This window comes from Aotus nancymaae, unplaced genomic scaffold (genome assembly GCF_030222135.1).
Source record: "Aotus nancymaae isolate 86718 unplaced genomic scaffold, 86718_ANA_hifiasm-v0.15.2.pri h1tg000193l, whole genome shotgun sequence".
Taxonomy (NCBI): Eukaryota; Metazoa; Chordata; class Mammalia; order Primates; family Aotidae; genus Aotus; species Aotus nancymaae.
Window position 1 is genome coordinate 2,236,682 of NW_026988608.1, and position 144,179 is coordinate 2,380,860.

At 48.2% G+C, this 144,179-nt stretch overlaps 1 protein-coding gene across 1 annotated transcript; it reads left to right on the forward strand.

Moving 5' to 3' along the window:
• Positions 1–46,373: 46,373 nt before the first annotated feature.
• LOC135273017 (transcription elongation regulator 1-like protein) lies at positions 46,374–96,649 on the forward strand. The gene is made up of 5 exons (XM_064371836.1): positions 46,374–46,787; positions 48,731–48,877; positions 49,638–49,818; positions 95,924–96,112; positions 96,468–96,649. Exons 1-5 carry the CDS (start codon positions 46,449–46,451, stop codon positions 96,647–96,649), a joined length of 1,038 nt encoding a protein of 345 aa, XP_064227906.1. The 5' UTR covers positions 46,374–46,448.
• The last annotated feature ends 47,530 nt before the right edge of the window (positions 96,650–144,179 follow it).

Consider the following 144,179-nt stretch of genomic DNA (forward strand, 5'->3'; position numbering starts at 1 on the left):
TGGGATCCAGAGATGTTGCCTGCGGGTGAACTGTGACCCCAAGGGAAGTCTTGGCTGCAGGGAGTGTCGGTCTGGAGCAGAGGCAGGGCTGACGGGCAAATGGCTTCTCACTTCATCTGTGGGAGTGTTCAAGATGTGACTGTGAGAAACCAATGATCTTTAAAATCTCTTCTGTTAAAGTATAACTGCCCCTGGGAAGCAGGCCTTTCATCGCTTCTCAGCCGTTGGGCTAAGATCGAATAGAAACAGGCCTTTCTTAAAACCTTCCCTTTCTCATCTACAAGAATTTCTTTGAAGTTGAACCAAGAGTCTATGAAACATGTTTTCTCCAAATAGTATTATTGAACAGATGCAACTGAGATGGAAGAAACAAGAGTCTTTTCTACGTAGAATTAGCATGTTTCCCCTGCAAGCGCAGATGAGCCTCAGTCTTTGCAAGATATCTCCCTCCCCACTGCTCCTGCCCCGAGACTGACCACTGGCTGGATCTCACCGGGCTGTCTGGGTCGATTCTGCACCAAGAGAAGGAGGCCTTGGTGCCACCAGCAGGACCTCTAGGAAGGGTCCCACTCCGGGTCCCATTCAGGCTCATAAACACCCACATCTCCCCAGCACAAGCCTCTCTGGACGGCCGCACCCCTTCGTAACTCCCAGACACTGTCCCTAGTTCTACACTTCGCTTCTCCTCACAGTAATGCACCGGCACGGGCAGTGTGACTGCTATTCAGCAACGCCCAGCTCTTGCCTCATCCCCAGAAAATGAAGGGTCTCCCTCCACTGACTGCTCAGCGTCAGAGGAGCAGTCCGGCGGGTTGGGGGCAGGGCTGACATTTGTCACCAGCAGGCCCAACATTTAATCATCAGCATGAGAACTTCTAGCCAACCAAGAAGCTGAGCATCCAGGCTGTGCAGATCCCAGAAGTCCCAGCCTTTGTCCCTGGCTGCTGAGTCTCCACATGAAGGACACTTGTCCTGGGGAGCTCCTAGACCCAGTTACTCAGGAGGCTGAGGCAGGAGAATCACTTGAACACAGCGGGTGGAGGTTGCAGCGAGTTGAGATCACACCACTTTAGCTAAGTGAGAAAGTCAGCTTCATTTTGAAAGTCCTGAGGTTAGGGAGATGTCTGTTACTGCAGCATAACCTCCCCTATGCTGACAGATACACCTGCCTGGAGCACTGTAGAGGTCCTTCTGTTGAGCGCTGGAGCCAGGAAGTGCCCTTTCTTCTCGCACCTGCCGGGCTGTGCCTCTGTCTGCCTCCTTGCACTCCCACCATTGCTGGAATGCAGCTCTGGCTGGTGGCACCATCACCCCCACATTCTGCCAACCCCCTCACCGTCTGCCTACCCCTCTGTCTAGCATGGGCTCCATGAGCAGGTGTCTGTCTCGAACATTGTTAGAGGCTCAGTATATGCCCAGGGATGTTCGTGCAACAAACAAATGAATGAAACCTTTTTTTAACAAAGAAAAAAAAATTGTATAATGCAAATGACTACTCACTAATTTGTTGTTTATGTGAGTTAACCGTATTTTATGTTGGATTTGTTTGAAATGGGACATATATATTATGCAGCCACTAGAATTTAATTTTAATTAAACAGACATTTCTGCTGAAGTTGTTTTGTTTCCTCCTTTGATGTCTCACATGGTTCATGAATAGTTCTGCTCGATGCTTCTCTCTTCAGCAATGTGAGAGACTGGAAGATAGCCACACTTTCATGAGCAAGGCTGCCTGTTTGCCTCGAAATGTAGTCAACTCAGACATGAACAGACGCCTTCCTAAGTGGGACTCCAAGGGTGGTGTGACGGAGTTCTTATCCCAGGATATCAGAGAGCTCAGAGGGCAGAAAGAACAGGGTGGGGAGGGGTTTCCCGCTCACCTGGTGAGTTGCACATGAAAAGGCAGCCTCATTTAGTCTTCAGTGAATAAAAACCTTGCTCTGGTTATATTAACTATTTCCCACCACACAGTCACTATTTTATTCACTTTCAGCCGTTATTGAAGACTTGCCATGTGCCAGCGTCTGCAATATCTTGGCAAGAAAGCCCTTGTCATCGGAAGCTTGGAGCTTCTTTTTCTGGTCCTTAATACACTTACTTACCCCATCTACCCACAACCAGTCCCTGTTAGAACCCATGAACACGCACACCCACAGATACACACATGCACAAACACAAAAATGCATGCATCTGTGGCGTACATGCACATGCACACCATATTCATGCAAGTGCACACGCACTCACCTTCAAACTCAGAGTTTGAGAGTGGGCTGCCAGGTCCAGGGTGCCCATGAGCCACAAGACACAGCTGGTGGCCGCTGAACCTGAACTTTTCTTTTTTTCTTTCTTTTTTTTTTTTTGAGACAGAGTTTTGGTCTTTTGCCCAGGTTGGGGTGAAGTGGTGTGATCTCAACTCACTGCAACCTCTACCCGCTGGGTTCAAGCTATCCTCCTGCCTCAGCCTCCTGAGTACTGGGATTACAGGCATGCACCACCATGCTGGGCTAATTTCTTTTATATTTTTAGTAGAGACAGGGTTTCACTATGTTGGCCAGGCTGGTCTCAAACTCTTGATCCTGTAATCCGCCCGCCTTGGGCTCCCAAAGTTCTGGGATTACAGGAGTGAGCAACCGTGTCCGGCTGGCCTGAAGGCATTTCTGCGATAGCCTGCAAGGGAGCCATGGATGACCATGGACTGTTTTTAGGCAGATGCCACAGCGCTTTTGTCACTGTGATATGTTGACAAGCTTCTGAGCTCTGATACTGCTATCATCACTTAACTGAAGGGATGTTATGTGCTTCAGGGAACTTTGCCAAGTGCTTCTCCTTCTCAGCTTCGAAAGGCAATCTCATCAGCCTGTGGACCAGGTGGAAAGATAATTGCCTGCCTTCAGGAGGTGGAGCTGCCGAGACAGGCAGACCCCAGAGGGAGCCAAGCAGGGAGTGGCAATGTTCCGCCCTGGCTGACCAGGGAACTGGGTGTTCCGCCAGCCCCAGTGGTCAGCTCCCAGCCACCAGGAGTCATTTAGCCAAGGGGAAGTTCCACCTACTCATGCCAGTCAGGTCTCACTTCCTTAATTAGGAGAAGCGCCTCTTGTTTTCTCTGCTCAATTTTCCGATGGGCGCAAACTCCAACAACCTTATTACAAGGTATAAAATGATCATTTCTGTCATGGAGAATATAAAGAAATGAGGAAAACCCTCACATTTCCAGGGCCCCTTTGTGGCATGCAGGAGTGCTTGCCAAACGTCTTGCTGTCTTTACTTTTGGGGGAAATTCTCCTCCTTGGTCAAAACCTCCTCTTTGGATGGGGTGGAGGATGCACCTGGCATTGCTGCTTGCCCAGGCACAAGGACAGCAGTCTGGGCTAACCAGGGCCTTCACTTGGAAGGGTAATATTCTTTATTTTTTTTTGAGATGGAGTCTCACTCTTGTGGCCCAGCCTGGACTGCAGTGGCGTGATCTTGACTCACTGCAACCTCCACTTTTCAGGTTCAAGTGAGTCTCCTGCCTCAACCTCCTGAGCAGCTGGGATTACAGGTGCATTCCACCACAACTGGCTAATTTTGGTATTTTTAGTAGAGACGGGGTTTCACCATGTTGAACAGGCTGGTCTTGAACTCCTGACTTCACGTGATCCACCCGCCTTGGCCTCCCGAAGTGCTGGAATTACAGGTATGAGCCACCATGCTGAAGGGTAATATTCTCCATTCTGCTCTTGCACTCATAAGTAATTGGCGATGAGAAAGGAAGACGCAGTGACATAAGGCCTTGAGACAGTGAACCATGTGCTCCCTAGTCCCTGCCGTGGTCCCTCTCTCGGTGGCACCCCAGCCCTTGCACATTTTATGTTGAAACAAAGTGAGAGACTGAGCTTGAAAATCTTCAGTTAACAGAATTGGATATCAAGCTTCAGCGATGTGGGAAGGAAACAGTTCACCACCTGTTCCTTTTTAGGGAACAACAAGCTATCCCTCAGAGCTGGGAAATGTTTGGTTGTGAGCTGCAGAGTCCGAGAATCAGCAAAATATTTCTTATTAATGTGGGGGATGAAACAGTTATGCTGAGTAGACATATTTCTCCACTGAAAACTGCAGAAATTGATTTTTAAAGCTACCGTAGAAAATGCCATCTTTCCCATTCCTTCTTCTGTTGTAAAAATACAGTTTCATGTGAGCACATTTCTGCACCTATTCGCTTATTTCTCTATGCAATAACTAACAATTTTGTCAGATTCTCTCACTGGGATTTGGCCTCGTATTATTTCAGTGAAAGTGTTTGCAGGTAGCCTGAGCCTGACTGACCAGAGCTGAAAGGAAAACGTCAGAGACCATCTTTGCAAAAGGACAGAGAAATGATGTGAATGTTGACTGCTTTTCAAATGACTGACAAATAATTAATAAAGGGAATGGCTTCAGCCATTAATATCTCCTTACAAAGTAAAAGATGTTGCATATCCTGAACGTGCAATAGTCACATGGGAGCCCAAACCTAAAAAGAACTGGTTCCTCTCAAGAGCTGTCAGGATTCCACATTAAATCTTATAATAAGCTGCATGTATGATGTGGGGTCATTCCAGGGCAGCCCCTCACTGAGATCTGAGCAGCTATGGCCTCTTTAAAAGCAAGTATGTGATAGCCATGTAAGAGCCCTGTCATCCTTGATAAGCATCATTGGTTCTGGGTCTAGCATCAAGCTAATAGCAAGGGCAGTGCCTGGGATAAGCGAGGCCAGGAAGGGCTGGGCGGGGGCTCTTCTTCCCTCACACAGAGCATCACGTTGTGTCTCAGTAACAAGTCAGGCTGCAGACAACCCTTTTTATGAATGTGAAAATAAAAACCCCAATAACAGCATTTTTGCCAATGCATTTCAGTGGAACCTGCATGTTTTTAGAAACCATTCCCACTGAAGGAATGCACGCCCCATGCTGTGCTTCAACCTGCTCTTAACTTAAAGCTGGAATTGTGTCCAGTGAGTGCAACACTGACCGGACAGTGGGGTCAGTTTCCAGTTTTCAGGATTTGATTGGCGAGTCCTCCTGGGAACCTCTGTGCTCTGTCCCCTCTCTCATGATCTTTATCAAGTTACTACTCGTCAGAATCTTGGTATAGCGAGAGGCAGAGACAACAACTCAGAGAGGGAAGGGGTTATCAGCTGCAGAGGACCAGTGGCACAGCACACTTTGTATTTTAAGTAAGTCACTTTGGGGTGACAAGACTAAAATCTAGAGTGAAGAATTTACTTGTCCAGAGTCCCAGAACAAACTGGGTCCAAATGGCAGAGGGAGCATGGAGTTCTGGGATCACACTTCATGTGGCAGCCTGAGTTCAGGCTGGAATCAAAGCTTATGAATCAGGTGGTATCCCCCTCTCTGTCGTGGGTCTCCCCCTTCATTTGAGAGCAATTTCCGAGATGGGGAGAAAACAGAGTATGTTAGGTCAGTGACTGTATCCTGGTGGAGACTATCTTCACGCTGGCTGTCATTGTCAATTCTGCACTGAAACGCATCCAAGTGAAGGGTTTCTTTGCCTGACACTGAGCTATAAACTCCTGTGGACTGAGATAAACCAATTTGGAAGGAGGGCTATTATCCCACTACATGGCAAAGGGGAGAAAATAAGCAATCGGCTGATGCTGAGAAAAGCCTCGATAAATGGGAAATTCACTGTATTTGGCATGGCTTCAAAGCAGTTTCAGCTTCTATTTTAATAAAGTGACATTGAAAATAACCCCAAATTTCTTTTTAAACTCCGAAGATGAAAAATCCTTTTAGGTATTTCCTGCTATAAAAATAAGTCCAAATGTTAGGTGAAAGGATTCTAAACGATCAGCTCAGTGCTCCGTGGGTTGCCCTGTGACTCTCAGCCCCAAATTGATGCTGTGAACATGATCATTATCTTCTGCCAAGGACCAGGGGAAAGAGCAGAGCAGTGAGTCTCCAGTGCTGCAGGATCCTTTGATTTCTGTATCATTAAATAGTAAAACAGTAAATGGAAGCTACTGGCCCAAATTCTAGGGATGCCACAAACTTGGGTTACAGTGAAAAGAACGCGCACCCTTCAATTAGGGATCTGAATCAAGATTCCTTCGTTAATGAAAAGTCGTTGAACACCGTGGGGCAAGCTCGGCGCTGTCCATGGTGCTGAAACGACATCGGTGGGGAAGACAAGAATCCAACCAAAATCACCTGCGCCCCCATCCAAGATGAAGAACCACACGCTAACCTCTAGACCCACGAACAATAAGAAATGTATAATTTCTAAATACAAAACAAACCCCAAAAAACCAACAACACATCTTTGTTCTCATAGAGCTTACAGCTTACATTCTAGCACATGGACATAGTCAACAAACAGAAAATAAATGAAATCTGTGGTTAATTAGATGATAAATGGTATGGAGGAAACCAGGAAGGTTTAACAAAAGGGTGAGCCATGGGCACAGCTGGGACACCTATGTGTATACCCACATACACACATATGTTTCTATCTATGTCTTACTCCAGGGTAAGCTGTAAGCACAGATCTGCACACATATACAGACAGACACACACACACACACATACACACACTGACAGGAACACACTTCTCATTGTGTTCCTCTAGAGAACCCTGATTGATACAATTAGTAATAGCAAAACTTGTAAAAGTAAACCAACATATTATTTTATCTTGACAAACGTCCAGAGAAATCTCACCTTTTTTCACCAAACATATTCCCAGATGTCAAAATGAATTTCATCAGGGACCAGACACAAGGGAAGCCAGGGAGATCTGCCACCTGCTTCAGAAAGAACCTCAGGACTCCGAGATGCTTCCCTGTATGGGAGAATTTTATGTTAAATTAGTAATTCTGAAATTAAAATGACAAAAAAATAGATTGCTTGAGTGTTGGTCCCACTCATTCACCACTTAATTTGTTCCTTAAAAGCTGTCGTCAGGGGATTTTATTAAGCTAGCAATCAAACCATTTAATTTTTCACCAGGCTATTTTGCAATTGAAAATTCAAATTTTACAATAAATCAAACATTTATTTAATTTATTTACTTAATTTCTACTGGATAGTTCCACTACTAACTTACTTATGTGTTTTTGTTTTGTTTTGTTTTGTTTTGTTTTTCATAAAAAGGGAAGAAAAACCAAGTCACTTCTCCCACTGACAGCTGCAGGGCCCATGCTGAGGTCAGGAGTCCCTCCTAGGGGGTGAATGGCCCACTGGAGGCTTGAGTATGGGATGTGTTGACAGCTGTACACCTTGTTTCTGATAAAATAACCAGAAAGAAAGAAGACACAAACTAACCACCACCATTACCTAATTCTTACATTATCTGTCACAGGAAGTTACCATGTTTGTTTCCATTTATACATAATTGCCACCAATGTCAATTCTATTTTTGACATTGGTGTCAAAAATTCTATTTTTGAATCATGGTGACTAGAATTGAGGATAGGCCATGCTGCCACTCCGTCCCTCCAGGGAAGCCAAGGTTTCTTGTGTATTAATTTCAGGCTTGCACAGGTAAGAACAGGGCCGACCCCGGGGATGCGCCAATTCCAGAGAGACAGTGACCCAGCCTGACCTGGCTCTGTGTGTGCTCCTGGGCCAGTGTGAGAAGCTCTCGGCAATTCCCAGCTCTGGACGCTGGCAGGCAGTGTCCTCTGTGGAGTGCAGTGGATGAGTCTTTCCCCATTCTGTGGCCAGGCCCTGTGCACGGTCCTCATGGCCAGCATTCCTCTGCCCCATGTCCCACTCAGGGCACACTCTAGCCCTCCTCCAGGCATGATCCAGAGCCCTGTACCTCTCTCCACACTGGCCTCCAGCTCCTGATGGTGAGTGACCTGTGGGATCCAGAGGCAGCTGAACTCAAGTCTCAAGAGCAACTCTATCCTTGGAGAGGGGAAAGAGCTCCATTGATGCAATGGGAAGCTTCTTTGAACAAGACCATCCTTGTCTGATAATGGGCTTCTCATCTGCCCATTTACTAGGGAAGCCGCTCTCTACCGAGGCTGGATTAGGCTTGCCACTGTGTGCAGAGCTTGTGCGCAAGTTGATTTTTGATGTCTTCCATTGAGTAAACTCACCTCACATTAAGTAACTTTGCTTTGCTGGGCAACATCCATCCTGAGCCGGCATTTGCCCAAATCTGCACTGCTGACTTCATGCAGTTTTCACGATGCGTTTGGGGTCTGCAGTGTGTAGGATAGAAACACAGATTCGAAGCAGGGGTTTCAGTCCTGGCCCTGCCCCACTCTGCTGTGTGACTGCAATGCACTTAGTCCCTCTGTGCCTCAGCATCCTCCACTGCTAGATGGGGGTGATGCTGATGGGGGCATGGACCTCAGAGGTCAGCCACGAGGATCAGAGATGTTATGCAGTCATGTGTCACTTGACAATGGGAACACATTCTGAGAAATGCATCAGGAGGCGATTTTGTCCTTGTGCAAGCCTCCTAGCAGGTACTTACATCACAATCTCAGAGGTGACCCCTCCAGCACAACCAGCCTGTCTGGGGTAGCTGCTGCTACAAACCTGGACAGCTTGTGACTGTGCTGAATACTGCAGGCAATCATAACACAATGGTAAGGATTTGTGTATCTAAACACAGAAAAGCGACAGTAAACATGTAGTGTTAGAACCTACAGGATCACTGTCAGCGGCATAGTCCATAGCTGCCCGAGGCATCTTATGTGGCATCTGACTGCACATGTGAAGCAGCAGGATGGTGCCTGGCATGGTCACGCACCTGCTCTTTGCTCTTTCCCGTCACTGTTTGGACCCATCAGAGTTTAGGTTCTGATCAACCCCGTTCTTCATGGCCCTTTTCTATGTCTGAAAATTATGGTGCAAATTATGGGAATGGTTTTAATGCAAGGTGGAGCTGGGAGCCACACCTCCATTCCTGCCATGGATATCAAAGCCCCCATATTTTCAAAAAGCCACAGCACCCCTTCTAGTCCATTTTCAATCATACGTCTCAGTCACAGAAACAACAGCAAAAGAAAGGTGGAAATAGCAAGGGAAGGGAATTCCCATCTTTAAGAAGCCTTCTTCCCTATAAGATGGGGACAGGATTGGGGAGGAAGGGTAGGAGGGAATTGAGATTCCACATACGTGGTTGTGTACTGGTTACTCATGACAGGTGTCTGTGTCTCTAGTAGATGCTCACGGCACACAACGCCTGCCCACTGATAGCTCAATGTCTCCCACTTTATTTGTGCTCAGCTGTTGTTGTAGAGTCAGGAGGAATAAGGAGGAGTTTGGATTGGGAAGGGCTCAGGAGGCAGGTCAGGGTGGTATCAGAGCAAATACCTGGGCTGTGGGTCTCAGCTGGGAGAGAGGTGGCTTTGCTGCAAGTCAGTGGCTTCAGTCCAGCACTTTTATCAATTGGCCTTGCCCAAAGGCCACTGCCAAGCCAGAACAAAGCTCGCGTTGGCAGTGTTTCTGCCAGGCCAGTGCCTGAAGACTGTCCCTTCCCTCCTCGCCAGGCTCATCTGGAGAGGGATGAAGTCACTCCCCATCATCTGGTGTGTGATACACCCCCCACCCACCAACCAGGGCTTCCCTGGTGGTTCCTCTTGGATGTGCAGGAGATTAGGAGACCCCCAAAAGACAGCACGTTCCCCCTGCACAGCCCCCAGACACTCTGGATCCTGGCACATCTTGCACTCTCACCTCCGGGAACCGGCAATGCCTTCAGAGGCTGAGCGTTTATCAAGAGATTGTTTCCTTCTAGCAAGGACAACCGCAGTTTGGCTCTTTGAGATTTATGGACAATAAAACCTCCCGCACACATAAAGAAGTGCTCACGACAGCCACACGGTGTGTCTGGCAGGGACTGCAGAGGAGGAGAAGAGTCTCCTCCTCCGCCATGTCGTTCTGTTATCCCAGCCACCTTTTAACCTCCCGGCGTATTGTTTGCATCCATGGAGAGGAATGGAAATGCATCCTAATGCAGACGTCCCACTAGCTGGAGGACAATCAGAGGGCTCTGGAGGGGAACCAGCCCAACAAAACAATAAGCCAGAGTCCATAGATAAATATTACATCAAACAGCAAATCTCTGGAGTGCAATTGATCCTTGGGTAATAAAGATTGAACACAAAGATTTCCCCCAAAGGTGACCAGCACAACTGACACGAATTTTCCCTTTGCAAAACCACCTCCAAATGGGTTTTTCACTCAACGCTGCTACATTTGCTAATATCTGGCCCTCACAGCGGGGAAGCAAGAATTAATGCATAGCAAAGCCCCGCAGCCTCTGCAGCTGGAAGACCCCACTACCCTGAGGACTCGCAGCCTCTGCAGCTGGAAGACCCCGCTACCCTGAGGACTAAATGCATCTCTCTGCTTTTGCTCCTGGGATCAGAAGTTGCTTGAAGGGGAAATGAGAACTCAGGATGCTGACTCCCAGCCTGTAACATCCATGACAGGTACCTGGGACTCAGATAGCGATTCTGCCCCTCAAAGCCTGGGGTGGGGCCCAGAAATATGCCATCAAATGTGTGCCCAGGTACGAGAATCTACTCCTGAGCCACAGACACACTGAGAAGTGCTGCTGCCTTAGAGGAGGATGAGGTGGGGGAGCAGCCTCCTTTGTCTGTCTTTCCAAGGCAAGAGAGCCTGAGGTCCAAGGATGGAGGGAACAGAGGGACTGCTGCAACCCAGAGAGAACCAGATCCAGGTGTCTGCAACAGGTCGACCAGAAGGTCTGACTGCTCCGCGAAGACAGTTGGAAGGAAGGTGAATGATGGACAGCCATGCTGGGGAGGTTGGGTGGGGAGATGACAGAGACTATCCCCACTTCAAAGGCCACCTCAAGAGGCACTGTGGAGCCATTGCTCCTAGGAATCTCCCAAGGGTAAATGCAGCTTAGGGTGATAAAGGGGAGTTTGAGATTTTCCTGAGCACCACCTGCAGAGCCTTTCATGGGGAAAAATTGAGGGGTCATGGCAGAGCACCCAGAGCAGGGGCTTCTGGAGTAAGGTCTGCGTGTCAGGGGCTGGACCATGGCAGAGCGCCCCGCCCTGGGCATCCTACCACTTCCAGGCTCTTTCCAGAGGCTTCAGTGGATCTTGGAAGCCAGAATCTCACCATCACCCAGGAAGGGTGGTGGGATGTCATGCAAGTAATGCACACAGGTGACACACAGGAGATGCATACACAGAGGGCACATGGGTGACACACAGGTGACACAGGAGATGTAACAGAAGGCACACAGGTGGCACACACAGGTGGCGTAATCAGGTGGTAGACACAGATGACACAGGTGACACACACAAGGTGGCACACAGGTGGCAGACACAGGTGACACACACAGGTGGCACACATGTGACACACAGGTGGTAGACACAGATGATGCAGGTGACACACACAGGTGGCAGACACAGGTGACACACACAGGTGGCACACATGTGACACACAGGTGGTAGACACAGATGATACAGGTGACACACACAGGTGACACACACAGGTGGCACACACTGGCAGGTCAGCAGTCCCAGGGCTCTGCTTTCATCTACCTCTTGGCTTTCTTGGAAATAGTGCCTTCTCCAGGCCTTGGCAAGGGATGGCTGATAGCTCATGAGAGCTACGCCCAGAGCTTCTGCCTGTCTGGTGATGACTAAGCCCAAGGTGAGAAGAGTAAATCTGAGCTCCTTTCACCTGCCACGTGCTGAGTCTTTGCCAGAACCCCTGGTAGGAGGATCCAACCGGGGCAAAGTGGCCAGTCGGGATGGAGGTGCCTCTGCTGACCATCCCGCCACCACCATGATACTATTGAGGGGTTCTTTGGAGATGACCAGGTCCTGGTCACAGACACACAGCCCCAGTCACACCAAGCCAGTGCCTCAAGACTGTCCCTTCCCTCCTCCCCAGCCTCATCTGGAGCCTGGCCGCCTGGGGGGAGAATGCAGGTGAGCTTCTGCCCAGGTGCAGACGGTGAGGGTTTCTGAGTGCAGTCACCTGCTCCTTTCTGCCCTGGCAACCTGGGACCATGGGTGAGGGGTGACTCCCAGAGTCTGGCTGCTTCTTTCTAATCCTGGGCTCCCCTCTTAGGAGCTCAGATGGGTGGTTTGTTCACGCCGCGTTTTACTTCAGTTTCTTCATCAGTAGGATAAGCGGAGTCTCAGCAGTTATCTCCACGGGCTTCTGGAGGTCTGCACCAATGACTTGACTCTACGGGCGAAAGACAGTACCTCACGTATGGTAAGACCCAGTAAATATACACAATTATCACCAAAGAGTTTTACCACCGGACCTCGAGAATCGAATTGTAGCTTAACTATATTAGGTGACTTTCTCTCAGTGGAATCAGGAAAATGCTTTACTTTTGATGAAGCCTTCACACCTTAGGGCTGAAAAAGCCCTCACCACCATCTTCAAATGTTAATAAGCTTGTTTATTTTCTTGCAGGTTCACTGATGCCCGGGGAGTGAGGTGGGTGGCACTGTGCAGTGGCGGGGTGGGCGGGGAAAGCTTTTCCTGTCCTCGCCCCAGGACCTGGGGGGCTAAGCTGGTGGACCATCCTCTGCCGATTCCTGTGTCGTTTCCATCCTCCAGTTTTTGGTGTGGGATAAGCCAAGTCTGAGTGACTCCCTAGGCTACGTTAAGGGAAGGTGGTCCACGGTCCTGGAGGAGTGATTTCAGTGAGGAAATCTCAAGACTGCAGGAAACCGATCAAGTGAAAACAAAAAGAGCGTGTCCTTAAAAGAGCAGACTCGGAATCCAGTGACTGGCAGCAAACTTAACTCCACACTCCGGGTCCTTTAAAGATGACTTGAAATAGGAGGCCAGGGCCTCCCAGACTGCAGGGACATGAGACTCCTGGAGGGCCCCAGCCTTGAGGGTCTGGCTCAGTGGTCTTGGTTGTGGGGAATGCAAGAATCTGCCTTTCTGATGAGTTCCAGGAGACGCTGCTGCTGCTGCTGCTGTGCTGGGCACAGACCTCGAGGCTTAGGTCTCCATCAGCCGATTTACTGGTGGGAGGAATGGGCGAGAGAAAGGCTGATGGAGAAGGGAGCTTTCCCAGGCCCTGCTGAGTGGCTCCCAGCTCTGCAGGGGGCTGCCCATGAAGCGACCACCACCTTTGTCCTCCTGCTGCAAAAGCCTCCCAGAGGCTCATGGGCAAGGGTTGCAGGAAGCCCTGTCATTCCATTCATTCCATGAAAGTTTTCTACCCTGATGCAAGGTGATTGGTCACGTTAAACAACAAGCAGTGTGCCGCCTGGCTCAGGGTCCTCACCTTTCCTTTAATTCAGCCACGTCCCAGCACCACCTGCACTCTTTAGATTTCTCAATACAGCAGTTCAGTTTCCAGAGCCTTACGCATCCCAGCCAGCCACTGCCAGAAATACAGCTCAACAGGAACCTTTCTGTCGCATGACACCTGGCTGTGGAGTGTTTTGTAAGATGCAATTTATAATTATAAACATCATTTAGAAAAAAGAAAGTTCAAGAAAACATTTTCCAGTTGTATCACCATTGCCTGCCTGCTAGGGTTGTCTCCTGGATTTTTGGGAGCTCCTTGACTTGGGCCTGGCTCCCAGGCTGGAGAAAATGAGGTGTTGGAGGAAGGAAGGAAGGAAAGGAGAGAGGGAAGGAGGGAGGGAAGAGAGGAAGGGAGGGAAGAAGGAAGGAGAGAAGGAAGAAGGAAGGAGAGAAGGAAGAATGAAGGAGAGAGGGAAGAAGGAAGGAAGGGAGGGAGAAGAAAGAAGGAAGGAAAGTATGGGGGGAAAGAAGGAGGAAGAAGAGACAGAAAAAAGAAGAGATTTTCAGCGCCTGTCAGCTCTTCCAAGCCTACTTGTCACTCTCAAGGATCTAGGAATCTGACCTAGATTCTGATGGCCCAATGGGTGTTTCATGAACAGCTGGTGCTGGACAGACAAGCTCCACTGTCCAGCAAATGCTTGTTAACAGAGTCTCTCTGCTTAGCTCTGTGCCTGGTGCCAGCAGGTGAGGCCAAACACTACCACCCAGTCCCAGTCTGGGAGGCTGGCCCAGTGCCCCTGCCGTCTACCTGGAGGAGCTCCTTCCCATGAGAAAACGCCAGCCTCGCAGGCCTCTGGGGTGGAGGTTCCGTCGCCTCATCCTGACCCCTGGTTGAGCCCCGGGTGACATTCCTGCAGAAGTTCCTGAGGCCCAACAGGCAACTTGGGAAGGGGCTGTCCAGGCTGAGGCCCAGGTGCAGGGCGCCCTGTCGCTGTAGGCAGGTGACCGGTGGGGACATCCCTGGACCAGCACTGTGATCACACAACACCAGAGAAAACGCAAACACCAAGGCCAAGGAGGTGTGTTCGTCCCAGGCTCCTGGAGCAGGACGCTGTGCTTCTGGAGGTTAGAGTAGCACGCTGTCGGTGTTTTATTTGCTCTATGCCACGTGTAGGTAAAGCTCCCTGCATGGCATCTGGGGATGTGTGTGTAAATCTCTGTTTCTCACAATGAGCCTAAAAAGCAGGACTTGTAACTGCCGTTTTGGACACTGAGAAGTGGAGCAAGGCAGATCTTAACGTAATTTGCTCAAATTCACAACCCGATATTGAAAGAACCAGAATTAAGAGTGAGCAGCTGCTGAATCCAAAGGGAATTTTCCCCCCGTGATGAGAGCCCATGTCTGCTGGGAACCCTGGACAAGCACTCAGGGTTGCAGAGTCAGGCTGGGGGATGGACCTGAAGCCCCAGGCAGTGCCCCATTCTGGTGAGCTTCTCCCAGGGGATCTGTGGTTGGAAAAGGGTCCTTTGCCAGCTGGTGCTGCTGTCAGCCTGGGGCCTGGCGAGGCTCCCTACTTGCCATCCCAGCGGACAGCTGTGTGGCCCAGGGCTGAGGAGATGACTCCCTCCTAGGATTCCTCTCCAGCTGCAAGGGTGGGTCTCAGACCACACCTCTGGGTACACAAAGCCTGTCTTCCCCTTCTGAGATGGACTTCCTCCACCGTGGAAGGCCTGTCTACTCTTTTCTTTTCTTTTCTTCTTTTCGTTCTTTTCTTTCTTTTCTTTTTGACAGAGTCTTGCTCTGTTGCCCAGGCTAGAGGGCAGTGGCACAATCTCAGCTCACTGCAACCTCCACCTCCTGGGTTCAAGTGATTCTCCTGCTTCAGCCACCCAGGTAGCTGGGATTGCAGGCACGTGCCATCACACCCGGCTAATTTTTGTATTTTTAGTAGAGACAAAGTTTCCATGTTGCCCAGGCTGGTCTTGAACTCTTGACCTCAGGTGATCTGCCTGCCTTGGTTTCCCAAAGTGACACTCCATATTTCTTCTCCTAAACCATCCCCACTTCCCCAGGGTCCATCCCTCCCACTGTCCTTCCTGTTGCTAAGTGAGGTGTGGCATCAATGTGCCAGGCTGGGCCTCTTGGCCCACGTGACAGGCATGCAGAAGGCAAGAGGCTGAGACTCTGTGTCACAAAAGCCGCTGAGTGCCATGGAGACCACGCAGAGGCAGCTGGCTCAACCCAGCCCAGCTGTATCGGACCAGGCCCATGTGAGAGGGTGAGGAAGTCTTCAGGACGGAGTCTGCCATGGCTGGCCAGAAGAGGACCGCTGTGACGGATTTCAAAATGGCCTCATGCATCCCTCCGCTTGTGGAACTCCCCTCTGCCAACTCTGACTCCAGACCCATGCAGGGAAGTGCCCTGGCAATGGGGCGCGAGCAGATGTGGTTCCAGCGGAAGCCCAGGAAGCACATGGTGGCTCAGCTTCCCAGGCTGTGTTCTGCCTTCATCAGCACCACGCTCCAGCCACCTGTCAGAGGGCAAACCAAGTGTCCCGAGGTATGTCAGACAAACCTGCTGTGGTCCCACTGACAACCACCCAATTTCCAACCAAGATCAAAAGAACCACTTACCCAAGCCAGGGATTCATGTGCTAAATAAGCATTAATTGTTTTCAGCCTCTGAATGTGAGTGCAAATACAGGGGTCCTGTGACCATTGTCAGCAGATGCACTCATCTAAGCTGATTCTTGGGGCCAGACGCCCCGATGCTGCTCCCTCTGGGGCCAGGCATGTTATCCAGGTCACGGGGGCTGTGATGAGAAACACCTGCCTCTTGGGCCCCTGTGGAGGTGCCTGCCCTGCCTGGCACAAACCACTCCCGGCAAAAGCTCTTGAGCAGTCTGCACTTGATAGAGGAAGGGAGAGAAAACAGTCTGCTAAGCCCCTTGCTTATATATAGACTCAGCTTGGGGTGCTGGGAGACTGACGGCTCTCCTGCTTTGCGGCTTGAGTGATAACATCGAGTGTGGCTTGGGAAAGAGCCGCTGGAGGAGCGGAGCCACTTCCCTGCAGGAAATATTGTCACTTCCTGGGGACGAACCACACTTCCAGGGAAGAGCAAATCCTGGTCCTGAATGCAGTGAAGGCAGTCGCAGTTCTTCTTCCTGACATAGACTGCTCTCACCTGAGATGTAGCTATGTGACCTGACGTGGCTGTTATAGCCTGGTGCTAAAATAATCAATACTAAGAAGACAAAATGATGCATTTGGACAGTGGTGAGCCAAAAAAAAGCAGTATTGGTGGAATCAAATTAAACAAAAATCTGAAACAGAAACAGACATCCCATGATTTCAGCTACAGAAAAATTCATTTCTGTAGATGTTTTTTATGAAGAGTCATCCAGTTATTTTGGGATCTCGATTGTTCTTAAAAATGAGACAGGCTGGCAATTTAAAAAGCTTTCTTCTAACTATTTGGCGCCAAGGGAAAAGATAAGAATGACTCTCCCTTCGTGAGTAATTGACATACGCAGTTGACCCTGCGTGAAACCTCGCATCATTTCACATCATCTGATGTCCGCCTTCTTTCCACACAGCTGACGTTTAAAACTACTTCACTTCTCAGAGGCAAGAAAAATATCACACAACCCTGACTTTTCCATGCTCTAAAGAAAGGAAAAAGAAAGAGCAAACGTACATCTCTCAATGACCAAAGTCATGAAGTGGAAATTCCCGTAGAATCATGATCACAGAGCATGTGCGCTCCTCTAGGAAGTGCAGGGGGAGAAGAGGGTGAGCCCCCATTCAACCTGTGAGGCGGCTTTCGGGGTCAGCATTGTCCTGGAGGATGTGCACCCCTTTCTTCCTAACAGTGCGTTGAGCACCCAGGTTGGCATTGGTCTGCCTGAAAAGCCTGGCATCTACGCAGCAGGCAGCCCAGCAGTGAGGCAGCCTGGGGAGCAGTGGTTTGCGGGCATGAGGGATACCACCCTGTGTGCTGATCTTCCCTCCTCTGACTGCCCCCGCTGTGGCCTTGCCTGTGAGTGGCCGCGGAGTGCTGGCACCCAGGCTGCCCGTTTCGGCTGCATTTGACAAGCAGCCAGTGTCAGCTTTCCAGCAACACACTTTGCTCAGAGACGTTTCTTCTTTTTTACCTAGATTTTGTTTCAGTCCCTGCTGAGGCTTCGTCTTTCCACTTTGCCTCAGATTTGTCACACAGGAAGGTTGAGCAGCTCCTCCTTGGATGAAGAACCTAGTATCTCTGCTTGTGCCCTCACTGCAAGCCCTTGAGTGCTGAACGGGGGCACGCATTCATTCGTTCATCCAGGAAGCACTGGCTGAGGGCCCATTGACGCAGAACAAGGGAGGATTATTGTCCTAAAAAAATCATCTGAACTCACGTGCAGTGTATAATAAAGACACAGAGTGAGTTGCAGTAGTACAGTAAGATGGGTTAGGGTTAGACACCACAGAGGGAATAGATGCTTTTCACAGGAAAATGTGTTTGATTTAGGCCTTGAAGTATGCATCTTCAAGGAAAAAATGGTGTGGTACCTTTCACAGGCAGGGTTTGCATGAGGAAAAGGTGCTTGTACCATCCAATAGTGAGAAAGGGGCGCTGTCCCCTCATTCAAGGAGAAGACACGCTCGTGGATATCCAGCTAATCAACAGCTTTGAAAAAATGATTCAACCTCAAGTAGAATCCAATATATGTAACTTAAAACTACAACAAAATTGCTTATGGCCAAGCAGGTTAGATGCATTTAAAAATAACACTCTCTGATGGCATAATGAGATGAAACTGGCCGCATTCATGCACTACCGACTCAGCCATATGGATCAGGAATTTTAAAAGGGTCTGTCCATTCAGCCTTCTATCATCTGGAGACTGAGATTCCTGCTCCAAGACTGCCACATGGGACTGGGCATGTTCGCAAAGTTGGGAAACCCCACGTGCTCAACACAGGAATGGGGAGTACTCGTGCACGAATGATTACGTGGCTGTGAAAAATCGCACTTATGAGAAATGTTTGATGACATGGAAAATCGTGATGGTACACACAGGAACGTATGTTACCAAAATGCATGACTCACGTTATCGCAACTGCATAAAAGTAGCGTTTCAGGTCGCATGCCTTTAGATGTAAGTAGCAACATGCAACTCAGAGTGTCTTATACCACAGGAGTTTATGATCACCCAGAGCAAGACATCTGGACATCAGTGGCCCTAGAATTAGTCCGGGCACTTGTGCGCACTTCTGTGCTTCCTCTCTGCCATTCCTGTCGCCCATCCCATCCTCAGGTGTGGTGTCTTTTGCTCACGAGATGACTTCAATATCCTGGACTCACACAGCTATGTCAGACATTAGTCTCTGTGGCCACAGTGCAATAAGTCCACATCAAAGCCAGCCCACGGTGATGGGAAGGGACAGGACGAGGCCAACACTGTTGGAGGGGCCCCTGTTTCCCAAACACCCTGTTCCTAGTGACCCTGGACTGCTATCACAAAACACCCCAGACTGGGTGGCTTAAATAACTGGCATCCTGATGAAACATCTACATTCGTAAAAGGAAGAAAGAAAAAGAAGAACAACAGGCAATTGTTGTCTCAAAGTCCTGGAGGCTGGAAGCCCAAGATCAAAATGGTGGCAAGGCTGGTTCTCCAGAAGCCTCTCTCCTGGGCTTGCAGGTGCTGTTTCCTCCATGTGTCCTAATCTCCTCTTCTTGTAAGAAACACATCAAGCTGGATTAGGGCCACACCCTTTTGACCTCCTGCGACCCTAGTGACCTCTTTAAAGGATCTATCTTCAAATACAGTCATGCTGGGGGTCAGGGTTTTAACTTACGCACTTTAGGGGAACACAATCTGGGCCAAACGAAAGGTCAGTAATTTTGCTAGCAAGAACAATGGAGGAAAATGCCATTGCATGGACAACAAACCCCAGCCACCCATCCTTGGAGTGAAAAAACATATACCCTCCAAAACAGTGACAGTCATCGCCTCTGGAATACGGCGGCATTAGGATTGAGTTTCGTCTTCTTTTTCATGTGGCTGGAATTTGCAGAGCAGAAGGGAGGAAGGGAAGCAGAGAAAGACCTCCAGACATTTTCACATTGGCCGTTAGATATTCTCCTAAATAGGAAGCTGCACACACAGAGTGCGGGACGTTATACAGCTGGTGAGAGAGTAACTGCTGTGTGGCCGTAGAGCAAACAACTCCCAGAGCGCGAGCAGAGCTGGAAGATGTTTGGGTTCTGAGCAGCCAAGCAAAGAAGAGCGACCTCGTTCAGCGCCGGGGCATTCACCAAAAACCTGGGAAAACAAAATGTTTGGGAAAGATACTGTGGAGCTTATAACAAATAGAGGAGCGAAATGTGTTACCATCACAGAAGGGAAAGTGGAAATCGAAGCTTACTGTGGTTAAGTTTCCTGCGTTAATGTAAAGTGTGTATTAGTAGAAGATTGGTTGTGACATTTTAAATATACATATTTTTTATAAAAGTATATTATTATCAAATAATGCTTATTCACATAATGCAAGTGGTTTACATTAAAAATCAATTAAATTCACCATATTAAAACAGTAGGAACAAAAAGTGGCCTCAATGAATATGGAAAATGCATCTGACAGACTCCAACATCCATTCCTGATGAAAACAATCAGCAAACTGAACAGAAGGAAACTCCTCAAGCAGCGAAAGCTATTAATACTGACCTTGCATATTTTGACTGTATTAAATTCATTCATAAATTCTCTACTGTTGTTCTTTTAAAAAAAATTGTTTTTGTCCGGGCACAGTGGCTCATGCCTGTTATCCCAGCACTTTGGCAGGCTGAGGTGGGTGAATCACCTGAGGTCAGATGTTTGAGACCAGCCTGGCCAACATGGTGAAACCCCTTCTCTAATAAAAACACAAAAAAATTAGCTGGGTATGGTGGCAGACGCCTATAATCCCAGCTACTCAGGAGGCTAAGGCAGGAGAATTGCTTGAACCTGGGAGGTGGAGGTTGTAGTGAGTCAAGCACTCCAGCCTGGGTAACAAGAGTGAAACTCTGTCTCAAAAAAAAAAAAATTGTTTTCATTTTTCTAGGTAGTTTTAATTTTTGTGTGATCATCCTATCTAATTTTGAGACTTCAGGTATACCTACCTTAATAAGAAAATGTTTAATTTGCATAAGCGTAGACTGGTAGCTCCCAACGAGTAGAATCCAATGCCTAGGTAATTCATGGAGAGCAAACAGTCTTGGGGCAGCCTCTTCCAGAGGGCCTAGAAAATCCAGAAATCCACTGCTCCATAAGAGCAATCAGAACACTGTACAATATTGTCAAAATCATTTTTTTCAGGACTCTGCAAATTAACCCCAAGCTTGCAACAATCCTAGGAGCATTTATCCACAATAAATGTCTGAATCGTGAAATTAAATTCAAAACATAGAAATCTCATACAACTCATTAAGATGATAAACAATCCAATAAAAAATGGCCAAAAGATTGGAACAGACACTTCAACAGAGTATGACATTAAACTATATGCTTTAAATGAGTGCATTTTACCCAATGTAAATTAAATCTCAGATGATTGATTTTTAAATTTCAACATTAAAAACTCAGTGAAATATTTGAAGAGGCATTTGTCAAGAGTCTATGCAGGGATTCGCATTAGGCACACAGAAAGGTGCCCAATATCACTTAGAGTCATGCAAGGGCAAGGTAAGGCCCCAGGGAGATAGGCCTGCATAACATCATCATGGATACAATTTTAAAATCACATTTTTGGTGAATATGAGGAGCAATTGAAACCCTTTACAATTACGGAGAGATTAAATGTGGTACAACCACTTTGGAAAAGTGTGACTTGCCAAAAAACTTGAAACAGCAAAAAAGTTCATCAGCAGACAACTTGGTAGCCACATCTAGGTTATATACAGTAGAACAGTACTTAGCAATAAAGAGGAAGTTACCACCGATCCTCCTAAGAACATGCAGCAGTCTCGAAGACATTAGGCTGAACAAAAGAATTGAGGTGCAAAAATGTACATACTGCAAAACTGCTTTATATGGAATTCTGGGGCAGTAAAAGTAATCAGATACAGAGCACATGAGTGCTCGCCTGGGACCCAGGTGAGCTAATGGGACGGAGGTCAAAGGACACTTTCCACCAAAAGACACATTCAACTGAGTGAAAAGGTAACCCCAAGAATCGGAGAAAATGTTTGCAAATTTTACATATGATAAAAGGTTAACATCCAGAATACATAAAGAATCCGTACAACTCTACAACCCAACAACAATAAAACAAAGAACCTATTTAAAAATGGGCAAAGGCCTTGAATAGGCATTTCTCCAAAAAAGACAAATCACCGATAAGCACACTAAAAGATGCTCGACATCACCAATCATTAGAGAAATGCAAATTAAAACCGTGATATCACTTTGCATCCATCAGGGTGGCTGGAAGAAACAAAACAAACAAAAACAGGACACAAAAGTTCACGAGGATGTGCAGAAACTGAAACCCCCGTGCCCTGTCAGTGGGCGTGGAAATCAGGGTAGCTGCTATAGAAAAGAGTTCCTCAAGAAATGAAAAACAGAATTGCCATGTGACTCAGCCATTTCACTCTGGGCATTCACCCAAAGGAAGTGAAAGCAGGGTCTCAGAAAATGCTTGTGCACTGATGTTCGTAGAAGCATCATTCACAATAGTCAAAAGGTGGAAGCAACTCGAATGTCCACTGACAGAAGAATGGGTGAGAAACGTGGTCAACTGTCCAGTGGAGCATTATTCAGCCTCAAAAGGAAGGAGATGCTGACACAGGCTACCACACGGATGAAACTGGATGTGAAATGTCAGTCACCAAATGACAAAGACTGTATGATTCCACTTATGTGAGGTATGTGGAGGAGTCAAATTCACAGACAGAAAGGATCGTGGGTGCTGGGGGCTGGGGGAGGAGGGTGGGGAGTCAGGGTTGACTGAGCACAGGGTGTGGAATGAAAGGAATTCTGGACACGGGTGGTAGGGATGGTTGCACAATAAAATGCAACTGTGCTTAATGCCACTGAGCAGTACGCTTAAAAGTATTTAAGATGGTAAATTTTATGCTTTGTGGTATATTTCACCAAAAATACTTGTAAAACGTTAAGAAAAAATAAATGGATGTAAATGGAAGCATTGCACCTACCATTTCCCCATGGGAAGATGCAGAGAGAAAAAAAGAAACAGAGACTGGCAAATTGGGGAAAAATGAGAAAAATGAAGGGGTGAGGTCACTTGCCATGGAAGTGTTCAAGCTCGTATGCATTTTGCCAAAGTGGAACTGGTCAGCGAGCAGACAGAAGCGGGTAAAAGGGATTTGGAAAACAGGTGCACATAATTTTTTTCAGTGTCTTTTGCATCCCACCGTCCACCTCCGTAAGATATTCTAAATGACTTCCAGCGATCCCAGTACCAACTGTCCTTTAGTGCTGAGGCTTTGCATGGCAACCCCCTCTCAGTAATTTGTGAGAAATGATGAAAACGTGTGTGGGCTGATGGTAATTAATGCCTCAGGAAAAGTCTGTCCTTGGCACGAAATAGGATTCCCTCCTCATCAGCAGAGGAAGTGTAGGTTTTGTTCAGTGCTGGTGGTGCAGCTTGGTGGGTGGGCTTCAGCAGCTTTGAACCTTCCTACCTAATGCCTAGAGCAGCCCCGGGGAGGGCTTTTGGTTTTGAAGCTGCCTCTGTCTGGGTACTCTGTGTTACGGTTGCAACAAAGCTGACTTATGTGTGCTAGAAAGGATGTCATATATAGAAGGACAGAGTAAAAGAGGGACAGTGCCATCCTATACTCTAATTGTTAGAGGCATTTTTAAAGATACTTTGCATTTTTCTTATTTGCTCTGTTATGTCTATTAAAATACAATATAGAATATAGACAAGTACTTATTTAACAAGATCACTACATCACTTGCCATGGGTTACATGTGTTTTGTTGACAGCATACAACTGTTTCACTTCTTTATGAGTCCATCTGATTATTAATTTACTCACTTATCCCTGCGTTAATCTATCATGTGTTGATGAAATGCCTACTATATTCTAGCTCTAGGCTGGGTCCCACAGGATGTGAAAGTCTTCCAGTTTGGGGAGGAATGACCAGCACTATGATATTTCACAGTCACTTTTACCAGTGCTATGTGAACACAGAGAAGGCAGGGACCAGTCCTGCCTGGAGATCCCAGGTCCACAGGAAAAGACTTCTGGGCTGGGCCTTGGAGAGAGGAGGGTTGTCTGAATGGAGAAGACATGTGGGTGGGAGCAGCACATTCCAGGTAAGAGGACAGCGAGGCCAAGACAAACCCCAACATTCCTCAGTCCGAGAGGCAGCCGGGGCCTGGTAACTTGGAGAGAGAATTGCCCTTTGGGAGACCCCTGTGACCCACCTGGGAAGCAGGCGGCTTTGCTCTGGCTCCGCTCCGTTTCTCCCACGATGGGCAAAGCTGTCCACCTCCTTCTCACTTGACTCCCCTCAGTCTTTGCACTTCTCTGCCCCTGAGTTTGGATCCTCCTGCTGTAACGACTCACGTCCTCTGCTTGCCAGTTGATGCTCCAGTGGTTTCTTGGAGGGAAACTCTTGCCCCATGGAAGCAGCCTGTGTGAGTCAGCGTCTTACATTCTTCTAAGAATAGATGCATGCTCCGTACAGGTCTGGAGGCTGGACCATCGAGGTGAAGACGCAAGCAGGCCAGTTCCTGGTCAGGGCTGCCTCCTCACGGGCCCTCCTCTGGTGGAGAGTGCTCCCTTCTCTCTTCCTCTTTGTACAGGACACTGATCTCATCATGGAAACCTTTCTCTCTCTCACTGGCCCCGTCTCCAAATGCCTTCACACTGGGGGTTAGGGCTTCAACACATGCATTTTGGGGAGTGACAACCAGTCCAGAGCCCAACTTTTGTCTGAGGAGCAGGAGAGGAAGCTCCAGCTCCAGAATCTAAGTGGAACGCAGCGCTAGTTTCAAACCCATTTGGCTTCTTTGTGGCTTCCGAGGCAGGTTTCCCTGCCGTGGTGACCACACAGCAAGCTCTCCACCAGCATCTGCCTGAGAATCTCCTGATTGCTGTGCATTTAATAGCACTCTTTCTAAACGCTGCTACCAGGAGGTGTGTGGCTGAGTCCCTTAGATGGGAGTCTGGGACACACCTCACTCACATGAGGATAATTGGCTTTGACACAGCCTTTCTTTCATAGCCAAGCTGCTGTGGTGGGCTTCCAGCAACAGATGTCCTTCTGACTTCATGGCTAGGTCATTGCTGGTGTTAAAAGGTGCTCTGGCTGCCTGCATGGGGTCCCCTCCACCTCACCCTCACTCCCCTGGCCAGCTTCTGCACAGCCCGGGAAGGTGGGGCTTCTTTTGCATCTTTTATTCATAGGCTCTTCATGAACTGGGCTCTCCGCAGACATCAGCAATGGCATGAATGATGTTATTTTAAAGCATCTTGCCACTTGATAGTAAAAGTGGAAGCTTTCTTGTGGTGCAGCTCCTCACTCTCTAACTGTGGCTTTTTCATGCTTTTCCTAGGGAAGGTCAGGTGTGAATGGAACAACAGGAATGCCATTGCTGGTGACTGATTGCTGCCTTCCTTGATGTTCTTCTACAAGGGCTGTGAATAAGGCCTTTCCTTTCTGGATGTTGCTCAGTGGATGGCACTTCTGCTGTGGCAGGAATGCAGCCTAACGTTCCCTGAGAGCGAGGACATTCCGTGGCATCGACTGAAGCTGCTCTTAAACTACGTGGAAAAGTCAGAAGAGCAGAGCTGGGCCCTTCTTCAGAGCATGAAGCTTCATCCGCCTATACGAATCAGTCGTCCTGGTAAAACGGACTGGAAAGGATGGACGGCTGTGGGGGCAGTGCAGGCCCATGTCATAGTAGAGAGGCATGCCCACCTCGCCATGAAATCAGTGACCCACAGATGCAGGGATCTGTTTGCTGCCCACTTGGTGCTTGGCATATGGACACAGAAGGATGAAGCTTTAGTCCAGGGACTGGTGAGAAGATCTGAAGATGTGTTTTTAAGACATGGTTACCAAAGTGGCCCAAGGTTCTCCAGCTCACGTAAGTCTCAGGCAGGCATGTAAGGTGTGTGACAACTAGCAGACCCTGTTCTAGACTCTGGCTGGTGGTTCTGCTTTGGCCATCTTGAGGACAGGTCCACTGACATGGTTCCAGTGTTCTTTCTCTTAATCAATAATGCCAGTTTTCAGTGAGGGCAGGGAGTGCTCCTCAATGGTTCCACATCCCTCATAGGGAGGGATATTTGTCAGTGTTTACGAAACATTTCGATTATTATGACTTGAGGTAGAGCTACTGGTGTGTAGTTGGTAGAGGCTAGAGTAGTCAAGATGGCCTTCACCACTAGGAATTATCCACCAAGAACATCAATAGTGTTGAGGTTTGTAAACCCTGCTCTATGCTATTTACATGCTCACATTGCCACAACTATCAAAATAGCATATAGGAGAAAAAAAGTTAATAAAAAAAAAAAGGTTCTAGGGTGATTTCATTAGAAACTTTCATCACACCACGAAACAAGTCCATCTCAGCTGTTACGTAGAGAAAAACTAAGTAAGCACATGGTAGTAGTGAATGCAGAAATGACACTGAAATTAAAAAATACTTTTCCAGATTTTTATCATGTTAGGTATCCTAAGAACTCTATACAAATTATACCATTTACGTTCCACAACAACCTTGTGAAATAAAGTTTAATTAGCCATTTTATAGGTGAAAGCAACTAAGGATGAAAGAAATTTAAAAATCTTAATAGCAAATATTGACATGGGGCTTATAGCAGCCCAGGAGCTGCCTCAAGGATTTTATACTTCCTGGTATACAACAATCTTTTCAGGTAAGCTCTATCATTATCCTGCTCTACAGACGAGAATACATGGATGTCCAAAAGTTAAGCAACTTGCCCACAGTTATGCAATTAATCATCAGAAAGGCCAAGATTTGAACACTGGAAGTTTTACATCAGCATCTCTACTTCCTATCACTCTTCTAAACTTAGCCTACTTATAAAGGGTGGGGCCAGATATCCTTTAACTCATGCATCCCTAGAATGCCCTTAAATGGTACTCTGCACTGAAAGATTTAGGGATTTCCCTTCACACCTCATGAATAACCAGTGCCTGGCCAGGGGAACGCTGTTCTCTGAGCACTCTCATGAGCCCCACAGGCAACTATACATGCCCTTGGGATAAAAGCCAGGCATAGCCAGGGTGCATTTGACCCATGGTGATGACAATTATTCTCTAAACAATAGTTAGAAAATTGAAAAAGAAATAAAAAGAGTCTCAAAGACCTGTGGGACTGTGACAAGGAATCTTACTTTCATGTCATTGGAGTCCCAGATAGAGAAGACAAAAAACATTGGGTTAAAAAAGTACGCAGAAAAATAATAGCTGAAAGCTCCTCAAAATTAAAAACACACACACACACACACACACATGCACACATGAAACAAGAGATTCAAGGAGCTGAGAAAATTCCAAATATGATAAGCCAAATGATATCTATACCAAGAAACATCATGGTCAAATTTTTAGATGCCAAAAACAAAGAAAAAGTCTTAAGAGTAAGCAGCTAGAGGAAAACCTACCAATCACCTATGGGGAAAACTCAATTCAAAATAGAGCAGATTTATTATTTTTTAAAAAAAACTATGGAAGTCAGACAGAAGTTTCATAGCATTTTTCAAAAGCTAAAAGAAAAGAATTGTCAACCCAGCATTCTATACCCACTGAAAACATCCTTCAAGAATAAAAGAGAAATCAAAACTTACGTAGATAAAGGAAAATGAAGATAATTTATCGGCAGGAGGCTAACCTCATAAGGATAGCTAAAGGAAGTTCTTGAAACAGAAGGAAAATGATAAATTAATAAATCTTGGAAAACAGGAAGGAACACTATGATAAGTCAAAGTATGGGTAATATAACAGACTTTCTTTCTCCCCTTGAGTTTTCTAAATTATGTTTGTCAGTTGAAACAAAAATTATAACACTATCTGATGTGGTTCTACATGCATATAGCTGGAATATTTAAGACAATTATAATTTATAAGAGAAAATGAAGAGATATAAGAGAGATAAGATTTCTATGCTTTACCTGAATTGGTAAAATGAAAATATAGTAGGTTATTATGTTATGTACATAAAATGTAATCCCTAGAGTAGCCAATTAAAAAGCTAAACACATATATTGAGTTGATATCACTGTAAGTAAATCAAAATGGGATTCTAAAAAAAAATGGTCGAGTAACACAAATGAAAGCAGGAAAAAGAAAACAGAGAAAGCTAAAAGAGAGAGAACAAATAGAAAACAAGAAGCATAATGGCACACAAGTTTTAACATATCAACAATTATATTAAATGTAAATGATCTAAAATATTAATTCTGAGACAGAGATTGGCAGAGTGGATTAAAAAACATGACCCAACTATATGCTCTCTGTAAGAAACTCACTTCAAACATAACATTAGAGTCAGATTGAAAGTAAAAAGGCAGAAATGCCACATTTTGCAAACATTGATCAATGGAAAGCAGGAGTGGACTTAGTAAAATCAAATAAAATAGGCTTAAAAATAAGAAAAACTCCAGAGCCAGAAAAGGATGCCATGTAATGATAATAGGGTCAATTAACCAAGATAACACAGCTATTACTCTAAATGTGTATGTATCAAAGAATAACATTGCAAAACCTGTAAAGCAAAATCTGATAGAACTGAAAAGAGAAATAGACAAATCATAATTTGTCTTTAACAACGTCTCCGAACAAGAGACAAGGAAATTTAATAACCTTCTCACCAATTGGTAAAGCAAATAAAAAGCAGCAGATAAAGGAGAATTTCTCACCACCTGACCAAAACTAATTAAACTCAACAACGCCACATGACCCAAATAAACCAATAGGTTTAATGGACATTTATAGCATATTTCATCCAACAACAGCAGAACTGACATTTTTTTCAAGTGTCCATAGACCATATACCAAGATAAACCATATCCCAGGCCTCAAATCTCAATATGTTAAAAGAATTGATGCCATGTAGAATATGTTCTTCCACCACAATGAGCTCAAACTAGAGATAATAATAGGGAAATCAACAGACACTTAGAAACAAAACAGCACATGTCTAAATAATACATGAGTCAAAGAAAAAATCTGAAAAGCAATTTTTTTTTTTGAGATGGAGTCTCGCTCTGTCGCCAGGCTGGAGTGCAATGGTGCGATCTCGGCTCACTGCGACTTCCGCCTCCCAGGTTCAAGCAATTCTCCTGCCTTAGCCTCCCATGTAGCTGGGACTACAGGCATGCACCACCACGCCCAGCTAATTTTTGTATTTTTTAGTAGAGACGGGGTTTCACCATGTTGGCCAGGATGGTCTTGATCCCCTGACTTTGTGATCCACCCGCCTCGGCCTCCCAATTTGCTGGGATTACAGGCATGAGCCACAGTGCCAGGCCTGAAAAGCAGTTTTTTAAAATAATGGAATGAGAATTACAATACAACATATTAAGACACAGCTAAAGCAGTGGTGGAAATAAAATTTGGAGCCCTGAGTACACAAATTAGAAAAGCAGAAAACTGTTAAGTCAATAACATAAGCTCATATCTAAAGAACCTAGAAAATGAAGAGCAGACCCAAATCCAGGAGGAGGAAGGTAACGATAAAGATCAAAGCAGAAATCCAGAGAACTGCAAACAGAAAACGGTAGAGGAATAAACGAAACACAGCTCTGTAAAATCCGAAAAGCTCGTTAAAACGAATAAACCACTAGCAAGACAGACAAAGGAAGAAAGAGAGAAGATGAAAATTACCCATATCAGGAGCAAAACATGGAATATCAGCACAGACCCTGAAGACATGGCAGGATAATAAAGCAATGCTCAGAGCACTAGTGCATGCATCCATTTCACAACTTACGTCAACGGACCGTTAAAAACACCGCCTACCACAAGTCACCCAGTATGAAACAGCTAATTTGAATAGCCTTATTAATCATTAAGAAAACTGAATTTATAACTTTAAAAAATCCCAAAAATGAATCTCCAGGCCTAAGTGGTTTCACTAGAGAATTCTATCAAAAGCACTAGAGAATTCTATCAAAACTTTAAAGAAGAATGAATACCGATTATACACACTACCTGCCAAGGAACAGAATAGGAGAGACCTCTTCTTGATTAGTTTTGTGACGCTATATAACCCTTATACCACACACACACACATACACACACACACACACACCACACACCACACACCCCAAACAAGTCTTCCCAGAACTCAGTCTGAATTCATCAAGATTGCAAGATACATGAAAATCAGTTTTATTTCTATATACCAGCAATGAACACATGGTCACCAAAATTAAAATACAATACCATTTATAACCACTTAAAAATAAAATATTTAAGAATAAATTTAACAAAACATGAACAGGACTTTTTATGTTGAAAACTATAAAATGCTGATGAGAGAAATAAAACAAAGATCTAAATAACCATATTCAGTGATTGGGAGACTGAACATAGTGAAGATACCAAGCCTCTCAAAATTGACATACATTTTTAATGTAATCCCTGTTTAAAATTCAACAAGATTTTTATAGATACATGAGATGAGTCTAAAATTTATATGGAAGGGATAAGTAAACTAAAATAGTTTAAATGATCTTTAAAAGAGAAGAAAGTGGGAGGAATCACTGTACCCGATTTTAAGATTTATTATAATTATATAGTTATAGTAGTCAACAGTGTGGTATTGAATCAATGAAACGAAAGAGATCTCCAAACTAGATACACAGAGATTTGCCTAACTGATTTTTTCAACAGCTTTACTGAGATATATTGTACAACTTTTTAAAAATATATAATCCCTAAGTTTTTAATGTATTCACAGATATGTGCAACCATCACTACAATCAATTTTAGACGATTTGCATCATCTCAAAAAGAAACCCCTTAACATTTAGCTATCAATTCCCATTACCACATCCCTGCAATCCCCAAGCAACCGTTACTGATGTGCCTGGACATTTTATACAATGGACTCCTGCGTGGTCTTCTGTGACTGGCTTCTCTCACTTAGTGAAAGGTGGAATTTTTCAAGGGTTATCCATGTTGTAGTGCGTATCAGTACTTCATTACTTCTTAAGGCTAAATAATACTCCAGCTATGGCTATAACACATTTTGTTCATCCGTTCATCATTTGGTGAACGTTTGCTTGCTTCCACCCACTTACCTACCTAATTTTTAAAGAGCATTTTCGACAGATGTGCTGGAGCAACTGGACATTGGTAGGCAAAAGAAACGACACTGAACCTTGACCTGTGTCTCACACGTTACACAAAATCAATCCAAAATGAACCGTGGATTTAATGTGCAATATTCTAAAGGAAAAAACTATGAGTAAACTTTTGGCTATATGGCTGGGCGAGGAGTTCTTAAACTGGAGACCAGAAGTATGAGTCAATAAAGGAATAAAATGGACTGCATCAAAATTATTTTTCTCTATGAAAGACTTAACAGGATGAAAAAGCAAGCTACAGACTGAGAAAATATCAGGTCATGTTTTGCAAAGGACTATTATCTGAAATGCATAAAGAACACCCCAAACTCAAAAATTAGTCAAACTATCTTCTTCTAAAATGAACAGAAATATAAAGAGGATCTAAAGATGGTGGAGAGGCACAGGAAAAGATGTGCAACATTATCACAAACTAGGGAAAGGCAATGAACCTGCAATTAGATATCACTGCGTATCCATCAGAACGGCTTAAAGCAGCGACAACATCCAACACTTCCCAGTGCACATGAGGGTGAGGAGAGACGCTCTCTCATGCATCGTCGGTGGGATTGCAAAATGGTACAGCCGCTGTAGAAAGCAATCTGTCAGTTTCTTATACAACTGAACATGCAACTATCATACAACCAAGAAGTTGCTCTTCTAGACATTTTCCCCAGAGAAAAGAACATTAAATGTTCATATAAAAATGTGTAGACATGTTTACGGACGCATTACTCATAATAGCCAAAAACTCAAGACAATCCAGATGTCTTTCAAAATATAAATGTTTAAACCCATGGTGTATCTTCACCATGGAATTCTTAGTAATAAAAAAGAAGAAACTCCTGAGGTATGCAACAACCTGGATTAAACTCCAGAGAATAATACTGAGTGTAGAAGCGAAAAGGTTACCAGGTGCATTATTCCATTTCTATAGCATTCTTGAAATCATGAAATTATAAAAATGAAGAAGAGATTAGTATTCGCTGGGGGTTAAGGAGGGCATTGGGGTGGGATTGAAATGGACGTGGCTATAAAATCAGGAATTTGTGGGGATGGAAACCTTCATTCTCTTGACTGTATAAATGCCAATACCCTGGTGGTGGCATCATCCTACAGGTTTGCACTGGGGAAACTGGATAAGGATACACAAGGCCTTTCTGCATTATTTCTTACAATTGTTTGTGAATCCACAGTAATTTCGAATTACAGGTTTAACGTTTAAAAGCATAAGACACTTGTTTAATGCTTTTAAATGTTAACAGATAATGTCTCCCCTGTTAAATATCTATGTTTGTTTGTGTGAGATAAAGCTTGCATAGAGTGAAAGACAGAGGCTGGAAGTGGAAACTGGTGAGTTTTGTTAAATGTGTGCATCTGTGTAAACCCCATCCTACCAAGACACAGAGACTCCCATCACCCAGAACGTTCCTTGAGCCCCTGAGGAGTCAATCCCCATCCCCGTAGCAACTTCTGTTCTGACTTCTAGAAATATAGATGACTTTTTGCCTATTTTTGGATTTCATAAAAATGGAATAATTCAGTCTGTATTCTTTCAGGCTGGCTTCTTTCACTCAACATAATGTTATACTAATCTGTGTTTCTTCAGACTATTTTATTTCTGAACATGAGAATTCATTTCTCCAATTTCCTGTTGACAGATATTTGGGGTGTGTCATGAACTGAATTATGCCTTCTCCCAAAATTCGTACATTGCAGTCTGAACCACAAGTACCACAGAATGTAATATAACTGAGATGAGGCCTGTCCGCAGGTGATTACATTAAAATAAGGTGGGCCCTAGTCTAATATGACAGGTGTCTCATAGGAAGAAGAGGTTAGGACACAGGCAGGCACAGAGGGAAGTCTCTGTGAAGATAAAGGCAGAGGATGTACACCCGGAAGCCAAGGAGAGAGGACTCAGGAGAAACCAAGCCTGCTGGCACCTTGACCTTGGGCTTCTAGCCGCAGAACTTAGAAAATAAATTTCTGTTGTGTAAGCCACCCGGTCTGTGGTGCTTTGTTACGGCAGCTTTGGCAAACTCATAAAGGCTGTTACTGTTTGGGGTCTATTAAGACTAAATATGCTAAGACATTTTGTACAAGTTTTATTGCAGACATATGTTTTAATGCATCGGAGCTAAGTACCTCAGAGTGGAAGAGCTCATCACAGGTCAGGTGCAAATTCAGCAGTTTAATGTTAGAAGAAACTGCCAAACAGATTTCCAAACTATTGGGACAATGTAACCCTCTCCTCTGCAATGTATAAGAGCCCTACAAGCCTCATTGGTATTTGGTATCATCAGTCCTTTTATGTTTGTTTGTTTGTTTTAACATTTTAACCACTCTTGTGGCTGTGAAATGGCATTTCTCATTTTTCAGGGGTTTTTAATTTGCAATTTTCCTGATAACTAATAATGTTTGGCACCTTTTGATATACTTATTAGCCATTTGAATACCTTATTTTGTGAAACATCTAGTGGACTCTTTTCTTACTGAGTTGTTAGTCTTTTTGTTATTGATTTATAGGAGCTCTTTATATATGGCAAACCACTTTGTCAGATGTCTGAATTATGAGCTTATTTTTTCTTGGTTTGTGCATTGCTTTCTTATTTTCATAGTGGTGTCTTCCAAAGGGAAAGGTCTACATTTTGTTGAAAGCTAATGTGCCCATTGCTCTTTTTACAGTTCACACTTTCTGTGTCTTGTTTTTATCTGCTCTAAGGTTAGGAAGATTTTCATGCTTTCTTCTAGAGACTTATATGTTTTAGTTTTTACTTTTAGTTCTAGGGTACATTTTGCTTTACAGTTGGTGTGTGGTATGAGGTAGGGGTTCAATCTCGTTGTTTCTTATACTCTCATACCTTTATTCTAATCTCATTTGTTGAAAAGACCTTTCTTTCCCTACTGAAAAATGTGTAATTTCTTAACTATTTGTACCTTTCGCACTTGCATATTGTATTTTAGAATCAGCTTGTCAAGTTCTATAAAAATCTTTTGATTATTTTTATTGCACTAAAATTATATAAAAATTTGGGACAAATTGGCTGCTTTAAAATATTGAGTCTTCCTATCCATAACTATAGCCTATTTCCCCACTTTTTAATTTGTTTTCAAACATCTCAATAAAGTTATGCAATTTTATCTTAAATAAATTGCACACTCTCGGTTAGATTCTACTCTGGAGTCTCCCTTATCTCTTCTGTTACCATTGTAAATGTTACATATTTTTACATGATATGCTCCATTTATTGCATGTATTACAGAAATGCAAATAACAGTTATATATTGATTTTTTAACTTGCCAAACTATTTTTATTCATTGAGTGTTTACTTTAGAAATTCTAACATGCATATTTAATTTGACAGTTAAAATTTAATAAGTCTCTTTACCTCTCTCCAAATTTATGTACTGTTTTTGTCCAGCAACTTAGTCGTAACTGAATTTTTAAGCACACAGAGTATTCCCTCATTGTGGTTCTCTCACTAATGAAGGCGGGCTCCTATTTCACCACCTTCAGGGCTTTCTTGATTACTCTCCTTGCAGGCATCTGGCTTTTCTCTTGGATGATCTAGAACTTCATTATAACTTTAGTTAGTGAGAGTCTGTTGGGGTAAATTTTTTTTTTAATTTTTCACGTCTTAATTTTGCCTTTACCTTTGTATTCTACAGATGTTGAGTAGCATGTTCAATATTTATTTAAAAAGGTAAACTTTGTTACTCTCTTGTGTGTATCTTCTGCATACTTGCAGATTTATTTATTCATCTGGCTGTATTGTCAGTTACTAAGAGAGATATATTAAAATCTCCCATCATGATGATTAATTTGTCTACTTTTAAAAAAAGTCTGCTGATGTTCGTTTCATATACTTTAAGGTTATGTTATTAGGCACATGCCCATTTAGAACACTCACATCTTCCTGTTATTTTGCTACGTGCTGCCGTCTTTAATCTCAAACACTGGTTCTTGCACTACAGTATACTTGGTTTGTTGTTAATATGCATAAACCAGTTGCCTTTTACTAATGTTGTGTAGAGCTGCCCCAGTGTTAACTACATCCTGTGCAAATCTTTTACGTGGGGCCCCTGTCTAGAGAAATAATTTGATTTTAAAATGTGTTAGAAGATCCATGGGTCCACTTGGATGTAGCAATTTATCCCTGAAGGCCTAGAACGATGAAGAGAGCAGAGGGACACCCCCACTCATGATTCTCTGAGCAGTGTGCGTGGGGGTTCTTCCTAGTGTCCAGGCGCCGCTTCCTCCTGGTCAGGTTCAGAAACCCCTCTTCATGTTCTCTATCTTCAAGTGCAGCATTCCTGGCTGATTTCACGTCCTAACATGAAAAAAAGGCGAGCACCCTGCTGTGAGTCACAGCGGCAGGGCCCTTGGGAGCCTGTTTTCAGGAGAGCCTGGGTCTCCAGTCCTCCGCAGCGCAGATGCTGCAGCCATGGCGACCACTACCTCCTGACTCCAGGCTCGTCCTCAGCACTGGCTTCCCCAAGCCTCCCAAAGGCTGTGTCCCTGCTTCCTTGATGAAAACCACGAACCACGTCTCCAGAGAATGCAGGACACGGTGGGGCTGGGGATTCTCCACACTGGAGGAGCCTGGGGTCTTGGGATTTGCCTCAGTTCTGGGAAACGTTTGGTGGCTCTCTCTGCGCGGTGCACGTCCCTTCTCCCTTAGCTCATCTGTGGCTCTCGCTAAACGCTTCCCAGCCCTTCTTAGATCAGCCTCCGTGTTCTTCATCTTCAGCTCACGTGGCCCAGACGCTTTCCCTCTGTGGGATGTTTTTTGAGTGTTACCTTCAAATCTAGCTTCTCGTCCCCTTATCACGTCTTCAATTGTGTCTCATCTACTTTTTAACCCACACGTTGCGTTCCAAACCTCAACACTGCGTCTGTCATTTCTAAAAGGTGTACTAAACTAATTTACAAACTCGCTTAGTTATGTTTAGAAATTCTCATTCCTCAATCATGACTTTAATATTTTAAAAACGATTTTACTACACCCTTCAAAGAGCACCCTAAATTTTTAAAGATTATATTTAAACATGTCAAACACACACATTGATACCCCTGACCTATCGTCCCAATGCCATTTGTCTTTTGGGGTCTGATCCTTCCGTTTTTTTTTCCTATAAGCCTCAGTCATGGTGGCCTCGTTCCTCCTGGGCTTCGCTTTTGAATATGAATATGTCCCTTTGATCTGTTTCTGTGGAGTCTCTTCGGGGACTGGATTTGAAATTCGTCCCTGCAGAAGTCTTCTGTTCCTCATTGCCAGCTGCCTGGGGCCACTTCCCACCAGGGACCACTTCAAACTGCTTTTTTTTTTTTTTTTTCTCACACAAGTAGTATGAATACTGACTCCAAAATGAGGTGTGGACGCTCTGTGGCTCTTCATTTTTCAAGGAGGCTTCTTCATCCGCCTAGAGCTGGGCGCTGAGCAGGGAGCAGGCGTGTTTCCTGAGCGGGGTGGGTGGAGCGTCCACTTCTCTGCCTCTCCATGTTGTAGGTTTTCTCTCAGGACCTCCTCTTCTTCTTGGCCAATTCAGCCTTGCACTTTTTAAAAACTGTCACCATGTCATTGAAAAACTGTTTCATACTGGAAAGGTTTTTCAACACACGTACCTGATAAGATCCTCATTCAGCAAGAGCGTGTGTGAGTGCCAGTCTGCAGTGCCCCAGATTCCGAGGACACAGCCGAATCCTGCCACGTGCAGCTCACCTTTCAGCGATTCTTGGGGCAGACGGGAGGGGTTTCTGGACGACCCCCGACCCCTGGCCTGTGCCTGCCTCTCTCTCCTCCCTCCGGAGCCACCCGGCTACCTGCTGGGGCTCCCCTGCTGGGAAGCAGTGAAGAGAAGAACAAGGCTCCCTTCCCAGCAGGAGGAAGGGTGGGAGGTGAGCTGGCAGGCTCCTGGAACTGCAGGGAAGTAAAACTAGGACAAAGATGGGGAAAAATATCCTTGGAAGGTGTGTGAGTGGAAGGATAAATGAAACCCCCTCTCTTTCCTTGTTCTGAAAAGGTGAGGGGAGAAGCAGGCTCGGGACAACCAGCGAAGGGGCGGCAGAGCCATAGAACGCGGGACTCACTGGAATTCAAACCCGCTAGGAAATGTGATTAACTTGTCTACTTAAAAAAATGCTGCTGATACTTGTTTCTTATATTTTCAGGTTATATTATTAGATACACGCACGATTAGGGCGCTTACATCTTTCTGTTTTTTATTATGCGCTGCCCTCTTTAATTGCAAAGAACGTTTCTTGCATTAAAATATCCTTGGCTTGCTGTGAATAGACATAAACCAGCTTTGTACGCCTGAGGTAGGAGCTCCAGGCCCGGTGGTCTTCCCTGACTACGGCAGCCCACTTCCTCCACGGCTGCGTGGGCGCTGAGGTGGCCAGGGTGAGCTATCCAAGGCGCCACATCTGGTGTCTGGAACGCAGGGAGTGAGCAGGTTATTCCTAAAAATCAGAAAGTGGGCCCCGCTCAGCCCTGGGGGGCTGCCTGCAGGTGCCCTGGGGGCCACGCAGGAACAGGCTCTCTCCCTGTGTTCCGTCAGAAGGCTTTGGGGAGCAGGTGCCTGACAGGGAGGCTTTCCCCTCCGGCCCCTCTATGGCCAGCACTGAGCTGCAGTGTGGCTGTGGCTTCCTGTGAGTGTCTCCCTTGCCCAAATGCAAGCAGGCTGACTTGCAGAAAGGCAGGCACGGGACCTTCAGGGAAGAGGCTGCAGCCCCGACGTTGCGCTCCTGTGGACTCACCCCGGGTGGCTCTGGCACGGTCTGGACCTTTACGTGTGATAGTCCACAAGGGCGCCCTCTCTTTCCAAAACCAGGCTGTCCAGCCGTGACTGGTCCTCATCTTGCTGATAGAAGAAAGCACTGCACTGGGCCCAGGGCCGGATCCTGGCCCACCTCAGCTGCCTGAGAGGACTTCGGCGCCCCAGGCCAGCCCCTCGGAGCCGCAGCAGGAGTTTGTCGAGAAGCCATGGGTCCTCCCGCACCTGCGGGTGGGCTTCAAGCCAGGGTGCAGCGCTCCGACCCACAAAGGGTGAGGCCTGTGGCAGCTGCCAGCCTCCGTCCCAGCCTGGGGCTCAGCTCTGGGAGGCATGAGGCTACGTCCAGTTGAGTGGAAGGAACTCTTCTCTTAGGATAAATGGCATGGGATGCAATAGGCTCTTCTCTCTTCCCTGGTCCTGGACTTTTGACATTTTTGTGGCCTTTTTCTCTGACTGTGCCAAGAAAAAGCATTCTCCTAAGGCCCCGAGAGGCCGAGGCTGACCCCTAAGACCTGGCCCACGGACTCGTGGCTCATAGGACGAGGCAGATCCTGTGATGTGTCCGAGTGCTTGGAAGTTGGAGTCACTGGGAATCTTCCCTTGATGGCTTAAGGACGTCTTATGGGCTGGCTCTCGGGTCTGACACTTGCTGAGCCCTCCCCACCGTGTCTGGTTCCACAGAAGCCACAGAGCAGGTGATTCAGCTTGAGATGGCCCCGCTGCCCTCCCAGGTAGGTCCCTGTGGAACCTCATTCTCTCTCGGGCCCCACGGTCTAATGTGCGTGTTTCTATTTTACCACTTACCTCCTTGGAAAATCAAAAGTCTTGCCCCGTCTAATTCTGAACATGGAAAAAGGTCAGAAGTCAGATGCCCCACGGACTGGTCCCAAGGCAGGCAAATCTCAGTGTATTTATTAATGAGCTGGAAGAGTCAGAGGAAAGGTTAGGAGGCAGAATTTGCTGAACGCACAGAATTATTTAACTCTGCAGGGAAGAAAAAACAGACTATCTTCTATGAAATTCTATTGTTTTCTTACCCTAAGACTGTTTTGTCAAGGTGAAAAATATTAAGACAATCAATGGTGCAGAGAACATACTCAGTCTCCTCTTTTTCTGTTGAGACAGAATTTACCAGTGAGAGTAGAGACTGCTGCCTCCTCCCAGGAACGTGCGTGGCTCCACAATCACTGATGTGATTCCACAGAGAAGGGGAGGGTGGGAGCATGAGCAGAGGGCCGGAACGGACGTCTCCTCGGTCGCCAGGTGTCCCCACCACCTCAGCCACACTCTGACCCTGTGGCCTCCTTTCCTGGAAAGCCTGGGCTCTGGGAGGCTGCTGGACTCTGAATCCCAGCCTCTGCTAAGGGTCAGCCTTGGAGTCCTGGGCAGATTGCCAGGTTTCTCTTTGCCTCGGTTTCTCATCCTTTAAACAGGCACAGAACCATACCATCTTCATGGCACTGTGGGATGGATTTAGTGAAATGAGGTGTGTAATAGCTTAGGATAATATCTGGCTCTAAAGACACGTCCTTGAGGTTCAGTAGCGAGTTCAGACCCTGTGGCTTGGAGGTTTGCTGATTTGAGCCTGGTGGGAATCCACCTCTACCATTTGGGGCCGTAGGGTGACAAGGGTCTCCTAGCAGAATGGAATCCGTGTGCAGAGGAGGCTGATTGGCTTCCAGAGAGAAGCAGACACTTTCCAGAGTGCTTTCTGCCAAAGCTTCCACCTGCTTGGAGCAGGCACAGCGGGCTTCTCCTTGGCCGCTGGGGGCCTTGGGCTGTTAGTTTTGCCCCCAAACAGTGAAACTGTGTTAAAAACACACTCAATCATCGACATTACCCCCAAGTCTGACCAGGCCACTTTTCCTCTTGAATTATTTCCAAGCAGTGGGTTTGCTGTCACCTGCTTCCCAATTGCAGCCCCTTTTAGGTGTCAGGGTGTGGCATGCCCACAGAGTGATGGAGCCCCATAGCCCTCTCAGCCCCAGGTAAGAAATCAGGGAAGTGGGCCTTGGAGCAGGACGGTCGGGGCAGGTGGGGGCAGGACTGATGCAGTCGCTTCATCCGCATGGGATCTGCAGGCTCCTGTTGAGCAGACACAGCTACATGGAAGGAGAGAACTGTCTGTCCAGACGGGGGGAAGTTCGTGTGTTTCCTGACTGGCAAATGCCTACTTAACACGGATCAGTGTGGCTTTCTAGTTGTTTGCACAGGCTTTGTAGAGAAAATGCAAATGATTTCATGTCACCAAACTCCACAAATCATGCCACCATATGTGTGCAATGAGCAGGAGGCAGAGAAATTGTGCAGCTGTGAGAATGCCCTGCACCACGCCCTGTCCCTTCTCTTCCTTCCCTGTCAGCGGTGCCCCATAAATCATCTTCGGATAAGACTGAAGACCCCCGTCCCCTCCTCCTGCAGCGGGTGCTGCCAGGCAGTAGCGGGGCAGTAAAGGGCACAGGGAGCAGTCATCGGCGATGGGGGCGGCTCAGGGTGCACCCCTCCCAGCCAGGAGCTTGACCTTCAGTCTCCGGCCTTCCTGCCTCCTCCTTATAGGTGTTTTTCTTTCCTTCTCTTCTTCCCTCTTCCTCCCACCTCCCTGCCCTCCCAGGTATTCCTAGGTCTAAGGAGCAGAACAAATACTGGAGTGGGAAGGGGCTGGGCTTTGCTAGGATCCGGCCCCCAGGCTGCCTTGATGTGACTCTCACAGAGGTGCCCTCTAGGTGGACACACCCCTATACCTGGTGTGGCTGGGCCAGAGGCCTGGCTGGATCCCTGTCCTCCCCTTGGCTAGGCAGCCCATGCAGGGCGCACCTGCAGAGCCTCGCTGCACTTCGTAGGGTGGACGTGGGCATAAGGTAGGTCCCTCTTTGCTTCCTCCACGTGGTTCAGCCATGAGCTTCCCGGGGATCCTGGCTTGGGTCTTCCATAGAGCACGAGGGTTCTTCTGGGCCCTCCTGCCAGCATTTGTTAACTTCTTACAGTGTGCAGTGGAAGAGAAGAAGGAAGAGCACATGGTTCTTGCCATCCAGGGCCTCTCGGCCGGGCCAGACAGAGGAGCACATGTGTGTAAGGACCTGGCACAGTGAGGGCCATGGGAAGCGTCTTAAGGAGGGTAGGGAAGTGGGAGAGGGTGGAGACTAGAGGGTGGAGGGTGGGAGGTGGAGGGTGAGTGGGGAGAATGGGGAGTGGGGGTGGAGGGTGAGAGAACAGGGGAGAGGGGTGTTGGGGGTTTGGCACAGAGAGGAGCTTTGTTCCCACCAGGGGCTCCATCTCGCCCTGAGCATCCTGGGAGCTGCAGCCCAGGCCTGGGTCATCTGGTCTCATCACAGCCCCACACAGCCTCTGCCCACACCATTATTTCGGACATTTCTTGTATGTCTCACAGATCATCTGTAGAAAGTACAAAGGTAGGTCGATTAACTTTTTTACTTAAAGACAGACTATGTAACCATTTTCACTTCAATTAATATTCTTCTGTAACACTATTTTAATGGCAGAAGTGTATTCTATCATATAGATATTTTATCATTTATATCACCAGTGTTTGATTGCGAATAGTTAATTTTTATACGACAAAATAAATATTCTAACATGTTCAAAAATAAAGTCTTAACATTAAATGTGTCCCTGGATGAGCTGGTAACCAGCTTGTCCTCATTTCAAGATCCTTGCCTCAACTATATCTGCAAAGTCCGTTTTTTCAAACACATTTATAGTCACAGGTTCAGGGTAGACCGTTCTTTTTGGAGGGGGCACAGTCAAGCCACCATGGTGAGTCTGTGGCCCGCATGCTGGACTAGAGGAGGAGGCAGAGAGCCTGGGCGAGCTGCCTCATGAAGGCGGTCAGGCCTCAGAGGACCTTGGAGTTGGGGCAGAGGGGAAGGGCAGTGTTTCGGGGCTGGAGGCTGCTGGAGCCTGAGCAGTCGGCAGGGCAAGTGAGGAAATGCTGAGCGGGACTGTTCTGTAATCGCATTTCTGAGTGCTGGAGGCTGAAGGTAGTTTGGGGCCTCTTTCGGGTACGTTTGTCAGGGGAGATGAAAGAAGTGTTCGGTGATGTCAGCACAGCCTGGAAGCAGGCAGGGACCCAGGAGCCCTGCCTCCACTGGCTGCCCAGAGCTAGAGGGCCAGACCAGCCAGGGCGGCACCAGGTGGCAGGCAGTGGCTGTGGGAGGAGCCCTAGGCTGGCAGAGGGACAGGGGCAGGGCATTGGGAGGCTCCACAGAGCTCACTGCCCCTCAGCCAACCTGGGCTGCTCTGTGCAGACATGGCTGGGCCCCAGAAAGGCCAGAGTGCTGCTTTGGAGGAAGAGGGTCCTGAGGGTCAGGGAATATGCATTTCTAGACATAAAGACCCTCGCGAAGACATGCAGGCAAAGTAGGCCTGTACGCAGCGTGTGAGGCCAGGGGCTCCCGACTCCAGGCCTGTAGCTGGCCAGAAAGGAAAACAGTGAGTGTGTGGAGGCCGGGAGGCCCAGGACCCAGAGAGTACGAACCAGGGAGGCCGAGGGGCAGGCCGAACAGGCAAGGGGCTCCCAGAGCTGCCTTTTTCCTGCCTGACTCCACGTGGGGGTCCTTGCTTCTCGATTCTGAGCACCTGTACACTCTGTTTAAACAAACAGGCCACAAGCTACTCATGTGACTGTGTACCCCTTCCTGCAGCTGCCTTGGTGAAGGGCTGGGGGAGCAGTGTGCACCAAGTGTCTGCCCTGCACTAGCTATTGAGTGGCTATTTTCACACGCATGGTCAACAGGACGCACTGACCTGCCAGTGGATGTGAATTCACACGACAGGGCGCACCGACCTGAACCCCCAAATGCTCAGTGCGGTGTTTGCTCTGCTATTGAGAGGCAGGTTCTTCTAAGGTTTTTAAATAATGTGGGAAGTTGCTTATGCTATGATATTGAGTGAAAATAAGATTTAAGGTTATATATAGTAAGGCTGCATTAAAGCTATTTATTATAAAATGCAATTTAATATAAAATATAATACTGCATTACAAAATGCAATATATCATACATACCATACACACACACATAAACACACACACACATACACATACACACAACAGAGAGACAGAAGAGAGGAGGAAAAAAAAGACTGTAGAGAGAAGGTCACCAGAAGGTTAGCATTGCTTCTCCCTGAGGGATTCTGACTCACAATGCTTTGCAGTATTTTCCATGTATGCTACAGTAACACACTGATAACAAGAATAACAATAATCACACACTTTATCAGACAAGCGCGCTCCTGCCTGCCCGGGCGGCCTGCGGCTGTCCCTCTCCCTTTCACTGGGCGCCTCGCTTCCCATCACTTGACTCCACGAGTGGCCTCTCTTCTTCCCACTCTGTGCCTGTCTTGGGCGGTCCTGTCCACATCTTTGATCTCAATCACTACGGACAGCTGCCACTCTCAATTTTTGTGTTAATTCCAGCCCTGTGGCTCCATCCAAGACCTTACTCCTGAACCCTAGGCTGAAGTCTCCAATTGTGGAGAGGATAAGTCTTTCTAGGCAACCCTGGAGCCCTCCAGGTCAGCACGTCTTTGCCAACCTCTTGGCCTGTGGTGCATCCCAGAGGCTCCTCACCTCTGAGCACAGACTCCTCACAGAACAGGGGGAGCCGCTCTCACACCCTCCTCCTCCTCACCCTGCACTGAGTAGGGTGCCACACTGCCAGTCCTCCTCTGGGTCCTTGCTGGCACGGCTTTCATTCAGGGCCTCATCATCATGCAGCTGGCGAGTGTTCCATAGCAAGGAGTCGGTCAGATTGGCCTTTGTTTTGGAAAGAAGTTCTGGCAGCATGGGTGGTGGGAGGTGCGGGGAACTGCCGAGGTGACACGCAGGGCCTTGACCTCCCTCCTGTTCCCTGGTGTTTAACTCTGCAGCTTGGAAGGAAACATTTTCATCTCTCCCATTTTGGGATTCTATTAGATTTTACTTAGAAAAACAAAATAAAATAACCTGCCCCACTCCCCCCAAAAAACCTACTGGCTTCAAAATCTTATTCCACTGATGTCTCTGTAAACTTCTACACGATTTTTCCTGAAAGGTAATAAATGATTGGGAACTCGTTACCATATGTAGGTAATTCACACGTTTTCCCTGCGGCAGATCTGCTCCTAGGTGATATCCTGTCCCAGCTTAGCAGGAAATTTCTGCTGGTTTTGTCCAAATAACATGGAAAGACTCAAGGTTGTTTTTATTGGTTAGAAGAGCTGGAGACTAGGCTGTCTGTAAGATGCTTTATAAAGTAAATTTCTCACCTATGTTTACAGGGAGACAAAGGGAGAGTTTATGGGGCGCCAGCCACCTGTCCTGCCCCAGGCTGACCTCTGGGGGCACTCACAGAGACGGAGACATGCCTGCCACACATGTCTCTCTGGCAGAGAGCCTCAGCTCAAAGCTAGACATTTACCTGGCTTCCAGTCCCCAGGAAGAAGGTGGCATTCTGCTTGTTTGCATGACAGCTGTCTTCTTTGCATCTTCTCTGACTTTGCTCTTTCAAACATCCTCATGATGTACAAACGACCTTTGCAGAACCGGTTCATGGAGAGAGTTCTAAACACTCACTGAAATGAGTGTGTCTGAGGGGGCTTCTCCTACCCATGAGGGTGTAGGAGTTTCCTGGGTTGAGTGGGATGAGGGGCAAACTGTGAAATGAATCCGATGGAAACGACAGCCAGGAGGAGGGGGAGAAGCCCAGTGCTGGGTCCTCCGCCCAAGCAATGAATTAGTGGAAACGGCCGTGTCTGCGCTATCCAGGGCTGTTTTCCATAATTTAGCACACAGAATGGTACAGAAGAGCGTTCCAAGTATTGTCATACATAAGGAGAGTCAAGCTTGTGGCAGGAAACAGCAGAAGAGTTTAGGCTACTTTGTGGTGGAGTCAAGAGTTGCTTTCAGCTTTCTAGCTCTTCTTCAGAGCCAAGCAGTTGCCCAAGGGGTCCTGAACTCAGAGCATCAGGAAGCCCAGGGAAGGGCTAGCAAAAGCTGGCTTCAGCAGAACCTTTTCTAGGACAGTGCTATATGGGGATGAAGATAGGATCCCCTAAAGGAGTGCTGCAGCTCCCACAGACTGTGGCCAACCCCTACCCTCCCAGGAACCTGGGGCCCACACACACGTGAAGCTCTGCTTTTGCAGAGAGGAGCATGCAAGCCAGGCACCAGCACTCCTGGCCTTCTGTGTCTGCCTCCAAACAACGCAGAAGGGAGGAGAATCTCCTGTTCAAAAGAGACCATGGGGTGGGCAGGGCATGTGAGCCTGTCTAGAGACGCCCCCCCAATACCCTGATCTGGCTCTGACCATTAAACCAACACACTTATAACACATGTGCACATACTAATATATGCGCATACATTAAGGGTGTAAGTGAATAGTAACAGCGTTGTAATCTGCAGAGCTTTCTGATTTTAGGTGAAGAAAAAAAATTGCCAGTACTTTTGCATCAAAGAGAGAGATAAACTTGCTAATTGAAAACCGGTTTTCGTGGAGGAAAATATGGAGGCGCCGGCTATGTAAATCAGCATATGCCCAGATCTAAAGGAAACCATGCCAGGCCAAGAGGAAATTAAGCAAATCAGGATAATGAGGAAACAAGCATAGGCGCAAATGAAAAGCACTCGGGTGCTTTAGTTCCTCTCAGGAGGCTAGCAGTGGACAGCTGGGAGGTGCTGGGAACACGTGTTTGGAGTCCCAGGCGTGTCTGTGCCGGTAGGCGGGTGGCTGCCTGCTCTCCCACCCAGGTCAGGGAGGGTTTTTCATGCAAGTTCTTCAATGCCTGGATCCTCACGCTGCCTTTTGTATCCAGGAAGCCCCTTCAAATGCCCTTAACAAGCGCTGGTCTCGCGCTGGCATGAGCTGTGCCTGGGTTTCCCCAGTTTAGCGACCTGAGGGGTTTACAGCGCACGGAAGTCTCTGCCCAGCTCTCGTCGCCAGGGGCTGGGCTGAGGCCGTGGCCAGGGCTGGGGAGGAGGTCGGCAGCTTGGGAAGCAGGGTCTGCGGCGGGGGAGGGCGAGCGCCGTCTGGCGGCGGCTGCTCGTGGCCAGCGGACTCGGTTCTGCCGGCGCTGCCCGCGAGTGCCCCGGGCGGAGCGAGGGTCTTCGGAGCTGGGGTCTATCCTTGGTCCCAGGAAGCTCGGGACGCAGCGTCAGAGGCCGCGTGCGGCAGGGAAGGGAGGAGCACAGACTGTGCCTGGGGCATCCGGGGCGAATTCACAGCGGGGTCCTGCCCGCCATGGGGGCGTCGTGGGCAAAGGCCCTGAGGCCACCTGCCTGGTGCGTGCAGGGCGTGAGACAGGAGCCGCCGAGGCCAGCGGGTCACTGGGGCGCGGACTTTAGACCAGGCACCCACGGCTCAACCTCCCGGCCAGGGGACCCGCCGGGTCTCAAGAACGTGTCTGGGAGATTTGTGCAAGAGAAATCCACCCACGCCAGGCAGCATCCGGGCCGCCAGCGCCGGGATCCGCAGCCCAGTCCGGTCCTGGCCCTGCGCCCTGGACTCGGATGAGGCCGGGTGGAGAGCGGCCCGCGCGGTCCCCGCCCGCCCGCGCCCCTCCACGCCGGCCCCCGCCCGCCCGCGCGCTGCCTCAGCCCCAGCCCTGCAGTGGGACCTGCCCGGCTCGGGCGCCGCCACCTCGGCTTCCTCTTGCCCTTAAGTGCTGAGCCCGGGGAGCCCGGGCCGGGCCGTGCGCGCCTCCCCGGCGGTGCGGTCGGTCCCAGAGGCCCAGAGGCCACCAGCGGGGGCGGCATCCGGGGGAGCTTGGCCCGGCGCGCCCTCGGCCCTCGCCCTTCGCCCACCCACGTCCTCCGCGGCCGCCCGGGTCCAGGGGCGCAGGGGTGCAGGGGGGCAGGGGCCGGGGCTGGGGAGCGCGCGGGCGGACGGGGGCCGGCGTGGAGGGGCGCAGGCGGGCGGGGACGAGGCGGGGGCCGGGCCCGGGGGCTGTGGCGGCGGCGCGGGCGGCCGCGCTGGGCGGGCGGGGAGGGCGCAGGCGGGAGGAGGAGGAGCTCCCCGCGCGGGGCAGGGGCGGAGCGAGCGGCCGCGCCGCGGAGCCAAGTGAGTTCGCTCCGGAGCCCGCGCCGCCGCCGGCCCGCACCTCGGGCGCCCGCCGCCGCCCCCGCCGGGGATGTAGGATGCAGGCGGGCGCCAGGTTCCAGCGGCGGCGGCGGCAGCAGCAGCAGCAGCAGTCCCGGCGGCGGCAGCCTCTCCTCTGGCCGATGAACGCGGAGCCGCCGCCGCCCTGGGTCTGGATGGTGCCGGGCTCGGCCGGGCTGATCCGCCTCGGCCCCGGGGTCGCGGCCCCTCCGGTGCTGCTCGCCTCGGCCCAGCCGCCCGCGGCCCCGCTGCTCCCCGGGCTGCCCGCCTGGCCGTCCCCGAGCGAGCCGGTGTTGCCGCTGCTGCCGCTGTCCCCCGCGCCAGACCCCGCCGCCGCCGCCGCCGCCGCGCACCACTTCCCCGCGCTCCATGGGCAGGTAACGTGTCCCCGCCCCGCCTCAGCCCGGCCCTGGCGCTCCCCGCTCCTGGGTGCGCCCTGCCCGGCCCGGCTCCGGCCTCCCGAGCTCGTGCGCCCTCCTCCTTCCCCGCGTCCGCGCCTCCCCAGACCCTCGGGGCGCAGCGCGGCAGCCCTGCCTCTCGCAGCGAGAAAGTTCCTGCCCCTCCGCCGAGCCCTCCGCCGCCGCCGTAGCGCTGGCAGGTGCTCCGAGTCTGGACGGAACCCTGGAAGGACCCGCCACCCGCGCCCGCGTGGGGAGAGCCGCGAACTCGCTTCCGGCCGGGGTTCGCTGTCCACCACGCGGTGCTGAAGCGGCGCCGCCGGCGCGAGTTGGGACTTTCAGTCTCCGCCAGACTTGGAAGCAAGCTGGGAATCGATAGCTGTTTCGGATTCTGATCTGGTTTGGATTTTCCCCCTTTCATTTGCAAATAGCCTCAGGGCCATGCTTAAGAGAATTCCGACCGATGGAAGAGGGGAACTCCTGCCTTCGGTTCCCCGAGACTCCCCGGCCCTAGGCCTGCCGGGGTCCACGCAGTCCCTAATGCCACACTGCACTTTAGAACTAGAGTTTGGCTTTTACAACATGGAATTAAAAGAGAAAAAGTGACTGTACCTTTGATAAATGGTGCAGCAGAGCTAGGCAGGCTGGTTTTGGCAAGATTCATTGTCATCTAACTATGCAGATGCATTTAAACCAGGGAATAGCGAGTATTTTATTCCAAGGATTGACCTCATTAGCATATTCAAATGAGTGTTATGTTAGAATCCACCATTTGATTAATTTAATTCCAATATGATCTTATGAGCTTTCCTAAAAGATGTTGTTAAACTCCTGCTAAATTGGTCTTTAGACTTAATGATACATCACGTATGCAGCGCTGGGTATTGTATTTTTATGTGTGATGCAGTTTATTTTGGGTTTTATTCATAAACGTTGGTAGCTTTTGCCATATTTTGGAGGGGTGTTATATCAGAGTGCTGCCACTAGAGGTATATAATGTCAAGGAACTACAGTTTTTAAAAAATTCTGTTTAAAAAAACTGCATTTTTTCCTTATGTAAATTTAAAAGAAAAATTTTAAAAAACCCTTAGCATAAATATTTAAAATATTTTTGTGCTACACATCTTCTGTAAAGTAAGAATATGGAGAACCAGAAGAACATTTTCCCATAACGGAAACATCACAAATGCTTTTATGGTTTTAAAACAATAGATAACGTTCCACGTTATTGAGCAATGCATTTTATTAATGGCTGATGAGGTCTCAGTTGTTTTAATTAGGGAGATGGTGTCCTGATTTACCAGCTCCTTTCCATGACTGATGTTTTATTCTGTGCATTGAGATCTTCAAGTTATATGATGTTTAGATTTTTTTTTTTTTTTTTTTTGCCATAGAATCTATTTGTATTGGTGAACCTTGTATTGGTGAAACTTTGAATCTTAACTTCTTAGATATTTTTATTTTGAAAGTATTAGTCGTTTGTAAAATGACAGATGCAATTAATACAAAATGCAATACTGAAAATAATATTATAAAATATAGCCTTATGTCTACCTATAAAAATAATTTAAGAATTAGAAAAAGAACATCCAGCATTTCTCTTTTCCATGGTGGTTTCTCATTATCTCAGTCCGGAAACCCGTTTCTTAGTGTGTGCTTTTGGTTTTGTGCTTAGAAGTTCTTTTCCAATATTGAAGAATGCAATGTTGGTAATGCTTTGTGATGATTCAGATATGAAAACTTATGTAATTTTTTCTTTGATTTGTAAATATTGATAGTTTTTCTTGAGGAAATGTATCTGATAGTCAAATACATACATTTTGAAATTCCCTTTTCAAAGCAGTTATTCCAGCATGTTTTGGTAAGAAGTCGGGTGGATGGATTCAGGCTAATGCAACTGTCTTTTCTTGCTTGACTTGCAGTGGCTGTTTGCTGGCCATTCTCCATCCCTAGGAGTGCCCCCCTCTTCCACGGTGGAGCTGGTGCCCATCTTCCCACCTCTCTGCCCTTCTGCTCTTGCAGCTCCTATTGGGAAAAGTTGGATAGATAAAAGGATTCCTAACTGTAAGGTAAAAATGCAAGTAATTTCATTGGATAAGGGGCTTGTAATGATTAAGTTGTTGAACATCACCATAACAACAAAAACACCCATGCATTCTCTAGTTGCCATAAATTAGCCGTCCAGGTGTAGGAAGAAATCATTTCAGGGTTAGATTCATCTGCTCAAAGGCATCACCAGATGGGAGGCATTGTGTTTTAGTTTAGGATATTTTGATTCCACAGAACAATGTAAAATTTCTAATTTTTGAATCAGAGTCTATTTTTTAAATTTTTTGTTTTTAAATTTGTAACCATTGATCAAAAATCTAGACATAAACATTACACAATACCAGTTCAAGTTTTAAAAGTGGGTTTTTCTTGATATTATGCTTTAAGTTTTCATCTTTCTAATGGTTTGTTTTGGCTTTTGGATTCAAATTTGCTGACTACATTTTGTTTACAAGAAAACTAAAGAAGTAAATTATTGACGTGCTCTGCAGCATAGTAATTATCTCATTGGCACGATTCTTCAATCAGTAAACTGACTGCTGGGCTGAAGTGACCGAGTCAGTAGTTGAAGGCCAGCCCAGAAGACTTTCACTAGGTGGTGACTGGGATCAAAGCCCTGTGGAACGTTCTTTAAGTTTTAGAATGATGCTTTTATAGAGTCCCCAACAATAGAAAGTTCATGTTTGATCCACGTAAGGCAATGTACATCTTTTCATAGTCATGTTGAGCTTTTATCGTGCACCTTGTCTTAAATGTTATGCTTGCATTATTTTTGGACAGATCTTTTTTAATAATTCCTTTGCTCTGGACTCAACGTGGATCCATCCGGAGGAGTTAAGATTGTTCCATGGGCATGAAAAGCCTCACTTGCTGGCAAATCAAGTAGCTGTGTCTCTGTCCAGGCCAGCTCCTGCCTCCAGGCTGCTCCCCACAGTGGTGTTAGCACCTCAGCCCATCCCAGGTTGGTGCCCAGATAACGTCGATAATGTGCTTTTTATTTTTGCTTTAATCATAAATTAGTTTTGGGTATGAAAACTATACTTGTCATTTTAATGAAACAATTATCTTGGTAAAATATAATTTCTTTTCACAAGCATGAAGCTATTTTAAAAGAAACGAGTCTTGGATAGCTTATTCACTTTTTTTTTCTGGGGTTGCTAGATATAAGATCTGTTACTAAAATGAAGAGACGGCTGGAGGGGTTTTCACAGAATTGTACTCGCAGTGCTCTATTTTTAGGATTGGACCAGGTTTCCTGCTGATAGCTCTTAATAGGGGCACTAATTGACCAGTCAACTCTTTAACAAATGTTGCTTGTCCGCGACTCTGCAGTGAGGTGAGAGGAATGAGGTTTGCTGGTCTGTCGGACGTGAGAACATGTGTGATCTCCGTGAATGTTGCCTTCCCGTGGTGGGCGATAGTGAGATGGGCTATAACATGCCCTGTTTGAAAGATGGATTTTGTTCTATCTTTGGAGTCTAGTGACCTGAAAGAATGTTTGTCCTGGAACAGACTCCCGTGAAACAACCCCTGGATAAAAGATTGTATAATAAACCTGTATAGTAACAGGAGAACATAATCATCTTATGAATTTTTAAATTGATTTTTAAAATCACCATAACACGTGGATCATTCTATAAAAGCAAACGCTGCCTGTGCCAAAATTGTTGGGCAACACCTTCCATTATGGAACATTTTATGACTTCAGAATTACATTACCTTCCTGTAATTTCCTACCTACCAAGCTTGTCTCAATATGTGTCTCTAAAATTTAGTAGTAAGAAGATGTTCCTGTGGATAATGCAGTGCTGGTTTAGGAGATACATTTATTTTCTTCTCTGTTTGCTACACATTTATTCCAATTGGCTATGAATCTTGCTTAGTAATAGGTTGGGAGGAACAACTAAACTATTTGTGTTTTTCACAGGCCTAAGTGATTTCTGACTGCAACTTGTCCTTGTAATTATGCATTAGGGATTAATTGAAATCTGAGTGAGCATTGTATATGCAAGACATTTATAAACATTTTACACTTAGATGATCATGTTTCCTATTTAATTTAATGATGACAAAAGATGATTCAATGGCATGTGTTGTATGAGGAAGACGTGACTTTGGAAGTTTCTTTTAGTATATGAAAAGGTAATATTTTAATTTCCTAATGCATTGGCAATAACTGTCATGAAAATAACCAGCAAATTCAGTTTTAAAAAAAGGTGATATCAGCTTACCTGTTCCTACAAAGTCTGTAAGTGAACTTTTCTTTCCTCAGTTCACCCCAGAGTATAATATAGATATTTTCCAGCTTGCCTTCACCTTCTTCTTAGGAAATTCATATATAAATGTGCTAAATATCTGTTTAGTTGGAGAAGCTTATGGCCACCTCTCACAGATTTTCCATCTTATGGACCTTATTTACTTACTATTGTGTGTCAAATATGCAATCCTTTATTAGAAACATGTTCGTATTGATTTTACCTTCTTTTAATTTTTGGATGAAATCTATTTTTTAAATTTTTAACAATTGTTTTTACACTCTTTTGTGGGTACATAGTAGGTGTGTATATTTGTGGGGTTTGTGAGATTTTTGGTACAGGCACACAATCTGAAATAATCACACCGTGGAGAATGGGGTATCCATTAATGATCTATTTTTAAGAACAAAATAAAATAATATTTCTTATAAACATGATAAATAGCAGAATAACCTTTCATTCTAACCTAGCCTACTATTTAACAAAGCTTAGATTTTTTTCCCTGCTTTTTTTTTTTTTTAATTTATGGATCATGTGTGAATATAACACCTACCATTTTAATTATGTTTTGGGAGAAAGCTACCTGACACCAAAGGTAATTGAATAATAATCGAGTGTATTTGCTTTGAGATGGTAATTTGAGTTGCTTCATGAAGACTTCACTTTTTTGATAAATTTCAGAAGTTTTAGAATTTACTCAACTTTGAAATGCAGGTACTGAAGGTCCCTTAGGCCAAATAAAACCTCTAAGGGGTTACTCGTGTGTCATTAACTGCTTAACAGAGAACCTGGGCTGGGGGCAAGTTAAGGTAGAAGGTAGGGTAAGCTCCACCGAGTTAAAAATTAATGTGCGTCATTTTAATTCTATGGTAGCTAATGAGAAAATACAACTTTTTTGAGACACTAGCATGTAAACGTTCACATGTGCTGTTATTACTAAAAATTACCAAAGTTTTCACATCCTATTAGGAATTGATAAATTTACATATTATAGTTAATTTATATCACAAATATATATATTATAAAAGTATACATTTATAAATATATGCATGTCCTATATAAAAAATATATTGTGTATAAATATATTATACAATCGTTAGATGACATCGATCAATCTTGTTATAAAGTTTTATATTCACAAGTAAGTGGCCTTAGAATTAGATATATTTTATCGATCCCTTTCAAGTTAATCAGTGAAGCAGAATTAGAGCTCCCAGAGAACTGAAGGAGTGAGTCCAACTTGCTCATTTTAAACAGGTCTAGTGAGCTAAGCTCATTTTCCTGTCTTGGATACGTAGTAATTTTTCCGTAATGATCATTCTTTAAGTACTTTTACAATTTGCACTGTTGTTTTAGGGATAATGGCAGTTTATACTATGAACTCGAATGATGGAACCCAGGAGGCAGGTTTGTTTGAATGAACTGGGTCATTTGTTGAACTGAGTTAGAATCTCTCTGGTGGAGATGGGGGTGAGACTAATATGGAACCACCTCTCACTTCCTGTTGATTACGAATTTACTGCATGGCACAGAGTCTCAGATAATATGAACACAATTTGGATGAATTTGGAAAAGCTATCTAAGCTTTAATAAGCATTATAAAGGACCCTATTTTTTTCATACACCGCACTCATTCATGACCAGAAGGATGATGGTTGCCTGCCATCACGATCTGTCGTAAACAAGCCTGTTGGCCATTTTTGAGCCTCCCAAAGGACCCACCTTCTCATGCCATCATCTCGGGGGCTAGCCCTTCAAAATATGAATGGGGAGAGGCAAGCAAGTGGCACCTGCTTTCTGCAGGTGTTTGAGGAGAACCTTAGTGGGGGGACCCTCAGGGAAGGCCTCTGTGGCCGATGCCACCTTGGGGCAGGAAGAGTCAAATTAATTCCAAATGAAGGACTTAGAATGTCCAAACATACAAAATCAAGAGGAGCATTGTGTGATTGGGCAATTCCAAGTGGCCAAGTGTGGTTCGGCTGTGAGGGGAGATGTAGCAGGGATGGGCTCTGGGGGCCTCTGCTCTGGGGGCCTCTTCAAACGAGACCCGTCACATGAGACCTGTGCTGTGGGTCAGTGTCCTGGATCCTCTCGGACTGTTGGGGACTTTATATCATTCTTACGCTCAGGATCCTTGGCTCCTCCAGGAAAGGGTGAACTTGTTCTCAGGAAGCAGAGAAGCCACAGAAGAGGCAGACCTTCTCACGGACAAACGAATCCAAGCCTGCAGATAGTTACACCTGCACTAGAAACTAAAGTCTCCAATTAGTAATTTTGCAGCTTTCAAAGAAATTCTTCCTGATCATTGTGAATGGGTTAAATTGAGAAATAATCTAGGACCCATTGATTCCCAGATCTCAGAAGTGGATTCAGGGCTGGACAGGCAGGGAGAGGCCACCCGCCCCGCAGTCACCGCCTCTTCCTCAGCATCAGCTGCTGCATCCCGGCCCACACCTCCCGGCTCCCTGCAGTCCTGCCAGACTCTCCTTCCCAGGCAGAAGGGACTCACGCTGCGTCTTAGGACATGTGGCTCATCACAGGCAGATGTGGAGAAGGGTCTGGGTGGAATGAGTACTACCTCCAAGGAGTCTCTGTTTTCTATTGCTGAAAATAAGAGCTTCAGAGTCCTTCAAGCCATTCAGGAATTAAAGAACTTGTATCAAGAGTATCAAGCAGTGGGAGGAGAAGGTAGTTAATTCAGCTTCTGTACAGCAAAGGCAAATAAGATAGAGGAATCTTGCTGGAAACTAGAGATTTATGCAAAAGTTGTCCATGTCAGCTTAAGATCAAAGAGCCTGATTCTACCAACACCCTGATGGGCAAACCAAACAAGACCACAGCAAACCACTGGCTGTAGTCTCTTCATTCACAGATGACTGAGAGAGAGAGAGAGAGAGAGGGGGGGGGAGAGAGAGAGAGGGAGAGAGAGAGGGAGAGAGAGAGGGAGAGAGAAGGGGGAGAGAGAGGGAGAGAGAGAGAGGGAAAGGGAGAATGGGAGAGAGAGGAAGGAGGGGAGAGAGAGAGGGAGAGAGAGCGGGAAAGAGAGAGAGGGAGAAAGGGAGAGGGAGAGAGAGGGAGAGAGAGGGAAGGGGGAGAGAGAGAGGGAGAGAGGGAGAAAGGGAGAGAGAGGGAGAGAGAGGGAGAGAAAGTGGAAGTTGAGATGGGGCATCTGAAGTATTCTGCTTCATAAAAGATTCATTTGCTCCAAAGCTCCAGAAGAGAAACAAATCTGAGAAATGGATTTTGGGCAGGAATTAGTACCCACTTTAGGCAAAACAACTTTTGCTTATCTTGATAGGTAAAAGAAAATAGAAGACAGAAAAGCAGTAAAACATCAACTCAAAAGGGAGTTTGCCAGTGTGAAAAGACAGTTTGAGTAAATGAGAAAAGAATGCAAAGAAACTTTTGAAAACTAGCAACTAAAATCAATGAAGAGAAGAACTAATTATGCATCTGATGACAGAAGACAACATAGAAAGATTCTTAAGCATAATAGATGTGACTATGAAAATCAGATCGTAACAGTAGGAGAAGGGGGTATATGTGTAAAATAAAAAGCAAACAAACCTAGATAGCTCGACCTCCATAAAAAAAAAAAAAAGAAACAGATTTCAGCAAAAGTAGTAAATGGAGCAAAGAAAGCCATATATCCTGGTCACCATAGCCTGGAGACATTTTATGAATGTTGGAGGCACGACTTAAAAGAACACAGAAACGGACACAGCTTCAGACCATCCTGCAGTACTAGACAAGCTTGGAAAATTTGGAGAATTTTATGAGGAAAGCATCTTTTGATTGAAGCAATTTATGCCTCACAAGAAAGTCATACAAATGCATAAGCATGGAAAAGATGTCCTTAAAAAAGCAATGAATTGACTTTACCACACCTAATGTTTTCACTTCAAATTCTTCATCTAAAATTAATGTTGCTGCTGCTCTGTCTACGTCTTGTATTTTATTCTTACCAACTTTTGCCTTATTTTTTGTTTTAAGCTTAGGTCAGTAATTTACAAGTAGTGTCTGCCTTTGCCTTTTGAAAATTAAGTTTAGCATATTTAGATTTGTTTTACTATGTGTGTATTTATCTGTAATTATTACATTTTACTTTTTTATTTTCTCTTGTTATTCCTTTGGTTTATTCTGTTTCTATTGTTGTGGGTGACATTTACGTTTTATTTCATTTTGTTTACTTTTGTTTTATATGGTTATTTGCAATGTATTCATACTGATCCTATTTTCTCAAGGAATTATCAGTAAGCTATTTTTTAAAAAGCAGACTTGAGGTTACGTTTTCTCAGTTTACAAATCATAACACAATTACTTTAGAAGTATTTTATGAAATATGATACATTTGGAAAAAGTTTACTTAATAAAATTTCATTTTTTCTTTTTAATTTTATCACATTAGTGATAAGTACATATAAAACAAGAACTAACAATGGAGAGGTCAGTTTTCAAAAATACCTGTAATTATCAACAATGTCTGTTAATCCTTCAGGATATATGTGAATACTTGTTAATTTGGTGTAGGAATGAGTGAAAAATTTAAGGCAATATTTTTTTTTACACCGCAAAGGAAAAAAATAGGTTTAATATAGTGTTTCCTATTACTTAAACATTTTAATATAACTTTGTAGCAAGAGCGTTTGTCCTATAGTCCAAAAATTCCCATGAGTACTGAGAAAGGCCAAACGGGATAAGCCACTCAACAATATTCTGTGAAATGATGACCTGTGGGAATTCATGAAAAAATGGATTAAGGTATTAAATTTGTACCGAAAAGAACATGGCCAGTAAGTGGCTTAATGACAGCGAAATGAAGCAAGGAAAAACCAGTCAACAGCAGGTGGCTGACGGTTCCTAACTGTATTGACGGGGGAGTTCCTAACACCAAGAAAATGGCAAAGCCTTCTTTATTAATTTGCATGTCACTCCATTTTTGAATTAGAAAATGAGTGCGTAACTAGTGTCTCAGGATCTCCGGATTTGCAGTAGCGAGACAGAGTCCATCTCATACTATAAGGCATTAATGCAAAGGAACAGTGTTTAAGCTTAGGACTTGAAAATTATATTTTTCTGCATGAGTGTGAGGATGGGGTGGAGGGAATCCCTTTGCCAAAAAATGTGTCAAAATTGAGAAAGTTATGATTATAACTTTGCACAATAGACATTGGTTGCTATAAAATTTTCTTTATGCATACTCCTTTCTAAATCATTTTAATATATGGGTTTAAAGGCCCAAAACTTGTTTGTTGTTTTGAACTGCAACCTTTTTTTCTTTTAAATTATACTTTAAGTTCTGGGGTACATGTGCAGATCTTGCAGGATTGTTGCATAGGTATACACATGCCAAGGTGTCTGTCTCATCCCCCCTTTACCTACATTAGGTATTTCTCCTAATGTTAGCCTTCCCCAACCTCCCCAACCCCTGCTATCCCTCCCCTTGCCCCCGACCCTCCAACAGACTCCAGTGTGTGATGTTCCCCTCCCTGTGTCCATGTGTTCTCATTGTTCAGCACCCACTTATGAGTGAGAACATGTGGTGTTTGGTTTTCTGTTCTTGTGTCAGTTTGCTGAGAATGATGGTTTCCAGATTCATACATGTCCCTGCAAGGACAGGAACTCATCCTTTTTTATGGCTGCATAGTATTCCATGGTGTATATGTGCCACATTTTCTTTATCCATTCTGTTATTGATGGGCATTTGGGTTGGTTCCAAGTCTTTGCTATTGTAAACAGTGCCACAGTGAACATATCAGAATGATTTATAATCCTTTGGGTATATACCCAGTAATGGGATAGCTGAGGCAACATTTTTTATTTACAAAACTTTATTTTAATAATCATAATCTGGATACATACGTTATGTCAGTAAAACTGAGGAGGTGAGAAAGAAGGACTGTGAGAGTATAAAGTCTTTAAAAATCCTTCATGTTTTTAAAAGCAGAGGCAGTAAGAAACCCCCACTCTTGAAGACCAAATGAACTAAGTTATATAGGACTGAAATTGACCAGGATCTCTTCCCACTAACTAGTAGCAAGCACTGAGTAAAAAGAAATAACCCCCATCACTGGTGGAAGGGGAGAGACATATAGGAATCCTTTTTTGTGGCATAGGGATGTAAGGATGGCTGAAAGCTGGGGTAAGGGTACAAATACTGAAAAAGATTTTCACATACCCCAGAATTTGCCTTAAGCAAAATACATTTTTAAAGGATTTGAAGCTTGTGGGGCATTGAAGGCAAACATGACAACAAAATCCAAATCCAGGTCTACCCCCTGAATAAATTAACAAAATTGCATTCATTAACAGCTTGACACAAGAAGGGGTGTGCCCATTCCCTGGAATAAATAATATTTATCTCATTCATTATTGTTCTATTTATGTTGCCTAGCACTTAATAAAGAAAATTGCAAGACACACAAACCAAGCCAGAAGTGATAAATTATTGACAAGATACAAGATAATCAACAGAATCAGACCCTAAGATGACACAGATATTAGAACTATCAGACAGTTCTATGATTAACCATGATTAGCATGTTAAATAAACTCATGGAAAGGAGAGCAACATGAATGAGCCGATAGAGAATTCCATCAGTGATATGAAAAATATAAGAAAGTCAAGTTAAAATATCAGAAAAAATGAAACACAGCATAATGAAAAATTACTTTGATGAACTCATGTGTAGATGTGATACAGCCAAGAATTAGTTAAATTAAAGATAGATCAATAGACCTGTAACAAAAAGAAAGCAACTGAAAACATAGAACGTCCTTTTCCAGAGCCATGAGAGAATGTCAAATGGTTTAACTTATGTATAATTGAAGTGTGAAGAGGACAAAGAGAGACTAGATGGAAGATAGAATATTTGAAGACATAATGAACAAAGGAGATAAAAATGGACATTGTGAAACTATAGATCCAAGAAGTTCAACAAACCATAAGACTAATAAATAGCAAAAACAAGAAAAACCTGAAATTGAAAACTAGATGAATCATATTTAAACTTCTGATTCAAAGAGCTTTATATCAAACAAAAACAATTATTGAAAGCTAAGTGAAATAAAGATTTTTTTCAAGCAAACAAAAGCTGAAAGATTCGTTCTTTGTGGATTTGCAGTTCATGAAATTACTAATCAGTGAGGAATAATATACTAGCATAGAGAGTTACTCTACACAAAAGAAGAGTGCTAGAGATGGAATACATTAAGGTACAATATATATGTTTCTGTTTTTAATTGTTTTGAAAGAGTATTGACAGTATAAAGAGCAAAAAATAGTTATATAATGTGTAAAATTATACACAAAATCAAAATGTGTGCCAAAAATTTCACAAAGCATGGAAGGAAGTAATTGGAAGTATGGAATTGTAAGGCTACTGTACTATATATTATGTGTTATAGTATTATTTGAAGGTGACAAGTTAAAAACATACTTTGTATCTTTGGGAGATATACTTTATCTTCTTTGAAGATACAAGTATGTCTTTATTTCAAAATTCGCCATCCATTCATATTAAAAACAAAACGATACAAAACCACCTGTAAATCAACTAAGAATTAAAGGAGACATCTTCAAATTGGCGGAGGACATCTAAGGAAGATCTACCGCTAACATTGTACTTAATAGTGGAAGGATAATGTTTTCCCTATAAGATGATGATATACTTATCTTCAAAAGATATTAAGCAGTAGAGCAGCAGACACTTAAAATTGTAAAGAGAGTTATAACTAATAAATAATTATGGAGATAAAAATGAAATCATAATAAACATTCAACCCCAAAGCAGACAAAACAAGAAGGCAAAGGATCAAAGTAAAGTTGGAACAAATATTTTACAAACTATAAAATGGTAGATTTAAATATGAAGATCTAAACTCCCTAATGAATAGACAGAGGTTTTCAGATTTTCAGTTCCAAATATACGATGTCCATAAGAAACTCACTTTTTATGATAAGACACCATGAGGATAAAAGTAAAGGCCTGGAAAAGACATAACACATAAATACAAAACAAAAGAAAGCTGAAGTGACTGTATTAATATTTGACAAATTCAATTTCAGTACAAAAAGTATTACCAGGGATAAAAAGGAACACTACATAACTAAAACACACACACACACACACACACACACACACACACACACTAGAACAGAAAATCAAACACCACATGTTCTCACTCATAGGTAAATGTTGAACAATGAGAACACATGGACACAGGGAGGGGAGCATCACACACACTGTGGTCTGTTGGGGTGGGGCAAAGGAGGGATAACACGGGGAGAAATGCCAGATGTAGGTGACGGGGGATGGAGGCAGCAAACCACATTGCCATGTGTGTACTTATGCAACAATCCTGCATGATCTGCACAATGTACCCCAGAACCTAAAGTACAATAAAAAAGTAAAAACTCACAAAGAAAGCATAACAATTCTAATAAAAAAAATTCAAAGTTCATAAAACAGAAGCTGATAAAACAGAAGAAAGAAATAGAAAATCATGTTTACAGTTGGAGATTTCAATATTCATCTCTCAGTAATTGATGGAGCATGAAAGCTCATCAGTGACTATCAGTGAGAATTTAGAGAACTTACATAACACTGTTCAACAACTTACCTGACAGACATGTATAGAACATTCTACTTTACAGTAACAGGGTATATAATTTTATATGCACATGGAACATTTGTCAATACCATATTCTAGGTTATAAAATGAGTCAAAAATTTTAAATAATTAAAAGTAGGGCCTGGTGTAGTGGCTCATGCCTATAATCCCAGCACTTTGGGAGGCTGAGGTAGGAGAATCACTTGAACCTGAGAGGTGGAGGTTGCAATGAGCCAAAATTGTGTCTCTGCACTCTAGCCTGGGCAACAGAGTGAGACTCTGTCTCAAAAAAAAAAAAAAAAAATACACACACACACACACACACACACACACACACAATTTGTTTTCTGCAGAGATATCCAGAAAACCTCCAAATGTTTGAAAATAAAACAAAATGCTCCCAAGTAATGCATAGTTCAAAGAAAAAGTGACAGAGGAAATAAGAAAATATTTTGAATAGAATGAAAATGAAAATAAAAGAAAATGAAAATCAATATCACAAAAAAAGTCTTGTGGGACATAGCTTAGATGGACATTTATATTTATAGGATTAAGATGCCTATATTAAAAAACAAGAAATACCTCAAATTAATGATCTAAGTTTAACCTTAAAAAACTAGAAAAGGGAGAAGTAATTAAATCAAAATAAGCTAAAGGAAAGATATAGTAACGATAACGGCAGAAACAAAAAAACTAAAAAACAGAAGACTAAAAGAAAATCAGTGAAACCAAAACTTAATTTTTGAGAATTATAGAGACTATCAAGAATTAGAGGAAAGAAAGATGACACAAATTACTAATGTCAGGAATAAAAAAAAGACATTATTATGGATCGTAACCCTAACCATGCAAAAGGAAAATATAAACTATAATGATAAATGCAACAGCTTAGATGAAATAGTTATTTGTAAGTCACAAGCTACCAGTTCTCACTCAAGAAGAAATAGAAAGCATGAATAACTCTATATTTGATAAAAACATTAAGTTTATGATTTAACTCTTCCAACAGGAAAAAATTCAAGCCCTGACAGCTTCACTGTTGAGGTCTACCAAATATGTCAGGAAGAAATAATACACAAAATAAACTTGCTCAGAAGACAAGAGGAAATAATATTCCCCAAGTAATTTTTTCTAAGGTAGTCATTACGCTTACACTAAAACCAAATAGTTATTACAGAGAGAAAATAGCGGACCAGTATGCTTTTTGAACATACATACAAGAAGCCTCAAGATAACATCAACAAATGAAATCCAGCCATATGCGAAACTGACTATATATCATTACCAACTGAGTTTTATTTTTCTCGGAATCCAATGCTGATTCAACATTAGAAAACCCATCAATGCTATTTACCAAAAGAACAAAGAAGAAAAAATAATAAGTTTATTTCAATAGATTCAGAAAACAAATTTGTCAAATTCACCATTCATTCAGATTAAAAACAAAACAATACAAAAAACCACCTGTAAGTCAACTAGGAATTAAAGGGGACTTGCTCAAATTGGCAGAGGACGTCTAAGGAAGATCTACAGCTAACATTGAACTTAACAGTGGAAGGATAATGTTTTCCCTCTAAGATGAAAAGCGAGGCAAGACTGCGTGCTGGGAGCCATAGCCCTGCAACAAGGCAGAAAGAAAAAAGAAAACGAAGACATGCAAATTGGGGAGGAAGACACAAAACTGTGTGCAGACAAATAACTATATAGACCACTTCAGAGAGTCTGTCAAAAGCTACTAATACAGAAGAGGAGGTTTAGCAAGGTTGCAGGATGCAAGGCCAATGGACAAAGTTCAATCGTATCCCTGTGTTATTGGTAACAAACAACTGGAATTTAAAATAAAATAAAATAAAATACCAGTATCGTTAAAACTGCACCAAAGTTATGATGCATTTAGGGATTAACCTAACAACATGTGTGAAAATCATGAAACATTGATGAAGTAAATCAAAGAAGACGTCAACAAATGGAGGGATATTCTATATTCATAGACTGGAAGGCTTGATAATATTAAGATATCACTTCTGTCCAGATTGATCTGCATGTTTAATGCAACCCTAAACAAAATCCCAGTTTCATGGGAATTGACATGCCAATGCAATAATTAAAATGGACAGACAAAGGAAGTGGAGTCACCACAGTAGTTCTGAAGAAGAAAACAAGTGTGGAGGACACAGGCACAGCTGATCCGAGCATCGGGGGTAAATCTCCAGGAACTAAGGCTTTGTGCAACTGGCAAAAGCTTCAGAATAAAGATCGATAGAGCATAGGAGTAGACCATTCCAAAAGTAGACACATGCATAGATGGCCTATTGATTTCTTTTTACAAGGGTACGTGGAAAAATCAATAACGAAAAGACTGTATTTTCAACAAATGACTTTAGAAGAAGTGAACATCTGTCTTCAAAATAAGCAAATAATCCTTCATCAATACATTTTACTGTATAAAAATTAACCCAAAATAGATGATTGACCTAGTTGTGAAACCGAAAACTGTAAATTCTGAAGAAAACATTGAAGAAAAATTTTGTGACCTTGGATTGCACAAGTATTTCTTATATATGACATCAAAAGCATGAACCACAGAACAAAATGCACTGATGACTTGAACTTCATCAAAATTTTAAAAAAGTTTTTGGTCTTTGAAATCACTTTTAATAAAATAAAATACTGGAAAAAGAAAAGCCACACAGTGTGAAAAATATTCACAAAACATGTATCTGATAAACACCAGAACATACAAAGAACCTTCACAACTTAGTCATAAGAAAAAAACCAGTCCAGTAGAAATGGACAAAATATATGACCAGACACACTACCAACAAAGAAATATGGATTGCCAATAAGCACAGGAAATAGGGAGGGGTTTGTGAAAGCATACAAAATTACAGCTAGAGAGCAGAACAAATTCTAGAGCTCTTTATCACTCTAGGCTGACTATAGATAACAACGATGTAATATATAGTTTCAAATAGCTAGAAGGAGGGGTATTGGAATATTGAATGTTCCAAACCACAAAGAAATGATGAATATTTGAGATGATGGATATGCTCATTATCTTGATCTGGTCACTAGACTTCATGTGGCTCAAATTATCACTATATACCCATGAATATGTATTGTTATTTTATGTAAGCTTAAAGAAAATTAAATAAATTTTTTTAAAAAAGGTCAACATCATATACCATTAGGGAAATGCAAGTTGAATCCATGATCAGAGTCCGTACATACTTACTAGAGTGGCTATCATGAAAACACAACAAAAACCTGGCAATGCCACGTGGTAGTGAAGACGTGGCACAGCTGAAGTTTTCATAATTTGCCAGTGGGAATGCAACATGGAACGGTCACTTTGAAAGTCAGTTGAGCAGGTCGTTATAAACACCCTTATCATTTCCAGGTTGCTTTGGGGAGTGCTCTGGAGAATGAAGGAAAGGCTCAGATTTTTTAAGAGAAAATGGACAAATCAGGAGGGGGCAGTTACAGAAGTGGCTCATTAGAGATTCTGCTTGGTTTGTAGAAGTGACATTGGTTAGTGATGTGCTACACTGTGTGGCACTGTAGGGCATATGGCCTTTGGCGACTTGGTGGCACAACAGGTGGCTTCAAGAGGCCATGATTTAGTCAGGAGCAGGGAGGTGACTGCTGGTGCATTCCAATGCCTCTCTGGGCCTGGTAATTTAAAAGGACTCTCATTCTTCCGATAAAAAGTTTCCTTTGCTTTTTTTCTTCCTACAGTGGAAAAACAGGGACGTCGCCTTCATTACACTATTACTTATTATTGTTGAAATATTTCATAATAAAAGTTAAAGAAAAAAATGCAATTTTACACAATACTGGGAAGTACACTCAGGAAATTACAGACAGCAATTGCCTGGTCCTTACCTACAGCCACGATGCAACTGAACCAGAAAGACAGTGATGGACTATAAGGAAATGTCCATCAACCTTGAAGTTAAAAGACTACAGAAAAAATTAATGAGTGAAACAGAAGTAAAAATTACAAATAAAACTTTTAAATAAAATAACCCAACATGGAGAGCATCTATTAGAATGAATAAGTTGCAGTCTGTAAGAGTTAAAGAAAGAGGAAAGAAACATGAAATGTGGCTTGACAGTTACAGACAGATTTATTTTAGAGAAAATAAACCTGAGAGGGGCTTCTGGTGGATTTTGGTCAGGAGCACTTTCTCTTACAGACTGAGAGTATGTACTATAGGTTTTAGGGTGAGGAGGCTTATCACAAGCTTGGAATGTTTCTGTGAAAAGAAACATTCTTATCCATAAGAAGTTTTACAGCGGGTTGGAATGTCTCTGGGCAGAGGGGAGGTTATCTTAGGGCTGACATCTTCCCAGCCAGAGAGGGGTTATCTTGGGGCTGGCGTTTCTCTGGTTGGGGAGGGGTTTGGAATGTTTCTGGTCAGAAACGTTATTCGTGGTTTATGGTCATGCTGACCTTAGCCATTAGGCTGATGCCCTTTGGATTTAGGCGGTTTTTGATCAAGGTGAACTTTAGAATGACAGTGCTTGTCCAAGATGGCAATACTCCTGCAGTGTCACAGGCAGAGTACTGCAGATCTGAAGCTAGAATGCTGATGATGTTAAACATGAAACCATCAGCACTGCGGAAATCACCTTTCAAATCCAGGCATTAGAAAATTCGAGGAGGAAAAGGAGCTATGGGGAAGTAAATGATAAAAAATGAAGGCAGGCGTTGATGATTTTCAAAACAGAAATAAGACAGGGCATGGTGGCTCATGCCTGTAATCCCAGCACTTTGGGAGGCCGAGGCAGGTGGATCACTTGAGGCCAGGAGTTTGAGACCAGCCTGGCAAAACGGCAAAACCCTGTCTCTACTAAAAATACAAAAGTTACCCAGGCATGGTGGCATGCGCCTGTAATCCCAGCTACTCGGGAGGCTGAGACATGAGAATAGCTTGAACCCAGGAGGCAGAGATTGCAGTGAGCTGAGGTTGCACCACTGCACTGCAGCCTGGATGACAGAACAACATTCTGTCTCAAAAAAAAAAAAAAGAAAAAACCCAAAAAACAAACAAAACCAAAAACCCCAGAAATAAATTAAAATGATTAAAAATTCTTTCCCTTGGACATGAAAACAAATTACATGAATTAAAAAAAACACACATTAAATGGAGATGTCACCGCTCCACATTTGTAATTTTTAAGTAATTACATAAACTATTTTGGGAGACACGATGGGCAATTCAACTTGAACCACGATGGGGCAGCTGCATGAAGAGCTCCATCTGCACCCGAAGCGCCACAGGTTTTAGTGGTAAAATCTCCCAAGCTCTGAGGAGAACACTCGTTTCAGAACTTGGAATACGGTGAAGCTCTAATTATATGTTGAAGTTGATTACCAATGTATTTTAAAAATAGAAAAAATGGAAACAAAAATTACACAGACAAATCTCAGTTATAAAGATAGCTATAAAAATCTACAAAATATTGTTGAAAATATAACAATACAGGCACAATAACATGTATAAGCATCCAGTAGAATGCATGTCATAAACAGCATAATGTTATGAAAGGCAGTGCCAACAGTATCATGTCTGTGTGTTTAATAAGAAAAACGGTATCCTGTCAATCGGCTCCATGAAGATGCATCGTTTGATAAAAATGCAAATGCAACAGCCATTTAAAAAGTCAGAAAACCAAAGAATGAAGTGGAACCGGATACAGAATTGGCTAAAAACCACCACACTGTCAGCAGTCCCTGGAGAATCAGAGCCACTGTTTATCATTTTACTGAAAGTGTTTTCAGGAAGTTCTAGCCAATGCGATAAGAAATAAAATAGAAATATGACATACTACTTGGTTATATGCTTTTAAATCTTGAGAACTGAAGACAGTCAGCTTAACAACACAGAATTTAAAAGACCAACAAATGGATTGATAAAATATAAGCATACAAAAGATAATATTTTTTTCTACATATTATCAGTTACTTAGATGTTGTAATTGAAGAAAATACTCTATTCACATAGCATAGAAAACTGTAAAAAATACTTTTAAACAACTATCAACTCAGGTAGATGGATCATAACCTTTACTTATGTGTGGAATCTAAACAGAGAAAACGGTCAGAAAATTCTGAGAAGTGATTTTTTTTTTTTTGAGACGGTCTTGCTCTGTCGCCCAGGTTGATGTGTTCTTGGCTCACTGCAACCTCTGCCTCCTGGGTTCAAGTGATTCTCCTGCCTCAGCCTCCTGAGTAGCTGGGACTACAGGTACATGCCACCATGCCCAGCTAATTTTTTTTTTTATATTTTTAGTAGAGATGGGGTTTCACCATGTTGGCCAGGCTGGTCTAGAACTCATGGCCTCCTTCCGAAGTGCTGGGATTACAGGCCTTAGCTACTGTGCCTGGCCAATATTTTTAAAATTGCGAGATAGAGTTACTATGGTCTTGGATGGGAACGTGGTACATTTAGAAATGCTGTTTATGTAATATACACATGAGATTAATAAAGGTGTCTATTTATATATATAGATAAATCTATATATCTATATATCTCTCTCTCTATATATATGTATCTTTGTTACGTAGATCCCAGCTGCATATGAAACATATGGGATTAAACTTGTTATTCTAAAGTTACATCAGTTTTTTTTTTTAATGTGGTATTAAGATAGTAATCTACACATAGGTCGATGTACTCAACTGTACAATGATTGTTATATATGACAGTTTATCCTAATATTATAAGAAAATAGACATAAACAGATGACAGAATAATTGTAAGTAATCCTTGTGCAACATGTGGCTTTCTCGCAAGCCATTCAAGGAATGTAAATTCAAGCCACCAAGTAGAATGTTCTCCATGAATTAGCGCAGATTTTCAGAACACGTTGGCTATTTACTCAGCGCTCGCAACGATGCGGTACTTTGTGGATTCTTTCCTGTGCTCAATCAGAAGTGGGATGCAATGGGCCACACCTGCAGCATAACTTTTAGATCCTTTAAATAAGCCGACAGAACGTCATTCAGTGATTCTAGCTCCAGAGCAGGTTAGAGAAAGAGCATGTGTGTATGAACCGTGGTCGTGCACGACATTATTCATGATGCCAAAAGGAAAAATCAAACCTCCCGTGTCCACGCCTCGGTAAGCGTTTAAGTGAATTGTGATACATCGACATTAAGAGATGGACGGTCTTCAGTCCTGAGTAAAGTCACACTTAGAAGATTACTTAGCAACAAAAGAAAATGCTCTTGTGTTGTTTTAATGTTAAGTTTTTAAAAGTAGGCTTCAAATTGAACAATAGGATCCAAAGTTGGGGAGCAGTATATCCATGTGAACATGTGCACACCTGCTCACACACAGCAGTGCACACATACACTCACACAGCAGTGCACACCTGCTCACACACAGCAGTGCACACATACACTCACACAGCAGTGCACACCTGCTCACACACAGCAGTGCACACATACACTCGCACAGCAGTGCACACCTGCTCACACACAGCAGTGCACACCTGCTCACACACAGCAGTGCACACATACACACACAGCAGTGCACACCTGCTGACACACAGCAGTGCACACATACACTCACACACAGCAGTGCACACATACACTCACACAGCAGTGCACACCTACACACACAGCAGTGCACACACACTCACACACGGCAGTGCACACATACACTCACACACGGCAGTGCACACCTGCTCACACACAGCAGTGCACACATACACTCACACACGGCAGTGCACACCTGCTCACACACAGCAGTGCACACATACACTCACACACAGCAGTGCACACCTGCTCACACACATCAGTGCACACATACACTCACACAGCAGTGCACACCTGCTCACACACAGTGCACACATACACACACAGCAGTGCACACCTGCTCACAGCAGTGCACACATACACTCACACACAGCAGTGCACACCTGCTCACACACAGCAGTGCACACATACACTCACACACAGCAGTGCACACCTGCTGTCACACACACACACAGATAAGAGATGAGGCAGTGTACCACAATGTCAGAAGTAGGCATTTCTGGAAGCTGGGATAAGAGCACTTTTATTTCCATCTATATCATATTTTTATGTTTCATATTTAATCAGTGTATATTACTTTTATAATCAGAAACATGCAATAAATATATGAAAATGCTTCTTTTTTTCTTTATGCTGTTGAAAATGAGAGTATCACCTGCTGTTAGAGAATGTTCTCAGTCACGTGACGCTCAAGAAATGAAGATAATGCTGGCTTGTCCATCTGTTCCAAAAAGAAACGCCTGTGCTAAAGCAACCTTGATTAAAAAAAAAATAAAGACCTTTACTATAGCAAAGCATTTTGTTTTTAAAATTCAGTTTATTTGTATCATGTTATGTCAGGACACAGGAAGAGCTTTTAATAATTCTGTAACCCTGACTTTTGAAATTTTGTATTGCTTTTGGGAATGCATAGTAGATTCGTTGTTTTGGGCTGCCATAGCAAAATTCCACAAACCAGGTGGCTGAAGTCCACAAAAACGTGTTCCCTCGCAGCTCAGGAAGCCAGAAGCTGGAAACGTCTAAGTCCTGGGCTTGGCTCCCGCCGGAGGCACTGAGGGAGGGTCTGTCCCGTGCTCTCTCCCGGCTCCTGGTGTCCTTGGCCATCCTGGGCAGTTCTTGGCTCAGAGCTCATCCTCCAACCTCTCAACCTCTGTCTCTGTGGTCAAGGGACCGCCTTGTCTCTGTGTCTCTCTGTGGCCTCTCTTTTTCTTACAAGGACACCTTGAATGTAAGACCCTCTCTCATGCAGCATGCAGGCATCTTAACTAATTTCATCTGCAGACATTCCATTTCCAAGTCAGGGCCTGTTCCGAGGTAAATTTTATAGGCACAGAACTTGAGGTCTGGATGTGGACTATCATTTCCTCTGTGCAGAGAACTCTGTTGATATTTGGGTGGAGGGCAGGCCCTGGGGGGTAGCATCCACCTCCCGGCACAGCGTGGGTCCCACAGGGTGTCTGTCCTGAGAGGGTCGGTCTGGTTCCACCTGAAGGTCTGCATCCATGCGACCCCGTAATGGGATGGGGGCGGAGAGTAAAATGCAGACGATTCCTCACTCCTAGTCAGGAGGCAGCACCGGCTTACTAGGAAATTGAACTGTGGATTCCGTTTCTCAAACCGGGTTGGGTGCCCGGTGCCGAGTGGTTTCTGAAATTTGAGGATGAACCGATGCATCATTCTGAATCTGCATTTTTCCTTAGTGAGTTGGAGGAGACGCACTTCTTTTATATTGTGGAAGAACAGACTGATTTTACAATCACAGGCAAGCTTGTGGTGGCTGGTTCAGGCTCTGCCTCGTCCTGCTGGGATCTTCGCAGGACCCCAATTCCAGAGAAAGCTCTGGAGAAGCACATCCAAAGAAGTACTGTGAATTATGCCATCTGGAAGAGGTCAGAAAAATACTCGTATGTGAAAAACATTTGTCCATGGCCACCTTCTAATCTAGTGTTTAAAATTGGTTTTGGAAGTGTGACGTCATATAATTATTGAGAGCACAGATGTTGCTGACAGACTGGGGGTTCCTAAAGGCCTGCCCTTGCCAGCTGTCTGACCTTGGGAAGATGACTTAACACTGCTGTCCCTCAGTGTTCTCCTCTGTGAAGTGGGATTACTGCAGTTGTTAACTGCATTATTTTTATTTTAATAACTGATATGAATGGCTACTGCTTGTGTGGTGTCTGCAATGCTAGCCGTATTTCCACCGTTCCCATAGATACTCCCTGAGCAAGCCAGCCCTACGTGGGAAGGAGTGGACACTGGCTTGGAAGTCATCTCGTGAGTCAGCCAGACCTTTGGATCACCTTATCTCTATATTTTCTCTATATCTGGACTGTACTTCTAGGTACCATTTATGTAAAAAATTGTTATGTCCCCAGATCCGTTGGTAAATTACTGCGACATCAGCTAAAATGGGCAGACTGCGTCAGTGATGAAGTGAAGTGAGATTTGTGTTTACCAACGTAACGCATATTATTTAAAACAACTAGAACTCTGCCTTGCTGATCATTATATTTCTTGAATTTATGAGTGACGACAAGCCACAAAATAATGATTCATTTTGCCAAAAGATTAAAATTCTAACTTACAGATAGGATAGAGAATCATTGTGTTAGTGTTGAGATACTATTAAGAAAATAAGTTTGGAGAGATCAGAATTTGGTGATAACTATGGGCTTTGTCATCTGAATTAGAGATTTTATTCCTCTCCTTTCTTCTTACCGGAGGTTTCCAGTCTCTGATACCTATTCTCAAGTAGCATTCTCCAGCAGAAATACAATGCCTACCACACGTGGAGTTTAAAATTTTCTGGCACTCATGTCTGTAAAAGTATAACAAAACAGATGAATTTTAATAATTGTTTATTTAGTTCAGTATATCCAGAACATTATTATTCCAGCATGTAATCGATGTAGAAGTTATTAGTGGGATATTTGCCTTTCACATTGTCTTTGAAATCCAGTGTATATCTGATAGTCGCAACACGTCTCCAACTTGGGCCAGCCCAGGGCAGGGGCTCTGTAGCCACATGAGCTAAGGCTCCCATGGGAAAGGCAGTGCCAGAGACAACAACCAAGTTCGTTTGTGAAGATCTCAGAGATTTTTTGTGAGACGAGTTTATAGACGATTCAATGCGGCCTAAAGACAGCATTTCAAAGACATCTACTTCACGCCTATTTATTACCAAACTGAACCCAAATGTGACCTCTCTATTTCTTTGATCTTATAAGAATAAAGAATCCATTTTAATCTACATATAAGGTATATAAACGGTATAATAGCATTTATATACATGCATGATTTGCTGTTTATTTTTTCCATTATAAGAACATGTATTTGTTAGATATGAAAATGCACTTATAAATTATTAAAATGCAGAAGGAAGGGAAAAAGTCACTGCCAGCTCCAGTTAATATTTACAATTAAGGCTAGTATGCTGGTGCATTACCTTACACAATGCGGTGTTGTAGCCACAGTTTTGTATTTCACTCTGACTTAATATTTTAATATAGATTTCTCCATTATATTTTATATGAATTCAATACATTTTAAAAATCCTGCTGATGAATCAGAGTTTACTTAACATAAATACACTGAAAAAACTATTTTCGAACATTCATGGTGCCTAAACACTTTTTAGGCATTTAGCATCATTTTGTTATCAGGACTTTCCAGGCGTTTTAAAGGCCTCTTAACCCAAGTTGTCCAAGTATTTCTCCTGTTTTAGGGACAAAAAGAAGGACAGCTGTGCAAGAGCCATGGACGTGTTAGTGTCCAGGAGGGAGATTTGCTTCTTTTCCATTCTTGTGCTTTTTAAAATTTAAAATGTTAAAGTATTATTCTTATATTGATTACCTAGGACTTGTAGTACAATGTCTGATGTGGCAGTGACGGCAGGTACCTCGTGCCGGTCCCATTTTGGATCCGATGCTTCAGATGCTTCCCGTTCCCAATATGCTTACAGGTTTTAACCACCCTCCACCGGGCTTGGAACATTCCTTCCGTTTGGGTTTCCTGGTGTTTATTCCATAATTTAGGGATGAATTTTTTTCAAGGTTCTTCCTTTTCGGATTAAGATAACCACATTTTTCTTCTTTTAATCTGTTATTATGGTACAGGATATTTTAAACCGTTACAGGGTTAAATCACGTACATTCATTGAATCAACCAAAAATCTCCGTGGTGAATTGCCCTCTTTGTACACACAACGCTGCACTATCTCTGTTACAGAGTTTGGGGTCTTTAACCCACATTCTTGTGTGAAGCTGCCCTGCTGTCTCATTTTCTTTTCTCTTATTTTTCTTTTCCTTTCTTTCTTTTTTATTTTGATACACAGTCTTGCTCTGTCACCCAGGCTAGAATGCAGTGTTGCAATCTCAGCTCACTGCAACCTCCACCTCCCAGGTTCAAGTGATTCTCCTGCCTCAGCCTCCTGAGTAGCTGAGATTACAGGCATGCGCCACCAGGCCTGGCTAATTTTTGTATTTTTAGTAGAGACAGGGTTTCATCATGTTGGCCAGGCTGGTCTCGAACTTCTAACCCCAAGTGATCCACACGCCTCAGCCTCCTGAAGTGCTGGGATTCCAGGTGTGAGCCACCGCGCCTGGCCACTTCATTCTCTTTCTGCTAGACTCACCTGGCTTTAGTGTGAAAGATATACTGGATTCATAGAATGAGCTAGGAAGTGGCTCCAGCTTTTTTTTTTTTAATTCTTTGGAAGAATTTTATGATGTTAGATTGGAATATTCCTTAAAAATAATTTGTAGAACTTTCCTCTTAAAATATAAGAACCTAGTCCTTCCTATATGGAACGATTTTTAACTCCTGATGTAATGTATTTACTTGTTATATGACTATGCATGCTTTCTATTTCCTGTTCAGGTAGGGTTCACAAGTTATATTTTTTTTCTAGAATTTGTGTTTGCATCTAAGCTTGCAAATTGCCTTTGATATAAGATTGTTCAGTACCTACTTACCTGTTTAATATGCTCTAATAATAGTTACCTACTTTTTAATGTATAGTTTTGCTTATTTTCACCTCCTCATTAAAAAAAGAACTTGTACATTTCCACCAGAGGTTTGTCCGTTTTATTAGTTCTTCAAATAAACAACTTTTAGTCTTTAAAAACATTTTCTGTATATTTTTCAACTTGATTGAATCTGCTTTTATCTCGATTTTCTTCATATGTATTCTGTTTTTCCCCTAAATCCTTAAGTTATATATTTGCACATTAATTATGTTTTATTTTAATAAAATATTAAGGCTATCCCTTTTGCTTTCTGTAAAGGTTTTTTCTGTTTTGTTTTGTTTTTTGTTTTTTTTTTTTTTGAGACAAAGTCTTGCTCTGTCACCCAGGCTTGAGTGCAGTGGCATGATCTCTGCTCACTGCAACCTCTGCCTCCCAGGTTCAAGTGATTCTCCTGCCTCAGCCTCCTGAGTAATTCCTGTGATCACCACGCCTGGCTAATTTTTTGTATTTTTAGTAGAGACAGAGTTTCACAATGTTGGCCAGCCTGCTCTCAAACTCCTGACCTCAAGTGATCCGCCCACCTCAGCCTCCCAAAGTGCTGAGATTACAGGCATGAACCACCACACCCAGCCAGTTTTTCATTTATATTGTTTATCTGTTTGCTCTCTCTGCTTATTCTAAGCACTCTCATTAGCTGTGTTATTTAGCTGCTAAATCTCTCTTCATCTATGTCTAATACGCTGTTTCAACTTTCTATGAAGTTTTACATTTTGACAATGATTTTAATCTTTGGAAATGTCATCTTTGTTTTCCAGTTCTGCTTTATTCATTGGTCCTTGCTCCTCTTGAAAACATGTCATACACAGTTACTATATTTTATACATGAAAATTCCCATATCTCTAATTTTTATGGGTCCAAATTTGTCATTTGTTATTTTTGACTCTCTGTATGGTGGTTTACGTCTTCTTTTATCCAGTATTCTTTAACTTCGAGCTTATCATTTCCTCTTAATACGTGGAGCTTCAGTAGGCTAAGTTGGTTACGCTTTTCACTAGAGAGGCTTTACATTTGCATCTGCAGAACTAAGGGGCATCGTCAACCCAGGAGCAGACCAGGCCCCCGTGAAGGCACAGGTTCTGTTTGATTCTAAAATCCCGTGCTCAGTTTCCTTCATCACTGCTCTCAGGGAGACCTAAGACAGGTTTCCTGGGACATGGAAGGAAGTCAAATCCTTGGAGGCCAGATCAACCTTTGGCAACCCTACCAATGCGTCCCGTCTGGGGCCATGCCTTACTGTAGCCAGAAGCCTCTCAGAGAACAGTGCTCACAGTGCTGTGGCAGACATGACTCACTTCAGCTTCTATAGCGTGCATGCACTTAGCTCTAAAACTGTGTGATAAGAAATACTCTTCTAAGAGCAAATGCATTTTTGTCTCACCTTATATACCCTCAAGTTATGCGCTCTGATAGCCAGACCAAGAGGTAGATAGGCAGGTTTGTAGATTCCTGTTGAATGACAGATATCACCTGAACTTTAATTTTCTTAGAAAGTCAGGGTCAAGACCCATAAGAAATGAACTTGTGAGAAGTGATGTTTTGATAAAAACTAAATATTTGGCTTACTTTACATTTTTTTCCTCTAAAACTCTGGTGACATCATGCAGGTAAGAATGTACATTCTTGGCAGGCAGAAGTCCTCGGTGTCTGTCTCGTTTTCTGCTGGTCCCCCAAGGCCTGACAAAGTGTCTGGTATAACAAGGGCTTGATAAATATCGAATCAATTATCAATATCACAAATGTGGAGTGAGTGCCCACTCTGTAGCATGTACTGGTATGTGTGCTGGGGAAGAGAGGAATGAACAAAGCAGGGTTATTTTTAAAATCTGCCTCCCCGGGTTTTACAGCCATTTATTTTGTTAATATTTTAGTATGTTAACTTGTTTTAATAAGTTGATAAACTTCTAGTGAAAAGTTTTCAGATAGGGAGACCTTGTCTTCCTGGTCTATGACCAAGGCTACTTTTGCTGGTATCTGTGGAGAAGAATTAGTTCCCATCTGCCTGTCACGTATCATCAACCACTACAAATGTGCGAAAAACAGTTGCATCAGGACTTTTAAGAAAATAATATCTGTTCCTGAAACACCATGCATGTCACAATCATATTTCCCATAACAAGATTTTTTTGAATTCATGAGAATGTGACTTGAAATTGAGAAGTTTGAAAGCGTGGGCTCTAAATACCTAGCTATCGCATGTGCTTTCAGAGATGAAGATTTGGGTAAATTCCTCCTAAGCGGCTTTGCAGAAGAAGGGGTTTTTTCATTGGTCTCAGGCAGTCCTCACTTTTAGGTGTTGAAGGTGGTAAGCAGGGGGCGGGTCAGGCTTTTTGGACCCTGACCTGTATACACATTGTGATGGGTTAGGGGTCCTTTTTAAGAACAAGAACACAAAATTCCCAATAGGGACTTTAGCACAGAGGGTGGGAGAATCTGCGCCGTGAGGACCCTGGAGGCTCAGGTGTATTTGCTCTAGGGAGGGTTTGCCTTTGGGGAGAATGGAAGGCGGCTCCCAGTGGTTGAACTTTGTGTCTGGCTCTCACCCTAAGGATCGGGGGGCTTGGGCTTCACCTGAGGTTTCCTTTTCCTTCCTGCATCAGCACAAATGCCTTTCACATGGACAAGGTGGCCCTCACTCTTGAGGAAAGTAAGCATTCATTTCAGTCAGCATTCACAATGGATTTTTTAAAATTTGGAGATGGACCTTGAATCTCCTTTGATCGAATTAGTCCACGTGCACTGGTTCTCTGTGATATAGACAAAGTTGCATGGTCGGCTCGCTCAGGCAGCACGGGGCATGCAGGGCATCCCTTCCCATGCTCCGAGGTACGGCCGCACACGATAGACATTCAGGCAACATCTGCTGGCTTCGTGAAAGGAAGATTGAGTGTGATTTGGAATGCAGAGCGTGGTATTGTACAATTTTCAATAGAAGTGGGAAATTTAATGACTGTTGCTAGTAGATTATTGCTATTGAGATTATGAAAAAGAGGCACATAAACATTGATGCAGGCTTTGGATAAGAGAAAAAGAATTTTCAGCGGACCACAGTGATAGCTCGAATAATGCCTTTTTGAAATGACATTCTGTGATTGACTCTAAAAGGTCAAATTATGACTATTGAGTCAGAGGAGGAAGGCGGGGCCACAGGCTTGATCAGGTTCCATGGATAGCAAAACTACTTTGCTGTATACCTGAGCGGTGAAAAGCCAGTAGCTTGGGTTCCCAGCAGGGCCTGGCCTGGGGTGGTGGGGACGCTGTTGCAGGCTCAGAGCTGTCCACGCTGAGCCTGTGAGGTGCATCTCCGAGACTACCTGGGTATATGGGTGGCTGTTTGCAAAAGGCACAACCACAAAGAGAACAGGGGTATGTGTGTGTGTGTGTGTGCACGTGTTTGTGTGCACACGTGTGTGTGCGCCTGTGTGCGTGCATGTGCATGCATGTGTGCGCACCTGTGTGTGCATGTGTGTGTGTGCACGTGTGTGCGCGCCTGTGTGTGTGCACGTGCGTGTGTGCATGCACCCACAGGTGAGGCCTGTAGCTTAATATTGAAGTGTGAAATGAAAATAAATCTTGGGGCCCCCAAATCAGTAAGCTAAAGAGAAAAGTCAAGCTGGGAACTGCTTAGAGCAACCTGCCTCCCAGTCTAGTCAAAATCTCGGGCTCCTATGAATCAGGTAGCCCTGTCCCCACCTGAGAGGGCCCACGTGGCTATGAGGTTGTACTGGGCTCAGGAAGGAGGGAGCTGAACCCAGGCAGGCTAGGTTTCCAGCTCCTGGAACTTTGGGGCCTGTGAGGAAGACAGACTTTCCTCAAACAGATGTGACTGGCACACGCAGCGGCAGCAGAAGGGCCCAGAGGGAGGCGTGGGGGGCAAAGGCCACGCAGGAGGATTTTGAGGGTCCAGGAGTCATCCAGGAGGACTTTCAGGGGACCCGAGGCCCCGTGAGCTCAGAGGCCTGTCTCCGATTTTTGGGGTTTATGGAAGGGTGTAGGTTGGCTCTGCTGGGCCCCGTTCCACATGGAGAAAGTCTCACCTGTGACTCCTGTGGGATTTGCTAATGAGAGGAGGGTGCACCTCTCTCATTAGTAAAGCACTTCCTCCTCACCAAACCCTGGGGTGGGAAAGAGCAGGGGCCTTCAAGGACCTGGTGGTGACTCCTGGGTAGGCGAGGGCACCAACAGCAAAGGGCAGGGAGGGCAGGGAGGCCAGTGGGCTGGGCACCAGGACAGCCTTGGTAGGAGGTGACTCCATGGCAGGGAAGAGACGTGATCATTCTCATATCTTGAAAAGATGATGTGGGCTGGGCGCGGTGGCTCACACCTGTAATCCCAGCACTTTGGGAGGCCGAGGCGGGCGGATCACCTGAGGTCAGAGGTTCAAGACTAAGCTGTCCAACACGGCGAAACCCTGCCTCTGCTAAAAATACACACACACACACACACAAATTACCTGGGCATAGCAGCGCATGCCTATGCTCCAAGCTACTTGGGAGGGTGAGGCAAGAGAATTGTTTGAACCTGGGAGGCGGGGGTTGCACTGAGCTGAGTTCACTCCACTGCACTCCAGCCTGGGTGACGGAGTGAGACTCTGTCTCCAAAAAAAAAAAAAGACAATGTGGCTCAAGCATGGTGAGAATAGGAGGGGCAGCCTCGGCTCATCTTCCCCAGTGAACTGTAGAGGCAGCACTGCCCCACTTTACAGGTGAGGAAACCGAGCAGGCTCCAAGAGGATGTGACTTGGCCGGGGTCATGCAGCTTGTCCTGGGGTTTCAGCGTCAGGTGCAGGAGCCCCATCAGGGTTCAGATCAATCCGAGTTCTCCTGTTCCTGAGGCCAGTGGGCCCTGGGGCAGGCAGGAGACTGGAGCCCCTGCCTTCCTCTCCTTCCTTCTCCCACCCTCTGCTGGACTTCCTCAGACTTTCCTCCCTCGGGAGCCCTGTTTTGGGGAATGGCTGAAACTCCCCACATACAGAATGAAATCAGAGTTCATGGTGGCTCCTGAGTCCCCTTCTCTGGCCGCCTGGCCTTTTTCCCTCCCAAGTCAGCAGCTCTCTGCGCTCGGGAGGCACGTGCCACTGGCTCCTTTCCATTCTCCAAGCCTCCACCTAGGGCCTTGGCAGTCACCATGCCCTCCTCCAGGCACCTTCCGACCAGACGTCCTCAGGGCTCACCCCTGCTTCCTGGAGATCCCTGACGAGACCTGACCTCAGAGGCCCACGCCTGCCTCTGTGTTTATCCTCCTGCCATAGGCACTGCCCTCCCCAACACCGACTTTGCACCCTCAACCTTCTGTGAGCTTGTCCCTGGTCTGCTCCCAGACAAGAACCCGAGCCAGACGGGCAGGGCCATCTGCTAGGCAGTGCCTGCACCTGGGAGGGTTCCAGAAACGTCATTAAGTAGCCTAGTATGTGGACATGCCTGTGGGCATCAGCATGCTTGCCAGGGGGTAGGGAGTGATCCTCTCATGTGGCTTACGTCTAGGCCAGGCCACTGCCTCCCCGGCACGGGCCCACAGGAGATTCCCTGGCTGTCCATCTGTGCAGCTGCAGTGACTGCTCCCGTTGTTAGAGCATTGGGGTATGCGTGCACTGCCAGGAATGCCCAGGGGCTGGGTGCAAAGAATGAACTCAAATCTCCTTCGTACTTTCCAGAACCTCGCCAATCCATCTTCCAGCTTTAAGCCCTCTGTGACTTCTGTGGTCACCGTTCACTCATGGGGTGGAGGAGAAGATGGTTCTGAGTGTGGCCCCGCCTTCCACAGCCCAGTCTCTGCTCTTCCCTGAAGCTCCTAGCTCAGCGGCCATGCTCTCCTCAGTCCCCACCAATGCCTCGCTTCTGGAATCTCAAACTCTCGTCTCGCTTAGGGTAGCAGTTCTCCAAGGACAAGCATGTCCTTGCAAGGGGATCTTCGGAGCCAGCCTGGGGCGCATGCACGTTGTCTCAATCCACTTCCTGCCCAGAAGCCCACGTCCAGGCCTTGTGCTGGATCTCCAGTTCCAGAGAGCCCACTGCCACCTGCCCCACCAGCCGACGCTGGCATGGGGAGAAAGGCTGGGCTGATGGTGCCCATTGGAAGTTACTGTAAAACAATCCATTCTTCCTTTTTAAAAATATGTTTTTTTAATTTTATTAGTTTTTTTCAGTTCTACAAGGACAGGCATGACTGTGTCTTGTTATGTCATATTGACACGAAAGCTCAACAGCAGCTACATGTGATGAGAAATGTTTTCTGAGCGTTTCTGTCTTAGCTTTTCCTTCTCCAATACTGCACATATTCATTCTGGAGTTTGTAGAGAACCCTGGTCCAGAGGCTATTTCCTGGGAGAGTGTTTGGGTTTTGAGGAATGAAGTCATCAGTGTGGACACATTTATCCGAGATCCACTGAAGACCCATCCACCGACCCTCTCAGTCATGGAAGGAAGCAGCAGGCACTTATCTGGGGAGATTCAGGAACAGAGCCCACCCTGGCAGGTGGTGCAGAGAAAACCATATTTGGTATCTCAATGATGAGGCGTTCAATCATCTTAATTTCATAACCAAGATAGACTCAGCAAAGCAGGAGAATCCCTGAAAATTGTCAGCTGGCTGATTGCATCGCTGTCTAAATGCGTCTCTGAAGAGAGAGACATGGGTTGAGAATAATTTCCTGTGCTCTGTTACTGCCAAGGGATATGACGAGGCAGGTGAGAGGTGAGTGTAAATTGTGTGTGCATTGAACATAATGAAGTGGTTGGGAAACAGCTGCCTGATGATAAACAGCGGAGTTTTGCTTAATGCATTAAAAAACCTCTCACAAAACTTCTGTTGTTGCACAAACAAATAGGCTCTGTCCTCCTTTCAAGGTCAATGGGGGCTTGGCTGCTGGTTGGGAACAGAATCTGCCTGCTGCAGCTTTCGTGATGTAACACATGTATTCTAGGGCAAAGGGTTAACGTTTGGAGTGACGGATGCACTCTGTGGACTGTAGTTCTGTGGACTGTAGTTCTGTGGACTGTAGTTAGAAGGATGTGGCTGGATCCCCCCAGGGTAACCGTGTATCGGGAGGACCCTTGGAAGCTGAGGAAGCTGCGGACCCTTTGAATTCCTGAAAGCCGCGCACTGAATGGATCTTTCAGGAGGCGAGTGCTGTCCAGCAGCCACACAGTTAACATGCATGTGTTAAGCACCTGCTGCATACGCAGTAAGGTGTGGCCTTGGAACAGGACCCGCCTGAGGAGTTTTTGTGCATGCTAGAGGCAGGCATGGCGGGGATTCTGATAGAAAGTGGGTCTGGGGAGGAAAGGGGGTCTTCTGAGCCAGCCTGGGGTGCATACACGTGTCACAGTCCACTTCCTGCCCAGGTGCCTGGGTCCAGGCCTTGTGCTGGATCTCCATTTCCAGAGAGCTCGCTGCCACCTGCCCTACCAGCCGACGCTGGCATGGAGGGAAGGCTGGGCTGATGGTGCTTATTGGAAGTTAATATGAAACCATCCATTCTTACTTTTTAAAAATAATTTTTAATTGTTTTATTGCAGTAGTTTTTGGGGTACAGGTGGGTTTTGATGACATGGGTAAGTTCTTGAGTGGTGATTTCTGGAAACTTAGGGCACCTGCCCATTGGCTTTTTGTTTTGTTTTGTTTTGTTTTGTTGAGATGGAGTCTCACTCTGTCACCCAGGCTGGAATGCAGCAGTGTGATCTTGGCTCACTGCAACCTCTGCCTCCTGGGTTCAAGCAATTCTCCTACTTCAGCCTCCCAAGTAGCTGGGATTACATGCCACCACACCTGTTTATTTATTTATTTTTTTTTGGATTTTTAGTAGACACAGGGTTTCACCATGTTATCCAGGATGGACTCAATCTCCTGACCTCGTGATCTGCCTGCCTTGACTTCCCAAAGTGCTGGGATTACAGGTGTGAGCCGCTGAGCCCGGCCCCATTCATTGCTTCTTAATGATGGAAACTGCTGCCTGCCTCTTCCCTCTCTTTCCCTCTCTGACCTGGTTCCGTACAGTAATCAGGGCATTTAGGTTACCAGGTATTTGCAGCAATCTGTTCTGGGTAGTGTCATTAATCTCTAGTTTTCATAAAATGAATATTCAAATTATTGTGCAACAAATTACATGAAATAACAATAGCAATGCATTAGTATTCCTAAACTGATGTGCAAAGCTAAGTGAATTTTCTCCTCAGTGTGAGTACCACATGCGTCCTCACCTTGTACCGGTCCATTTTGCCTAGGCAGGGAGAGTGATGTCCATGTGTGTAGACCTCCAGTGACTCGGTAATTAGACATTCTTCCCAGTGTGTGGAGAGCAGGGCGGCTTGTTCATGCCCATGTGGTGGGGTCCAGTGGGCATTTTGATCTTTCATCATCAGGGTCCTTCCTGGACACATGCCAAAGCTGTGCCTCTTAACTCCTTAGCTCTGAGGAAGGAGGCCCAGCTGAGAGGCTCTGTGTCCTGGGGCGGAGAGACAGGGCGAATCCTGGCTGCATCCCTTCAATGCTGACAGCAGGGCAATGTGGGCACCTCTGAGCTGGAACAGGAGCCAGTGGCCCGAGAGGAGCATCTGTCATGGAATGTGGGCCCCAGGGGTCTCCCAGGTCTATGTCCACAGCCTTAGGCTCCATGCTGAGATCTCGAGCCTGCCTGGTTCCACCGGATGTGACAATCCAGACTGTGGAACTGGGATTGTGGATGGAGGCAAGTGGACTGGACGGGGCCATTTCCACATTTCTTATAGCTGTTATGCAGTGATGCCAAGGGACAGGATCAAGCGGCCTGGGCTTAGCTCGGCTGGAAAAGCACAAGGGAAATGTCGGCAGTCAGGTGGGCCCTCCCCTCCTGGCGCCTGGGAGGAAGCTTGGTGTACGCCTGCGTATGCGAGTGTGTGTGCAGAGCCAGATCGCGGACAAGCCATGTGGCAACCATGCCTCGCATGGGAGGAGCTGGGCCCTGAGGGAGTTTTAATGAAACAACCGGAGTGAACCAGCCCTTTGCAAAGCTGTCTTGGTGCACAGGCCTGTGGCACCAGCAGAGGAGGGCACACGGATGAAATGAGAGGGATGTGCACGGGAAAGTCACTGTCACACTTCCTCTTTTTTTTTTTTTTTTTTTTTTTGTTGAGACGGAGTTTCGCTCTTGTTACCCAGGCTGGAGTGCAATGGAGAGATCTCGGCTCACCGCAATCCTGGGTTCAGGCAATTCTCCTGCCTCAGCCTCCTGAGTAGCTGGGATTACAGGCACGCACCACCATGCCCAGCTAATTTTTTGTATTTTCAGTAGAGACAGGGTTTCACCATGTTGACCAGGATGGTCTCGATCTTGACCTTGTGATCCACCCTCCTCGGCCTCCCAAAGTGCTAGGATTACAGGCATGAGCCACCGCGCCTGGCCACATTTCCTTTAAGGACAGAGGCGGGAAGGTCCTAAAGCAGAGAGTCTTCTGTGGGCTGATCTCAGTCTTCATGGCAGCGGGCTGCTGAGCATCCCTGAGCAAGTGTGGCTGGGAATGGTGCTGTGGCCGGGAATGGTGCTGTGGCTGGGAACGGTGCTGGCTCTTGCTGCCTTGAGCAAGGGGTGCTCTGGAGGCAGCTGCTGTGCACGCTCTGTCTGCCACCCACAGCCTGCGCTCTGCTTGCTAAATACCATTTTGAAGACACGGAATGATCCTTTTACACTAGGAAAATGTGAATAGTTTCTGAAATGCAGTTTACGCGCATCTTCCTTTCCACTGTCTGTGGGATAAACAACCGCGAGTGTGTGCAAGATGGCGGAGCGGGAAAAGCGAGGGCCCTTCCTCGTCGGCACGCAGAGCAGGCGTTCGGGGCGGTGGCGCTTCCGTCACACAGCTGGGCCCCGTTCCACTCAACACAGGCCTAAGTGAGCAGTTTCATTTCTCCTGTGGCGTGTCCCTGACTCATTATTTTCTTTCTATTGGGAAGCTTTTCACCGGGAATACTTTCCCTCTCACTGCTGGCTTTCACTTGGATAAATCCTGGTATTTCCATATTTCCCGGAAAGCCTAGAGAAGTGGGCTTCCTGGCATCCACACGCCAGCACTCACCAGAGCCTGGCTTTGGGGCTTCCTGGGTGCATTCAGAGTGACCTCCGGAGTCCTTGGGCCAGCGCCACCCACTGCGAAGATGGGGTAGGTGTGGGCAGCATCTCCTCTCGAGGGGATGACACCCTCCGCCCTGGTGTCTCCTCTCGGCAAGTGAGGGAGGCTCGATCAGCCCAGGGGCCTGGACAGCGGCAGGAGAGCTGAGGCCCACCGTCGGAGTCAGCCGCTCCACCTTGAGTTTCTGACAGCAAAGCCTGGGGCTTTGGCCACGGGACCCCCAGGAGGCAGGCGAGTGCTATGGGAACCAGGTTCCTGGTGACTCCAGACCCGGGAGGAGGCCAGCTGGATGCGCCCAAGCCCCGAGCAGACCCAGCCCGAGAATCACCACTGCGTGTGGCCACTGCTGGGCCTTCCAGTATGGCCGCCCAGGCTATGTACAGACAACTGCAGGGTCCCAGGCTGTCTGCACAGGCAGTTCCTGGGAATCCGGGCCAGGGGTCCCGTTGCCATGGGGCAGAGACCTTACCTAGGCCACGGTAATGGAAGGAATGTGGGGAGTAGAAGGTGGAGCTGCCCGGGTGAGGGTCCCAGCTCCCTGCTGCTCTGTCTGAAGGACAGTCTCCACAGACTTACTCCGAGGACAGACCCTTCCCATCAGCAAAGGCGCCAGACCAGCCCTCAGGGGCAAGGGCAGCTTCAGAACTGCAGGCTGGGCTCCTCGTCCAGGCCACCATTTGGTCCTCTAAACAACACTCTCCCCACCCCGCAGATGTGGAAGCCTGAGCACACAGCCTCTGAGACCTTCTCCAGGTCCCGTGGAGGCCGGTGTGCTGAGCCCGCTGAGGCGCGGGCTGGTGTCTCCACATCCCGGCAGGGTGGGCAGCACCGAGGGCCTGAGCCTCCCTGCTGTGGGGAGATGCAGAGGGCTCTACCCGCATCCATGCTGGACGGTCCAGTTCCCAGACCAGGCTGCGGTGTGGCAGGATCAGGAAGGAAGGGTTGCCAGGGGTCATCCCTCCCACCAGCCAGTTGGGGGTCCACAGAGACAGACTCTTCCTGAGCACTGGGATCCCCAGGACCAGGCTGGGAGGGAAGAAAGAATGGTGGGGGTCCTTGGGGACTCCACCTCCCAGCAAGAGACAGATGATCAAACACCTGACATGGCAAGAGGATGAAAGGGGCCTACGGAGCGTGGGCCACGATCCAGCCCAGTTTGTAGGATTATTTCCTTGGCATGTTCAATACTTGCAACAATACTGGGCATTGGATGCCTTTCAGAAAACAACCAGAACAACAAACACGAGAAACTGCCAGTGCCGGCCGCCTCGTCGAACAGCAGTTCAAACGCACGCATCCTGGATCCGCATGGCGCCTCAGGCAGACACGCACACACCTAGCGCTGCTCCTCCAAAAGGAGCAGAGTTAATTCCTGATGAATTTCCTGATTCTTTTGAGGTGTGTGTGGAGCTGTGTGTGCAGGCGCAAGGCACGGTGCTCTCAGAGGACCCGGAGGGAAGGATCCGTGCTGTAGAGGGAGTCTCTGCACCAGCTCAGCCCTCCACTGCCCACCACGTTGTCAGAGCCACCTGTGCCTGCTACGGACCTGGGCGCATCCCCCCATGAAGCTCACCGGGCCTGTCCTCTGCCTGTGCCTGAAGTCACTGTCCCGAGTCATTTCTGCAGAAATAATTACCAGTTATTTCTGGTGTAGTTGGTAGCTCCAGCGCCTGAAGGATTTCCACTGGAGCTGAAATCACTTGCTAAACAGGCATAATAAACTAATGTTTGTTTGTTTGTTTGAATGTGTTGCTCAGCACTGCGAGCACAGCAGCTGGTGTTTGTCAGATTCGGTCTTCGGTCACAAGGACCCTCGCCAGCCACCCTGGGCTTTGCCTGAAACCTTCTGCCCTCTGGGAGGCCTCCAGGCCTTCTCTCTACATGGGCATTCTCAGAGGCAGATCTGCCTGGGGAGGCCTTCCTCCTGATCTCTGGTGAGGATGCAGAAGGTAAATATTTAGCATTTTATCTGTTCTGCACCCCACTGGTGGGCATAATCCCCAGCTTGGTCATGGACGAGTCTTCTAAGCCTCAGACCCCAGAGCTCAGGATGCCAGCACACTCCCTTCGGGTGAGCATCCCTCGGGCAGAATGGTCAGAGGTCTGGGCCAGGCAGGGAGGGTCTGGCTGGGCTCAACGGCCCTCTCCAGCCACATGTTTTCTGTGGGCACCTCCTCTGCAGAGTGCAGGGAGAGACCGAAGTCCTCTGAGCTGAGGCTGTCTCCATCCTAGGATGTGCCCAGAGAGGAAGAGAAGACCTGGAGAGCCGCCCAGCTGCGTGTGGGTGTGCTGAGCCGGCACGGTGGGGCTCGGCTCACTCAGCCTGATGTTCTGGAGCCACCTTCCGCTGCGCTGGGCTCCCGCCCCACTGTCCCTCTTCTTCCTTCTTTGCTGAGTCCCAGGAAAAGCCAAATCCAGCTGCTGGTTGGGTGCCAGGTTCTAGAAGCGTCTCAATGGCTGGTCTGCCTCCGAGCAGAGAAGCTGGTGGCAGGGCTGCCCTCCCTGTATTGCTGAGCCAGTGGGGTCTTCAGGAAGTCATGGTGTGGAGCACGGCCAAACGCCTCCATGCACACGGCCCCAGGCTGGAACCTGGTGATGCCCAGGAGAGTCTCTGAGAAGCCCTAGTCCTTCCAGATGCATCAGATGGAGGAGGCATGACTTCAGCCAGCGTGGGGCGGGGCGTGGACTCAGCCCTGCAGGGCAGGACTCAGACCAGAGACACTGGAACTGGACGGGCAGCAGCATGGGCACCGCAGGCCTTTGTGCAGGTCCTGTGACCCTCACCAAGCCTGATTTCTTCCACTATGCGCAGGGGCAATCAGAGGAGAAGGAAGGAGTGTCGATGACACAAACAGCAGCAACGGCAGCAGCCAGGAGGGGCCGGGCGTCCAGCACACGCGGGTTTTCTGGAGATTTGGCTCCATACCCTCTCCTCAGCCTGTCCTCAAGGGAAGCACGTGGTTAATTACTGTTTTGCTTAAAATATTGATTTTTATAAGCCATCCTTATGGAATAGCATTTCTGGCTTATCTCTGAGCTGGCTTCGCAGTTTTCTTTGGCTGGACCTGTCTTATCTCCCTGTTTATTTACTCAACTAGGGGATTCTCTGCAGTCCTTTGGGGAAATCGAGTTATGGTATTTAACAGTCCACACAGTGCATTGAGTGCCTGCCGCTCTTCAAACTCAGCTCGGGAGGCGTCTCCGAGGAGACCGGCTGGCGTCCCAGGGCTCTGGCTGGCTTTGCGCCCTGCCTGCTGGTGTCCTCGGGCAGCTCCTACCTGAAGGCGCTCGTCTGCTTGCTCAGGCCTCTCACGTTGTATCCTCTTTCCAGTCCCAGAGCCAGGTGCCTTCTGGCTCCATAAATGTCTGACTATGGGGTGCAGAGAAGGGCGTAGGAAACACAAAACAACCCACACGTCTTCTTCCCAACACTGGGCTCCGTGTGTGTTACCGCTGCACGCTCATCAGTAAACGGGCTCGGGGTCCTCCTCCCGAAGTGCGCCCGTCTTGCGTTCATGGTGTGCACGTGGGGTTGCTGTGCTCTGTGTGCTGTCTGTGGGTTGCGGGCGTGGTGTGAGGCTTTGCATGCCCAGCAGGTGCAGGCACACCTCGCTATATTGTGCTTCCCTTTCTTCCGCCTTGCTGTTGTGTTTTTACGAGCTGAAGGCTTGTGGCAATCCTGTGTGGAACAAGTCTGTGGGTGACATTTTCCCAACAGTGTGTGCTCACTTGATAGCTCTGTTACATTTTGGGCACTCTCACAGTGTTTCAGAGTTTTTATTATTACTGTGTCTGCTGGGGTGATCTGTGATCCGTGATATTTGATGCTACTATTGGGATTGTTTTGGGGTGCCATAAACTACACCCATATAAGATGGTGAGGTTAATGGATAAATGTCCTCTGTGTTCTGACAGCTCCACCAACAGGCCGTACCCCAACCTGCTCTCTCTTCTTGAGCCTCCCTTTTCCCTGAGACACAGCGATATTGAAATTCGATCATCTAAGGCTGGGCATGGTGGCTCATGCCTATAATCCCAGCACTTTGGGAGGTCAAGGTGGGCAGATCACTGGAGGTCAGGAGTTCGAGACCAGCCTGGCCAACATGGTGAAACCCCACCTATACTAAAAATACAAAAATGTGCCAGGCGTGGTGGCAGGCCCCTGTAATCCCAGCTACTTGGGAGGCTGAGGCAGGAAAATTGCTTGTGGGAGGCAGAGGTTGCAGCGAGCCAAGATCATGCCACTGCACTACAGTTTGGGTGACAGAACGAGACTCCATCTTAACAAACAAACAAACAGAAATTATATCAATTAATGCCTTACAATGGCGACTAAGTATTCAAATGAAAAGAAGAGTGGCATGTTTCACTTTAAATCAAAAGCTAGCAATGATTAAGCTGAGTGAGGAAGGCGTATTGAAAGCCAAGTCAGGCTGAAAGCTAGGTGTCATGCACCAAACATTCAGCCAAGCTGTGAATGCGAAAGAAAAGTCTTTGAAGGAAATTAAAAGTGCTACTCCAATGAAGAATGACAACAAAAAGATAGGAACGTGAAACGGCCTCATTGCTGATGTGGGGAGAGTTTTAGTGGTCTGGATGGAAGAGCAAACCAGGCACAACATTCCGTTAAGCAAAACCTGGTCCAGAGCAAGGCGCTAACTGTCTTCAACTCTGTGAAGGCTGAGAGAGGTGAGGAAGCAGCAGAAGAAAAGCTTGAAGCTGGCAGAGGTTGGTGCGTGGGGTTTAAGGACAGAAGCTGTCTCCATAACGTAAGCGTGCAAGGTGAAGGAGCAGGTGCTGATGGAGAAGCCGCATCCAGTTCTCCAGAGGACCGAGCTAAGAGCATTGACGAAGGAGGCCACAGTAGACATGAGACTTGCAATGCAGACGAAACAGTCATCTGTAGCAAGAAGAGGCCATCTAGGACTTTTGTAGCTATAGAGGAGAAGTCAATGACGGGCTTCAAAACTTCAAAGGACAGATGGCTATCTGGTTAGGGCTAATGCAGCTTGTGACTGTAAGTTGATGGCAAGACTAATTTCCAATTCAAAAAAATCCTAAGGCCCTTAAGAATGATGCCAAATCTACTCTTCCTGGTGCTATCAATGGAACAAAGCCTGGGTGATGGCACATCTGTTTACAGCATGGCTCACTGAATATTTAAAGCCCATTATTGAGACCTCCTGCTCAGAAAAAAAAAAAAAGGATTCCTATCAAAATATTATGGATGGCAACAGCGGCCCATCTAGAGTGACTGCTGCCAAGATGCAGCTGCAGCAGGAGGGCACAGTGGGGTCTCCCACTCCACAGAGCAGGCAGGAGCCCAGCCCTCCCTGGGCCACTGCAGCTGCCCAAGCCTGGCTGTGGAGCAGGGCATTCCTGTGGTATTAGAACCTGGGAATCCCCCTTCCTTGCCCCCCACAAGCTCAGAAATGCCTGCTCCCACTGCTGAGCCTGGTAATCCTGGCAGCTAGGCCCAGGGCCTGCAATTTGCTCTCAGAGCCACCCACCCTGGCAGGGTTGTGAACTGGGTGATGGGAGGCCCCAGGCCACCCCTGACCACCAGGACCATGGGGGAACTTACAGTGGCATCATCCCTGCCCCGGACACCAGCACGGGCCTGGTGAGGACCTGGAGACCCCCACCCAGCTACCCTCTCCAGGGCCTCCCCTCTGCTAAGAGCTGCAGAGGTGGACAGGGCAGCTGGAGCGGTGCTGGGAGCATCAGTGGTGGCCAGGCCGCCCCTGTGCCCCGTGTCCCTAGGAAGCCAACTGTGTCACCTCCACCTTGCACAGTTGGGCAGGACCTGCTCCAAGGCCTGGAGCCTCTGCCATAGCTTTGACCTCACTCCCTGCCATGTCTTGGGAGCCCATGAGCACCCATCCAAAGGTGCAGCCAAGACTCATGGGGCTGGCCCCAGGAGCATTGGGTTCACTTGTGCAGGGGCTGCCACCACTGCAGGGGGAGATGCAGAGAAGCGTACAGCTGGGTCTGCTCACCTTGCAGAGTTGGAGACAGGCAGAAGCCCTGACCCCCCTTGAGTTGGCAGGGTGGGAGCTCCCCAGGCTCAGTTGCAGCCACCGAGGTCACAGCTGTGGGCCTGGGCCTCCCGGTGCTCTCAGGGCCCAGGCTTGTGGGTATCTGCTCCTGCTGCCCGCCCTCTCCCTGCTCCCAGTGCTCACCCTGATCCTAGAGTGGGATTGGGGCCAAGCCTGGGTGCTGTTGCAGTCCAGCCAGGTGTGTGCATGCTCAGGGCAGTGCTGATGCACAGTGCCCTGCTGCTTCGGCCTCTCCAGGCTTTGGCCACCAATGAGCATGTGTGGGAGGCTGAGATGGGGCTGGTGGCAGCTCAGCACTGGCCTGTGGGTACCCCTGGGTGTGAGCGGCCTGGGCACCCATGGGTGGAGGCAGCAGGCAGATAGGCTCCTGGGCATGAAGGGGTGGGCTCCAGGTAAGAAGCCTTTTCCAGGCCCACTCATGGCCACCCATGGTCCAATTGGCAGGCACTTCCTCCCCTCTGAGACCTATAAAAGCCCCAGACTCAGCCACAGCAGAGCAGAGGACAGAGAGATGCCAGGACGACCAGCTGCAGAGAGGAGTTATCCTCTTCAGAGAGCAGCAGACGTAGGGGCAACCAGCTGCAGAGAGGAGTTATCATCTGTAGAGAGCAGCAGACATAGGGTCAACCAGCTGCAGAGAGGAGTTGTCCTCTGCAGAGAGCAGCAGATGTAGGGACAACCAGCTGCAGACAGGAGCTACCCTCTCCAGAGCCTCTTCTCTGCTGAGAGCTGCAGATATCCAGTTGACCAGCTACAGACAGAAGCTACCCTCTCTGCTAGAGCTGAACACTCATCGGGATGATCTGCCTGTGGAAAGGAGCCACCCACTCCAGGGCCTCCTCTCTGCTGAGAGCCTCTGAGCTGTTCTAATGCTTAATAAAGCTCCTCTTTGTCTTGTTCACCCTCCACTTGTCTGTTCCTCATTCTTTCTGGACTCAAGATAGGAATTCAGGCAAAGGTGCCACCAGCCACAGAGGTTTCCGGCCAGAAAAGCAGCACCCCAAAGATCCCATAACGTTTTTACTCATTGACAACGCACCTGCTCACACAGAGCTCTAATGGGATGAGATGAGTGTTGTTTTCATGCCTGCTGACACAACATCCATTCTGCAGCCTCTGAATGAAGGAGTCATTTCAACTTTCAGGTCTTACTATTTAAGAGATATGTTTTGTGGATATATATGTATATATATATATATATATTTGGCTGTAACTACCATTAATAGTGATTTCTCTGATGCATCTGGTAAAAATAAATGGACACCTTCTGGAAAGGAGTCTCCATTCTAGACACCATTAAGAACATTCATAATTCTGGTCAAAATACCAGCATTAATGAGGGTCTGGATCAAGTTGATTTCACCCGTCATGAATGATTTCAAGGGGTTCAAGATTTCTCTGGAGGAAGTAACTGCCGATGTGGTGGAAACAGCAAGAGAACTAGAATTAGAAGTGGAGCTTGAAGATGTGCCTGGATTATTGAAGTCACAAATAAAACTGTAACACATAAGGAGTTACTTCGTATGGGTGAACACAGAAAGTGGTTTCTTGAGATGGAATCGACTCCTGGTGAAGATGCTGTAAACATTGTTGAAATAACAACAAAGGATTTAGAATATTTCATAGGCTGCATTGATAAAGCAGCAGCGGGGTTTGAGAGGATTGACTCTGATTTTGAAAGTTCTACTGTGGCTAAGACGTTGTCAAACACCATTGCATGCTACAGAGACGTCTTTCCTGAGAGGAGCATTCAATCAACGTAGCAAACTGCTTTTGTCTTCTTTTGTGAAATTGCCACAGCCATGCCAGCCTTCAGCAACCACCACCCTGATCAGTCAGCAGCCATCAACATCGAGGCAAGACCCTCCACTGGCAGAACGGTTACAATTCACTGAAGGCTCAGAGGAGCTCTAATGTTTTTTGGCAATAAACTACTTTTAAATTAAGGCGTGTACATTTTTTGGACATAATTCAACAGACTACAGTGTAGTGTAAACATAGCTTTGGTACGCACTGGAAAACCAAACAGTTCACTTGACTGGCTTTACGGCAACATTCGCTTTATTGCGGTGGTCGGGAACTGAATCTGCGTCGTCTCTGAGGTTTGCGGGTGCTCAAGTCTGATGGTTGTCCTCACACTTCACAAGGGCCGGGAGCCAGGCAGAAGTCTTACAGTCACACCAGGACCTCTTCTTTCAACCTCATCTACCATTATGTGACTCATTCTGTCGGTATGATTATTAACTTTCTATCTTCAGTGATATCATTCAGCTGACTTTGTGACTGGATCGGTGTTAAAAATGTTCACACGCAACCATATGATCTCTGAGCAGGTTAAGAGCTATACTTTCAAGGTTTTTTGTTTTTGAAGAGGCAATAAGAAGGTTTACTTATTTATTTTTCTATTTAGTTGACCCATGACTTTGTGCAACAACATTACATAGTGATGAAAATATTTTCGCACTTTCATATACAAGCCACTCTCAGCTTAGTATCTATTTCTTTTAACACACCTTTAGTCACTTTTTCACTCATCGTTAACGGCCATCTTCGTTTCAAACAAGAGATTGAGATCATTAAAAAAAAATTTATGAGGTGGCTTCTCACCGAGATCGTGAAGTTTGGTCTTGTCTTCTTGATGACGACAGCAATGCTGGGAGCATTGTGTACCACGGTAGACCTTTCTCTAAAAAGGTTCGCAGTCCCCCCATCTCACCGTGACACGCTGCATTTCACACAGAGGTTTTCAGGTCACATGCTCACAGCACAGCCCACGTTGATGGCATGTGCTGTGTGGTCAGCAACACTTCACAGAGAGGGAAGGGAGAGCCTCACCCACACAGATCTTTGGGGCTCCCTGGCCTCCCCTGGGAGGTCTGGCAGCCCGTGTGGATACGGGGCCTTTAGGGGAAGCTCCGGGCAGGGCACTCATTCTCTCAGGGGCTGAGAGTGAGCCGAGAGGCAGAACTGGGCTGCAGAGCCTCAGAGGAGCCATTAAAGCAACACCCCAAGACCAAAGGCACGAAGCCGGGGTCTCGTGCTGGGCTGGGACAGGTGAGAGTCTGAAGTCGGAGCACGTGCCCACTCCCCGTTCTCTTTCCCCTACTGACCAGCACATAGGTCTAGAGCCAGAGTGACTTACACGGCTGCAGACGCAGACATGGGGTCCTCCACTGTCAGGGATCCCGGAACAAAAGACGCCTGCAGTTTTACGGGCCCTGAAGTCGTGGAGCTGGGAAGGACTTGGAGTGGGAATGCCCTGGGAACTGAGTCAGAGCGTGGAGCTGGCTCTACGTTCTCGCCCCTGTCCTCCAACAAGGAGGTCTCAGCACAGGCGCCTGGAGGACCTCCGCCCAAGGCCTCAGATAATGAGAGCTGAGAATGAAGGTGCCCCCGGGCCAAGGGTGCAGATGTGCTGGGGGCGTGAGTGGCCCTAGGGCCCAAGCCTTTCCCTGCTGCTCCGGCGAGCCTGCCATGCCTGGCTGAGCATGAGCCTGGTGTGGGGACGCAGCTGCACCCTGAGACCTGCCCAGTGCTGCCTCCAGTTCAAGCCCGACGTATCACTCTCGGGCTGTGAATCAGGAACCGAACTCCTCAGGTACCAATCTGTGTACTAAGTACCAACCTGAATGGCTTTTCTTATCTGTTTGCACCTGTATCACACCCTGTAGCGGTCTGACCTTTCTTTCCTGTGGGTGGGGGGTCTTGCCCAGCTCCCCGACCCCCGACCTGGGAGCCCACAGCTCCGGCCTGATCACCACACCTGTGCACCCATGCACCCATGCTCCGGCAGGGCTGCTGAGTGGCGAGGGCAGAGTGTGTTGCCGCTGACCCTTCTCTGCTGGGTAGAAGGAGCTTCAGGGTGACGGTCGGAGCGTCCCTGGCAGGAAGGTCGGCCTGGGCTGAGACTAGGGAGGGCTTCTGGGTGGGCAGGACTCGGGCACTGGGCAGGGGTGCAGGGGAGATGTTACAGTGGCCTGACGGGCTTTGCATGTTTGCAGACCTCCCTCCTACCCTCTCTCCCTCCCTCCCTCCCTCCCTGCCACTCATCCATTGCCCTTCTGGAGCTTCCAGTGGTTCCTGGGGTTTGAAAAACTCCCCCAGGTCATTCTGATATCATCTTTTCCTTCGTCAACTGGAAACAGCTTCCCGGAAAGGACTTTAACTTTTGTGCTCACGCAGAGGTGCACTCAGCAAGGCAAGCAAGGGGTCAGACTCCAGTGGAAACAGCTATTGGGAGGCAGCATGCAGACAGCGATCCCGGGGACGGGGAACCGCTGTGAGCACATTTGTGTAGGGCTCTCCAGTGCATCAAAACACGCAGAATTCCCTCCTCACACTGCGTGGTGTGTGCGTGTGGGGTGTGCTTACATAGTGCAAGTGTGCACGCACACCCACATGCTGACACTGTGTGGACCCTGCAGCCTACTGCAGAGTGATAAAGGCAGGAGCGCAGCTGTCTGCAGGCAGGGTTGTGGATGTAGTGGTCACCTATCAGAACGGCACCTGTTATGAGGGGGTGGCTAACGGAATATGGCAAATGAATGTGGCGTGTCCCTTCCTTGGCATACAAGGCTGTGGTTTAGGATGGGACTTCTGAAGGCCATTTCATGATAAAGGAAGCGTTCGTTTTGTAGCATCTCATGAAAAAGTGATGCATCTGCTGTGATTGTGATATGTTTCCAACACAACCAGGCCAGAAAACTGCAGTATAACAAAAGATGGGCTGTGTTCTGTTGGAGAGGTCAGGAGGGACATTTTTAACCACATCGTTACTGTGTCTTATAAATTTTCTAAGGTGTTCTATTGTCAAGATGACACATTTTGAATAGTGCTTGTTTTTTCCGACTTCAGATCTGTCCATGGCAACAGGTAGATTCCGTGACACACTTTTTAGAACAGCCGACTCCAGAGCACTGACGTTGCCAAGTGCCAGTGAGGCTGTGGAGCAGCAGGAACTCTCGTTCACTGCTGGCGGGGGTGCAACGTGGCACGGCCACTGTGGAAAACCGCCTGGCAGTTTCTTAAAAAACAAAACACACTCTTACCGTAACATCCAACAATCGTGCTTCTAAACTGCGTCACCTCCTGAAAGTGGAGTATCATTCAACAATAGAAAGAAATGAGCGAACAAGTCCTGAGAAGACGTGGAGGGACCTTAAATGGACGCTGCCAAGTGGAAGGTGCCAGTCTGAAGGGGCTACATAGTGTTTGCTTCCAACCGAACAGCCTTCCGGAAAAGGCAAAGCTGGAGAGGCTGTAGAAAGACCAGCGGCTGCCAGGGGCTGCAGGGAGGGAGGGGTGGACAGGCGGAGGACGGGAGCTTTAGGGCTGTGAAGATGCCCCGTGTGACCCTACAGTGCCTGTGTGCAAACCCACAGAATGCGCGGCACAAAGCGGGAGCCCCCGTGAACACCGTGTGCGTAGGAGTAATGAGGTGGTGCATCAGCTCGTGAATTCTAACGAACACATGGCGCTCGTGCCAGATGTTCACGGCGAGGCGGCTGCGGAGGGGTCTGTTAGGGAACTCGCTCTACTTTTTACCCAGTTTTTCTGTAAACCAAAAACTGTTCTATAACAAATTATATTTAATTTAAAATATCTGCATAGGCCCATCATAGGCAATTCAGAAAAAAAGGAGAGAAAATCAGTCATAATTCTGCCATCTAGATATGTTCATTATCACGACTTTCTTCTATTTTTTAACCACATCTGACATCACAGTGTTGAATACCTTCTATATGCTTCCAAATCTCTAGCTCTCGTCTGGATGTTTTCCTTGAAATGGGGACTCAGTAGGTGTGGCACTGAGCCCATCCGGAAACAAACGCGGTCCCCTGCCTGTCTGTTCCCAGAAGGCAGGCAGGATGAGGACATTCAGATGAGACTCCGCAGGCTCTGCTCCCTCCCGTGGCTCGCCTCACTCGGAGTAAAACCTAAGTCACCCCACACCTGTGTCCCGCGTCTGCCGACAAAGCCTGGCTGCCCCGCAGCCTGCACTTCCTCATCTCCCGTATTCTGCTCCTTCTACGCTGCTCCCCAGCCCTGCTGGTCTCCTCGCTGCTCCTGGAAGGCACCACATGGGCACCGGCCACAGGACCTTTGCACGCCTGCTCCTTCCCCAGGGGTCAGCGGGGTGCCTCACCTCATGCAGACTGTTACTTGTCGCTTCCCAGGGAGGACTTTCCTGGCCACCCCAGGCACAATTGAGGCCCACGCACCAAGGCTAGACGCCCTCTCCCTGCTTTCCCACCATGCCCACCAGACTGGAAGGTGCAGAAAATCAACAAGAAGAATGTGCACCCTGCCACTTTCCTACGCACGAGGAACCCTCCCTGAAGACCAGCCTTCCCAGTGTTTGGTTCACTGCTCTGTCCCGAAGAGCTACAGCTAGAAAGTGCTTGGCACTTGTCAGCTTAATAAAGCCTGGGTGACTGAATGACGATACGTTGTAGGAATGTATACGACTTTTAACTTGTTTTATGTACTTACTGGATCATGAGCCATCCACTGTGGCACTAACGATCTTCCTTGATGTGACCACAGTGACTGCTGACCATCCTATGCCTGGTGCACCATCCTTCATGCAGCCGCCCGGCTTTCACTGATATTTCCAGCTTTCACTGATATTTCCAGCTCCTCCTTCTACACCTGTTTCCTAAGGCACTGGGCAGGTGGATGGGTCACACAGGACAGGACGTGCCAGACCAAGAGTGGTGAATTCTATCAAGGTTGTTAGAACATGTTTCCAATTGCTGTCCAGAGCTGGCCAGACTAAGCTTTCACCATCCACATAAAACGCCACCTACAAAATTCTTCTTAGAAACCACATTTATTTGGGGAACTGAGGAGTCTTTTAAAAGAAAGAATGTTTCAATGAAAACGCAGAGTGAGAAGCGAACTTTCAGACGCTTCCAGATTCCAAGCTTGCAGCCTGACTCCCAGGAGTGACCCGTGCTGCGCTGGGTGTGGGTCTCTCCCCCGCAGCAACTGGTCAGGTGACCGCCACCCCCTGCAGGGCGCAGCTGAGCCTGTGCGTTCTGGAAACCTCTCTTCACCCTGGCCACAGCTGCCCCTTCTTCCAGACCACCCCTACTGTCTTCTGTGGCAGTCCTGGGATCATTTCTGATTAGGTACTTAACACATGGGCACCAGGGTCAAGTGGCTTCTCTGTAAGGCACCTGGGTCCTGGCTCGTCCCTGGTGATGTAAGCCTTGCGGCTCACTGAGCATCACATGGCCCTGTGTGTGTGCAGGGTGCATGTCAGCACTTGACAGATGGAGAGCTCATGGCAAACACTTGTTCTGCAGATGCTGGCACATACTGTGGGCTTCCATTAAAGAGGGGTAGTGCCCTCCTCACCTGCTTTCTGGGGGCTGAGATCTTGCTGTAGTGAGATGGGCATCTGTCACCTGTGGCCCCGGGCATCCCCTTGCTGACCTTCTGCGTCCCTCTTCCGCAGGTGGCTGCCATAACAGCCTCAAGCCGACCAGCAGCCCCGCCATCGCCATCACCACTGCTGCTGCCGCCGCCGCCGTGGTCTCCGTGGACCCTGAGAGCCTCCGGGGCCCGTCCCCCTCCAGCGTGCAGCCGCGCCACTTCCTGACCTTGGCGCCCATCAAAATACCCCTCCGGACGTCCCCCTTCTCAGGTAGGCTCAGAGCGCGGTCCCGATGCCCGGCACTGCCTTCGCGTGTGCACGGAGGCTTCCTGGTTAGATGCCACTGGCCTGGGCCCAGGTGCTGTGGGACACGAAGCCCAGCTCTGGATGAGGGGGAAGCATTGGGCTGGGGTCGTTTGGGCTTTGCTTGACTTCAGACCCAGCAAATGCACCTGACTCCACTGACCAACCTGGTCAGGTCCACCCTGGCACTTCCTGCCATAAAGCCACGGTGAAAGGTTCCGTTTGAGGACCTGAGACTTCTCTTTACTAACTGGAACATAGGGGGTCATGCATGTATCCGGGGAGTGCAAGAGCCCCAGGATGCTGTGATTTTCTTGTGCAGGACATGGCGGCCGCATGCTGGAGCAGAGCCCGGTGCGTGAGCCCAGAGCCGAGCTGTGCGCCGACCCCCACAGGCCACATACCTGGCTTGCCTTCTGGCCCTGTGCGGGACACAGGGGCTGGGGTCCCACTGTCATGACAGCCTGGAGTACCAGAGGCTTGGGACGACACAGAAACATCTGAACTCATCTATGTAGCGGATGTGCTTCCTTTCTGAGAAGTCCTCAGGGCAGGGGCTGGGAGGGTGGCCGTCGTGGTGTCCTGAGAAGTATAAGATGCATTGATGAGGCACGTGGAGTGGATGGGAGGCCCTGGGTCCCGTGTGCAGCTCTGCTGTCCCTACATGTTCACAGGCACAAGTGTCTGTCTGCTGAGTGTACCCTGCACGCGTCGGGGCCCAGACATCTTTGTGAAATGCCTGCTTGTCCAAACTCAGCAACAACAGCTCCATTAATTTGGACTGGCAGTGCCAACTCTCAGGAGTTCAGGATTTACTCTCTTATTTTGGTTTTAGTTTTTCACGTGAGATGGTAAAACTTGAAGAGAAGTCTGTGGAAGATTGTGTTACTATCATTAATTGCTAGATTATCAGTGGCAGGAAATGTATCACTAGACTGCGTAGACACACACACACACATAACTATATACATACGGGTTTATGGTCGAAGACAAATGCTTGTTCCACTGCTTTCCAGTTTCTGGAGTGTGTACGGTTCATACGGACTTGGTTGCTGGTAAATCTGATACGGGCTTTTTCAACCACGGACCTTCGGCGTTGGCTGTTTCTATGTTGGCTTGATGAATTCGTTGATAAGCAGGATATTGTGTTCTCAAGATCAAAATCGTATTTCTGTTTCAGCATGTCAGTGAACATGCGTTTAGGGTGTGATGGAGAAAATAAATAAAACACATGGATAATCTCGGTGTGGAACATAAATTACGGCTGTGTCAAGAATTTGGTTAAACCTACCAGTCCGTTGACATGTATTAAGGGTAACTCACTGTTTTCAGAGAAAATGAATCTTAGCGCCACAAGCCGTGTACCTCAGGGGCAGCCGCACTTTCCGTATCTCTTACGTGATTTATGAGGTGACATAACAATTAGGCACGTTTGCTTTCATAAGGCTCCATGATCAAATCTGCTATCATGCGCACTCAGTCAGAACGAGACAAGCAGCGCCGTTATCTGTCCTGTAGACGACTGGAAAAATGGGCTGGCAGGAAGATGAAAGGGGTGTTACTCAGAAGGCAGCTCCTAAAATTGCCTTCCCCGGGCTGGCATTGACCCACCCGACCTGGAAACCCTGCCCCACAGGAGGAGGTGCAGGTTGAAGTGCCATCAGGAGGCGGAGTCTGGACCGGCCATGAGCAGGTCTGGGCTGTGAGCAGCGTGGCTCGCCCCAGGCCTCACGAGTGGGTGCCGTGCTGCCAGGGGCACCCCGGTGAGGGCTCCATCGGGAAGCGGGGTGCCTGGCGGTGCTGTCCTGGCGGCCTCCTCTGGACATGTGAGCGAGGCTGCTGTGCCCACAAAGAAAACCATCCTAACGTTTCCCTGGGGTACTTTCTGAAAACCAAGACTTGATGGAGATTGAGGGATAGAGAGCTGGCCTCTCAGGGCCGTTTGGGCTGTTTTCTAACACCCTGCAAGAGCCCCACAGAATGAGGGGGAGCAAGGCGTCGGCTCTTCTGATGGGCAGTCTCAGTCAATGCCTAGGCAGCCCCCTAGGAAATTTCTGGCACCCCTTAAAATAGATGAACTGGGCAGGGGCAGGACGAGGATGAGCCATCCCGTGGAGGGAGTGGCCCCCACCTTGGGGAGAGGAAATAGAAGGACATCGGTGCGAAGCAGGTGCCGATGGACTTAAGGACGCAGCTCACTCCAAAGTTCGCTTTACATTCAAACGATTTTATAGAAGGATGTGATGTTTCACTTATCTACAGAAGGAGAATCCTGTTTTTATTTGGAAGATGACTCCCACTTTATGTAAATGAGCTTGACTGTTTCGCTCACATCCTTGGCTTTGATAGGAAAGTCAGTAACGTCAGAGCTCCCTGTAGCTCCACAGTCCCCAACTGGAGGCGACTGCAGCCCAGAGGACGTTCGGCAGTGTGACTGTCCATGCTTTTCGGTTGTCGTGACGTGACGGTTGCTCCTGGGGCATGGTGGGTAGAAGCCGGGGAAGATGCCACAATTCTCCAACCCCTGGCAGCCCCCGTGGTGGAGAGTTGTCTGGCCCAAAGTGTAGGCAGTGGCTCTGTGGAGAATCCTGGGTTTGTATTACTAGAACTCCACTTAAGACACCCTGAAAAGCTGTCTGGGGGCGCGGATGAGCTCATTTGGGAGAGGTCACGGGCCATAGCCTGACCCTGAAGGAAGAAGGCTCTGTGTTGGAAAGAACCCACAGTCATAAAGACCGCACTGAATTAGGTGCCTTGCAGGAGATTCAGCTTAAGTAAGATGCCACCTCACACTTAAAGAGCCCCGTGACCAGCTTCAGATTCAGCCACGAACCGGGCTTCTTTTTCAGAGTGGTGACAGCACGGGTGGCACGGCTGGTCCCTGCTGCCCTCCCATGGGATGAGGTGTCCCTTGGCCTCCGCTTCACAGGGGTCTGTTTACCCGGCTGGCCGCTGCCAGGCTGCAGGTCACCAGCGGGGGTTGTGTCTTTCCATCCCCGCCCTGCCCGCACCCAGTACAGCAATTCCCGACTCCAGGGACCACGCTCCCTGTGGCACGTTGACAGGCCAGGCGCAGCCTGCTCCTGCTCCACTCACTCACAGAACTTTTCTCCTTTGAGACGGAGTCTCGCTCTGTCACCCAGGCTGGAGTGCAGTGGTGTGATCTTGGCTCCCTGTAACCTCTGTCCCCCGAGTCTAAGCGATCCTCCTGCCTCAGCCTCCCTAGTAGCTGGAATTACAGGTGTGAGCCACCACGTCTGGCTAAGTTTTTGTATTTTTAGTAGAGATGGAGTTTCACCATGTTGGCCAGGCCGGTCTCGAACTCCTAACCTCAAGTGATCTGCCCGCCTTGGCCTCCCCAAGTGCTGGGATTACAGGCAGGAGGCACCTCACCTGACCAAAGTGATTCTTCTCCTAAGAAAGACGGTATTTCTTTTTAAAACTCGGCCCACCGTGACTGAAGTGTCAGGTGAGAAGAGTGAAAGATGAGTGAGTACTTTCGGTCTCTGGTGGAGCAGGTAACTACCACACACAGACATGAAAAGGGCCGTCTGCCCGGGAAGCCATTTGCCACCTGTTCTTTGCTTCGAGAACTTAATGGCGTAAATTTAACGTTTTGTCCCGCCGCAGAACAGCTGGGAAGTGACTGCTTTTTTGACAATAACTTACCGGCCAAGCTACGTAACAAGTCAGAAAGTCTCCACACCAGAATTCTACAAGGCAGCCTTTCATGTGGCCGTCGGCTTTCCTCATTAGCAAAATCTGCAGATGCTAAAACAGCTTCTATAACAACAGTCATTCAGACATTTGGGAATAAGGTCTTTTCTTAAATCATCCAGGAATTGTTTCCTCCTCCACTATAATAAAAAATGTCATAATACATATTAACATTTTAAAGATTTTCAGAGACAAAATTTCTGTAGCGGCATAATTGCTTAAACCTCGAGATTCCTGAAACCCACTGGGCTGGTGCGGGAAAGACGTGTTCATTTCTAACGGAGGGATCGTGTTGCCTTTAGTGGAGAACTTACTGGATTTAAACAAGCGACAGAACCCCTTTGCGCAGTTTGTGGCCCGTGGTAAGTGAGTTCTTATTGAGAATGCAGCTACGATCTCTGAGCTGGTGCTGTCACATTGAGGCGCGGAAGGTGCGGACTTTCCTAAATGGAGGCCCCGTTGTTGGGCTCCAAAGGGCAGAGCTGCTTTCACGGGGAATCACTCCTACGAGCAAAGTCTGGCTCAATCGTCTAGAAAACGATGCTCCTGGGACCTCGTGTTCTTTCTGAGTCGCTCCGATCCCTGCTGCCGTCCCTGAGAAACACCCTGCACTTTAACTACCTCAGCCATCTCCGCTGTTGGCTCCAATTCACCCTCTCTTTGAAGGGAAAGTATGGAAATAGATCATGTACACCACAGCATGGATGAGGCCATGTCCAGTGAAGAGAATGCTGATACAACAGACACCAGCGCCTCCCTCTGAGCCTAAGAAACTCCCTGTTTCCAGTCCCCCAGCCCCTGCCCCCAGCCTCACCTCCCGCTCACCCCACAGGTGGCTACTCCCCTGAAGATGTGCCAATCATTCCTTTGCTGTTTTTTAAAAAATATGTTTACCACATGCATATACATTATCTCTAGACAACATCCTGCATACGTTAGTGTTTTTTTTTTAATTTCACATAAATGTTTACACAGTGGGTGGATTATTCTCAGCCTTTTCGCTGAGACATGTGCTTTCTGTAAAGTCGTCCCTGCTGGCATGTGCAGTGGTGGTACCATCACACTCACTTTTGTGCAGCATTTGTTTGTATGAAGTCATATGATGCCTTGTCCCCTCTGCCAATGGAGGACTTATCCTGCCACCTGAAAGATCAGACTCAGTTGTCCCCTCCTTCCTCCTGGAAGCACCATCCTCTCAGGAGTCACACCCTGCTGGTGCCACCTGGGGCATCTGCACAGAACTCTCCAGCCTGGCGCCTCCTCTCCCCCAGGGCTCCATGGATAAGAATGAGGCCTGCCTCCAGCTCAGCCTCTGCTCGCGCTGGAGCTCCGGGTTGGTGGATGCAACCTCCTCCGCTTCCCAATGTACCCCTCAAGCCTCACCTCTCTATAAGGAAGTATTGATGCCCCAACCCATGCTTCTGTTTATAGAAATCAGAAGAAAAACACCTGCCTCTCCTGTGGTCTTTCACGTAAACCTTTTTCACCCCTTGCCACAAAGACTCTCCAGTTCAGTACTTGGCCGGGATCTGCCCGGGAGCTCACGCCTCGCTCCAGAGGTCACCCTGACGCCTCCTTTTGCCTGATGCCTCCCGCCCAGCCCCGCGGCATTGCCATCCTCCTCCCGACCTACGCTGAGTCCACAGTGACTCTGCCTCTCTTCGCCCACCTGCCTGGTCCAGACCAACAAGATCTATGGACCCCAGCGCCCGCGAGTGTTTCTGCTTCCACTCTGCCCTGTTTTCTGCAGAGAAGCCGGAATTCACTTCCCAAGGACCTTTGTCAGAGCAAACCTGCCCTTGCTTGCAACCCCCAAGGAGCCAGATGCAGTGGCATACCTGTAGTTCCAGCTACCCGGGAGGCTGCAGCTGGAGGATCTCTTGAGCCCGGCAGTTAGAGTCCAGCCTGGGCAACATAGCAAGATCCCATCCCTAAAAATAAATAAGTAAATAAAAAATAAATAATTACAACTTTAAAAAAAAAAATCCAGTGATTGCCTCCCATGGAGCTTAGAACAAATCCCAGCTCCTCTGGAGTCTGGGGCTGCTGTCTGTGTGGCTCTGCCCGCACCGCACTTTACACACTCAGCCACGCTGGCCGGCGGGTGGCTCCCTGATCTGTGAGGCCAGGGCTGCCCTGTGGCCTTCAAATTGCCAGGCCCTCTGCCTGGACGCTTTTCCCCATCTGGGGCTGCACGTGCTGGCCTCCACCGTCAGGCCTCAGCTCCAGCACTTGGCCTGACCGAGTCCTCCCATCCTGAGGTGCTCCCGGAACAAACTCCTTCTCCTCACCGTTGCGTTGGCTTTTCAGCGTTTATCATCACCTGCAGCTCTCTTCGGTGTCTGTTTCTGGACTATTTTCTCTCCCCCACTGGCATGTTGACCCTCAGGGGCAGGGTTCTCCCATATCTATTTGCCACTGAGGCCCTGGTGCCAAGAGCAATTCTTTGGACAAAGTTACCTCTCGTTGACTCTGCTGAATGAATAGCATCCAGTCCCACCTGTGCCCTGTGGTCAGGACCCTCCTCAGCCTTGTTCTGGGGTGTTGGTGGACAGTTCTCTGTCTTCTCTATGAGACAGTGCCGAGGTGGCTCCCTTACTTCGCAGATGTTCACCCCACACCCACCCAGCCCAATCCCAACACACAGACACACTTCGCCAGGAAGCCTTCAGCACGACGAGCGCTACATCACCCGCCTTCAACATGCTGGTCAGCTCGACATTAGCCGGAGTCTCTAATGGGGAAGCTCAGACAGAGAGTGAGGTGATCAGGCCCCAGTCGCCACAATCTTTAGGGACTGAAATTTCCCAGAATCCAAAACCTTCAAGCTGAAAGGCCTATGAACCCCGGGCAGCCGATTCCATCACTTAAAGCTGGGAGGCAGGGTCGAAGGCCAGTTAACCTAAATCCCAATACCAGGGAGGGCAGAGTGAGGCTGGAACTTAGCAATCCTTTGCAAAGGACTTTCCCAGGAATTCTTTCTTCTGTACCATTGTCAATCCCACCCACCAGCCATAATTTCTGTCCGTCTATAGAGCCGCTGTGCTAAAATCAGTAACCCAGTGGCTATGATGGTGGCTGGGCTCCTGGTGCTGAAGGGACGTGGGATAACTTCAGCCATGCCGGCCTGGCACGCACAGCCTGAGAGCCTGTGAGAGGCTAGATATACCTGCTGTGCCAAGGACCCTCAGGGAGAGTGTGTGCCCTGCCCAGCAGGGAAGGCGCCAGGGCCCCACTTGGGCACACGGCGGTACGTGCTGCCAGCTTTAGAAGCGCCCCTGGAAGGAGTGTGGGGAAGTACTTGGTCTGCAGACAGATGAGGGAGAAAGGAGCCACCCATGGGTGCTTTAATGAAAGCATCGTGCAGGGAGGAAGGTCGCTGTGCAGACCGTGTTGCTGCAGCCACAGACGGGCCATTGTCAGAGCGTACTCACTGCGGCAGGAGGAGCAGCTACTTCCCGAGCCAGGCCACTGGGCTTAGTTTGTGGTAACAGCACTGTTGGAAACAGTATCCAGGATGGGTGGCAGTCAGACGCGGTGAGAGTGACATGCGGTTCAGGACTTGGTGGAGGAGGGGTCCCTGATGGACGCATGTTGGAGACAGCTGGTGTGCAGCTCACACTGGAGAATCTTCCGGTCCCAACACACAAATAGACTCCTTTTGGTCTATTTGAATGAGATCCACGCCCTAGGGGAGGATGGCCTGTGTTCAGGAGCATGCAGCCCCGTGTTCGTCCAGGGGTCTGGGCGGGAGAGAGCTGACATTTTGCTCTCTGTGCTTAAATTTCTAGAGACTGCGTGGGAGTTGCTTTGAGCAAACATCCCTAAAGCAACATGGGTGCTTCAGAGTAGCTCCAGCTGTGGAAAACTGTGGCAGGTCCTCAGACAGTTACGTGTGGGATGACCATGTGATTCAGCAGTTGAAATCAGGGTCTCAAACAGATATCTGCACACCCACGTTCATAGCAGCATTATTCATTATTCCACAAATGGTGGAAGCGATCCAGGCATCCATTGATGGGTGTATAGGTGAAGAAAATGCAGCATATCTATACAGTGGAATATTATTCAGCCGTGAAAAAGCAGGAAGTGCTGGCACCTGCATGGATGAGCCTTGAGGACACGACGGTCAGTGAAACAAGCCTGTAGGATTCCGCTTATCTGACATCCCCCATCGGATTCAGAGATAGGTAGAAGGGTGGTCGCCAGGGATGGGGTAAGGGGAATGGAAAGTCAGTGTTTAACCAGGACAGAGTCTCTGTTTGGGAAGGTGAAATAGTGAGCATGGTTGAGGGGACTGTGATGGGAGCCGAAGGAACCTCTCTCCAGGTGCGACACCGGCACCGGGGGCTCAGCTGTGCCGGGCGGGACACCCATGGCACTGGGGGCTCAGCTCTGCCGGGCGGGAAACCCATGGCACTGGGGGCTCAGCTCTGCCGGGCGGGACACCCATGGCACTGGGGGCTCAGCTGTGCCGGGCGGGACACCCATGGCACTGGGGGCTCAGCTCTGCCGGGCGGGACACCCATGGCACTGGGGGCTCAGCTCTGCCGGGCGGGACACCCATGGCACTGGGGGCTCAGCTCTGCCGGGCGGGACACCCATGGCACTGGGGGCTCAGCTCTGCCGGGCGGGACACCCATGGCACTGGGGGCTCAGCTGTGCCGGGCGGGACACCCATGGCACTGGGGGCTCAGCTCTGCCGGGTGGGACACCCATGGCACTGGGGGCTCAGCTGTGCCGGGCGGGACACCCATGGCACTGGGGGCTCCTCTGCTGGGGACTTGAGCAGAAAGCCTAGTGCATTTTCAGAGTGTCTCATTCAAGGAGCAAAGCGATCCTTTTTTCAATCACTCCCAGCTGCATGTATGTGAGGGCAGCATGGGGCTCTCATTCCCCGTGTTGCTGCCTGCCCTGAACTAGGCCAAGATGGCCTTCCAGCCAGACACAGGCCAAGGCAGAGAGAGTCTAGGGCATCGCAGGAAGAGGCTGTTGGTCTGTGCGAGAGAAGCGAGGCTACGGGAAGATACTGGGCACCAGGTGTGGCTGGTGGCTGGAGTGTGGCCCTCAGAGCCAAGGAGGGCAGAGAGAGAGAGAGATCAGCCTGGTTTGCTTTGTGACTTGACCTCTCTCAAGTTCATAATGAATGTGGCCTCCATGCTGGGGACATGGAGGCCTTCCTGTCATTCTCACAGCTCTAACATTTCCCACCAAGGCCCGGATCCAGGGCCTGGATGGCATCTGGGCGTTAAACAAAGGGCTTTTGGAAGCAGTGGCTGTTGTGAAAGCGACTCCCTGCTTTACTGTGAACCAAGGAGCAGGAGGAGGCCCCGGCCCCCGGCTGCTCTTCAGGTTCCCTCAGGCTTCCCTTGTCATCAGGGCCACCGTTCCCCTTGGACACCTTGGCCATGATGCCCGCTAGGCAGGCACAGGGACCAGGGTGGAGTTTTATAGGATGATTGTGCTGAGAATGGGGCCATGACTGGGAAGTGCTGCAGCTTCTTAGCTGGCCTCGGGCCATGGGACCGTGCAGTGTGTGGTGGGTGTTCATCAGGTCTTCACTGAGCGAAGGAAGAAGGTGGCCTGTGGACATGAGGGATGAGGTTGAGGATGAGAGTGTGCGGGGCTGGCTGGAGGTTCAGGGTGGGAGTGGACGGGGCAGGAGGGAGGGATGGAGGTTCAGGTGGGAGTGGATGGGGCCGGAGGGATGGATGGAGGTTCAGGGTGGGAGTGGACGGGGCCGGAGGGAGGGATGGAGGTTCAGGGTGGGAGTGGATGGGGCTGGAGGGACGGATGGAGGTTCAGGGTGGGAGTGGACGGGGCCGGAGGGAGGGAGGGAGGTTCAGGGTGGGAGTGGACGGAGCCGGAGGGATGGATGGAGGTTCAGGGTGGGAGTGGACAGGGCCGGAGGGACGGATGGAGGTTCAGGGTGGGAGTGGACGGGGCCGGAGGGAAGGATGGAGGTTCAGGGTGGGAGTGGACGTGGCTGGAGGGAGGGAGGGAGGTTCGGGGTGGGAGTGGATGGGGCCGGAGGGAGGGAGGGAGGTTCGGGGTGGGAGTGGACAGGGCCGGATGGAGGTCTGGGTTGACAGGGAGATCTGCCAAAAGTAGCTTGAACGTGAGGCCCAGACAGCCCCAAGATCAGGGTCAGGATGAACAACACCAGGGCCTTGGGCCTTGGGAAGTTAATTCTGGGCTCAGAATGAGGAGCCTGTCCCCATGCAGTTCTGGCTCCAGGGCTGTGGTTGGCAAAGCGCCCCATCTCCAGAATGAATCGTTTGCTGTTAAAAGGTAGGAACTGGGGGAGGCTGGTGAACTGAAGCTACTGGCCTACAGGAGTGTGGGCACACACTCATCCTTTGAGAACTGGTGAGCTTTGATGTTGATTTGATGCTCCCGACTGCATGTGGAGTTAGTCAGTGCTTCTATCCATGTTTCTGTGCAGCTTCTCCAGGGCCTTCCCAGCAGCGCTGCCGTTGGAAGGTGGTTCACACTCCAGCTTTGCTTTCAGTTAAGTGGCCTCTGGGTGAAACCAGGAAGGCTGGAGCCAGGCCCCTCACTCCTGGTCCCTGTTCCCTGTCAGCCTCAGCAGGAAAGGGCAAAGGTGTGAAAAACGCAAACCATGCCTGAGACAGCAGCCTGAGTCAGCCATGGCTGGTGTTTAACCAAAGACTGTTCCCTCCTGCATCACGGTAATGCCCTGGCTCTGCCCGTGCCACACTGGGCCTTTCAGGGAGGATCCTGAGTCAGGGCTGCGCTGGCAATAGCTCTCATTGCTCTACAAAAACCACACGAGAAGGGGCTTCCCAGGGCTCCCTCAGTCAAGGAGAAGGGAAGTCAGAGCCTTCTAGGGCGCAGCGCGGGACTCCCTCATCCCAGCACACTTCCCAGAGTTGCCCCGCTCTGTGCCTTCAGCCCCTGGCACCTGAGAAACCCAATGAATGACGCACCTTGTTCCTGGGCACAGCGGGATGGGCTGCCCAGCAGGCACCTGTCCCCCTGCTCCGAATTCTCCAGGCCCCACCCACTCGCTGGCCTTGGTGCCTTCCTTGGCAATTAGACCTCATGCCTGATGTCCTGTGAGAGGTCGCCGCCGTGGCCGCCTGGCTGGGGGATGCAGTCCTGCGACTCTTCCTGCCGGGAAAAGTCCTTGCTCATTAGTGGATTTCCTCACTTAGGAACCGGAATGCCGCTATTTCCTGATCCTTTCTGCTCATTTTAAAGATTGTAGGAATCCGAGGACACATTTCTACGCAGAATTCATTATGTGTCTTCCAGTTTGCTTACAGGCTGGCAGGTGTTCAAGGATGTGGTGAGAAGGTGTGTGTGCAGGGGTGTGCGTGTGTGTGTGCATGTGTGAGTCATGTATGTGTGTGAGTCCCGTGTGTGTGTGCATGTTGTGTGTGTGCATGTTGTATGTGTGCATGTGTGCCTGTCATGTGTGCATGTTGTATGTGTGCATGTGTGCCTGAGTCGTGTGTGTCATGTGTGCATGTGTGTGTGAGTTGTGAGTCCTGTGGATGTGAATTTACCAGTGTGTGTGTCTTGTATGTGAGCTGTGTGTGCATGTATGTGAGTCATGTGGGTGTGTTTAACAGTGTATATGAGTGCGTGTGTCATGTGTGTGAATTTACCAGTTTGTGTGTTGTGTGTGTGCATGTGTATGTGCGTATGTCATGTGTGTATGAGTCATGTGTGTGTATGTCATGTGGGTGTGAATTTACAGTGTGTGAGACTTTACCTGTGTGTGTGAGTCATCTGTGTGCATGTGTGTGTGGGTATGAGTCATGTGGGTATGTGGGTATGTGAACTCCTCTGCCACAAAAGCCTGTCACATTCATAAGCCCCAGGGGCTCGACCCAGGGGTGGGTCTTGCCGGAGTTCAAGAATCATTTGGTTCTTGACTGAGGACACTTAAGGAAGGAGCTCGGGGGACAGAACAGGAATTAAACACAGCCTGGGGCTGGGAGGTGATGCTGACCTACGTACGCATGCTTCAGATGTGATAATGGTGGAAAGGAAGGTGCAGATATGATTTGCTGTGGTGAATGCGTAAGACTTAAATATCTAAGATTCAGTTTATAGTAATTAATGGAAGCTAATGGACACATGCACGCCACTTTGTGTCTGCCCGGCACAGGGTACCTTTGGGTAGGCACAGCATGGGTCACCACCTGCAGTGAAAATGTGCCTGTCGCTGTGTGTGGCGTGGGTGTGCATGCATGCATGTGTGCATACATGTGTAATTCAGTTTATGTCCCCATTTCGGGTTGGCACTGTGGCCTCCATGTTCAGTGGCTGCTGAACGAGCTGGCATACCACCCTCTCTCCACATCTCACCCCACAGGTTTGGGAATCTGTTGTGCAGCAGCTCGGAGGTTTGGGTGGAGAGGGCGCCTGGAAAGGGCATCTGCTATTTAGTTTGGATTCTGAGTCTCAGTTCTGTCCCCTGAGTGTGCGACCCCCACCTCTGTGCTCCTGCCAGGAGATGCCTTGTGGGCGTGTGTGGCTGCGAGATGGTCTCACATCTGGGGATGGCCCAGCCTCAAGGCTGGATGGTGGCTGCCCCATTCCTCCTCTTTAAACCAAGCTCCTTTGCTGCAGACATCTGCCATATCCCTGCATGGCCCCCGAGTTCTGGCTCAGGCAGGCACCCACCGCCCAAGGAGGAACTCCCTGTGGGGTGAGGCAGGGGAGGGAGAGGAGGAGAGTCACAAGCTCCTAACTTGTCCTGTGTTTTTTGCCATCCTTCTCCGACTGGGAAGCGCCTCCACCCACCATCGTTTCAGCATCCTCGTGGAGACTGTGGTGTGTCATCCCGGTCATGTGGGGCCTGCCCTGCCCACCTCCCAGCCTCCATCACTGGATCCCACCCGGCCTGGCCAGCAGACCCCTCCGGGCCCAGCATGGCCACCCTCTCCAGTGTGCACCCGCCCCCCTTCTCTCCTCGCTCAACTCGGCACTTCCTGAGTCCCTTGGCCCCCAGCCTTCCCTCAGGGCGCTCACTGTGCTTCCAGCCCACGACTCCAGCCACGTCATAGGCCCTGCACCTGGGAGGTGCCCAGCTAAGGCTGTGGCTCTCGTGAACCCAGCAGGCTGGTGCTCTGCGGCTCACGAGGGCCTCAGTGCTTCCAGAAGCCCCGCACTCAGGGGGCTCCCCACCTCTATTTACGCTGTCATTCCTTTCAACTCAGCCAAGGACCCTGGGCCTCGCTCCCCCAGCGCTGCCTGCTCTGGGAACCCCTCCCACCTACACGCCCTCTCACCCAGGACCTCTGCCACCCAAGCCCTTGCAGGACTTCTGGCCAGCCCTTCCACAAGGCCCCGCAGCCCACCCCACAGAGCTCTGATCCAAAGGCCCCACGTGCACTTTCCGCCCACCGTACCCCTCCCACCAACTCTGAACTCGACCAGCTCTTTATGAGGGCGATACTCTAACCTGTACCTAGAAGCAGTGGAGGAGTCCCCTGGGAAGGTCCCTCCGTGGTCTGTTACTGGAGAGCCACACGTGGCGGTGGCCTGTGGGCATGATGCGTGGTTTCCCAGGGAGAGCCATGAGCGGCAGCCTTGGCTACGTTTCCTGCCTCTGCCCCCAGAGAGCCGCCCCCTCGTTCTGGGTGGAACTGCAGAAGGCTGGAGGGAGGGAAGTGCCCTCTTCAAGGGAAGTGACCGTGGGAGCTTAGGAAGCTAACGCCAACTGCAACTTCCTCAGTTAAAAAAAATTATTATTTTAAACCAATTAACAAGCTATAATGTTGGCTGTCACTCCCAAAAATAATTTATCTAGACAAACTCAGAGGATCCTGAAGCAGTCAGCCTGGACACGCTGCCCGGTGGACTGAGTGCTGTAATTAACATCGTTCCTTTCATCTCTTTCATTACGTTTTGCTGACACTTTTTCCAGTGTGCGTTGGGGTCACAGTTCCCGCTCTGCACACGGGTGGCAGCAGTACCAGTGAGACCCCCTCAGGAGCTCGAGAGGCCCCACCAGGAAATCCCCGATTTCTCTGCAGGAGGATGCAACTGACGTCAGGCTCGTTTTCAGACGAGGGGCCTTGAGAGTGGGTGTAGCTGACGGTGAGCACCGCAGCAGGATAAAGAAGGTGAAGATATAGCAGGCGCGTTTCTTGGGTGGAGCAGGGCTTTGTCCAGGTGCCACCCAGCAGCTGAGGGGCTCCCCGCTCCCCTGTGCCTGCATACTCTCACCCGGGCAGCTGAGGGGCTCCCCGCTCCCCTGTGCCCGCATACTCCCACCCGGACAGCTGAGGGGCTCCCTGCTCCCCTGTGCCCACATACTCCCACCCGGGTCCCCTGCAGCATCTGCGTCCTGTTACTGATGCTCTTCCCTGTCCCCAGTGTCCTGGGCAGATAGGCGCCTGGCCCTGCTTGTGCTCATGGACGTGGGGTGTGCCAAGTATTTCCCAATTCCCTGTCCATCTGGGGAGTGGCGGCATGGAGACTCAGATGCTGGATCCTTATCTTGGCTGGGGGACACCTGGGCCTGCTAGTCCATGGCACTGTTGAAGGTGCACAGGTGACTTCATCCACAGGTAAAACTCTTTCAGCCTGGGCCGGGATTTCAATGGCTGTGAGCTCTGGAAGCCCTCCCAACCTGGCCATCCTAACCAGACCCTCCCCAAGGAGTAGGGAGTTTCAGGGCACCCTGGGCATCGCTGAGACCGACATCCTGGCTGTGGCTGGAAGGGGCTACCATGTGGTGTGAGAACTCGCTGCCATCCACTCAGAGACAGACTCTAACTGTCCCCTCTGCCTCCACCATGGGGACCTGACACTTCTTGCAATGTCTTCCAGTGCACCTTACAGAATCTTAGCCAGCTGCTGAGAGGTCCACCTACCCCCAAAGCACCCCCACTCTGCATGCTCCACTCCCCCAGGGCTGCCTGCTCAGAACCTGAGCCTCCCTCTCTCCCGGAGGAACTCCCTGAGCGCCCAGATGAAAGCAGGTGCCTGTTCCCTGTGGGTGCACTGACACTTCTGCTCCTGGCATTTCTCATGGCCCCACAGTCACACCTTCTCATACTTAGTTTTACGCATGTGCCCGAACTCATGGAGGGAGGCGGCTGGTGCTGAGCCAGGGTCTCCCGCCCCAGGACCCTTGGCCCCTGCCCCACAGGCAGCCTCTTCCGATTGACTCAAATTTTTATTTTATGTTTTGCTTTTTTGTGAGTTAACTTTTCCATTATAATTACACAGTTGATATCTTTATCTCCTGGTGTATCAATTTTAGACAATCGTTGTTGAGATCCTGTGAAAAAGGAAGATAGTTTTCACTGTCTGTTGCCGCACAGCCAAAACCTTAGCTTTCGCTGGATAGCAAACCATCCCCAGAGAGAGTGGTTTCGAATCACGGCTGTTGATGTGGCTCAAGGTTTTGTGATTCTCTGATTTGAGATGGGCTCCGTTGGATGGTTCCTGGGCTTTTCTCAGCAACTTATCTCAGATTTTGTTATTTCAAGCCCAGCTCGAATTGCTGACCCACAAACCAGGAGCTAATAAGGTGGCCCTCGCGCACCAGGCCAGCTGCCACTGTGCCTGATCTCCGGCTGACTGGTTGGGGGCGGCATCAGCTACATGCCGGTCGGGGAGGCAGAGGGTGCCTGGCCACGTGCCTCTCACATCGAGACCGTGTTTCTCACATAAGGCTGCAGGGTTGGTTTCAGGAACAACAGAGAGGGCAGCCCCAGTGTGCATGCACTTTGTTTGTTTGTTTTTTGAGATGGAGTGTCGCTCTGTAGCCCAGGCAGGAGTGCAGTGGCACGATCTTGGCTCACTGCAACCTCCACTTCCCAGGTTCAATTGATTCTCCTGCCTCAGCCTCCTGAGTAGCTGGGATTGTGGGCATGTGCCATCATGCCCAGCTAATTTTTGTATTTTTAGTAGAGATGGGTTTTCACCATGTTGGTTGGGATGGTCTCAATCTCCTGACCCCATGATCCACCCACCTCAGCTTCACAAGGTGCTGGGATTACAGGCGTGAGCCACTGCGCCCAGCCTGTTTGTTTGTTTTTGAAACAGAGTCTCCCTCTGTCGCCCAGTCTGAGTGCTGGAGGGCAGTGGCGCAATCTCGGCTCACTGCAACCTCCGCCTCCCGGGTTTGAGCCACCTGGATAGCCGGGATTACAGGTGCACACCACTACACCCAGCTAATTTCTGTATCTTTAGTAGAGACAGGGTTTGCAACGTTGGCCAGGCTGGTCTTGAACTCCTGACCTCAAGTGATCCACTCATCTCGGCCTCCCAGAGTGCTAGGACTGTAGGCGTGAGCCCCTGCACCTGGCTGTGCCTGCAGTTTTTAAACCACTGCTTACCTACCATTTGCTCCTGTCTCGCTGGCCAATGTGGGTCCATGGTCAAGTCCAGGATCAGCGTGGGAGGGACACTCACAGGGCATGAGTGCAGGAAGGTGTGAGTTGGCAATTGTTACTGTCGTGCAGGTGAACCAAAATTGTGCACAGCCCCCACACAATGGTATTTTATGACTGTAGATACTCAAAACTGTTCTTCAAATAAATCATAATGTGAACAAAACAACCCCTCGTTCTTCTTCAGTAACATGATGAGTTTCACAAAATGGTGACCTTCTTTTTTATAATGTAGAGAGTTCCCTATTTCCTCAGCTTCCCGAGTCCTAACTTCTGTCAGTTCACACTTTTCCCTTTCTGTTTTCAAGGACGTTCATCATTATATTCGGTTTTACAGGGAGCACCATATTTTCTAGTTTTGTTCCTAGACTGATCCTACAGGTTAACAAGGAAGTAAATAAACACACAGGCGCAGGTGCAGCATCCCTCGTCCAGAAGGCTCCTGTGAGCATCTCCTCTGGGCGTGATGATGTCACTTAAAAAGTGACAGACTTTGGAGCCCAGAGATGGTCAACCAGTATCTATTTCTTCAAATATTTCAAAACTGGAAGAGCACCTGAAATCTGAAACACTTCTGTTGCAAGCATTTCCCATGAGGGATCCTCAGCGTGTGGGTCTTCCGTAATGTGGTGAAGTACGTGTGGCTCCAGTGACGGTCCCTGGTGTGCTGCTTTAACATCAGAGTCAAACCTGTGCCTCGACGGCCCTCTGAGTGCTCCCGATCACGGCAGTCTGGAGTTTGCCTGAAGATTAGATCGTGACTTTCTCTTGCACTTCAGCTCGTCCGTCTGGCCAGTCCCCACTTTCTCTTACGCATTGCCAAGATCTCTTTCCCATGCTGCGCTGTACTTTCCTGTTCTAGTTCTTGTCTTTTTTCCCTGGAGGCCCCTCTCTCCTCACGGCATCCATCTTCCTGCCGTGGGCAGCTCCTCCCCGGGGCTGCGACGCTGGAACTCGTGCCACTGTTCTGCTGGCTGGGAGCCACCGTCTCCTGAATGTATCATCTCTGCCTTTCCGAGTTCACGGTCACACTTGCTGGAGTATAGCCTAAAACAATGTCCCAGTGAAAGCATTCCAGATCACTTTGGTGTTGAAAATTCTGATCTTGCCCTTCAAACTTGATTGATAGGTCGCCAGATTGTTCAATGTTCCCTTGAATCGTTTTTCCCTCAGCATTTTAAGGGGATGGCTCTACTGTCTTTTAGAGTCTGACGCTACCACGGGAGCACCTCGTTGAGCTTGCGCCATGTAAGGGTGATTTGGGTTTCCTCTCTGTGACAATGCTGTGGCAATGCTGACCCTTTTATTTTGGATGTTCACTGATTTTCTAACGACAGGTAGACATTTAAAAATATTAATTCTGTGGAAACCTCCGTGGGCATTTTCAACCCAAAGATTCATGTACACACACACGCACACACGCACACAGAGACATACCTGCTGATACAGCACGTTCTCTACTGTTTTTATATTACCCTATCCTCTGTGTTTTAGCATGTTCTATGTGACATTTTTATATTACTCTATCCACTGTGTTATAGCATGTTCCATATCACGTTTTAACATTGCACTATCCACTGTGTTCATGCATGTTCTATATTATGTTGTTTTAAATTTTTCTTTGAGATGGAGTTTCGCTCTTGTTGCCCAGGCTGAAGTGCAATGGCATGATCTCAGCTCACCGCAGCCTCCACTTCCCAGGTTCAAGGGATTCTCCTTCCTCAGCTTCCCAAGTAGCTGGGATTACAGGCGTGCGCCATCACGCCCGGCTGAGTTTGTATTTTTAGTAGAGACAAGGTTTCTCCGTGTTGGTCAGGGTGGTCTCGAACTCCCAACCTCAGGTGATCACCCACTTCGGCCTTTCAAAGTGCTGGGATTACGGGTGTGAGCCACCGCGCCCGGCTGTTATGTTTTTCTATCGCACAGCCCACGGTGTGGCATGTCATGCATGCAGATGTTCTGCGTGTCACACAACGTGTCCCACCTACTTCCTCGTCCTCTGCGTGCGCTTCGTTCCTGGGGCTCCCCAGGTGTCAGGCATCATCCCTCCCTGTCTCTTATTCTTTCCTCTCCTGTGCTTGCCTCTCTGACTTATTTCCACATTCTGGTAGGTTGTTTTCCAAATCTACTGAATGTTTGAAAACCTCCTTCACTTCCCAGTTTTCCTGCGCTCCCCGCGCCCAGCCTCAGGTTCCCCGCAGCCCTCTGTCTGCTCTGCACACCAGTGGCTCCTCTGCTTCACGGATCTGTCCACACTGTCCTGCTTCCTTGCTGTTTCTCTGTGGTGGCCTGAGTTTTCTGCCCCACCTCCAGGGAGAGCTCTTCTCTGATGACCTCGGTCTTCCTCTCTTGCTGTGATGTCTTCTCACAGCCACCTCTTAGACCCTGGCCATGCTTTCCTGTGAAGGAGGAGGCCTGGGAGCAGGTCTGGGCCCCCTCTCCCCTGGATGAGTCTCTTGGGTTTGAGCCAAAGTCCCTGATGCATGCAGGGGACCCGCGTGCTGGTTTCTCTGCCTCTCCTGTCTCACGACCAGCTCCCTCTGTCTCTCACTAGAAGCCCATCTGTGAGAGGCATCCCTCCGCTCCCCCTCCTCCCCTTCTCACCTTTTCCTGCATCCGTCTTTCAGGAGGGTGGCACTGGCTCAGTCACCTTCCCTGGGATTGTGAAGGACCAGGCTGTGCCGTAATTTTAGAAAGCACGTGACTCGTGTCTGTCTGAAGCCTGCCAGCCTTGTGCAGGTCCTGTCCGGTCTCCAGCACCTCGAGCGGCCTGGCCTTCAGAACAGATGCTCACTCACTCGCTGTCTCATTCATTCGTTCCTCAGATCCTCACCGGGTGCTTCCAGCGTTCCAGGGGTTGTGGTCAGTGCTTTGGATGGTCACGTTATAAAAGAGCCCGGAATCCCTGCTCTCAGGAAGCTCATGGGGTGCTAGCGGGGACAGCCCATGAAAGAAATCAGCTCCATAAACATACCCAATGCATGCATGAATGAATGAATGCGGAAGTGTTCGGCGTGGGAGGGACCATTCCGAGTTTCCGTGTGGATAATGCAGCGCCTGCTCCCAGAGGGAGCACAGGGGTCCCCTGGCCACATGGCATGGACCCTACCTTTGGGGGTCTGACTCTCATCTGCCAAGCACCTACTCCACACACATTTAATCCCCAGAACTGGGCTTGAAAGGACAGCATCAGGTTCAGAGTATGTATTTCTGCACAGAATGGAAGCCAGCAGGGATGACGAGGTACCACTGGACTCCCAGGGATGGTCATCATAGGGGCAGGGGTCATGTCCCATCACAGGGACCAGTACAGTCAGTGTGGTCCAGGGGTAAGGAAGGGCTCCGTCACCAAGCCCCGATATCCCATTTCCCGAAATTCCAGGATGTGTGCCTGAACAACCAGATATAAAGCACCCCAGCAGACAAAAGTGGTTCGCCAGAAGGACCACTCTCCTCTGTATTCTGGGAGGCTGTAGGAAGATACTGCACCCGTTCTAGGGACCACAAGGGAGCCTGGGAGGGTCTTGGCTCTGACCAGAGGCTGCGCGGGTGTCTCTGTACACCAGGAAAGGACACGATCCCCTTTATGCAGGAGCCTAAGCAGAAGGTCAGGTGGCATGATTTCCATGCCACTGGAAGCAATTGATGCTGAGTGTAGCCAGTGTCTGAGACCCTCAGGGCCAGTCTTGTAAAAGCCCCTCTGTCTGCGCTTCCTTGCAGGCCCCTCCTCACCTCCTGACCCCGGTGTGATGGGTGTCTGAGGGCCGACACATCTGAGAGTCCCTGCAAACCAAACACACACACAGAGTGTGCAGCGTGGTGATGTTGAGATGTCTGATTATTACCAAACTTGTTTTTGTTATTTGACCACTTGTCAAAATCCGTAAAAAGCTTTCTTTGAGGTAATAAATAAATAAGCAGATAACAAGGGAATATATTCTTTTTTGGACATGCCTTTATTTTTAGGAGATAAGATATCTGCTGACATTTCATTCTCATTCTTATTCTTGGCATCGCTCTTCACGTCTTCTGCAGCGGGCTCTTTTCTATCTGTTCATCTTTGGTTCTCATATCGGCAAACAATTTATGGGCGGCTGTTTGTTTTTCTTAAATGTCCATTAAAGGCTGCATTCAAGTGAAGGCGTGGATCATACACCTGGGACCGGCGACTGCAGGTCTGCCTTCTGCAGCTGGGTGCCGGTGCAAGGCTGGGCCCCAGAAACAGCTCTGGGCTTCCTTCCACGCAGCTGGCTGGGCCTCAGGAGCTCCACATGGGCTGTCCCTTGGGAACAGCACTCAGCTTGGTTTGCAGCCGATGAAAATGCACGCCTGCTGCTTGGGGTTTTGGATTTTATGTTCCCAGGGTTTAAGTCCACGTCAGGGAGGGAGGCAGGACAGCAGTAGGCACACCACCCACTCCCCGGGGACGCTGGCACCACCAGGCTTTGCCCGGGACACCCGGTGACCAGGACAGATCTCCCTCTGCCCAACATAACTTTTCCCGGTGCTGCCAGGCAGAGAAGGTGCTTGAGCCCTGAGTCAAAGCTGCGGTCCAGCCCCTATTTCCCCTTCAGCCCAGCCTGTGTGGTGGGCCAGTGGCTTGAACCACTTGGGGACAGGACAAGGCCCATTTCCAGCCCGAGACTGTCGGCACTTTCAGAACAGTCTTTGCCAGAGCTGCGCGTGGAGGGGCGATGTCCTGTTTCACAAAGGACCGTGGCACACCTGAACCAGCACCCGAGATAATGAACACGGAGGAGAGATCCTGATAGGAAAGCGCGCCACCTCCAGGAGCCGTTCCCTTGGGGGAGGCTTTTTCTCATGGCTTCCTTGTGGCCATTGTGAAATAAAGACAGTCCCTGCTTGCTGGGCTCGCCCTGGCACTGGTGCTGCCTCGCGTGTGGGCAGCCCTGCAGCCGGCTCCCGGGTGGGCTTTGGGCACTGTGGGTCACCCCTCCCGAGGGCTGACCTCCTCCGGCAGGACATCTTTTTGGTGGAAGCTTCATACCTTCTGCAAACTGTCTCCAAGTATTATTCCCAGGAGAAAGACCATCATTATTTGTCCTCCAGCTGTAGATTCTTTAATGAGATGACTGCATGACGGGGGCAGCCAGTGGGGGCCGTCTCCTGAGGTCCTGCCAGGGTGGAGCCGGGTTGCAGGGGAGGCCTGCGGGTCTTTCCAGACTGCAGATCCAGGGGCTGGAACAGGGGCCGGTACAGCAGGTGGAGGGGCCAGGCTGTGAGGTGGGAGAGGATTGGGCAGGCCCTGGTGTCACTAATGGTTCCTTGAGCTTTTGAAATACAAAACAGTATTTTGTTGAAAAGATGGCAATTTATTGTACCATGCTTCAGTTAGGGATGGTGCACATTAGGGCTTCGGGGGCAGGAAGGTTGTTTGAAATACTCAACTCAAAAATCAATGGAACACCTAAGCAAGGAGCACACACATAATGAACATTCACCCGTCCACTCTCAGTCGGCGGGATCAAAGAATGCGAAGAATTGCAACCCATTAGGTGTTACCGGGCTCAAGGCCCTTGCCGCCTGCAGGGAGATACAGGGGAGAGAAGCAGTCAGACTGGCTGAACTGTGGAACTGACATTTCCGCCCCGCCGATGCCCGAACGAGCTGCTCAGGCCAAGAGCTACTGAGGGCTTTCAGCGTGGAGACCACATTTTAGCTCCTAGGAATCTAGCCCCCCTCAACATTCTTTGCAAACCTGTAATAAGGTTTCTGGCTTTTAAATTTTTTAATCTCAGAGTGAATCCACGGAACTGCTGCAGCCTGGCTTATGCGTGAGATGTGTGAGTTGCATGTGGTGTGGCCGAAAGTGGCCAGTGTGGGAAATGGTCAGAGTTAGGGAGGGGGCTGGCAGGAAGGGGCTGGCAGGAGGGGGCTCCATGTGGGCGCTCAGAAGATGACCTTCTGGGCAAAGCTTGGAGGGTGAGGGGCTTTGCTATGTGGCTCTCTGGAGAAAAATATTCCAGCAGAGGGAATGGCCCACAGAAGGCCTCAGTTGGGAGTGAGCCAGACATATTCACAGGTCAGCAAGGAGGGGAGGGGCAGCGGCAGAGCACAGGGTGAGGTGGAGGGCAGAGCAGGCTGCCCAGGGCTTCCTAGGACCTTCCTCTACTCCAACCGAAGTGGGGCCACTCGGGATTTGGAATAAAGGGGTGCCGTGGGATGCGGTATGGCTTTAAACGTGTCCCTCTAGCTACCGAGAATAAGTCATGGGGCAAAGGCGGACGCGAGCTTGAATGGGGTGGCCTGTGTGGGCACAGTGGATGGTCCATTCTCAGAAAGCATGTGGGCCAGATGAATGCTGGATCTTCACCCACCTCTGGGAATCACGTCTCTATGCTCTCCCCTACCTGACTTACTCCTTCCTTCTCAGAGGAGAGGCTCCTGGTGGATTCTCCTTACAAAGACGATACCTCTCTTCAGCCTCCCACCCCTGGATAGGACCAGCTGGGCTCCAAGGAGGGAGAGAGCTGATAATAAGATTCAGTGCGCTTCAGCCCAGTGGGGATGGCTATAATCAAATAGACGTCATTTTTAACTACAAACGAGCTAAATAGCTAAATACGAGGGGATGTGCCAGGAGATACACTGACGTCAGTGAATGTGGAGCTTCGCCTTCAAAGACAGATCTGTGAGCAGAGGTGGCTGTGGGACACGGTGACCCTGGGATGCCGACGTGGCCACGTCATGCAGTCTGTGGCCCCAGGCTCAGTGACCCTGCAATGTCAGCAAGGTCAATGGCGGTGTCATGTGGTCCACTGCCTTTCTGAGGCTGATTTCCATGGTTAATGAACAAATGGCTGTTTTGATTGAATTGTTTGGGGGGAAAAGGCAGGAATAGCTACTTTACTGAGAACCATTGGGCGGCTTTGATGCTCCAGTTCATTAGATCATAGATCACAGGTTGGAGCACGTGATCCCCTTTTATATAGGACTGGACTGGAGGACCGACGTCCTCACTGGGATAACAAGACTGAGAGGCTAAGTGTTGGCAGATGGGCACGACACACAGTGTCTTTGGAGATGGGAGTGCAGGAGTCGTCCTGCCGTGTGGAGTTGAGATTGGGATTTGAGGGGGGCTCACCGCCTGGCACACACATTAGGTGAGCCTAAATGTAATGGAATGCTGTGATTTGCTCACGTAGAGGGGCGCTGTCTGCATTACAGGCGCTGCACCTACTGTGCATTTCCTTGACTGTATAAAGACATTGTATAGGGATTTCTCTATTGTTTTAAAGAGCTAAATACGAGAGGATGTGGCACAAGGTACAGATGCATTTTCATGCATTTTCACTGTGTAAGATTTATACACGACCACAGTACAGAGCAAGACGTGCTCACGGGCCACTGCCGGCCCTGCTGGTGCTGGCTTCACTGTCTGCCTTTGGTGGCTCCGTGATCTCTTTCTGTGCCACAGACACGTACAGACCTGTGTGGCTGGTTTGCACGAACAGGGTTATATTACACGTGTGGCTGTATGTGTTGGCTTTTCAGACTTAGCTGTTTTTTATGAGAACGTTTTCTGTGTCAGTAGAGAGAAACTGATCTAATTCTGTTAACGCACCAGAGTATTCCATAACTTTGAGCTGTCGTGCTTTACTAAATTATGGTAGTTGCCTATCAATATTGTTTTTAGTTGTTCTTTATCATTAGAAATATACATACACATCTTGAAGACAGACTCCTGGAAATGGAACTGCTGGCCCAAAGCAACACCCCTGACCCTTTTCTGGATGCTGCCCTGTGGTTTTCTAGCAAGGCTTGGACTTCCCTCGTCACCGCCATTCCCTGCATGTCCATGTTCTACAGTTGTCTATTTCCACTCTTATCCAGGGTGAAATATCAGCCTTTCATTCCCACCGTCATCAGTGAAATTCTCTTAGAAAACGACTTTGTTGCTAAGTGTCGTGAGGCTAGACGACATTAGGCATAAGCGTTTTCAAGCGTGATGATTTTAGAAGTTTAATCGACTTTGGGCACCATCTGAGTGGCCCTCCTGCATCTGCAGGACCCCGCCGGTGGCACCTGTGCCCTGTGCTGCTGCCTGAACTCTCCCACTGTGCGGAATCTCGCCACCTCACGTGGCAGCCACCCTCTGCTTAAATGAATTTTCCTCAGCTTGGCGGACCACATGTGCTTCTCAACGACTTCCTCCAAGGTGTTGGTAGTTTTTCGCCCTTGGGATCGAGAATAAATGAGGGCGCGCTTTCTCTCACGATGCAGGCTGTTTGCTAGTCTCAAGTCAGCCCTCTTGACCCCAGGGCCATCCTGCCTTCAAGCCATGAGCCTCTAGTTTACTCCAAACTTCTAAAAAAGGTTTTAATCATTTTTATCCACAAGCTTTTATATTTTATTCCATCATTTTGAGAATTTGGTGCGCCTAACAGCTAGTGATAAATTGAAAAAACATTATTCATAATAGCAATGATTCATGAAATTACATTAGTAAAATTAGCCTATCTTACCATGAAGTATCTTTTCAACAGCATGCTTAAAAGGTAGCAGGGACGCTCACAGATGCAATAGGTTGGGATCGATTATAATAGAAAATAAAATCAAAACGAAAAAACCCTGATGATCTTCCAAGAATTTTCAAGAAGCTGTCCTAGTCTGTTTTGTGTTGCTACAGCAGAATACATGAGACTGGGTAACTAATAAAGGACGTGGTTCTGCAGGCTGGGAAGTTCAAGGGCATGGCCCTGGCACCTGCCTGGCTTCTGGTCGGGGCTTCTGTGCTGTGTCACAGTGTGGCGGAAGGTCAAAGGGGACGCAAACGCACATGGAGAGGCAAGACCCAAGAGGCGTCCTGACTTCATAACAAGCCACTCTCGGGAACTAATCCATGCCCCAGAAAACAGTCTAGTCTGCCAAGATCGCGAACGCATTCACTACAGAAGCAGCACCAAGCCATTCGTGAGGGGTCCACCCCCTGACCCAGCCCCCCAGGCCCCACCCCCCAACATGGCCACACTGAGGATCAGATTTCATCGTGTGTTGGTGGGGACAAAGCATAGCAGGAGTTAAGTAACTTCTTGAAAGTTTAATGGAGATTAAAATGACATTTTCTTTTCACTGCAATATATTTTTGATAGTTCCAAAATGTATGCTTTAATGTATCATTAAAAATGGATTATAGCTTGAGAGATCCAAGATGGCTGATGATTAGCAGCTCGGGCACGTACCTCCCAGTGAAAGCTCAAAGAACGAGAGGACGCCACACTTTCAGACGAATATTTGTTGCTCACGGACCAGGAGATTCCCAGTGGAGGAGCCCCACGGGTCGCCAGGGCGACTCTTGTGGCCGGCGTGGTGGTTTTGCTGGTGCCTTAGCACGCCAGTTCTTGGTGCAGAGTCCGGAGATTCCCGGGCAGAAAAGCACCATCAATCTTAACACCACTGTTTTGGCCGGCTCAGTGGATTGCTCAGATCTCGGCGCCGGGAATCAACAAGTTGGACGTCAGAGACCCAGTTAGAAAGCTGGTAATTATAAAGACGACAGACGGACAAATATATAATGAAGGGAAGAAACCAGCGTAAAAAGGTAGAGAATACTCAAAATCAGAATGCCTCTCCCTCTACAGGGGATTGCAATTCCTCATCAGTAACAGAACAAGGCTTAATAGATTACACGTGTGTTCCAATAACAGAAGCAGGTTTCAAAACGTGGGTGATAAGAAACTTCTGTGAATTAAAAGAACTTGTTCTAACCCAATGCAAAGAAACTAAGAACCTTGAAAAAAGGTTTGACGAACTGTTAACGAGAATGGACAATTTAGAGAAGAATATAAGTGAATTGATGGAGCTGAAAAACACAACACGAGAACTTCGCGAAGCATGCACAAGTTTAAACAGTCGAATTGATCAAGCAGAAGGAAGGATATCAGAAGTCGAGGACCAGCTCAGTGAAATGAAACGAGAAGACAAGAATGCAGAAAAAAGGATGAAAAGGAATGAGCAAAGTCTCCAGGAAATATGGGACTATGTGAAAAGACCTAATTTACGTTTGATAGGTGTACCTGAATGTGATGAAGAGAATGAATCCAAGTTGGAAAATACTCTTCAGGATATCATTCAGGAAAATTTTCCCAACCTGGCAAGGCAGGGTAATATTCAACTCCAGGTAATACAGAGAACACCACAAAGATATTCTTCAAGAAGACCAACCCCAAGGCACATAATCGCCAGATTTATTAGGGTTGAAATGAAGGAGAAAATACTAAGGGCAGCCAGAGAGAAAGGTCAGGTTACCCATAAAGGGAAACCTATCAGACTTACAGCAGATCTCTCAGCAGAAACCCTACAAGCCAGAAAAGAGTGGGGACCAATATTTAACATCCTTAAAGAAAAGAACTTTCAACCCAGAATTTCCTATCCAGCCAAACTAAGCTTTATGAGCGAAGGAAAAATTAAATCTTTTGCGAACAAACAAGTACTTAGAGAGTTCACCACCACCAGGCCTGCTTTACAAGAGCTTCTGAAAGAAGCACTATACATATAAAGGAACAACCAATATCAGCCTTTCCAAAAATATATCAAAAAGCAAAGAACTTAACACAATAAAAAATTTACATCAACTAATGAGCAAAACAGCCAGCTAGCATCAAACGCCGGTATTAAACTTATATATATTTTAATTGGATAAAAAGCCAAAACCCATCGGTATGCTGCATCCGGGCCCATCTTACATGAAACAATACACAAAGACTCAGAGAGAAGGAGGAAGATTTACCAATCAAACAGAGAGTAAAAATAAACTAATAAACAAAAAGCAGGAGATGCAATTCTCGCCTCTGATAAAGTAGACTTTAAAGCAACAAAGATCAAAAGAGGTGAGGAATGACATTACATAATGGCAAAAGGATCAATGTAACAAGAAGAGCTAACGATTCTATAGATCAACGAGATAGAAAATTAACAAGGATATTCAGAACTTGAACTCAGACCCGGAACAAGTAAACTTAATAAACATTTATAGAACTCTCCACTTCAAATACACAAAACATACATTACCACCTCACACCTATTCCAAAGGTGACTATATAATTGGAAGTAAATCACTCCTCAGTAATCGCATAGCATTTCATAGGTTTAAATTAAATATTGGTTGGCTGTTTGTTTGTTATCTTCTTCCCTTATTCCTTCCTGACTACATCATTAAGTATAATTATCAGTATAAAAGAGCTTTTCAATACCCATTACTAAATTGCATTCTAGCCTGGGCAAAAAAGCAATACTCCCATTCTCTCTCCCTCTTTCTTTTCCTTCTCCCTCCTCCCCATTCTCTCTCTCTCTTTCTCTTCCTTTTTCCTCCTTCCTATTCTCTCTCTCTCTTTCAAAAAAAAAAATAAAATAAAAATTAAAAATAAATAAATAAATAAAAAATAAAAATAAAAGAAATATGTGTGTATATCAAAAAAAAAAAATGGATTATAAAGTTATATATTAAAAATCAGTGCTAACTAGGGAAAATATCCAGAGGGAAAAGGACTGGTAAACTGTAGAAATGAAAGAAAAGCTGCAATGCATAGTCAAATCTTGTGTGTCCAAGTGTTTGTGCATATGTGTGTGCAAATGTATGTGCATGTGTGTATGTGTGTGTGTGCATATATGTGTGTGCATGCATGCACACACGTGTACATCTCTATATGTGTGCATGTGCATGTGTATCTGTGTGTAAATGTGTATGTATGTGTGCGTGGGTGTATGTGCATGTATCTGTGTGTGTCTGTGTGCACGTGTGTGCTTGTGTGTATGTATATCTGTGCATGTGTATGTGCATGTGTGTGCCCGTGTATGTGTGTATGTCTGTGCATGTCTTTTGTGCATGTGTGCATGTGCATACTGGTGTGTGTGTCTGTGTGTGAATGTGTGCATATCTATGTGCGTGTGTGGATGTGTGTCTGCGTGTCTGTGTGTGTCTGTGTGTGCATGTGCCGATGTGTGTGTGTGTGCATGTATGTGTATGCATGTGTATGTGCGTGTGTGCATGTATGTGTGTATGTGCATGTGTTTGTGTATCTGCATGTTTGTGTGCATGTCTGAGTGTGTATGTGTGTATGTGTGCATGTATGTGTATGTGTGTGTGTTTGTATGTGTGTGTGTATCTGTGTGTCTGTGTGCATGTCTGTGTGTGTATGTGTGTGCATGTGTGTGCAATGTATATTCAATAACACTGTTACTAATAAAAATATAACGGCTGTAAATAAAAGGATCACAAAAGTGGAAATCCATGAATTAACGAACACACAGAATAAATGTGACCTCATTAGTAATCAAAGAAAGTAAACCACAACAATAAGGTCTCAGTATTTCAGCACGTCTTTCTCCCTCTTTCTCTCACTCCCTCCTTTCTTCCTGTCTCTCACGGCGTATGATCTGTACTAAGAAAGGTGAGAAGCACTGCAGACACACTTAAAGCGGAAAAAGTCTCCTTTTGAAAACACTTCTGGAACTTGTGCCTCCAGCCTTTCCTTTGTTAATATCCTCTGACCAACAGCTCTCGCTCGGGGAATTCAGCTTTGTGACACAGGACTTTGCTCGAGCCAGACCTACTTGTGATATTTAAAGTTGGTAGCCACTTACATCCCCAACAGTCTTGTGTATAAATTACTCTTTGAAGTAACGCTCTATGTAGCCTTTGCAAAAAGCCATTTACAAAGACTATGGGATAACACAGAATGCTGACCTCACCTTGAGTTTTGAAGAGGTAGAGACTGCAGAAGATGGGTTGGGAAGACTTTTCAGGAAGGTGACTGGCTCCCCGCCCCGGTCTTCCTGTGAGCTGAAGGGTTGGGTGGCCCCTGTGTGGTAGAACAAGGAGGGGAGGGGCTTTCACCCCATTTCAGCAGCTTTCGGGAAAGTGCTCTCAATCACAAATACTCGAGCTGCCCACACTGTTGGAACGTGCAAACTTCACTTTGGCAATTTTTACACTGTGATTTTAAAGACAGAGAACAAAACCTGTTTTAAAACTTTTCTCAGGTTCATCAACCTCTCTTACCCATTTGTTTGTGAACACGAATCGGCAGTGGAGCCGGATTCAGGGAAGCAGGTGTTTCAGGGCCCCTCTGACAGGCGAGCGTGTGCGATCTGGGGTGTGTGCTGCCTGTCTGCCGCCGATTCTGCCAACGCTGCCGCTGTGAAACAAAGGCAGCACGTCGGAGGCAGCTGCCAAGGAGGGCCCGGGCGTGTGCTGTGGCGGAGGCGGCAGCTGCTCATTCTGCCGGGCTCTCCCAGCTGAGGGCTTCCCTGACTGTTTGGAGGGCCTGTATGGAATGATGGGGTCACTCACCTGTGCTCCTCATGGCTCACTCGGCCGCGTTTTCATGGGCATGACAGCGTGTGAGAATGAATGTGCCCGATGGCACCAGTGACTCGCAAGCCCAGTGCATCACCTTGGCTAACCCACAGCCGGCCCTGAGCACACGGCTGGGTCTGGAGTGGAGGAGGTGGCAGAATGGCCCCTTCCAGGGCAGGCAGACACTGCAGCATTAAGGCACAAAGCTGCAGCCTGGGGGATGGGAGGGACGGGGCCGTTTCTGCCATTGTTCACACATGGAAAGCAGCTTCCTCAGCTCCCTTCTGCATCAGCCCCCCTCAGCAGGAACCCTCAGCCTCTGCAGTGGCTGGAGCCGCCCTGCCCTCTCCACTGGACTCCCAGATGTAGAAAGTGAGAGTCCCCTGCCTTGTTCCCACAGACACTGAGCCCTGAGACTCAGCGGTCCCAGTCTTTTTTTGCTAAGTGGAGGTAAAATCTGATTTTATTAGGCAGAATCTTAGCACCGACTTTCCCCACATGCCTGCCTCACTGACTTCATCCCTCTCCCTTGGTACTGGATGCTGAACCAGGAGGAAGGTCACTTGCATAGATGCGCCAGAGGGAAGGTGGCAGCAGACCCCGTGCTGCACTGGCCATCCCCGCTCCAAACCCTCTGATGCCAGAGGGCCTCGGATCTGCGTGCTCGCAGGGCCACACTTCAGGAGGATTCGGCAGAGCCACAGACTCACAGGCAGGGCCATGGCAGCTGTAGGGGTTGCCGGTCGGCTCCAGGGCTGCGATTCTCGGGGCCTGAGTCATTCCTCTCCTCTAACCTGGGGCTGGTGACCTTTGCCTCTGGAAGGGCCGGGAAGGGTGGGACCGTGGAGGCCCGGGAAACACATGGTTAGGCAGCTGTCGCTCGTGACTGAGTCACTTATGCTCATTTTCCAATGGCATAGCTCCATGATCACAGCTGAGGAGCCATCCTGAGAAGCACCAGGACCTGCTGGCTCCTCACTGTCAGCGACCCTCAGCGTCCGCCATGCTGCAGTCGGAGTGGACGTCCTTGGGCAGGCTCAGGGCAGCGGCTGCTCAGAATCCACTCGCTTGGAACTCAGGTGCCCTTAGAGGCTAATTCACATAGGCCGGGCAGGTCAGCACGGCCTCTGCTCCCCCCAGACCCTCTAACTGACAGCCTTGCGGTGTTCAGGCCAAATCCCAACCTTTCATACTTTCAGGAGCTTAGGGACCAATCACATGTGTCCCTAAGCAATTAGAAAGTCTATCACTGGCCCTGGGCGTTGAGCCCTGCAGAGGCCTCTCTGTGTTGGCCTACAAGGGGCACGCTGTCCCCCTCAGGGCTGACTGCCCGCATCTGCAGAGCCTCCTGCCCAGGGCGGGTAGCAGCAGCATCTCTTCCCCTTGGTGCCTGGAGCTCAGGTGCCAGAGACACTCCCGGGCTGTCCGGCTGTGAGTGGCCGTGAGTGGCCCTGGAGACGCCTGAGGTTTGAGATCCAGGCTTTCCTCTAGCCCTGAGCTTGGTCGCACATGGATTGGTGGACCCGAGCCACAGACCCATCTCCACCGTCCCATTGTCTCAAATCCACACAGAGGCTTAGCTGAGACACGATTTGCCACAGCCTCTCCCGTAATGGGAGCCCCCCAGGCTCGTCAGTGGGAAGATGTCTGTGTCTTTGGCACAGTGATTCTTTCCCCAGCGCCCCTCAGTGTGCTGGGACTTGCTGCTTCAGCCAGCGCCCTCCCTGGGGTGGACACTGGAGGTGGCAGCAAGGAGCCTGCACCTGCTGTGGTCACCCAGGAGGCAGAAAGGGGCACGGGAAAGCTGGGTCACGGGCACACAGTGACCACCACAGCAGCACCTGCTGTTTGGAAGAGTGCACCTGACAGGGCGCATAAGCAGTTCGGAGCTGCCTCTGTGGAGGGGAGGCTGCCTTGTCCTCGTAAAATGCAACACAAGAGCCCAAGGAGGGCATCTGCCATCCCGGGGGAGTGTCTCTGCCTTTCTGCTCCCTGGTTGTCTGACACCTGGCTGGAGCTGGGCTGGGCACTCTGGGAGGCTGCAGGTGAAAACTGTGTCGTGCTGAAACCCTCCTGGGATAGTCGGTTGCAGTGGAGAGCCGAGTGCAGGGGGCACCCATGCCTGTGGCTTCCTCCTTGCTGCAGAAAACTTCAGGGATCAGAGCTGCTTCTGCGGAGGGGAAGCTGCCATGTCCCTCGTACGATGCAGCAAGGGAGAAGTGAAACAAGGTCACGTTCTCCTCGCGCTCCGCTCAGAAGTTTGCTCATCTGAGGCCTTTATTCTCAATTATCACTATCAGTTTTTTAAATTTTATGTACCTCTAGGAGGTAAATATTCTGTAAATGTTCTAAATATTTAGGAGGTAAACATTCTATGTGCCTAGAAGGCAAATGTTCTGTATCTCTGTGTACCTTGGGCTATTTTGGGATTTCATCTACCTCCTAGAATCCGAAGTTGATGGCTGCGCTAATTGGTAATTGGTATTTACACTTCATGCTTCTTACATGTTACCGTCACTGTGACCTCCCCGTACTGGGACGGTGATGCCAAGCAGCCTGTTGCCAGGAGCTGAGTGTTCCAGGGGCATTTTGGTGACTGGCTTGTGAGCAGGAAGCATAAAACATGTGTCACTGATGGCTGGGGTTTCTTCTGAAAGATCTTGAAGATATTTCATTTCCTCCCCCGTCATCTGGTTGGAAAGGACTAAACAGTCTAAGTGAAATCCTGAAGGGAGATTTAGCACCCAGGGCTCTGATTTGGGACAGCTGGAGGCTGGAGGAGAATGCGGGAGGAACCCAGGCCAGAACAGGCGCAGAGGACAGCCCAGAGTCAGCGCGGGAGGGGAGGCTCCCGGGGCCTTGAAGAAATGTCCGCCTGGGGCTCTGAGGTCCCGAAAAATACCTCTGTGATGCCGCTGAGAAAACACAGCGTGGGGAGGAGCACTGGGCAAGGAAGACAGAGTCCACGTCAGGTGCTGGGGGCGAGGAGGGGGCGTGAGGAGGGCAAAGGTGGGAATGCACCCAGCCAGGGACCCTGAAGACGCCTGAGCACAGCCCAGCAGCTGCCGAACGTTGACCCCGAAGATGGCCGCACTCAGGTCAAAGTTCAGAATTAGACGGAGGCCACGCAAAGGGGTTCCCTTTTCTGTTTAAAAAATGAGAAAGAGAGAACACCATTGATAAGTGGTCGATATTGTAATGAACGTGCCTGTGATCAGTTTTGTAATCATCAAAACGTACATCTTGGGTTCTTTGCTCCTGTCTGTAACTCATTCATCTTCTAGCTTGCCTGATGGAAAACCCTGGGCTCACTTTGCTCCTGTCTGTAACTCATTCATCTTCTAGCTCGCCTGATGGAAAACCCTGGGCTCACCTGGAGGTGAGGCTGAGCTGAGGTCGCCCCATAGAGAACCCAGGGCCGGCTGGTGGGGATGCAGGTGCGTGGGCTGGGCCGTCCTTTTCTGCAGTCTGAGTGGGACGTTCCTGGCAGGTGTTTGCTATCTCAATGTCTGTATTAGGTGTGTGGGTTGGCGGGGAGCTCTTCTCCCACACAACCCCCAACAGCCAGGGTAGCTGGGCTGGAACCAGCCAGACCTGAGGCTGCTGTGTGCCGATGACTCAGTCCAGCTCTGCCCACACCGTGTGTCCACCCGAGTGGACGCTACTCTTCTAATTGACCAGCTCCAAGCCCAGCTTTGGGAGAAGGAAAACCAGGGATCACCTTTTTCAAGACCACTTATCTGCAGAGCTGGGGGCCTCCCATGGTGACCGGCACTGGGATGGGATTCGGCCAGCCCTGGTCACTTCCAATGGTGGCTATAAGTGCCACATTAAACAAAGGCTCCCTTGCTAGGGCCACAGGCTGCCCTGTGGGACATTATGGAGAACAGTCTCTGAATGGGGTGCCGCTGTCTCCAGGGTCCCGTGAGAGCCGAGGGCGAAGCCAATTTTCAGCCTTGCTGTCATGAGCAGGGCTGGAGAGTGCCTGGGAGGGGCCGCCTCCCTGCCTGGAGCCCATCTGGCCCTGATTAGCTGCCCTTGGGCTTCGGGAGCTGACAGTGACGCCAGCAGGTGGGAGGGCCCCCACATTCTGCTCTTCTGGCCGATTCTGTGTTTTTGGTTGAAGCAGGAGACTTCATTTTCCTCCAAGTTTTACACAAACATGAAAATACAGCCCTTTATCTGTCCGTCTGCCCCCAGGCAAGAACAGGGTTCCTTTTTGTTCAAAATGCAGCTAGCTTTTGTTGCTTGGCCTTTTACACTTCTAAACTATAATTATTTTTGATTACATGTATTTACTATGTGGCCAATTTACCTTGAATGCCTTGCAATTGGATTTGGGGATGCGTTTCTCTCCCTCACACCAGCTGCTCCACGGACTTCAGTTGCTTATTAAGACCGCGCTGCAGAGCAGAAAGGCTGCTTCTGCTGAATGCTAATTGTCATGGCTCTAATTCTAATTTTTGTGGTTCTGAAGGAAAACATGAAAACCCAGTCATTTCCTGGATTCTCTGCTACTCTGGAAAGGTGGTGGCTTGTTTCTGGGACAGACTAGAGCTCTGCTGAGTGAGAAAACTTAACTGGTCAGGTTAGATGTTTAAAGGAAATTGGTAGCTGGGCATGGAGGCTCACACCTGTACTCCAAGCACTTTGTGGGGCTGAGACAGGCGGATCGCTTGAGCCCAGGAGTTCAAGACCAGCCTGGGCAACCTAGTGACGCTATTTCTCCTCTTAAAATAACTGTTTAAAAATTAGCTGGATGTGGTGGTTCACCCCTGTAGTCCCAGCAACTCAGAAGGCTGAGGCTGGGGCATCACTTGAGCCCAGGAATTCAAGGTTACAGTGAGCTATGATGATACCACTGCGCTCTAGCCTGGGTGACAGAGTGAAACCCCGTTCAAATAAATACATAAGTAGAGGAAATCGGTCCCAGCATCTACAGCGTGTTGCTCTGAGATGTGTATTTTTCAAGTCATTTCATGTCATTAAGATGACTGAATACAAGCCACGAATTTTGAAACTGCATTCATGAGGCCGACCACACTCGGGTTTGTCGGAAACCCAGCCCGGGGCATTGCTGTGTGAATGGAGTCGGGGGAGTGTGGGTCACGGGGGGTGCCAGGCCCAGGCTGAGCCTCGACGTGGAGAGCCTTCCCGTTCTTCGTTCCACATGGTCCATGTGCCCTGCTACTGCCGTGGAACGCTCTGCAGCCATCATGAGATTTGGGGTCTTTTTCCTTCAGGTGGGTTTCCCTTCAGCATTAAATGGCGACTGGGTCTTGAACTCAATCGAAATGCATCTTGGGTCTGAGATGAATCCAGAAGTGTGGGTGCCACGGAGGCATCGGGAGCGCCCCCAGCTGGTGTCAATGAGGAATGCCTCTGTGCTCCTCCCTTCTCACATGGGTAGAATCGTGTGCTCACAAACATAGGTGCAGTGGCCTTCCCTGAGCCACTTCTCTGGGGTCCCCCTGTGTGGTCCCGGCTGTAGCGTGTGTTTCCAGCCCGCGTGGCAGGGCTGTGCGTCTGTCCTCTGGACTTGGCAGTTAGATTCTGATATCTGGTGTGCAGGGCCCATCCTGGAAGAAACCTTATCAGGCTGTAGCAATTTTGCTCTCTGCTTGATGGTTTTCCTCTTATAAGCTAATACAGTGTGCGATGCAGCAGTGCGCCTGAGCTCCCACCCGGGGCCGGAGTGAGTCGGACTCCTGGTTCTGTGGGTCCTGGGAACCTCTTGTTCCCGTCTGCAAAACGGGATGACGCTCAGGCCCTTCTCAGTCAATGCATCCACGGCACTCACGAGCCTCGGCGCCCAGGCCAGTGCTCAGCACACGGGAGGCCCACGCTGCAGGCGGACGACCATGATTACAAACCACATTATTCCCCTTGGTAGTAAGGAGAGAGGCTCTTCTTACCACTCCATTCAGAATTCCTAACGTCCAGGTGCGCTAATTACAGCACGAAGTGTGTTTCCATCAAAATGAGATCTTGCCAGAGGTTGCTAGTTTTATTTTTTTAAAAAAACACAGATTCTCAGTGTTTTCCCACACGTTTTATCTGGGAGAGTTGGGGGTGAGGTTTTGGGAATGGGGGCCACAGGAGCCTGCCACGGCCGTACACTTCACAAGCCTGGCCTGCGCCGTCCTCCCAGGGGTCCAGTGAGGGAGGACGTGACTTCCAACTTGACTTGAAGTTGGAGAGTTAAGTGACTCCCCAGGCCACACAGCTTAGTTGCGCCCTGAGGACATGCTGTCTGTTGATTGACTTAGCCGCAGACACCTCACTGTCAATCAAACAACAGACCCTGGGATTCCCACCAAGGATCCATGGAGAATTAGATAAAACACCTGCCTCCCTGGGTCCTAGCGTCTCAGGGAAGAGACGCATACAAAGCTCCTTTAGTGGGTAAGTCTGAATCAGGGATGTGGCTGCTTGCTCAGGGGACCCGAGGGGTCCGAGTGCAGGAGGCAGCAGAGCCAGGAGGACGGGACAGTGAGGCCAGGCTAGCTCCGGAGGGCACTCCCAATCGGATGTGCAGCGCCGCAGACCTTGGGGTCGGCACACTCGGGACTGGGAAGGTGTGTGGGGTGGGAGCATGTAGGCTTGGATAGGAGCCCTAAGGAGCAATGGGGTGAGAGTTTCCAGAGTTCTGGTCTCAGCTGGGACGAAAGGGGATAACTGGAAACAGAGGGAAGGGTGGGTCAAGAGGGACGGAGACAGGAGGGGCTCCAGGAATTCATAATCGACTGGAATTCAGGGCTGAGAAAGAAACATCGGAAGTGAGCAGGAGGCGTCCAGGGTGGAGTTTTGGTTGGATGGAGCAGCTGCGTCTCACCACGGGCAACACGGTGAGCAGGGAGAAGGGGGTGGGGAGAAGGTGGGATGTGGCTTGGGAGGGGACAGGGCTCAGCAGGTGCAGCTGGGATGTATTAGTGAGCTGCGTCCTGAAGGTATCTGTGTACGGTGGGTGGGGGAGGGCCGGGGGAGGGGTCAGGGGGTGGGCGGGCAGCTGCTTGACAAAGGAGATTTCGGGGCTTGACCCCGAGCTGGAAGGAGACGTGCAGCGATGGCCCCAGAGGCTTTGTCTGAAGACCAGCCACTGCCAGGCTACCCCGCCAGCCATGGAAACCAGTGCAGGAGGGCCTGTGAGACCCCTGAGTAGAATCTCCCAGTGGAAGCAACACATCTGATTATCAGGTTACTTACTGGGAGACGGGGGCTAAAGGAATGAGACTTGGGCTCAGAGCAGAGTCTGATGTTTCAGGAAAGTTTTATGGAAAAAAAATCATGTCACCTGAGTGGCCACTGGGCCCCAGCCGGGTTCAGACCAACCAAAATATGTGTGTGCGAGGATATGTGTGAGCATGTGTCAGTGTGTGAGCGTGTATGTACGTGTGAGCATGTGTCAGTGTGTGAGCATGTGTCAGTGTGTGAGCATGTCAGTGTGTGAGCATGTATGTACATGTGAGCATGTGAGCACGTGTGTGTCCGTATGTATGAGCATGTGTGAGCACGTCAGTGTGTGTGTATTAGTGTACGCATGTGTGAGCATGTCAATATGTGAGCATGTCAGTGTGTGAGCACGTGTAAGCATGTGTGAGCGTGTGTGAGCATGTGAATGTGTGAGCATGTTTGTGTGTGTGAGCACGTGAACGTGTCAGTGTGTGCATGTGTGTGAGCATGTCAGTGTGAGCATGTGAGCATGCCTGTGTAAGCATGTGCGAGCGTGTGTCAGTGTGAGCATGTCAGTGTGTGTGACCATGTCAGTGTGTGAGCATGTGTCAGTGTGTGTGTGAGCAGTGTGAGCATATGTGTGTCACTATGTGAGCATGTGTGAGAGCATGTCAATGTGTGTGTGAGCATGTGTGCATGTCAATGTGAGCATGTGTGAGCATGTCAGTGTGAGCATGTGTCACTGTGGATCAGTGTGTAAGCATGTATGTGAGCATGTCTGTATGTGTGAGCGTGTGTGAGCATGTGTGTCAGTGTGTCAGTGTGAGCATGTCAGTGTGAGTGTTTCAGTGTGAACGTGTGTGAGCATGTCAGTGCGAGCATATGTGTGTCACTGTGGGTCAGTGTGTGAGCATGTGTGAGAGCATGTCATTGTATGTGTGAGTGTGAGCATGTGTGTTAGTGTGTCAGTGTGAGCGTGGGTGAGCATGTCAGTGTGAGCATGTGGGTCTGTGTGAGCATGTGAGAGCATATCAATGTATGTGTGAGCGTGTGTGAGCATGTTAGTGTCAGTGTGAGCATGTGTGAGAATGTCTGTGAGAGCATACGTGTGTGTCAGTGTGTGAGCATGTGTGAGAACATGTCAGTGTATATGTGAATGTGTCAGTGTGTGAACATGTGTGTGTGTGTGGATATGCAGGTGTGTGTCAGTGTGAGCATGTCTGTGTGTGAGCATGTGCGTGTCAGTGTGAGCGTGTGTGAGCATGTCAGTGTGAGCATATGTGTATCACTGTGGGTCACTGTGAGCATGTGTGTGAGAGCATGTCAATGTATGTGTGTGTGAGCATGTGTTAGTGTGTCAGTGTGAGCGTGTGTGAGCATGTCAGTGTGAGCATGTGTGTCACTGTGGGTCACTGTGAGCATGTATGTGAGAGCATGTCAATGTATGTGTGAGCATGTGAGCATGTGTGTTAGTGTGTCAGTGTGAGCGTGTGTGAGCATGTCTGTGTGAGCATGTGTGTGTCGGTGCATGAGCATGTGTGAGAACATGTGTATGTGTGAGCACGTCAGTGTGTGAACATGTGTGAGCGTGTGAGCATGTCAATGTGTGTGAGCGTGTGAGCATGTGTGTTAGTGTGTCAGTGTGAGCATGTGAGCATGTCAGTGTGTGAGCATTGTGTGTTACTGTGTCTGCGTGAGCATGTATGTGAGCATCAGTGTATTGTGAGCGTGTCAGTGTGTGTGAGCATGTGTGAGAACATGTCAATGTATTGTGAGTGTGTGAGCATGTGTGTTAGTGTCAATGTGAGCGTGTGTGAGCATGTCTGTGAGCATGTGTCAGTGTGTGTCAGTGTGTGAGCATGTGTTACTGTGTCAGTGCATGAGCATGTATGTGAGCATGTCAGTGTGTGTCAGTGTGAGTGTGTGAGCATGTCAGTGTGAGCATGTGTGTCACTGTGTGTCAATGTGTGAGCATGTATGTGAGCATGTCAGTGTATGTGTGAGCGTGTGACAGTGTGTGAGAGCATGTGTGTGAGCGTGTGTGTTGCTATGTGGGTGAGTGTGTGCACATGTACTTTGTTTTGTTTTTGTAGCTGTTGGTTTTTAAGGTAAAAGGGACAGGAGTGTGTTTTAATCTAAGAGAAAAGAGCCAACAAATAGAAACGGCAGATACGGGAAAGGGTGGACCTAAAACAGATCCTGAATCATCAGTGTGGGTTGACGTTTAGCTCTCTCTGGAGCAAAATGAGTCCTTTGGGATGGAAACCCACCTGGAGCTACCAGGCAACAGGGCATGCAGTACCGTCCACCTGGATGCCTGGGTTGGGGTCTGCACCGTGGCAGGGACATGTCCGGGCTTGCTGTTTGCCCGGGGGGCTGAGGGAGAGAGGTACCCCGTTCCCGTGGGGTCCCAAGGCTGCAGAGTCCAGTGGCTGCCAGTGCAGGTGGCGGGTCTTCTGGTCTCCTGGCATGAGGAAGGCCTGAACCCTGGGTTTGGCCTCTGCTCACTCCACATGCAGGCTGATTGGCACCCTTCGGGATCCCGTCCCCCCAGCCTGAACCCTGGGTTTGGCCTCTGCTCACTCCACATGCAGGCTGACTGGCACCCTTCGGGATCCCGTCCCCCCAGCTTGATCAGGGGGCACTAAGAACAGTGCTTGTGTTCTGCGAATCCCAGGGAGGGGACAAGTCACCATCAGGGATGGAACTCACGAGGCCGTTGTCTTATGCAGAGTTCCCACAGGCGGGGCAGGGGTTAAACCGGGCACAGCCACTCCCTGGGGCTGGGAGAGGCCCCAGGCTTCTCTCATCACCCTCCCCAGAGGGCTGTGGCCTGGGAAGGGACCTTGTCCACCCCCTAAACCACATGTGAGGGGACAAGGAGGGGCAAGGCAGGCATGGCCGTGATAATGAGGCCATTGCCATGGCTGCCGAGACATGGTCTTTCCTGAGCGTGGTGATCCCATAAGGCTCAGTCACATCGTCACTATCTCGTGGAGCCTCTGAATGGGGCCAGTTCAGGGAGCCTTGGTGAAAATCCATTGTGCGAAGAAACCATGTGAAAATCTAGAACTTTCTCCTTTCCCCTCTGGGAGTCCCAGCGCCAGGCTGGCACTCACACTGGTGCTTCAGCTGCCTTCTGACTTAGGTGGAGAAATTCCAGTGAGTTTCACATCTGCCAATAGAGAGATGCAGCCCTCTCGGGATGCTGGATTTGGCTCTAGAAATAGACACATTTTGGAACTTGCAGCTGCTTGTGGCAGCACTAATTCATGCACGAATAGTAAGCAGAGCCCGGTTCAAAATGCAGCGGTCACTGTCTGCACAAAGTATCGTGTGTGGGTAACTCTGAAGCATCTGTCAGATGTGGGGCACTCAGGATGTCTGAGTGTGCACCAATAATTCACTCTTGAGGAACAGCTGTATTTCTCCCACTAAACTGGCCTGCTGTGGAGAAGCGGCCACCTTAATGGTCTGGAACGCCTAAGGCCGTTTCATATTTATGGTGTAAGATGTTACTTGCTTGCTAGACTGAGGGAGGCCGTTCTCTTTCTGGTTTGGGACTGTTGAGAAATGTGGATTAACCCCAACAATTGGAGACACTTAGTGTGTTTTCCTGCTCCCTGGAGGAATAGGAATCTAGAGCTCTGCAAACCACAGTAAACGTGAAAATGAAAGCCCCAGGACTGGAGTGTGCCTCGTCCATCACCTAGAGGTTCGGTGGCCATAGCTGGGATGTCCACTCAGATTCTCATTTGCCCTGTGCGGGGAGACACTGCCATCGTGGAAGCCACGGTGGGACAGTGGCTGCAGAAAGGCCATACGTCGCCTATAGAATTTTAGCACCGCAGAAAAGCAGACCCGGCTGCCCTCCATGTGATTACGACATGCTTTGGGGTCTGTCATGTGACCAAGTCAAAGCATGGGCACCTCCCCTGGTGCAAAAAAGTTTATTGAGAGAGGAGCTGGGATCTGTGTTTAATCAACTGTGATAAGATGGAGTCTTACACACACACCTGGCACCTTTAAAAAGCGTATTATCTTCTGAGAGCTGCATCCTCTTAGTGCATCTTCTAGAAACTTCCTCCTGGAGCCTCATGACACACTTAGAAGGCCCGTGCTTTCTTTGCTGCCTTCTAATTGCTCGAGGTGGAGGGTGTTTCTCGGGAGAGGGTGCTGTCCCCCTCGGTGGGGTCTTTCTCACCCACCTTGCCCTGGCACTTTCTTGGAAATTACTACAGAAAACATCAAGAAGGAAATCTGATGGCATTGCCATCTCTGAAGAGTCTCTCCCACGCCACTGGTGATTTGAGCACAGATGTCCTCCTGCCTTTCCTGGGTGGCCAGAGGCCTCCCACCCCACAGCAGCAGGGAGGGGAGCTGTGGCTCTCGCAGCTCAGGGTGGGAGACCCTTTCCACCAGCCATTACTGGCCGCCCCTATGACCTGCAGGGAGTTGGAGAGGAGGCAGGCCCTTGGGGATGGGGGCCGCCTCAGTGATCACACTGCAGGTACCCAGCTGCTCGGGGGAGCTCAGTCACCACCCTGCAGGTGTCCAGTTGCTCTGGAGGCAGGGGAGCCTCAGCCGCTGACCTGCCATAGTGGGCAGGAAGGCCTAATTCTGTGCCCCCTCTGAACCAAATTGCCCTCATGAGAAAATTACATTTAGAAGCCTTCCTGCATGCTTTCCTCACTTGGGTGTCTTAAGTAGACACCCCGGAAAGTCCTGCCGAGCCCCGGGGTGTCCCTGAGAGTTGACAGACCCAGTCACACCCTCTCTCCCAAGTCTGTTTCCACAGTCACTGGAGGATGGCAGTTCTTGTGCAGGAGGAAGTGGTGATGGGGCTGGGAGGGTTCACGGTCACCTCGCCACACCCTTCAGTGTCCTTGGAAGTGGACTTCCTGAATTCCTCATTTAAAATGCCTTTCTCTTTAAGCAGCTTATTTATCAGCTTATGGCTGAAAACTTCTTTTGTGACTCCTTTCTAAATTTTTTCAACCCTGTAAGTATGACTTTATCTTTTCGCACCAGCCTTATTTACCTGGTCCCCCTGAACTACATCGGGGCCTAGACACCTTGGTTCCGTCTTTACTCAGGACAGCAGCGGGGCCCGGAAAGGTGATTGGGCCAACCTGGGGAGGCAGAGCTGTGCCAATGAACTTGCCCAACTTTGCCAAGTGGCCCTTGGCACCAACACCCCCACTGGCTTGGGTGGTTCCTCTGGGTCAGCTACATATTCCTGAAGCCACCCTGCTAAAAGAGTGACTCCTCACCTACACTGTGGGAACCGGCAGCATCGCTGTGAGGACTGATGACGCCGTATTTCTCCATGCGAAGCACTGTGAGGACTGATGACGCCGTATTTCTCCATGCGAAGCGCTGTGAGGACTGATGACGCCGTATTTCTCCATGCGAAGCGCTGTGAGGACTGATGACGCCGTATTTCTCCATGTGAAGCGCTGCGCCGGGCTTGCAGCAGATGGTGGCAGTCACAGAGGAGCATGGGCAGTGTAGACCTGAGGGGCTTGAGGCTTGACGCAATTTCTATTTAAGGCTTTTGCAAAAGGAGAATCCCACAGTGATGACATATATGATGGATAAAAGATACGTATATTCTTGGAATCTACTCTAGAAAAGTGATTGGCATTTATAAACCAATGGAAAGAAATAGAATTACAGGATATTACCGATATTGACAAGTGGATTGAGTCACATTCATCTTTCTCATGAGTCGAAATCATGGGAATTGTAGTGTGTCTTCTTTGTACCCGGGGTTAGGGTTAGGGTTAGGGTTAGGGTTAGGTTAGGGTTAGGGTTAGGGTTAGGGTTAGGTTAGGGTTAGGTTTAGGTTAGTTTTAGGGTTAGGGTTAGGATTATGGTTAGGGTTAGGTTAGGGTTAGGGTTAGGGTTAGGGGTGCCTCCCCAGATCTCCTCCCTGTGACAAACCGTGAGCTGCAGGTGCTTCCCTTTGGATCAGAGTCTTGCCTCCTGGCTCTGGCCCCTCCAGACCGGAGCTTCCCAGGTACAGGAGATACCATGGGTGTTCGGGGGCTCCCGGCAGCCCCCGCGCCCCCCACCTCCTGCCCTGTCCTCTGGGGTCAGCTTGTCTTGTTTGTGCTTTCAGGTTTGCCTTCCACATGAGAAGTGGGTTATAGATGAGATGTTGGCTTGCTTGTTCTAAAACCACTGGCCTCCCTGCGTTCTACACACAGTGCCAGAAATCAAGAGGCAGTGAAAGGCTGGCTTTTTAAAAAAATTATACTTTAAGTTCTGGAATATGTGTGCAGAACATGCAGGTTTGTTACAAAGGTATATACATGCCATGGTGGTTTTCTGCCTCCATCTCCCCATCATCTACATTAGGTATTTCTCCTAATTCTGTCCCTCCCTAATCCCCCCACCTCCCAACAGGCCCTGCTGTGTGATGTTCCCCTCCCTGTGTCCATGTGTTCTCATTGTTCAACTCCCACCTATGAGTGAGAACATGCAGTGTTTGGTTTTCTGTTCTTATGTCAGTTTGCTGAGAATGATGGTTTCCAGCTTCATCCATGTTCCTACAAAGGACATGAAATCATCCTTTTTTATGGCTGCATAGTATTCCATGGTGCATATCTGCCACATCTTTATCCAGTCTATCATTGAGTTGGATATTTGGGCATTTGGGTTGGTCTCAACTCTTTGTTATTGTAAACAGTGACACAATAAACATATGTGTGAATGATCTTTATAGCAGAATGATTTACAATCCTTTGGGCATCTACCCAGTCATGGGATTGCTGGGTCAAATGGAATTTCTGGTCCTAGGTCCTTGAGGGATCACCACACTGTCTTCCACAATGGTTGGACTAATTTACACTCCCACCAACAGTGTAAAAGCGTTCCTATTTCTCCACATCCTCTCCAGCATCTGTTGTTTCCTGACTTTTTAATGATCGCCATTCTAACTGTCGTGAGATGGTATCTCTCTCTAAAGGTAGTTATTAAGTTTCAGAAAAGTTTATCCTCGTCCTGTCCCTGGCTCTGAGGAGACTCAGTTTCCTCCTTTGTAATATGTAAGGATGAGATGGGAAAATCTAATATAGAGTTTTCAAAGCAAGTCTATGCCCATTTTCCCCAAAGATTTTTAAAACCATCTCAAAAGAGGCAAGATATTGTCCAAACTGAAGGCCTCAGTGTAGTGAAGAGGGCAGGCAGTTGTAGAATCTGTCACCATAGATGGTGCAAAGCTGTGGGCTCGATACTTCCAAAGTGATGCCCTCGGGCTCTGGAAGCTCCACTTTGCCTCAGTCTCCACCCTTCCGTATTGTCTTACACCTGACCCACTTCCCTCTCTACCTCCTCTCTTTGGGCATCGCACTAGTGATACAATTTTTCTATTTCTCCATCTCCAACAGGGGCACAGTGAGCAGAACCTGACCAGATGATGACACCTGGCTGGATTTTGTTAATGTGAAACTGTTGTTATTTAATCGATTCTTTTCCAGTCTGCCTCTCATGTCCAGGTTAATTCAGGGACAAGGCCATTTTCTCACCTGGCCTGCCCTTCCCTGTGGCTGGCCAGGTCCTGTGTCGTGGGGAGGCCGGGCAGCACGGCTCAGCTGTGGCCACCCTGGCCTCATGTTCGTGGATGACTTTTGCTTCAGACTTGAGCTTCTGTGCAAGCTTCCTTCTTTTCTCACTCTTTTTCTTGGTTGTATAATTTTTCCATGGAAAATGGTTGTATGTTTCCCTTCAGCATGATCAGTTTGTCCTTTTCTGTGGACGCTTCTTGGGGGACTGCTCCATTAGGGGTCAGGGTAGACTCAGCCACAGCAGCTTTCTTCCCTGTCCTTAGAGATTTTATTTCAAGCTCCAGGGGCTGACTTCCCCTCCTCTTCCCCCTCCACGGCGCCTTCTCTGGCTGTAGCTGAGCCCCCCACCATGGGCTGGACCAGGCATCCTCAGAGCCTGACTCCTCCCAGATCCCTTTGTCCCAGGAACTCTGACCTCGGGCTGGGGTCTGCTCCTCCAGAGGGTGCAGGTTGGGTTTCTGAGTGTCCTCGGGTTGGATTCATTCATCTGCAAGAACATGAAGCCTCTGCCGAGACTCAGGCTTTCACCCATGAGGTGGATTCCATTTTAATCAAACTGGATTGGATTGAAAATTTCCATTTATATTTAAATACACATTTTCAGGTAATTTTCTCTCAGCAGTCAATATGTTTATCTAGTGGCTACTTCCCAATTTAGAATGCTTCTTCAGACTTAAGGACCGTCTTACCTAATGAGCCACTCATTTCTGGCTCCCTGTGGGGCAACGTGGATTCAACGTGGGAATCATGGGTGTCAGGCTTGGTGTGAGCCTTGGGTAACTTACGGTCTGGAGGCTTTCAAATGAAGGGAAATCATTAAGAGGTAAGGACCAGCATCGCTCTTACGTAACGTTGCATTAAGTAGAAAGTATCAGTCTGAGTGCGTCACAGCGGGAAGCACAGACGTGGGACCTGGCCTGGGCCGCCGCCCGCTCACCCTGCGATCTTTAGGAGTGCCCAGCCTAGCTCTGAGTGCTCCCATTTCCATCTGTGAGTGGGGTCAGAAACAGGGCCCCTGACAGGGCCATGGTGAAAATTCAATGAGATGAGCTTCACAAAGGCCTTAGAGGAGTCTCTGGCCCAGAATGTGTTTAATGTGCTTGTTAAACAAGTAAATTCAGCTGGACATCAGTGTATCAGCACGTGTTTCCTGGCTCTCGCTGTCAAATGTCTTTCTTGGTGGGCACGTGGTCAGTAGGTCTGACCCATCCGGCCGGGCTGGCCTTCCAGGGGCCTGTTCCCGCTGTGTGGACACCACCCGCCTCCCTCGGCACCCCTCCACCATCAGATATCTGGGAGCGCTGGAAATCCTTTTACGAGTGGAACTGAAACTGCCCCCCCGAACCGCATCTGTCACTTCCTGGGTGTCAGGCATTGTGGGAGCTGCTGAAACACAGCAGACGGTGCTGTTTTCCTCTGAATGCTCACGGTTCAGTGAAAACAGAAGGTGTAAATGACGATGATGAGCCTTTTATTAAAAGCATGTAGAAATACCCTAATTTTCTCGGAAGGGCATCCAAACTCTGAGATGGAGGAGGCTTGCCGATCAGGAGTTAAAGAGGTATTGGGGACTGCTGTGGGAGCAGCTGAGATGCCACCAGCTAGAACAAGATCCAGCAGAAGGGAAGAGGTGAGCAGCCAGGAGCGTGTGCGGCCCATCCATGCTCCCTGGGGGTCCCATAGGGCCTGTGCCCTGGACAGGGGGCAGTGCGTGCTGTGGAGATGGGAGGGGACTCTGCAGCCAGGTTAGGACAAGCTTCCCGGGGAGCTTCACCCGGGGCTCCCACCCCTCCCTGGGCAGGCTGTCTGAGGGCCCTGCAGAGGGTGTCAGGAGGCCTGTGCATATATTCTTCAAGGGGTTGTGAATTCATCAATGACGGCCCAGTTAGTCACTGTGCTGACTGCTACGAGTGTGTGTGTGTGTGTGTGTGTGTGTGTGTGTCATTAAAAGCATGTCCACATCCTCAGATATGTGGTGCCCCTTTGCTGAGTTAGACTGATTGACTTCCACCACCACTGGAGCTGCCAGGACTGTAGGATGATCTGTCTCATTCTGGTGAGCATGTTCTCAGGGCCTGGGAAATGCAAGCTTCCCTGCTGGACCGTGGCGTCCTCCAGGGCAGGGCTCTTGTTTTATTCCCATTTTCTCCCAGTTCGTGAAGCAGGACCCAGCATAGAGCCCTAAGCTTGGGGCGAATGTGATTATCACCTGTGTCTTCCAGGACCCTTGCCCTTAAGATTCCCTTCAGCAAACACCGGAAAGCAGGGTCCAGGGAGAGGCCCGCCATGTGCTTGCTGAGGGCCTGCCTGGAACCGAGGCTGGTGGAAGAGGCTTGCATAATTAACTAGCTGCATCTCCATGGCAGTGATGGAGACAGCTTGGGTCATCCCCATGCCATAGATGGGGACGCTGAGGCCAGTCAGGCCAGAAAGAGTGGCCCAGCTGAGCTGGAATCCGAGTGGAGGCTGTGGGTCTCTCGACCCTGAGTGTATAGCTGCTCAATGATATTTGACTAAGAATTTGAAGAACAGAATCATGTTTCCTCATATCTTGTCCTGGTTCAGAAGAATTTTATAAGATGAAGTCTTGCTCCCATCAGACCTTTATGTATTTTAATTTCTGTAGATATTTCCAGGAAGTGAGACCCAGGATTTCAGCCCTCCCATGTTCACAGGTGAGCCTGGGTGCAGGCATGGGTTCTGCAGAGTCTGGGCCTTTCTTTTTCCCTTCTTGACATGTCCCATCTTCCCACATGCCAGGAGCTCAGAGTTGACAGAGCTGCTGTCCTCGGGTCACCAGGAGGCCATGGGAGGGGGGTCCCACATAGCCTCTGGGGGCTGCAGCCAGTCCTCAGCCCTGTGTGGCCAACACATGCCCCTCATTGCCCATGCAGCCTCTGATCCAGGTTGATTTAGGAATGGTTTTCTTGGCCGCCTGCCTGAAGGGGCAGAGAGGGGCATTTTTGGCTGATGAGTTATTAAAGTCTTCAGATCCAATGTATATGTGCAGGTCAAGCCATGTTTGTGGGAGGAGCCCTGTGGGGAAGCTCTCAGTAAGAAGCACTCCACATGGTACCTCGGTCATGCTTCCTACCACATAGTGCACAGGGCCTGCGGCATCCACAGTCCTGTTTTAAACTATTCATGCCTTGGCTATTTTCCTCTCTTATTGTAAAATGAGCTTTTATTTGCATCTGTGGTTGCTTAGCAGCATTCACAAGTTAATTTGTTATTTTATTAGTCACTCACATATAGAACTAATTTGGTAGTCTCAGGTGTAATTAAGAATTTTGGAACTGCAGACTTATGGATGTGCAAACTAGAGATGTTAATTTCGGGAGAGTACCTAAGACCCTTCAAAGCATTATCTATACATATTTATGAAATCACCCGAATCCTCACTTCTTTCATTTACCATTCCACTTTTAATTATTGATGCTTTGGGTAAGGCCTAATCATTTTGAGCTTACAGATGCAAGTATAGATGAACAGTTTCATATCATGCATTTGGGCTGGATGAATGGAGTTTCCCATCATGCTTTTGTTCTAGATGAATGGCATTTCACATCATGCATTTGGACCGGATGGTTTACCATCGTGCATTTGAACTGCATGAATGGAGTTTCCCATCATGCATTTTGGATAGATGAGTGGAGTTTCCCATCATGAATTTTGGTTAGATAAATGGAGTTTCCCATTATGCATTTGGGCGGGATGAATGGAGTTTCTCATCATGCATTGAGTATGCCCTTAACTTCAGGTCATGGATGTGGACACCAAAACAGAGGCTCCCTTCAAGACCTTTGTGTTATAGCCTTGCAGAGTCAACGATGCATGGGTCTGAAGGCAGTGGGAGAGCTGCTTTCTTGCCC

What these genes read in the sequence shown, in the direction of transcription:
- LOC135273017 (XM_064371836.1), top strand. Translation starts at nt 46,449, where the DNA reads ATGCAGGCGGGCGCCAGGTTCCAGCGGCGGCGGCGGCAGCAGCAGCAG. An exon ending in TCCCCGCGCTCCATGGGCAG is followed by an intron (nt 46,788 to 48,730) that starts GTAACGTGTCCC and finishes CTTGACTTGCAG; the next exon opens with TGGCTGTTTGCTGGCCATTC. An exon ending in AGCACCTCAGCCCATCCCAG is followed by an intron (nt 49,819 to 95,923) that starts GTTGGTGCCCAG and finishes CCTCTTCCGCAG; the next exon opens with GTGGCTGCCATAACAGCCTC.